We start from the raw sequence: 125,714 nt of genomic DNA, 5'->3' as shown, positions 1-125,714 counted from the left end.
ATCACAAAAGAATACACATGGAATGCAATCACTGATAAGTGGATATTAATTAGCCCTGAAACTCTGAATACTGAAGATACAATTAGCATATCAAATGATTTCCATGAAGAAGGAAGAAGAGGGCCCTAATCCTGGAAAGGCTTGATCCAGCATAGTAGGGGAGTACCAGGACAGAGAAAAGGGAGGGGGAAAGATAGGAGAATGGATGGAGAGAAGAGGACTTATGGGACATATGGGGAGGGGGGCTGGGAAAGGGGAAAGCTTTTGGATTGTAAACAAAGAATACAGAAAATAAAAAAAAAAGATTTTAATGCTTATTTTTCATGATAGTGAGCTATAATACCTGGTATTTAAATAAAGAACACAAGATGTTCCTAACAGAAAACCACATTTTCAGAAACATATGGATATAAGTCAATGAAATTTTCAGTGTTATAACAATCATACTAACAAAACAAAGGACTCATAGAATTTTCTGGGTCCATTAGTTTGCAAATGTTACAAATAAGGAAACTGAGGTCAACCTGTTTAAATAGATTTTCCCAAGATCCCACAAGAGACTTAGGAACAGAGCACTGGCTGGATTTAAAGCTCCTTATTCACACACACACACACACACACACACACACACACACACACACACACATATGGGGGGAGAGATACAGAGAGAGAGATGGGGACAGAGAGACAGAGAGACAGGGATAGAGAAACAGAAACAAAGAAACAGAGAAACAGAAACAGAAGAAACAGAGAGAGGGGCAGAGAGACAGGAACAGAGACAGGGACAGAAAGACAGAGAAGAGACAGAGAGAGATAGAGACAGAGACAGGGACAGGGACAGAAAAACAGAAGAGACAAAGAGACAGAATATAAAGGCAAGTAGAAAGTTCAGGCTAGAGGTATTCATTATAATAATATAAGAATGAATGACAGATTTTTCTTGGTGGGGTTTTCTTCTCGCTCTTTGTGTAGACTTTACACAAACTCAAATATAATCTCAAATCAGTGAAACCATCACACAAACTCCATATGTAATTTTTACCTATTTTCAAACATTTTCCCCAAATGTGCTTTACTAAAACTAGCTCATCACCTAAACAAGAAAGTCTAGTTAATATGCATTTCACCTCTCATCAATTCATCTACATAATCTTTGGTACTCATGCTTATGAGAGAAAGAATGCACCTGAAAAGACAATCAGCAAAACAGAGAACTACAAATCACAAAATGAGTTCAGAAATAACAGCATGTAAAAACAAACAAAAATAAATGACACCTAAGGATGGAAGAATGTCTCTGCTAACTACACATCTAACAGAGCATCAATATTTAAGATAAAGAACTTCAAATTAAACACTGAATTGCCAAATCAACTAACCCATGCATTATTTAATGATCTAGATATGTCAAAATAAGACACAGGAATGGCAAATAAATGCTCAAAATTTTTTGACCAACCTCAGCCATCAAGAAAATGTAAATTAAAACTATTGAGAAATTCCAGCTCGCCCAGCTCTAATGGCTACCTTCAAGAAGACAAAGAATACTGGCAAGGATGTAAAGTAAGTGGAACCTTTACTTAGTAGTAGTAAGAATGTAAAACTTGTGTGGCCAGTATGGAAACAAGTATTGCCTTCTCAAAGCAATAAAAATAGAATGATCATGACCCAGATATACCACTCTAGGGGATACAGGCAAAGTATTTTAAGTCCTCATACTAAAAGATACTTGCACAACCAGGCTTAGTACTGCACTATTCATAGTAGCCAGCAAATGGAACCATCCTAGGTATCTTTTAATAGATGAATGAATAAAGAAAATGTGGTACATACATACAAAAAATTTTACACAGCCATGGAGAAAAATGAAATTCTGACACTTTCCGGAAAATGAGTGCACCTGGAAAGTATTATTATACAAATGTAGTACATGCAGAAAAATGCCTCGATTATTCTTACATGCATAACCTATATTTAAAAGTGTGTGTGTGTGTGTGTGTGTATAGGTTATGAAACTGAAAGGGAATCAAGGACGACATCTTAAGGGAGGTAGAATTGAGGAATAATGGAGGACATAACAAAGAAGAGAGGACAATGCTAAGGAATTAGCAGGAAGGTAGCAGGAGGTAGAAGGAAGAGCAGTGGGGGGAGGGAAGGAGTGAGAACAAATGAGAAAATGTTACAAGGAAACCCATGACTTTGCATGCTCAACTAAAGATCAATTTAAAAGGAAAGATATGAATTGGTTATACCTGTTAGTCCATAACAAATAATACTGGTCATCATCACCAAATATGAATTTCAAAGTTCTTTAAAACCCTTTTCTAAGTATTGAGCAAAATGTATTACGATCAATCCAACAAAAAATTAAAATACATATTTGGTAGAGGGCTGGAGAGATTATCTCGATATGAAGAGTGATCACTGTGACTCCAATCTAAGAAATCTGACATTCTCTTCCAGAGTCTACATGTGCAGGTTCCTTTACTAACATGTGCCCATAACCTCCTCCACCCCCCATATAATTAAAAAATGAAAATAAAGTATAAATATATATTTGGCAGATAGCATGTTTTCAAATTAGTACTTTAATATCGTACCCAAGTATTTTAATGTCTCCCTTTCATGTGCTATTCAAAAATTAGAAATTTTGGTGAGACTGTGGTCCTTAAGTACATAGTATTTTGCCATTTATCAACTGTTTCTTGGAAGACGGCCTCAGGTGAGTATATTTGAAATTAATATTCTCCTGATGGCAGTTTTCTACTTTCCTTAGGAAACAGCCACAGTAAATATGTACCTTCTGCAACAACCCAAAGTGGGGACAGGGATGTTTAACTCTGAATTTATACAGATGTCTTACTAGAATATAAATGTATTAATTTAAAAAATTATGCTATTTTATGTGTATTGGTGTTTGCCCACATATATGTACGTGTATGCCTACTATCTACAGAGATCAGAAGATGAGGGAAGATGCTCTGGAACTAGATTTACAGAGGATTGTCAATCAACTTGAGGGTGCTGGGACCCAAACCCAGGACTTCTGTAACAGTCACAAGTGTTCCCAGCCACAAAGTCACTTCTCCAGCCCTAGCCCTTGGTATATAAATTTCTAAGAGAAGTTGTTTAATGGGGTTCTGGGGGGGCACCTGCTCAGAGGAGAAGGGGAGGGAGTATGGGGAAGGGTTGTGAGAGGGGGTGAATGGAAGGGGGGCACTGAGTGGGGTGTAAAGTGAATAAGTAAAAAAAATTAAAAAGAAAAAAACTAAAAAAAATTGCAAAAGTTATTTTCCATTCAATATAAGAACAGAAATCATACTTGTGCACAGTTTCTATATCTTTGCCTGTTGTTTTCAGTTAACTTTTTCCCATTATGGATATGGCACTAATATCAAATTTTCCTTTTAAAATTGTAATAAGTTAACCCAAAGCCCCAAATTCCATTTGAAAACAACAGTATTCAAACTTGTGTGTGAAAATCATCTTGGATCACTTTCAAGCACATATAAAGCCTTTTCATATAGAGGACACAAAATGAACTATGTTCAAAATGAGACAGAAGACCAAAAGAGTTACTGCATTTTATCAAATTTAATAACACTCTGAAACTATTAACACAAAAAATTCACAGTTTTAATTAACCATTCAATACAGTTACAAAGAAACCTGAACACCTTTATAAACAAAATACAGTACACCTTTAAGTTCTTAGGCTGCCTACCACATTAAAACTGTATAGCACGTGACATCACAAATTTATAGGGTTATAAGGAAATATTGTTTCCTTATACATTTCCTTATACCTCAAGTACAATCAGATTCATCTTGATAATTGTTTTGGTTTATTTAGCTAGCCACTTGGGTGTCAGACACAGGTCTTCACAAATGTAGAGTGACCATTTATCTTTGAAACACAGTATAACAAGTAGAAGACCAGACTGAAACAAATTCCCTTAGTTACTTTTCTTTACTTTTAATACAAGCACTTCAGATATTAATGTGAGATAAAATTTCACAGTCTAAAATCACATTGCATATACTGAAATTACCAACGAACACAGTAAGAATGTAGATATCCTATAGCTTCTGAATTTAACATTACAGACTGGTTTTAATGCCTTAAAACTTCAAGGCATTGGAAATCACAATAAAAGGTTGAAATTTTTCGTGACAGTACAGCATATTCACTTAGGAGCAAATGCAGGGACTGGAGGCAATTGGATCATTACAATCCATGTGTGTGGACATGATAGGAACTACCCTGCTTACAAGAAATGTAGGTGGTCACTTTAGGGGAACGATAACTTAGTCTTAGAAATTGTAATGCAAGATTTATTACTGTATGTGAATAAAATCAGGGAGGTCTTAAATTTTATAAGCCAAGATACCTTGTACTGAGATGTTGGAATACAAATAACACTTTGCAAAATGAACTGTAAAACATAAATTGTTACAAGTTAAGATAATAGTCACATACAAGTGAAGTAATCTTTGACACATAAAATTGACTTGAGTTTTTTTTTTCAATAATGAATCTAATATGTAGTGAGCGCTCCAAATACAAGACAGACTGAAAACCACTTAACTTTCCAGGTCATGTAGTATTCTGATGAAACTACCAAGAAAATAACAAATTCTCTCTAAACAGTATACTATATATAACCTGTAATTATTTTGTCTACAATTCTTTAAGAAGCCTATTCTGGAGTATAAATTTTCTGCAAACAGACTTCCACTTTATTGTTACCCAAATTACAGATATCCAAGATAGCGATGATGTGGGCTCTATCCAGGTCAGCTGCTGCCTTTACAATATCACCTAAAAGTGCAAAAACAGATAGTAAGGACTGTAAAATAGTTAAATATTTACTTTAGAATCAAACAAACTGATGATTGTTTCCCTTACAATATTAATGGCATCCTTAAACTTTGTAATTAATCACATGCATTTACCAAATTTCTCCAGACAGAGAACATGCCAATAGACACAGTCACTAATGTTCTTATACACATCTCTGAGGATATTTGGTTTCCTTTCTTTTTATGGGTGAAGTAAAGCAAATCTGTGTATTTTAAAGGTCACAAACCAACATTTTAGGTTTTAAAGAAGCACAAAGATGACTGGTTTTATCTTTATAGGAAATTATTATTTTGAAATAAATCTACAAAGACAAAACAAACCATCAATGTATCTTATATATTTTGATTTAATTTATATGCATGTTTATAGGTAAATATGCATGTTACTCGGTATTCTTTCAAAGTGTACTTTTATAGAACTCACGCAGCTTTGTACATTCTCATGAACTTTTATGAAAAAAAGGTATTACTGAAAAAGGCATAGCAGGAGATTCCAGATCTCTGTCTTTCTAAGCATGCATAGTATATAATTTGGCAAAGTTTTCAGAGTCAATATATACCAAACTGCAGAACTTAGACAAATATTTAGAACAATCAGGACAAATATTCACAAAGAAAGAAATTGTTATCTTATGCTCTGAATGTATTTGGGAGCATTAAACTGCCTACTTACCACCATTCACACTCTAGAGCAGAACAGTTCGTAAGCAGAACAGTTCTCATCCCTGGATGAGTTTGCTAGACTAAAGGGACCATTGCAAGATTTATCCTCATTGCTGCCATTGTGGTTTGCTCTATCTGACAGCTACCTCAATGACAGACTTAGAGCTTGCTTTTGGTCTACCCAGTTTCGTGCAATCTCATAGGTGTGGTGGCCTCTCAACAGAGGATTTTCTTAAAAGCATGCAATATAAAGCATTGGTGATACAAGTGCAGTTAGAACGAGCAATATACTGAAAATCCAGGGTTTCAAGAAGTTGAGAAGTGAGATATGTAAGGGAACACGTTCCTTTAAATGATCTTATGTAAGAAGACCATACACACACCCAGGGGTTTCCCACATGGCCAGAGAAGGCCTCAGAAGACTGTGATCATCCACTTGTGGCAGCCTTTAGGAAGAAGTAAAGTCCAAGGCAGCATTACAAATGGCCTAGTTACACGATGAAGTATTGTGACAGAGAGCCAATTTGAAAAACGTAGGAGAAATAGTTTGCTTTGCTTTCTTCCATTTTTTTTTTGACTCTCATATTTTAATGAAGCTATCGAAACACTAGGCAACTACTATTAAGCTAAATGGATAACAGGGATCAGTGGTAATCGTTTTAAATACAAAATAATAAAAACATTGAGAAGTAACAATCACAGTTACATGGTGACCTAAACTGCACGTATGGCATCGTGGTGCATACTTTTCACTTGTTATGCTATGGATACTAAAGTCCAGGGACTTCGCTTGCTTTTGTTTTTGTTTCATTAATTAAAGCACACAACATGCCAAAGAGAACCAAATGAGCCTTTGATGGGATATAGAAAAGCCCAAGTTTCAATATCTCAACAGCCTCGTCTGTTAGACATATATATATATATATATATATATATATATATATATAAAAGCCCTAATGAATGAATTGAATTCTTGAACAAGCAATGAATGTGGCCAATAATTGGTAATATTGTATAACTATCTTCTTTAAGTGTGAAGGACATTAATCCTGATACTTTGAAAATTTTCTAAGATCTTTATATTTGATGCTAACTGAAACAAACCAAAGCTATCATATAGTGACTTTTAAAATTGATTTACATACCATCTATAACATAAAACTGAACAGTTCTCTCTGGCTGATTTTGTCAGTTATGCTATACTTTGAGTAAATGACAAGTTACTCTCAAATTTACATGTCTAGTATGTATATCATAGACTGTCTTGCAGATGAAATAGATATGAAGCTCTTAGAATGGTGGCTAACACACAGAAGCTACTAATATAGCAGCATTAAGTTTTTTTTTTATTTAAGAAAGCCCTTCTATAATAAAATTAAGATATTAATTATGTCACAGAAGTCTTTTGGAAAAAGACTATAGGATTTTACTTATATAAAATGAACTTTTGTAAATTTTCATGAAATTGTTAGAATTACATATTTTAGGAAAATACATGTATAAAGTAGATGTGACAAATGAAGCCCCGCATATTCCCAGTGCTCCTTATTCTTGGTCACAGGGGAAGAGAAAGTATCCTAGTCTTTGTAGTTTACTGGCATCATGTTAACAGTTCTGGCAAATGGGAATATGATTTGGAGTGATACATCATTTCTTGTCCAAAGTAAATAAAAATGAATTTGTCCTCCATTTTTTCTTTGCCTTCACATCTCTAGAAGCCCATTTCCCCCTGCTGTGTTAGCAACAAGAAGGAAGCAAGCAGGGCTCATAAGAAGGGAGTTGCTAACTGATTGCACAACACTTGAGCAAGAAAGAAGCTGTAATTGTGCTCAGTCACTGTGACTTAGAGCTGCTTTGTAACTGCAGCACAGTTCAACCTACAATATAATGCAGTGCAGTAATTCTTGTCTTTGAAATCAATATGGGAAACCCTGACTACCCAGAGGATCAATGTTTTCTAAATACATGAAAATTATGTATTACACTATAGATATGTTCAGTAGACACATTAACATAATATTTTCAAGTGGATATATATATATCCAACTTCATTATTAAAATGATAATAGCAAGGTTTGTTAAATGATGTGTGATAAATGGTTAATCATTTGTAAAATATATGCAAAATTGTGACTTTACCCTCTACATGAATTCTAAATGGATTAAAATTTTAGACTGTAAGAACAAAGTCATATTAATGATAACTTATTCCATTAAAAATTAAGAGATGAGCAAAGTACTTGAATAAAAAGTTCTCCTGAGCTATATATGTGCCCCATATGTACATGAAAAGATGCTCAAATCATTGGTTATAGGGAGAAATGCAGAACTAAACTCACAAGAGTACCCCTTCCTATACACTCATACAGCTCTATACAAAACAGAACACAACAAAGGATTAGGGCTCGTGGGGAAAGTCTGATCACTTGAGTCTGATCCCTGGAATCCACAAAGTAGGAGAAAACTAAGTCTTCTTCTGACCTCCACTTATACACCATGGCACAGATGCATGTGCTCATACATACATTTAAAAATAAATGTGTAATTGTTTAAAAGTTAAACAAGACAATAAGAAGTGAACAAATGTTGTAAGGCTGTGGAGAAACTAGAATCTTCATACATGGCTCATTGGATATGTGAAATATAGTATACTTGCAATGGAAAACAGCTTGGCCTGTTCCTCAAAAACTTACACAGAAGAATACCATTTAAAATCTGCAACTGACAGAGGTTGGGAGGTAGAGCGCATCTCCAGAAGGAGAAAGAGACTTGGGGTAGAGAGCCACCCAAGAATAAATGGGGGGGGGTGTTCTTAGCTGTGACTCGCAGTATTGGGATATAGACCTCGGAGAGGCCACCTCCTGTAGCCAGGTAGGAATCCCAATAAAGTGATGGGGATTCCAATCCACCCACAAGCTTTCAACCCGAAATTTATCCTGTCTACAAGAAATTCAGTGATGGGGGATGGAGCAGAGATCGAGGGAAAGGCCAACCAATAACTTGAGACCCAACCCAATCAATCCCTGACACTATTAATGATACTCTGTTGTGCTTGCAGACAGGAGCCTAGCATGGCTGTCCTCTGAGAGGCTCCACTCAGCAGCTGACTCAGACAGATGCAGACACCCACAGCCAAACAGTGGGTGGAGCTTAGGGGACTCTTATGGAAGAATAGGAGGAAGGATTGCTGGCCCTCAAGGGGATAGAAACTCCACAGGAATACCCACAGAGTCCACTAGCCCAGAACCTTGGGGCTCGCAGAGTCTGAACCACCAACCAAATATCATACATGGGCTGGACCTAGTCCTCTCCATGCATATGTATCAGATGTGCAGTTTGGTCTTCATGTGGGTCCCAAACAACTGGAGTGGGGACTATCACAAATTCTGTTGTCTGTACAAGGGATATGTTCTTCTAGCTGGGCTGCCTTGTCTGTCCTTAGTGGGAGAAGATGCACCTAGTCTCACAGACACTTGACATGTCAGGATAGGGTGAAATCCAGGGGTTCATGGGCTCAGAGGAGAAGGAGATAGGGGATAGGGGATGGGGGGTGGGGGGAAGGACTTGGGGGCGGGAAGTTAGCAGGATGTAAAGTAAATGAGTAAAAAGAAATTTAAAAGAATAAATCAGTAATTCTATTTTGAGGTATTTATATGTACCTGAAGAACTAAAAACATGGATCCAAAGACATGGCTGTATATATATATATATATATATATATATATATATATATATATATATATATATATATATATATAATTATTTACAATATTCAAAGTTGGAGATAAGCTAAATTTCTAGAAATTTAATAGATGAATGGATAAACAACATGTGAAATATTATAGAATGAGAAAGCATTCAGCCATAAAAAGAATGAAATGCTGATACATATTTTAACATGGATGAAGCCTGAAAATGTTATATTAAGGCAAATAAAACAGATATATTAGGGCAAATATTGTATGATTTCATTTGGATGAAATATCTATAATATGAAAATGCATAGAGAAAGTGGAATAGTTACCAAGGGGTAGAGAGAAGAGGAAATGTGAACTACTGCTAAAGTTTCTGGCATTTGATCATAATAAAAATATATATGTGAAGAAAAAGAAGACTATTAAAAATTACCTCCAAACCAATGAATTGGTATATGTATGAACATGTGCATATGTGTGAATGTGTCTGTAGAGGCTAGATGTCAACCCAAGGTGTCATTCCTCTTGAGCCAAAAATATATTGTGAGGTTCTCTCAATGGGGCCTGGTACTTGCTGATTAGGTTAGACTCTACAGCCACGAAGCATCCAGGGATCTGCCTGTGTCTGCCTCTGTCACCAAGCCCATAGTTTAGATAGATGCTAGTGATCTGAACTCAAGTTCTCATGCTTGTAGAGCAAGAACTTTACAGATGAGCCATCTCCCTGGGCCGACGGTGTAGTTTTATGCTTTGGAACCAGTGATACCTTTGAATATGACATAAACTGAAGAGCCACAAATCATGATATTCTTAATTACTTAAGAGTAAAATTACAGCTGGGCAGTGGTGGCACACGCCTGTAATCCCAGCACTCTGGGAGGTAGAGTTCGAGGCCAGCCTGGTTTACAGTGTGAGTTCCAGGACAGCCAGGGCTATACAGAGAAACCCTGTCTCGAAAAAAAAAAAAATTACTTACTTACCAAGGCAGTCCTCCCTTTGAATAAATGTCAAACTGGGTAAAAAGTAATTTTAATATATAATGAAGGGTATTTTTTAAAGTATTTTAATACACAATGAAGGGTATTTTTCAACATGAAAAGACAACCCCAGTTAATAATAAGATGAATAACATTCACAGGAAAACATTTTTTAAAATGCTAGCAAGTGAAGTTTCTAGAAAAGACAAAAATAAACAATTGGCTAACAAGAAATTTTAGATTTTAAGAAAATAAAGACATTTTGTGCTACTGGGATGGTTTTTTGGGCAAAATGCTTGCTCTCAAGTCTGCTCCCTTGTGTTTTCTCCTAGAACCAAAAGGTAGAAGGAGAGATCTGGCTCCTGCAAGTTGTCTTTTGGCTTCCGCCTACTGCCATAAGTCCCTTACAAATAAATCAATGTGTCAAAAATAACCAAGAAGAATACAGTAAAATAATATGTTACTTTTGGCCCAAGGGTTGGAAAAATATCAGCAAGCCCAGTAATACCTAGGGTTCACACCTTGTTTTGGTGTCAATTAAATTAATATAGCCATTTGGAGGACAACTTTACAATATTTATTACAGTTTTCAGTGGTTTTATCTTTTGAGTCACTGACTTCTTGGTATTAATGTTACAGATGTAATTGTATAATTATACAAAGATTTCACATCTACATTCTCTCTTTCTCTCTCTCTCTCTCTCTCTCTCTCTCTCTCTCTCTCTCTCACACACACACACACACACACACACACAAACACAAACACATACACACACATGTAGACCTGCATACTTGTTGCAGTATTATTTGGTAACAGAAAAATCATTTGAAAACAAACTGTTTATTGAGACAAAATCTCTAGAACTGTCTGGCCTAAAATTAAATTTGCCTTACAGACAGGCTGGCCTCAAACTCACAGAGATCCTCAGACCTTACTTAGCCTTCTGAGTTTTGGGTAAAAGGTATTAGCCAACATGCCTTGGCTGGCCAGAACCGGTCTTAAACACTCTCTATTAGGGGACCATTAAAGCAAATTCTGGTATAGTCACATAGTGGAGTATATTGCTGTTTCTGAAAATGAAATAGCTCTTGCTATGCAAGTACGAAAAATGTCCAAGCTGTGTTATAGGGGGGAAAGCTGATTATAAAACTATGTCTATAGAATATAATTTATATGCGTTTCTTTGATAGGAAATTATGATTAGTATATGCTTTTGTATAAAAACATGTTATAAATAAGAAAGGTTGGACCTGGGAAGACCTGAAGGGAAATTTCACTTCTACCCAGGAGTTTTCTGTAGTTGTTAAAAATTTAAATGATTCATGTGCATAGCTTTTGTGCTTAAAAAGAAAATGGTTTATAATGTTTAAAAGATGACACCAGTGTTATCCCATGAACCAAGGACTGTTTTATATCACCAAGCCTATTTTGATCTCTCATGATAGAATTGTAAAAGTAATAGAAAAGTTTGGAATCAAGCACACTTTCTGATTCAAGTTATAGCGCTGTTATTCATGCTGCTGAGACACCGGATTTCAGTGTACTTTACTTGTAAATAGGGGATAGCAGGGTTCATGTTGACAGGGTCTCTATGAGGATTAGTTGATAGGCTAGGCATAGTGATCAGTACAGAGTTAATGATGTCATTATTATTACTGCTATATCATAAAAATGAGCTATTCCACTGACAATGAATCATTTTGCTTTTAGTTACTACCTTGATTTTCTCCTTTAGTGATTTGTGTCCTTCATGTCCAAATATTAACCACTTGGCAGACTGGTACCAGGTATTTCTCATGTCATTAGCATGCTAATGGTGCCCAGAAGAATACTCCCATTAGCAATGAGCAGATAAGTGGGAACTCTGACCTACAATTGTATAAGAACTGCGTATGCATATACCAGAAAGCATGTGACAGGGTAGATAAGATATGAAAGAAAAATATGAGTACAGAAATTTTTCAACTAGTTAAGACATTTAGGACCACCGAGAGCCCAAGGAGTTGTGATAACAGGACATGATATCGCAAGCTAATTAACAAATCATCTCTAAATGGAAAATTTATGAATCTCATAAAATTAGATACTCAAACTCAGTTTGCACATTGAGGAATGCCAAGTCATATCATCAGGGAGCTCCCATAAGACATGCTCAAAAATTGAGATTCTAGAGCTTCATTGGCTTAGAGGGACCCACCAAAAACTTGCAATAAATGGTTTTCTTTGCAGTAAAGGCCATCCAGAGACTGCCCCACCTGGGGATCCATCCCATATACAGTCACCAAACCCAGACACTACTGTGGATACCAAGAAGTGCTTGCTGACAGGAACCTGATACAGCTGTCTCCTGAGAGGCTCTGCCAGTGCATGACAAATACAGAGGTCGATGCTCTCAGCCAACCATTGGACTGAGCACAAGGTTCCTGGTGGAGGAGCTAGAGAAAGGAGCTGAAGGGGTTTGCAGCCTCATAGGAAGAACAACAATATGAACCAACCAGTACCCCAGGGCTCTCAGGGATTAAACCATCAACCAAAGAGTACACATGGATGGGCCCATGGCTCCAGATGCATAGGCAGCAGAGGATGGCCTTGTTGGACATCAAAGGGAGGAGAGGGCCTTGATTCTGGGAAGGCTCAATGCTCCAGTATAGGGGAATACCAGGACAGGGGAGCAGGAGTGAGTGGGTTGGTGAGCAGGGGAAGGGGGAAGGGATAGGGGGTTTTGGGAGGGGAAATGAGGAAAGGGGATAACATTTGAAATGTAAATAAAGAAAATATTTAATAAAAAACTAAAAAACCCACTCTTTCAAATGGATTATCTTGTTGGACTCAATGAAAATGACAAGAAGCTTTATCACTTGGGCAAGGAATAGAGACAACAGAATGGACAAGACACCTATAACTGCAGAGTTAAGTTTCGAGGTATAGAATGGAAAAAGTTGATATTTTTATGAAGCAACATAAACAGCTGAAGAGTTGCACTGTTGGGATCACATATACTCTTAGTCATCCTGAAGGAATAGAATCAATAGCACTTGAATAACCAAACATTGATGAGAAAACAATTATACTGTAGTACCTTACTAAGGATTTATAACCCGAGGCAATCATCCAGGAAAGGATAAAGGATAAAAGGGAAGCTTTACACTACTCCATGCACATACTCTGTCAGTCTGATAAAGTGATTACAATCACAAAATATTCTTTATGTCTCACTGGAATGGAAACAAGCTATTTAATTTACTTAAAAGCCACAGTAAAGATTAAATTATAAGGGGTACGCATATCAAATGACTTAAGGCAAAATAAAAATGTTGCCAGTAGGAAAAGGTTAGGGTCTGTACTGGCTGGTTTTGTGTGTCAACTTGACACAGGCTGGAGTTATCACAGAGAAAGGAGCCTCCCTTGAGAAAATGTCTCCATGAGATCCAACTGTGGGGTATTTTCTCAATTAGTGATCAAGTGAGGAGGACCACTTATGTGTAGTGCCATCTCTGGGCTGGTATTCTTGGGTTCTATGAGAGAGCAGGCTGAGCAAGCCAGGGGAAGCAAGCCAGTAAGAAACATCCCTCCATGGCTTCTGCATCAGCTCCTGCTTCCTGACCTGCTTGAGTTCCAGTCCTGACTTCCTTTGGTGATGAACAGCTGTGTGGAAGTGTAAGTGGAATAAACCTTTTCCTCCCCAACTTGCTTCTTGGTCATGATGTTTGTACAGGAATAGAAACCCTGACTAAGACAGGGTCATTTATAGAATTTTTTAAAAGTAAACAAAAAGAACAGTCACCTGCAACTGCCTTGGGATCTCGCAACCTTCCACTGACAGGTGCTTCTGGTGGATACACACAGCTGTAATTCATGCAGGTCAAAAATGTGTCTATTTGAGATGTTTGAACATCTTCTGGGGAATACATAGGTAGAAATGCAACATCAATTGCAATCTCCTGGTTCAAACCTGTAAGAGAAAGGCCACATGTTATTAAATGTTCAGAGGCTTAACATATTTTGCTACTTTGAGTTTCCTGTTTTGATCCTACCTAACATGCACCAAATAGTTTGAGCCCTGTGAAAACCTGTTGACATACTGGGAACTAAACTCAATTGCATGATGAGTTCTATTTATTTTATTTCTGTATTATGTTAAACCATTAAAGAGAAGAACTTATGGGTTATAAAATCACATGATGAAATACACTCATTTATAGATTTATTTAACCATGCATCATTGTTATAAGTGATTATATATAAGGTCAAGGTGGGAATCAATTATCTCTAATGTATTTTCCTATCTTTAGAAAATAAATAGAGTTGAAGATTAAAACTCATTTGCAACCACATTAATTATATAATAACTTTACATGGTATATTTAGATTTGAATTTTGTTTGAATTTAAAATCCCACCATTCCAATATTCAATATTTGTTTTCTCTGAAACAAAAAGTGGTTGAGAGATTCAGGAAGCCTATTTTGTTTTAAAGATTTATTTCATATATGTGGTTATACTGTTGCTGTCTTCAGACACAGCAGAAGATGAAATCAGATGATCATTACAGAGGGTTGTGAGCCACTGTGTGGTTGCTGGGAATTGAACTCAGGACCTCTGGAAGAGCAGTCAGTGCTCACAACCACTGAGCCATCTCTCCAGTCCAGGAAACCTGATTTTCAATCATGGTCTTCTTTGTACTCAGTCTGAGTGTGAGACTTGAAGGTATGTAAGTTTCCTTTAGCTCTAAAATCAAATATGCAATCAAATAAATAAAAGAATGCCCTTTCTTCATGCCAGAAAACTCAGGGAAAATTACTGCCAAATGGTGGGAAATTGGTTATCTCTATGGATCTAGTGATACCTACATTCTATCCTTCTTTTAAAATCCATAAAAGGCTCATATTTTATGTCTAAACCATCTTTGAAGACAGGTAAGATAACATTTATATAAAAATAGCACACTTTTAACATTGATTCAATCTGCTGAGCAGTGTGACGAATTTGTGTTCTTTCTGCCCTATTCTTGCTTTTAGCTGACTCATAGCCAAAGCTAATAAAAAGTGACAACTACATATGAGTCAGCTGAGACGTAGAGTCAATCTGTTTCAATCAATCTGTAGAGTGCTAAAGGAAGAAAAACATTCAGTCCTGTGTTTCTCTATGACTCTTTGTTTCTATGGTTACTTTATGTGACGTATAGGGAAATCTTGGCTTGACATTTGTTTCCTGGATATGAAACTAAATTTGATAAAGTACCTGAAGAAATCACACACCACAGTCTAGTGAAGACCATCTGAAAATTAAATCTCTCACTGTCAGTGGATATTTATATGTTTTGCTGCATTCATATTTACATGTGAGAGAACAGGAAAGAAGAGGCCGAGGGGATAATGGTAAAAAAAGAGTTGCTAGACAAAATTTAGGGCCATTAGCATTGACACTATAGAGACAAAAGATCAACAGACAGTAGTCAGTTTAGTCATGGGTAAAGGAAGGCTCTATTAGTTCCCACACTCATATCCCCCAATTTTCCAAGGACTTGTCAGTGCTGCAAAACCTACAATATGAACTTTATTTATATTATATCAGAATTAGTGTTCTCTTCATTTAGTTTGAGCCAAACAGAAATTCCCCCCTTGGACTTGTATATGGGAGAGGTTGCTTATATACATTTTAAAAGCAACTCCTAACTATATTTAAATATGAAAATATATTAAATTAATAGTATTCAAGAATAATAGAAGATAACTTCACCTACCAAGGATGGTTACTTCAAAATGTCCAAGGCTTCGGGCACTCTGAAATTCTTCGAGTTTGGGGGGCTTTCTTTCTGGTGGTATGTATTTTGCAGGCTGAGAATTAAACTGCTGGGTGAGAAACTTTTCATGCTCCAAAATAAATTTCCGTGGAATACTTTCAGGATCGACATGACCATAATGTAGGTGGTCTCTCAAGCTAAACTTCTTATCTTGCCACAACTGACTCTCCCATCTATCAATTATGATTCTTCTGGACTTCCCTGTGGCATTAGCAGCTGAATTTTCTCGACCTGTTCAAAACACAATGAGATAGGCAAAATTAGCCCATAAATTGGCTGAATCAAGGCATTCACTACATTAAAGAGGACAGATTAATGAGGAAGAGTTAAGTAGCTTTAGAAAACAATCACTAACAAAACGAAAGTTAAGTATCTAAAAGATAATTCTTATTAAAGGTAAGAAGGAGGGGGCTGGAGTGAAGGCTTGGTTGCTTAAGAGGACTTGTTTTGCAGAGGATCTGGGGTGAGCACTCCCACGATGTCTCACAACTGTCCATAACTCCAGTTCCAGGGGATCAAATGCCCTTTTTTGACCTATGCACACATGTTGTGCAGTCATACATGCAGGCAAAATATATAATAAATAAATCTTTAAAATTGTACACATTCAGAAAGAATTAAATTTGCTTTCTAAATAAGCTTTACTCCAAAATAATAGGTGTTGTATTTTTCCCATTTGTTGGAATTACGGAGATTTGTAATTGTCGGTTTTTTTTTTTTTTTTTGTATTTCTACATTTTCCAAATGCTCTTAAATAAACATGTTTCTTTTTCTTTTTCTTGTTTTTTTTAGTTTAATGTAACTGATCATGACCACACTCCAGAAGACCCAACAAGCAACTGAAAGAGTCAGATGCAGATATTTGCATCCAACCAATGGACAGAAGCTGCTGACCCCTGTGGTTGAATTAGGGAAAAGCTGGAAGAAGCTGAGGAGGAGGGTGACCCTGTAGGAGGACCAGCAGTCTCAATTAATCTGGTCCCCGGATATCTCTCAAACACTGGATCACCAACCAGGCAGCATACACTAGCTGATATGAGGCCCCCAACACATATATAGCAGAGGACTGCCAGGTCTGGGTTCAGTCAGAGAAGATGCACCTAACCCTCAAGAGACTGGAGGCCCCAGGGAGTTTACAGGTCAGTTGGGTGGGGGTGGGGGGTGGACATCCTCATTGAGACAGAGGGTGGGGAGGAGGTATGGGATTTGGAACAGTCAGAGGGTGGACTGGGGTGGGGAATCAAATCTGTAGTGTAAATAAATAAATTAATTAAAGATTAAAAAATAAAGTAACTTATTTCTTTTTTTGGATATTTTATTTATTTACATTTCAACTGTCATCCCCTTTCCCCAGTTCCCCGCCCCAGAAACCGCCTATCCCATCCTCCCTCCTCCTGCTTCTATGAGGGTGATCCCTTCCCCACTAACCCACCCACTTCTGTTTCCCCACGCTGGCATTCCCCAACACCAGGGCATCAAGCCTTCACAGGACCAAGGGCCTCTCCTCCCATTGATGTCCAACAAGGCCATCCTCTGATACATATGCATCTGGAGCCATGGGTCCCTCCATGTGTACTCTGGTTGGTGGTTTAGTCCCTGGGAGCTCTGGGAGTACTGGGTGACTCATATTGTTGTTCCTCCTATGGCACTGCAAGCCTCTTCATGTTTCTTTTATGTAATACAACCAAGTGAAATAAAATTCCTGACAGCAGTAATATTCACTCATTTATTTATTGTTTGTGTCTGTTGGCTTCAACTGTCAACTTGCCATGGCTCAGAGGTTTGAGGGCATCTCAAGTAGGGTATTCTCCAGACTGGACAGCTCTGGAGTCATGTCTGTGAGACATTGCCATAACTAATAATTGATGGGGGGTGGCTCAGGTCACTGTAGGCAGTGCTGTTCCTGGGCTGCAGGTCAGCTTGGCAAGGCAGAGGAAGCAAGCCAATAAGCAACATTTCTCTGGTTTCTACTTCAGTTCCTGCCTTTGGCTTCCCTCCAAGATGGATGGATTCTCACATGTAAGCCAAGCATATCCTTTCCTCCCTCAAGTTGCTTTTGGTTAGTGTTTTATCACAGCAACAGAGAAGTACACTAAAATAGCTTGTATTTCAAAGCCTTATATAGTCCAAGATGGACTATTAACACAATATGCAACTGAGACTGGCCTTGAACCTCTGATCATTCTGCCTTGGGCTCCTGAGGGCAGAGGTTACACGTAACTATAAAAATTACTCAGTATTCATAGAATTCAAGTCTAAAATAAAACTTGTAATTTTTGCTAAAAGTGATCTGAAGAAATACAGCCTTTTTTTCTCTAATAACATTTCTCCTACCAAAAAAAATATTGCATTTAGTATGTCTGCTACTCCTTTCAGGTGCAAATAGCATATGGTAAAGAAAGAGGCAAATAAATTGAGATGAAATATCTCAGGATGTGGGTGTGTAAAATGGCTCTGTGGGTAAAGGCGGTTGCCGTGGTGTGAAGGGACAATCAACTCTCACAAATTGTCCTCTGAACTTAACCTATTTGTGCACACGCACAACCAAATGCTTAAAAGGGGTCTCTATTCTTATTTTTTTAGTTTTTTATTTTAAGTTGTATGTGTATATCATATGCATGTGTGTATGCAGACACATGTGCATACAGGGTCCAAGGGTAAGGTTGACTGTTTTCCTTTGTTGCTTTCCACCTTAGTTTTTGAGACAGGTTCTTTAACTGAACATGAATCTTCCTGATCATCTAGACTGACTTGGCCAACAACCTCCAGGCATCTGCCTGTTTCTGTGGCCATGGTGGTGGAATTATATATATGTGCTCCTCTGCTTCTCTTTTTAAGTGGGTGTTAGGGATCTGAGCTCAACCTGTCAGAATCACAGAGCAAGTGCTTTCATGAGGGAGCCATTGCCCTAGGACCTTACTTGCTATTAAGGAGTCCAATTTATTATCGAAGTACAATTCAACTGGTATGTTTAGTTTCTAAAGCAGAATATAAGTTATCCCTTCCACATTCCAACATTCATTCAACAATTTCTGGGTACCTATCATCAGACATGGTGCTAAAGAATTTGGTACAGATAATATTTTGATTGAATAATACACCATGAGAATTAAAGAAACATTCATGCTAAAATAAGAACATAAAACATATTTAAAAATAGGCCTCTCATGTTGTCATTTCTGGAGGCGAAGGCAAGCTACGTAATGAGCAACTGTAATTGTAAGTTAACCAAGTTTGCCAAGTTGCTTCTGCAGTTGCTTATGTCCTACTGTTGATTCCGGTCTTAGCACAAGAAAAAGAAAGTACTCAAAGGCAGAGGCACGAGACATGTGACTGCAAGATCCAGGTGTGCTATGTTGACACTGTCTAAGAGAAATAGATGAGCAGCAGAAAGCAGCAGTTAACTACTTCAGTGACCCAAACCATATTGGACATTCCCACAGCATGAACAAGTCATATAATATTTTAACCATTTAAAATTTTTTATCTTACATTCTAAAAATCATATTATTGAACTTAGCAGGAATAAGTCTCACACATACACACACAAACATACATTCACACACACATATACATATGTGCACACACAAAAAATGTATTATTAAAGACTAACAGGGTATATGAGGGTTTATATGTTTTATGAAACCCTGCTCAATTATTTTTATCTTAGTAACTTCAGATTATAATTTCTTAGTTGAATTATACGTTCCCAACAAATGAATATGAACTAAGTACGTTGGCAGTTACAGATTATGAATAGCTACATGTTCAGGGAAATTGGAGGAAAAATCTATTCAGAATTCAGGCTTTCCTAAAAATGAGATGAAGAATCATAAACTAGAACTATTTTATATACTTAGCTTGATCACTACTAGAATTACTACACAAAATAAGTAACATAAGTAATGTACATAAGTAATGAATTACTTATGAAAAATGAAAACACGCCACTACACAAATCACAAATTAAAATGTTATCCATGTGGGCTGGAGAGATGGTTCAGTAGCTAAGGGCATGGGCTGCTCTTGAAGAGAACTCAGGTTTGGTTCCCAGAACCCATACAGCATCTCATAATTGTCTGTAATTTTAGTTCTAGGGGATCTGACACATACATGCAGGCAAAATAACCATCCATATAAAATAAAAATAATTAAAAACAGTTATCCACAATGAGATTAATGGAATAGGAGACAGGGGACATTATAAAAACTAAAGTCTTTTAAATATATATTCTTTGGTATACTTAACTTTGGAACTATGCCAACAGTTAGCCAAATTATAAAGCATTATTTAAAAATAATTAAAGAAATCAATCTCTAAGCAATACAATACAAGAAGTAAATATCTACCTAGTTTACAACAGGACCGTGCAGAAAGAAATGTTACAATTTATCAAGCTATAACAGTAGGAATACATTAAATACAAAAAGAACCACTTTTTCTGTGTCCATTCTTCTGTCTTGGGACATCTGGGTTGTTTCAAAATGTGGTTCATTTACACAATGGAATACTACTCAACTATTAAGAATGAGGACATCCTGAGTTTTGCAGGCAAATGGATGGAACTAGAAAATATCCTGAGTGAGGTAACTCAGACCCAAAAGGACATGCATAGTATGTACTCACTAATAAGTGGTTATTAGCCAAAAAATAAAAAGTACAGAATACCCAGGATAAAAATCAACAGATCTCAAAAAGGTCAACAAGCTGAAGGGCCCAAGTGAGGAAGCCTCAGTCCTACCTGGGAGGGAGAAGAAAGGAACCACAAGGGGAGAAGGAAGGAGGGACTTGGGAGGGAAAGGGGATGAGGGAGAGGGGAACATGATCAGGTATTGGGTGAGGGAAAAGGACTGAAGCCCTAAGGGACAGCAGAAAGAATAGAAACAGGCAACTTCTGCAGGTGGGAGGTTGGGGGAACCCTCTAGAATGCACTAAGAGACCTGAGAGGTGAGAGACTCTCAGGACTCAAAGGGAAGGACCCTAGATGAAATGCCCTACATTGGTGAGAGGGAACTTGTAGAGCCCACCTCCTGCAGGAAGACAGGGCATCAAGTGAGGGATGGGGTTGCCATCCCACAGACGAAAGTCTGACCCAGAATTGTTCCTGTCTGAAAGAACTTCAGGAACAAAAATGGAGAGGAGCCTGAGGAAAAGGAGGCCCAGAGACAGGACCAAAGTGGCATCCAGCTCAAGGGGAGGTCCCAAGGCCTGACACTATTACTGAGGCTATGGAGTGTTCACAGACAGGGGCCTATCATGACTGCACTCCAGAAGACCCAACAAGCAGCTGAAAGAGTCAGATGCAGATATTTGCACCCAAGCAATGGACAGAAGCTGCTGACCCCTATGACTGAATTAGGGAAAAGCTGGAAGAAGCTGAGGAGGAGGGTAAACCTGTAGGAGGACCAGCAGTCTCAGTTAATCTGGACACCTGAGATCTCTCAGAAGTTGGACCACCAGCCAGGCTCAAACACTGGACCACCAAACAGGCAGCATACACCAGCTGATATAAGGCCCCCGACACATATATAGCAGAGGATTGTGGGTCTGGGTTCAGTCAGAGAAGATGTACCTAACACTCAAGAGACCAGAGTCCCCAGGGAGTTTAGAGGTCTGGTGGGGTGGAAGGTAGGGGTGAAGGTATGGGATGTGGAATAGTCAGAGGGTGGACTGGGAGGGGAATAAAATCTGCAGTTTAAAATACATACATACATACATACATACATACATACATACATACATAAAACAAGACGCAAAGAACTGCCAAGAAACCTTTAAAACATTATTCAGAGCTTTTTAAATTTGTGGTAGGTATTATGGTTTTCCTATGTCCCCAAAAGCTCAGGTGTTGAAGGCTTGTTTTACATCTAATGGTTCCACTCATTGAGACGTTATTTAATAATGAGGACTTATATCTCACCAGTGGGTCTATCCCTTGGTGACTTTTCAGATATATGTCCTCGATGGCCAGGGCAGTTTCATTGATGTTCTTCAAGTAAACACAAAGATTTGCAGTTCTTGATTTGAGTGATTTTATAGGGGTTTCTGGGTCATAAGTCACCTCAGGGTTGAGTACAGAAAGCTAGAAGCATAGAGCTTGGATTCTTTCGGTGGAATAAATTTCTTTTACTTTAATCTCAAATGTGAAAAGGTATTTGTTGATTTTAATTAGAAGCATAGGTGTGGAATAATGTTTTGACTTAACAGTACCTAAATACCTAATAAGAAGTAAGGTAAGCAAGTACTTTTTCTAGTTCTCCCTACCACAGAGGCTTAAAAATAACTAGACAAGTATATTTGCAAGCCTATCACGCCCTGACTATAATTGGTAACTAACACAGCTCTGTGGAGAAGATGGCTGTTTTCATGTCTAAGGAAAGAATGTTCGAGAGGAGTTTGTAAATGTGCTGCCAAACTATTAGAAAAATTCCGAAGATTCCTACTAATATCATACATCATTAGGGTCATATGACCACCATAAACATAAATGAAGAATTTCTGACCCATCAATCTTGGCAGAGTACTAGTAGTAATGACTGTGAAAACTGAAAAAAAAAAAACAAAACAAACAACAACAACAACAACAACAACAACAAAACCTAAGGAAGCAAAACCAAGCCACAGCCACAAGAAGGACTCTACCGCACAACTGGTTACCTCTATAGGATACTTGGGATCCAAATCATTACTTTGAACACTGAGAAAGAAGACTGAAATACATGTCTACATAAACTTCTAAGCCTTGAACTTTCTTCTTCTGGAGCTCTTTATCTTCTCAGGTAATGATTAAAGGAGGAAATATAAAATTATATGAACTTTTGGACCTCAGCATTGGCCTAGTAGCTGACAACATCAAGAAACAAGAAAACTTTCTAATAGTCTGGAAAAAAAGGCAGAGCAAGCCTGTTAAAGCTTCTGCCCTTCAACAGGTAACAAGGAACAAGGAAAAACAAAACAAAACACCAGACTGAGTCTCCCTTTCACGGTCAGCCTTAATCACAAACACATAAGTAACACAAATGAACTCAGCAGGGTGTGTGTGTGTGTGTGTGTGTATACATAATTAAATACATAATATGAGACTGTATGGAGGGCACTTTAGAAGTTGGATCGAGGAGAATAGTGAGGAAATGATGACTCCAAAATTGTAATTATATAAAGAAAACATTTAAGTATAAAAAAATTCAACAAATTGTCAGGCCTGACTGGGCAAGAAAGCTGGACAGCAAGAGGTCAGAGCAATCATGTGAACACTTAGTCCAGATACAGACAACTTTGAAACAGCAGGAAAGCTTTATGGACTTTTAATTGCCTTTGCCCTGGTCCTCCCTAGGTACAGCAGGATTCAAAGGTACAGAAGGAAGCCAGGGTTTACTGTGTGGGATCCCAGTCCTGGATACCTTACTCAATTATTATGTAGCTTTCTTCTTTCTGTGTTGTTTAGGTTGTGGGTGGGGGATGGGGTGTGTTAGCCCAAGAGTGTATGGACACCAAATGTCAACAACAGCTATCTTTCTCTTCGTGCTCCACCTTAGTTATTTTTATTAACATTTTTCATGCAAAATAGTTTGATAATATTCATCACCTCCCCCAATTCCTCCCAGATCATCCTGACCTTCCAATTTGATGTTTCTCTCTCAGAAACAAACAAACAAAAAACAGGAAAAGTTAAAATACAAAACAAAATAAAACAAACAACCCTGCAAATCAATGTTTTGACTTCCATCTTATGTTTTTAGGCAGGATGTCTCACTAAACTTACATTTTTTTTATTATTCAATATATATTTTTTGTAATTTCATTTTTTATTTATTTGATATATTCTTTATTGACATTTCAAATGATTTCCCCTTTTCAGGCTCCCCACTCCCCGAAAGTACCATAAGCCCTCTTCCTTCCCCCTCACTAAACCTACTTTATTTTTAGGTTGGTTGGTGGGCCAGCAAGCTCAGGGTATCTCCCAGTCTCTGCCCAGTACCACCCTGGGGCTTACTGTTGCTGGATGCCATGGCTAGCTTTTTCCACGGCTGGAGATCCAGACTCAGGTCTCCATTCTGGTACAATCACATTACTCACTGTGCCTTAAAAGCACAGTGAAGTGGATAAACCACCGGCAGAAATCTAAATCAGGAGGTTGGAACTGAGATAAAGAGTCAGTTGTCTAAGGTCACTGAGGAAAGAGCAGTTTAAAATTTGGGAGTTGAAACTGGTGCATTCAAATCCCACATACATATATACCATCCTCAGTAATTGGGAGCAGGTGCCCTCTGAGTGGCAAACTCGAAAAGACCTGAGACCATAAGCTTTCACTTCAGCCTGCTCCAAAGGTTCTGGGGAGGTCTAGGGAAGCCCTGAGGAGGGGCATAGCTCAGCTCCAGTTGGCCAAGGTTGGGAGAAGTGGTACTTTATTGTAATTTCTGTTGTTCAGGGGAAATGTCTGTCAGGACAATAGAGGGACACAATTAAGGGATGGATAATTGTGTAGATACATACAATGAGTTTCTTCCAAGAATTGGAGGAAGTTGCTATAAAAAGGGACATTTATAGTTTTTAGGGGGAAAAAGGAGCAATCCCTTTGAGGAAGAGAAGGCTGATTTCTATAGTCAGTGCGTCATAACATTCTAAGTGGTCAGTTTTCAGTAAGAAGCCAAAACCTTACAAAGGAGAAAGTGGATTTATTAGTTTTTATATTTTGCTGTTTGAACAATTTTATTTTTTCCGTTTTTTTCATGACCCACGGTCTTTAATAGCATCATATTTCATATTATGACTGTTTTCACAAACAGTGAAATATAAAAATCACAGCAATATAGGAAAACATCAAAATTAAACCAGAGAAACAGTACTTGAACCAAAGTAAAAAAAAAAATCAAAGAGGAAAAACTACAATAATAAAAATCAAACAAATAAACCCACGGAGGGGGGGGGGAGCGGAAAAGAACAATTACAGAAAAAGAAAATTCAGTTTCGGGCTTTAATGGTATTTTTGAGAAGGCAGGAAGAGAATCAGCAAAATGGGAGGTCCATTAAGGAGCACAAAGGGAACTGAGCTAAGAAAAGCTAGGGAACAGGTGTGGCAACATTAGGCAGACCAGAGCTGATGTTATCAGTTATAAAGGAAGGGCAGGCAAGAGTGCTTGAGGAAAGAATGGCCCTAGGTCTCACAATGAGTCCCAGTATAACAAAATGGGAGAAAGGCATGACAAAAGAAAGGAACACAAAAGCAAGAAGAACCAACTTGGCCAGCACAAAAATGTGCCTTACAGCAGAATTCTCATAAAAACAAACAGGGCCAACATAATAAATATGTAAAAACAAAAATTTAATTTAATTTAAAAAGAAACGAAGGAGCAAATGTTTATGAAAATGGGGGGGTGGAATCCTTCTTTGGCGGGACTATAATATACCCAGTGTGGAACTCACTGAGGATGGTCACAAAAATAGAACTATTTTATGATTCAGCTATAACAATTCTAGGCACAGAATCAGGATGGCAAGAAGACCATTCACGAGCCAAGGAAAGAGGGCTCAGAAGAAACCCAACCTACCTCTACAGGTTTTAGTTCCAGACTGTGGGGGGGAAAATGTCTGCTGTTCTAAGCCCCGACTATGGTATTTCATTAGATTGACCCTTGCAAGTGAACATGGTTGCTAACCTCTGATGGAATTCTCAGTATCTTCAGTTGAGACAAAATGTGGGGTCCTGATAAGGCCTTAGCATTGACTCATCAATTTCCTACTTTCAATTTCCATCAACATCTAGATCAGTTACATTTCCAAAGTTATGTCTCATTTCTTTTCTTGTTTTTCATTTTTATAATCACAACTATATATTCCTGGCCTTCATCATCACATCCTGGCTCTTTGCCCCTAGAATTGTTTTTTACCTGTTCTCCATAGAGCCACCAGAGTAAAGTCTTAAAATAAAAAGACAACCACGCAATTCTTTCTGATTATTATCTTCAGAATTCTTTGTTTCAGTGCCTAAATTAGAAGATTCTTCCTATAGTAGGGTCCTGTGACATGTCATTCATTAGTCATTAGACTACTTTCTGCCTCTTACTTTAGATGTAGTACACCAAAACTTTAACAGCCCCCCCCCCCCCCAGACATTAGCACGACTGACTCCATGAGGGAAGTGCCACTCAGGCTATAAAACTCAGCAAGTAGATAGTACAATCAGCCAAAACTAAAACAAAGACCCAATCCATCAAAGTCCATAGTTCTGGCAAAGTCTCTAAATGTGCTAACCTTGCCTTTTGGCTTCTGTAGTTCTGGTTCTGGTTAACTGTTCTTGTTAACTGAAGTATGTCAACCCAGGGCACAGTTTTTGTGCTTAAAAAATTTCAACCAACCAGACCTCCCAGAGCTTCCAGGGACTAAACCACCAACCAAGGAGTACACATGGCTCTGACTGCACTAGTAGCAGAGGATTGCCTTGTCAGGCATCAAGAGGTCCTTGGTCTTATGAAGGTTTGATAGATGTCCTAGTGTAGGGGAAACGAAGGGGGTGTGGAGGTGGGAGTGGGTGGGTTGGTGGAGGAACACCCTCATAGAAGCAGGAGGAAGGGAGATATGAGAGGGAGCTTCTAGAAGAAGGGGAAACTGGGTAAGGTGATAATACTTGAAATGTAAATAAAATAAAATTTAAAAAGCTCACCCGGAGAAAAGCTCTGTGTTACACTGGGATCCTGAATAAACAGTGAGGTCACCTACTGGTGAAAAAATAGAAAATACAGCCTAACTCCTGCCTTCTAAGGAGCCCTAAACACTTCATATTCCAGAGCCTGCTCTTTGTGCTCTTTGTTAGAAACTAGGTAAAAGGTCACATTCCAGAGCCCACCCTTTCTTTAGAGTTAGACAAAAAGGCCTTGAATAGGTGATCCTGGCCCCATAAGGTAACTGGAAAAGAGCTGATTATCTGCTTATCTTGCTTCTGTAAACTGCTTATGCCTTTACCCACATCCAGGAGTTCACGCAGCTATAGACATTCAAGAAAATAGGAAATTAATTGGTCCACTAAGCGCGGGCTCCAATAATTTAAACTGATTGGCCTAAAAACTATGGAGTGGTACAGATTGATTGGCTTGCATTTTGCGGGCTCACCTGGGGTTCACAGTCCTCTACCCCTGCATGGTGTACAGCTGTGGAACCCAGAATTCTGGAATAAGAAATCCTCATGTTATTGCATCGAGACCGTTTCACTTGAGTGATTTGGGTGTTGCCTTCCGGGGCGTGGGGTGCTGGGGCACCCTCGGTTTTTGGGGGGTCTTACACTGGCTAATAAAGACTTTGTATTGGCTGAAACCTATGTCTAAGTAGTCTTTTTGATGAGTACCCTACAACTAAAAAAAACTTGTATTCTTATATTATATGAAATTTCTTTTTGAGCTTGTGCAAAAACTGATCTTTGCCTATATACCTAGTAATTTGTCAAACCTCTATTTATTATGAATTAATTAGATATTTCTTGGACACAAGTCTCTTAAGCCCATTTTTGCCTTTCTTAAAGCAATAGAAAAACTGTAAACACAGACTAACACAGTATCAATATATTCATCAACCAGATTTATCTATTTCTAAACTTACGTTTGTCATTGCTGCAAAAATATTTTAATAATTTAAACTTGATTTTGTTGTGGAAAAATTCAAACAGTAAGACAAGATGTACAGAGCCATATTGGGGAGTCATGCCACGTGGTAGGAACTTGACCTGGGCCAAGGACAAGGGCTTTGGGCAAGACAATAGGGAAATAGGTTACAGCAGGAATTTTTATCCTAGGGTGGAGAAGCTCAGAGTGAAGGTTAAATTCGTTGTTCCTCCAGGTCTATGAATTCCTGAATTAAGCAGGTGACCCACCCAGCTGCCTGAGACTGCCTGGTGAAGCCAGATGACTTCCACTGGAACTCAGCCCCGAGTCTGGGGGGAAGGGATTTGTCCAAACTGTTAAAAGTTCCTGGCTTCCTTCTTTTCACACCTTCCCCCTCTATCCCTCAGCTTTTGTTCCAGCAACCCTGTCGTAGCTCCAGGCAGCTACAGAATACAACAACAAGACATCTTGTGGTTGGGACTTCGTCTTGTTCTCTACTTGATTTAGGAAGGAAGGCTCGGGTATCATCCTTGGGTGGGTGGCTTAGACCCTTACAGGAAAAGTAATGAAAAGCAAGCAGCTACATAGTGAGCTAATAAGCCACATTCTTGCCTCCTGGTCCCAATTTTGAGCTATTTCCCTGGCTTTCTTCCATGATGGACTGTAATCTGTAAGGGAAAATAAGCCTATTTCTCTGTTCCTCCCTAAGTTTCTTTTGGTTATGACATTTATCAGAGCAAGAGACAGCAAACTAGAACAATTACTGAGCTATGCTCACAGCCTTTGGAAGTACTTTTTAAAAGACTAAATTTTTTGTGGTTGTTTGTTTTTTGTCAACTTGACACAAACTAGGGAAGAAGTCATCTGGGAAGAAGGCATCTTATTTGAGAACCTGCCTCCATAGGATTGGATCTTAGGAAAGTTTATAAGGCATTTTCTTGAATGATGATGGTGTGGGAGGCCCTATATCACCTTGGGTAGTGCTAGACTTGATGTTCTGGGTACTTTAAGAAGCCAGGCTGACTAAGCCATTAAGCAGCATTTCTCTATGGCTTCTGTACCAGTTCTTGCCCCAATTGCCCTAGATGATAGACTACAAATTATAAAATGAAATAAACACTTTCCTACTCAACTTGCTTTTGTTCATGGGGTAAAAAAATTTCTCATAGAAATATGAAAACAAGAGTTCAAATTCTATGAACCAAGTAAAGTAGGCAATCTGGTGAATCTACAGAGATATAGGAGGCAGAAACAGGAGAATCATGGGATATTCAGGACCCACATAGCCTGGTGTACATAGTGGCAAACAAATATCAGTGTGGAAAGTGAGAACTGGCATTCAAGGTTATGCTCTGACTTCTGTATGACATAACACATAGGTACCTGTACATACTCATCACACACACACACACCATATATACATATATACATATATAAAAAAAAACCAAACCCAGCATTTCATATCATGTAGTTATCAGCAAAAAACTGTACCAAAATGTTTGGCACCTATTACTGATAAGTCACATTTAAGGAGGTAATAGAAACAAAATGCTAACTTTACCTTTATTTGGGTGAAAGATTGAAATAAAATTCACACCAAAAGCCAAGATGGTGGTAAAGAGCTAAAACGTTTAATCCAGATAGATGATCTCTTGGTTTATGACAGTGACTTGAGCTGTGTGTGTGTGGGGGGGGGGGGTAGGAGGTACTAGGAGGAGAAGGGGGCTGTGATCAGGATATAAAGTGAATAAATAAATAAATAAATGAAAAAAGACTCCATTTAAACCAGATAATTCTAATGGCATCTTACCAGTACTTATCTACACTAGGAAATCACTTCAGAAACCAACCCTAAACTCAATCCAGTCAACCCAATAGGAAATTATGCTTGCATAGAACACTGCATTTAATCTCCTTTCCCTTGAAAGTACTCTCCATGGTCAATTATAAACAAATGATCAAACAATCCCAAAGAGGACTTACTTGGATTTACCTATTCTGCCTGCCAATAAAAATTGGACCTACTTAATCATTCTTGTGCTAAAACTAAAACTCATATTAGCTGCTCCCAAAGGAACCAGCATTTTTATAATTACTTTCACTCTTAAAGCTCTTCATTAGTCCATTTTTTTAATACAAGTGAGCCCTACCTAATAGTCTTATGGACAGTAGAAAAAAATTAAGAGACAACTTTAAGGCAAAAAAATGTTTATGGAAGTCACTCTTAAGACAGAAGAGGGCGGCGGCAGCTGCGGCAGTGGTGGCAGCTGCAGCAGCAGTGGCTGGTTCAGCTGAAGGGCCATCAGCAGTGGAACAAAGGTGACAGGGTCCAGTCATTAGGGAAATGCAAATCAAAACAACCCTGAGATTTCACCTTACACCAGTCAGAATGGCTAAGATTAAAAATTCAGGAGACAGCAGGTGTTGGAGAGGATGTGGAGAAAGAGGAACACTCCTCCACTGCTGGTGGGGTTGCAAATTGGTACAACCACTCTGGAAATCAGTCTGGCGGTTCCTCCGAAAACTGGGCACCTCACTTCCAGAAGATCCTGCTATTTCACTCCTGGGCATATACCCAGAGGATTCCCCACCATGTAATAAGGATACATGCTCTACTATGTTCATAGCAGCCCTATTTATAATTGCCAGATGCTGGAAAGAACTCAGGTATCCTTCAACAGAAGAGTGGATGCAAAAAATGTGGTATATCTACACAATGGAGTACTATTCAGCCATTAGAAACAATGAATTCATGAAATTCTTAGGCAAATGGATGGAGCTGGAGAACATCATACTAAGTGAGGTAACCCAGTCTCAAAAGATCAATCATGGTATGCACTCACTAATAAGTGGATATTAACCTAGACAACTGGAATACCAAAAACATAATCCACACATCAAATGAGGTACAAGAAGAACGGAGGAGTGGCCCCTTGTTCTGGAAAGACTCAGTGAAGCAGTATAGGGCAAAACCAGAACAGGGAAGTGGGAAGGGGTGGGTGGGAAAACAGGGGGAGGGAAGGTGGCTGATGGGACTTTCGGGGAGTGGGGGTCTAGAAAAGGGGAAATCATTTGAAATGTAAATAAAAAATATATCGAATAAAAAAAACAAAAAACAAAACAAACAAACAAACAAAAAAGACAGAAGAAATTGCTTTAATTTTGTAGTCACACTGGCTACATTTTGAGAGCACCTGAATAATATGATACAAATTGATGTGGCAAAAATGTCTCTTTGAACACTTCTCTTTCTTTCAGGAGTTGCTGTGCTTTGAAACATCCCTTTTGACTTTAAAACATACTAAATATTTAGAAATAAAAATGTCTTTTAGTTCAAGGAGGCATTCACTGTTAGCAGCAGATAGTATCATGAGCACATAGCACATGGTCACAGTCATAAGACTCTCTGATGAGATTGTGATCAGTTCCCTTGCACACACATCTGTCCTTCTTCCTGGAGGCATCAGCCTTAACCTTCATTTCTGCTTGTCATTTTTTTCTGCTTTGTATCTGGGGCTAAACTATTCCTTCTAACCAATAGCATCTATATGTTGATGGCGAATCTCTAAAGCACATTTTACTTTTTCAATCTTTGGTAGCTGTTCAGATAAATTAATTACAAAAAATGTGTTAAACATACAATTATACACATTTATGGGCTGCAATAAAATGCTTACATATATGTATACGATTTATAATGATGAAAGCAGGGTAACTGGGAGATCTATTATCTCATAAATATAGCATTTGTGTTTGGATCCATTTCTAATCTCTTCCAGGTATGTACAATCAAATGTCAACTCTACTAACCCCGATGTGTTATAGAACACTAGAAATAAGTCCTGTTAATTGTACCCTGATGCCTAGTAAGCATCCTGTCTCCATGCTTTCATTTCTATTCTCAGGCTCTGGCAGCCACTGTTACAGTTGCATGTACTTTTCAATATTTTTAATGATGACTTAAACCAATATGAGAAGCTTTATCTGTTGCCCACAGGAGCTATTACAAAGCTGAAGAATGAAATCAAATATGAATGTGTATGCGACAGAGTTCTACCAACTTTTGTAAGAAACTATAAGTAAAACAGCAAGACATGATGGAATGAACATACTTGGTATGTTGGGTTTGCTTCCTTTCATTTGTGTAGAAGAATGTGGCTGAGGAACAGGAACCCTGAAAATGATAAGAAAATAAGATAACCACAAATTATCAAAAACGACTTAGATGGGAAAAAAACCTAATTGAGTCTATTTAGAGTTTACTTTAATTCAATAATTTAATTCAATACATTTCTTAAAGTAATACATTAAATATTTAACTTCATTATGTAGCAACTAAAGATGCAAACATTTTCATTATTGCATGGGAACTTCAAAATCAGTGCAATGACCTTCTTTGTTCTCCTGTTTTCAACAGTTCTGTAAAACAACCACCTTTCCTGTCCTACAGCTTTACTTTATAGTTAGTTCCATACTACATCAGATCTGCGGGTTTTTTTTTTTTTTTTTTTTTGAAGCAAGGAACAATTCTATGCCTCTTTTCTTCTGTTTGGTAAACTCTCTTTTGTCCTTTAAACTTTAACTCCATTATTTCCTATAGGATCCTGGCCTGATTTTTATTCAAGGCTAACTGTTCCTTTTACATGCCAAGACAATACCAGAATAAACAGTGTTGCCTGATGCTGTCGTGTGTGCATGGCATGCTCATTGTCTTCTTGAACTATCAGCAGTTGGGATTACTAAAGATAGCACATGGAGATTGGGCTCATTGATGTTCCTTCATGAAGGGAGAGGGCAGAAGATTTCCTACCCTCCCCTGAATTGAATTCTACAAGCATTTAACACTGGCTAGGAAGGGGGAAGGGTGATTCTTCAGTGGTATAGCTGCTCCTAATGTTTCAGTAAGTGACTTGTTACCCATGACCCTGTTAATAATCCCAATTAAACTCACTGGAGTAACAAGCTAGGCTCCGGAAGAATCATTTGAAATAGTTGTCCATTTTACCAGAAGAAGTTCACCCAATGCACAACCCTAATCCATGTCACAATGTAAGTAAAAGGGAATATTGGAAGAGAGGTAGCATTGTGTCTGTTGTGGACTATGGAGCATGCAACTGAAGCTAAGAACATCTATGCAAGGAATCCAGGTATGGTTGTCTTTCCTGGTGTAGTATAGAAGGATGTGCTTTCTTGCTTTAGTAGCCCTTGCATTCTCGCTGGCATAGCTAAGCAAGCCTACTGTGTTGAAAGGTGTTCCCAGAGAATTCCAGATTGACTGTCTTCCTTTATGTGGTATGGAATGGCAAAGTGCCTTGATGGATGGCATCTATCAGGTGAATAAAGAGATGCCCCCCAAATGGTTGATTGGAGAATGGGTGGAGAGAAGAAGGCTTAGGGGACAAATGGGGAGGGGGGAACTGGGAAAGGGGAAATCATTTGGAATGTAAACAAAGAATATAGAAAAGAAAAAAAAAGAAGTAACATATATGGGACAGAATCTTAAGCAAGCTGTGGTGTCACTTAAGCAAGCTTATTGTGTGGGCAATAAGACAAGTAACTGAGTTCCAGTTTTCTGCCTAGAATGATTCTGCTTATGTAATGGAGGAAATACAACAAGTAAAAAAAAAACATGTGGATGCTATGCTCTGCACTAGTTACTAAATTAGCAGGAAAAAATAAAGGCTAGAGGAGGAAAGGAGAGAGAATAGAATAGAGGCATTAGCTTGCAATTTCTTATTGGAGAATAAGGAAAAGGATAAAAAGGATATCTGTCCTAAATAGCATCTTTTAGGATATCCAAATTAGGATCCCATGTAAAGAACTGGGAAATGAAAAGGGGCAAAGTGAGATAGTAGTGATACAAGATACCTATCAGGTCTGACCTTGAATACAGAGTGTGGTGGTTTGAAAATGCTTGGCTCTGGAAGTGGCACTATTAGGAGGTAATAGCCTATTTGGAGTCAGTGTGGCCTTGTTAGAAGTGTGTCATTGTGGGGGTGGGGTTTGAGACCCTTCTCCTAGCTGCCTGGAAGACAGTATGTCTGCTCCTGGCTTCCTTTTGATGAAGATGTAGAACTCTCAGCTCCTCCTGCACCATGCCTGTCTGGATGCTGCCATGCGCCTGCCTTGATAGTGGCAGAACCTGTAAGCCAGCCCCAATTAAATGTTGACCTTATAAGAGTTGTCTTGATCATTATGTCTGTCTCTTCACAGTAATGGAAACCCAAACTAAAACACAGAGGAAGGGAAAACGTGCAGAATACAGCGGGAGCCTTAATGATAACCTGAATAATACCATGAACTACTTTAATCTGGAATAGTCTGAATTGTGCAGTTTTTATAAGACAAAGGCTACATAATGAGGGAAATCATTCCCTGATTAACTGACTTATAAGAGCCATTAGCTCTTATAATAATGCAGTTAAAGTTTCACTGGCTGAGGTCCTCATGAACATCAGGGACTTGAAGACAATAAAATAGCAAGCACTAGTAAAGGAAGGAAGTATGCATAGACAGCCTTTGATGCTCAGTTCACTGGGCCAGATAGGCCTGTGTTCACACAACAACCAAGGAAAGGGTTGGTCAGTGCAGCAGTGACCTAGGGACTGGTACAGAGCTTTAGTGGCTTTGCTGAACTCCATGGTGGCACACAGTCTTTGAGGGAGCAGAGACTAAAAGACTTAAATTGGCATGTACATCAGCTTTGTAAAGTGCTGAAGCAATTAAAAGGACTTAAGAAAAGGCACTTAAGAAAGTGCTTGTCTAGGTCACTCAAAAAACAGATGTGGCAAAAAGTATGTGAAGCCAGAATTTTAAAAGAAAAAAAAAGGAGCCAAATTCAATTCTTGTGAGCCTCGAGGAAAGGTTTAAGCCTAAATAGAAGTTAATGAAGGTATAGTGACAGAGCAGTGAGGGTTAGTAAGACCAAGTTTATCTCAGGAGTATACTTCACCCCCAGAATTGACAATGCACCTCTATCTTCTATAAGAAGGATATTGGGAGTGGGAATTTCTTTATCCAGCTCAAGGCTGTCTCAGTAGCAGATGTGGTCAACGGAAAAGGCATCAGCCAGGTGGAGATTGGCCCTAGAGATTGCCAGATGCAAGGAGTCTGTGAGGAAACAGCAGGTGAGAACACAGTCTTGACTCCTGGACAGTCAGAGCAGAGACTGTGCTCACACTTTGCAAGACAGTTTTATAGATGGTATAATGCTAACCAGTGACACTTTTGTAGATTTAGAAAAGCATCTGAGAGACATGAAATCACCCCTGAAGGAGGAAGGATATAAGATCAGATCACACAGGGTACAGGCACTATGTAAACCTTTAAAACTTGTGAGAATTTTTTGTGGTTTGGAAAAGTCAGATGACAAACAAAAAAGTGAATGAGAAAAATCCTGAAATACCCAGTGCCTATGAAAGTTAAAATCACAGTTTGAGAGTATGAACGTAGGAAAGGGGCAAGAAAAGATGGTCCCAGGGTGGGGGTGGGAAGGGGAGAGAAGGCTCAGTAGTTAAAAGCGCTGACTGCTCCTCCAGAGGTCCTGAGTTCAATTCCCAGCAACCACATGGTGGCTCACAATAGTCTGTAATGAGATCTGACGCTCTCTTCTGGTGTGTCTGAAGACAGTTACAGTGTACTCATTAAATAAATAAACCTTTAATATTTAAAAAATAAATGGTCCAGAAGCCATGTGGTTATTAGATGAGATTTCTATTATTGGGTATGGACTACTTCCCTGTGAGCTGTTATCCAAGGAAGATTCTGAGGCCCCTAAAACAATATAGGCTACTAGCATTGCCGTTGACCCTCCATGTATTAGACTTTTGATTGAAGATGCCACAGGTTTTGGTTGTAGAGCATGAAGAAACTAAGCTTGAGCTGAGCTGGAGGCCTCCTACCTGTTGGCCAATTTTCATAGTGTTAGGAGGTGCTATACAGGCTGTTGGGGAAGGACAGCTATCAATTTTCCCACAGGGTTGTGCACTCTGTATGTTATATCACCAACATGCCAGGCAAGGTGCCCACTAGTACAATACTGACATGACTATTTTCCAATTAGATTTGGCTCACTCCAAACAAGAGAATTTGGACTTAGTATTATATTATAAAGGTAGTCAAAAAATCCCATGGCTTAGGAGATAATAGGCCCTAATAGGGAAGCTACAGTTATTGTTTTTTTCCTCAGTGTGTATACTGTATCTTTTAAGTTGCCTTTTCAACATTTCTTATACTGCTATGACTCTCAGCAAGGGAAGCTTCTTGAAGCAGCTAGCACTTATAGATTCTTATTGGTCACAGTGCAGAGAAGGAGTGACTGCTGAATGTTCAGCTCTAAGTGGAAAGTCTGTATGGTTCCCTTCAAGGTTTTAACAAGAATGAAGGGGTTGAAGGAAAGTAAGATAGATAAGATAGCCCTAGAACCCTCTTTGTTTGTCAGCAACTTTTCCTGGGTAAGCTACCTATTCCTTTTCCTTGCCCTTTCCCCAACCCAAAGCCATCCATAAACTTACAAGTCTATTTCTAGACCTGTAGCCCTGAAACTTTTTCATTTGTAAACCACCTTTGCCCGGTAAGTCACCATCCTTTCCTGACACCTGCCACTACCAACAAACACAAAACCCTAGTTCCAGACCATAACCTACTAACCAACCCTCTTTATTGCTGATCTACCTTTGTTGGGCAAACAGCTTCCTTCTCTTCTAATCTACTGTCACTTCCCCTCCCACTGTCCCCACCTGTAGCCATCTCTACACCCACAGGTATAGCTCCAGATAAGTGGACTTTGAACCTGCTATCTTTTGAGAGCTACCTTTGTTGTAATGCCCCTGTAGCAAACAGAGCCTATCACAGAAAACCACAACTGGACACAATGCAGAAATTGACAGACCTTGGGGAGCCCAGTACCAATGGATTTGGTTTAAGGAACATTTTGGAAGAGGGGATGGAAAAAATGAAAACCAGAATTTCAGAAAGTCTGCTGTGAAACAGTCTTTCCTAAAAAATATTGTCTGCATAGAAAAGATCAGAACAATAGCAATTTCAAAGGAAATGTTAATGTGGAAGGGAAAAAATTTTATATGCTCCATAAAAAACTATAGGCAACAAATGACTACTGAGAGAGGAAGAATTTTAATCTCTATCAGGGAAGAGTTCTTATAGTTGGTCAAAGAGGTCGGCTCTGAAAGCATAAATCCACAAACAACAGAAGAGACACAGCAAGTTTTGTTTATATATCTGTGCATACATATGCATACATGTAACAATAATGATTGAAGAAAAGGGGCTATCAATTTGAGAGTACTGGAGTATGGGAAGGATTGGAAGGGGAGTTAACCGGGAGAGACTGGAGGAAGGTGAGTGTATGGTGGCAGGTTGGGAGATTTTTTAATTCTATTTGAATTAAAAATGTATTAAAAAGGAATGTAAGCTACAGAGGAATGGGTGGAGTACTAGGGAATGCTGTCCTTCAGGTATGACTGACCACTGCTCTCTTGAACTCTCAGTAGATGTAATTACTTCTCTTGGGTCTTTTCATATTCAGTTCTGGACAAGGTGAGGTTGAAAGAGTGGTGTTTATAAGGCTACAACTCTAACTGAGGGAGTATAGGAAGTTATCAATTGCCTAGGAGAGGAGGAGTGTAGTGAGAATTTTGGTTTCTTTGAAAAACACAAAAAATATTATGGGGATATGTTTTTGTTTTAATCCCAGGTGTGGGATATGGAGCTGCATCACACTATCTGGAGCAGGTGACTATGATTTGCCTCATGCTCTCAGCAGAGGCATAATTTTCTCCAGCTGTAGATAGTTTCTGCAGTTGCGTGACATTCGGAATTCTGTGGACTTTTCAGAAGGTATAAAAATGCTAGGGCCCAAAGAGGCATGTGGGTTGTTGGTTGGATGCTGTTGTTTGTTGTTTGTTAAGTAATCCTGGGCAAAGAAGAGATAACAAGAGGAAATTGGGTATCCTGACAGAAAAGATCAAACTTGCCCCTGTGCTCCTTGCTGTAAAAAACCCTAATTCAAGTCATTGACTCAGCAAGAAAGACCTAATTGAAAATTTGTTTGATCTATTTTTGGTGCCTTATCTTGGGCCTAGACCTGAACTGAAAGTTTCCTCCCTGAGGACTAGCTTTCTTGGTATCAGAAGGCCCCATGCAAGCTTCCAAAGGAGAGAGGAAACCAACAGTCCTACCCAGCTATAATGCTTATGAACCACAACAATGTCCACCATGGCAGGATAATAAAGGTGTAGTAGTGGCTTGAATACCTTGGTAGTAACCAACTGCTCTCTAATTGTATTTAATAATAAAGGTGTAGTAGTGGCTTGAATACCTTGGTAGTAACCAACTGCTCTCTAATTGTATTTAAAACCTCCTTGACTAGAGGGAAATCATGCCTTGTACTGGAAACCTAACCAACTACTGAGGGCCACTGAAGTCATGGGTCTTGGAGGAGAACCTACAACCACCATTTTACTAAACCAACATAATCCCTAACTGCATTCTAAATATCTGTGCTTATGCCTACATATCAGTGTAGTCCTTACCCATCATCAAGGAAACTTCCTTTTGGATCAGATGGAGACCATTATAGAAAACCACAACCAATAAAAATCTAGAATTGTGAAGCCCAGACCCAATGACCATATATACAAAACACCTCTGTACCTAAGGTTCAGAGATCATATCAGAAAAGGGGTTAAAAACCTGTAAGATCCAGAGGATCAAGGAGTTTGCTGTGAAATTATGTCTCCTAGCAATGTCAGAAGTTACACATGTCTCACCATCATTAGTATTCAGATGTGAGAGGAACAAGGACAACAATAAACATGCTAAAGTGGACAAGACAAAGCCCATCAGACCTTAACCCTACAAAAAAAACTAATGGCTGTGGGGAAATCCTGTTATTTATGGTAACAGTCTACCAGGTCTAGATAGCTCCACTGAGCTCAGCTCAAAATGGAGGACCCCCTTTTCCAGCGAAGCTTTATCTTCTTTGCCAGACCTTATCTGGGAAGCCCACCCTCCACACCCTGTACCAGAGGAAGGTCAACTAGTCCTTGGCAAAACTACAGGTTCAACTTCCTCTTTCCAGATAAGAACCTGCCCAGCAAGTACCAGAGGTTCCTGGATTGCCTCTCCATGCAAATGAAGCATTCCTAGTACCTTATACCCTAGCCAATGATTGACATTTACCCTGAAAACTCCTTCTCACTCTCCAGGGTTCTTAGATAGCCCTTGTCTACCCCAATAATGTATATGCATACAAGTTGTTTCACTGAAGATCATCTAAGAGAGTTGCTTCACTGAGTGCCATCTAAAAGAGCTGGAACACCCTGTCCCCCTGCACTCCCAGCTGGACCAGGATCCTGTAGAGCCCACCTGTTCCTGGCTCTACTTCATCCTTCCAGCCGGGTGTGCAGTAGCCTGAGAGAGGAAGCATACACAAGGTATCCCACAGGCAACTAAGGAATGCTGAGAATAGGAGAAATAGAACCTCTCACCCAAGGAAAAGCACACCAATTGGTTATCTAAGACCAAATGGTCAGCCCTGAAAACAAACACACAAGTAACTTTATACAGACTGAACAGGTTGTATTTATGTGTTTAGGAATATATATGTATATACATACGTCTATGTAACAACAATTAATGAAAATAAGAGGCCTTGAATTTGAAAGATAGAAAAAAATTGGTGTATAAGAGGATTTAAAAGGGAAACGATGTAATTATAATCACAAAATGGTACATTATGTTGTTCGCTTTATTTGATCAATATATTTCCTTAATCTCATCATGTTATTAATTCTTATAGCTAGTTATTAATGAACTATAAATGAGTATCATAAACAATGGAAATAGCATTTGATTATAAAATTTAGTAAGATATTTTACATGGTATTAAACTTAAATTAATGAAATATATTGTTTCTACAAATGATTAAGAAAAAAATTTAAGAGAAACCTAAATAAGGAAAATAGTTAAAATACATCTATTTGGAAATCCTTCAGCACATGTATTGTAAATACTTATTAAAATGTTGACTAGAAAATGGTTTTACAATCCTGTACTACAAAAGAACTTCAACATTCCTAATTTCAAGCTCTACTACAGAGCTATCATAATAAAAACGACATGGCATCGGCATAAAGCTTGTTGAACAATGGACCTGAAATGAAGACCTAGATGTAAACTCACACATCTATATGCATCTGATTTTTAATAAAGAAGCCAGAAATATACAATGTGAAAAAGAAAGCATTTTCAACAAATGTTTCTGGTCTAACTGGATGTCAGCATGTAGGAGAATGCAAATAGATCCATATCTATCACCCTCTACAAAACTCAAGTCCAAGTGGATCAAAGACAATATAAAACCAGATACACTGAACCTGATAGAAGAGAAAGTGGGGAATAGCTCTGAATTTATTGACACAGGCGACTATTTCCGGAACAGAACACCAATAGCTCAGACACTGAGCTCTACAATCAATAAATGGGACCTCATGATATTAAAAAGCTTCTGTAAGGCAAAAATACACTGTCAATAGGACAAAATGGAATCCTATAGATTGGAGAAGGATTTTCACCAACCCTATATCTGACTGTGGGTTAATTTCCAAAACATATAAAGAACTCAAGAAACTAGACATCAACAAACTAAATTAAAAATGGGTATAGATCTAAACTGAGAATTTTCAAGAGAGGAATTACAAATGGCTGAGAAACACTTAGATAAATGTTCAACATCTTTACACATCAGAAAAATGCAAATCAAAATGACCCTGAGATTCCATCTTATACCCATCAGAATGGTTAAAATAAAAAAATCTCAAGTGACAGCAGATGCTGGCAAGGATGTGGAGCAAGGGTAATGAACACTCCTCCACTGCTGAACACTCCTCCATTGCTGGTGGAAGTTCAAACTCCTATAGCCACTTAGGAAATCAATTTGGCAGTTTCTCACAAGATTGGGATTAGTTCTACCTCAAGACCCACTCCTGGGCATATATATACCCAAAGGATGCTCCATCCTACCACAAGGACACTTGCTCAATTATGTACAAAGCAGCTTTATTCATAGCCAGAACCTGGAAACAATCTAAATATCCCTCAATGGAAGAATTGATAAAGACAATGTGGTAAATTTATACAATGGAGTATTACTCAGCTGTCAAAAATGAAATCATGAAATTTATTGGCAAATGGATGGAACTGGGAAAAAATTCCAAGTAAGGTAACCCAGAAACAGAAAGGCATGGCATGTATTCACTTATAAGTGAATATTAGCTTGTAAGGGATAATCATGCTACAATCCAAATACCCAGAGAATTTAAGTAACAAGGAGGGTTCAAGCAAAGGAATACATGGATTTCCCCGGGAAGGGGAAATAGAACAGATATTGTAGGTGGACTAAGGGTAGGTGAAAGAAAGGGACAGGATCAGCTTGGGGGAAGATGGAGGACTGAATACTGGAAGTGACAACTGGTATTTGTAAGCATTTGGGGGATGAAATAGAAACCACTGCAATGGAAACTCCCTGGAATCTATGAGAGTGACTCTAGCTAAGACTCCTAATATTGGGGGATATGGAGCCTGAACCATCCATCTCCTGTAATCAGGCAAGACTTTTAGTGGAGGGATTTGGACACTAACCCAGCCACAAAACCTTCGGCCTACAATTTGTCCTGCTTGCAAGATGTGCTGAGTAAAGGTGGTGCAGAAGATGTGGGGGTGTCCAACAAATGACTGGTCTAACTTGAGAGCCATGCCCTGAGAGGGGACTCATGACCTACCCTGCTTGGAGGGCCAGGAACCAGAGATTGCATAGCTCAGGGACCTAGGATAGAACTAAATAGGACAGGCAGAAAACCAAAACAAACCAAAACAAACCAAAACAAACCAAAACAAACCAAAACAAAACAAAAGGCCAGTGAAATGACTCCTAATGACCATCTGCTATACTTGTAGACCAGAGCCTAGCATAATTGTCATCAGAGAGACTTCATCCAACAACTGATGGAAACAGAGGCAGAGGCCCACAGCCAAATATTAGGTGGAGCTTGGGGAATCCTGCAGAAGAAGGGGAGCAAAGATTGTGGAAGAGGGCACTGTCTCTGGCTCTTTTGCCTGCTTTTGGGACCCTTTTGCTCCTACTGGGTTTTCAGCCTTAATATGAGAAACATTCCTAGTCTTATTACAGCTTGATATGCCATGTTTTGTTGATATTCTTGGGAGGCCTGCCCTTTTGTAAAGTAAAATGAGATGGAGTGAATCTCAGAGAGAGGGAAGGTGAGCAAGAATGGTGTGGGGGAAGAGGTGGGAAGGGAAACTGGAATCTCAATATAATATATGAGAGAAGAATAAATAAAATGTTTTTTATTTGTGTCATTTAAGTAAGCCAATAAAAGCTTATAACATGCATGTAAGTGTCCTAACATGCTAGCCAGTTTGGTATTGGGATGTAGGATATTCTTATGACACATAGCTACCAACTATTAAAGAAAAAAAAGACTATGGAAAGGTCTTACAGAAGGATAAAGGAGAAAATAATGTAATTATACTATAAAAAAGTAAAACTAAAAATGTAGAAATGTCTTTGAAATTATATATTAAATTGAATCTGAGGTTTGAAATGTGCAATAAAAAAGTCTAGAATTCCATGAAGATAATGATTGTTGAGATCTAAATTTTAAAGGAAACTCTCATGAGATCTCAGGACGGGAAGAGAGCTTTAGAAAATTCTTACCATTTTAGACAATACATTGTTATGAACCCAACATGGCTAGAAATAGGAACATGGCAGGCACTTCTAAAGTTTTAGACAGAAATCAAAAGTGTATAATTGAGAGAGTGTTTCTTTTATGCAGTCTCAAGTGGCTTGGTCATAATATATTCTGTGTATAAAAAGCTGACCTTATAAATGGTAAACCTAGATATTTAGCTGAGGGTATTTCTAATCAAATGTGGACCACCTAGATTATCTTTCCTATTCACAGTAAAATATACAAAGAATGAATTTTCCAGAGGGGGAATTGTCAAGCAAAAAGGAGCCCAAAATGCAAATATTTGGGAAACTATCAACCTCCAAATATAAACTATCAGAAAGCTTTATCTGGACAGATCACCAAAGGTGAGGGTGAAGAACCATTTGCTCAAAAATGTGACTCATAGAATAGCTGTGCAGTTCATCTTTGTTGGTAAAGTGTTTTCCATACAATTATGTGGATCTGATTTGCATCTTAGAATCCACATACAAAGCCTGGTACAGTGTCATGCACTAGTAATCACAGTGTGGGGGAGGAAGAGACAAGCAGGTCTCTTGCATTGATTGGAGAGCTCACCTAGCCTACTTGACAAGCTCCAGGCCAATAAGAAACCAGGTCCAAGAAGCAAGGTAGATAGCTCCTGAATATCCAAGGCTATCTTTAGGTCTCCACATACATATTCACACACAAGGAAATGCATCTATAGAAGAACACATACATAACACACACACATTACATAATTGAAATTATGACTTGGAGATTACTATAATTAACAAAATTATCTGGACAAAGACAAAACATGTTTTTCAAATAAGGAATGTGTGTGTGTGTATGTGTGTGTAGAAGGACTATTTGGAGGATGCGAGTGAATTAAGAGAAGTAGAGAGATGTGAATGAGAGAGAACATTGGAGAAAGAAAGATAAATACCAAGTTTTATTTTATATGTAATAAAGATTTATAAACACACACTGGACATTAGAGCAGAAAGTAGATTAGACTATCTGATGAAGAGAGAGACTCGTGAAAAGGACAAGTAAGAGAGAGTCAGGAGTTGGAGGATGAATATGAGTGAAGCATACTTATATATATGAATAAAGACATCATAATGAAGTCCATTATTTTGTCTAGTAATTAAAATTACTATGTGGAGGGACAGATGGCTAGGTGGAGCAGAATTTTATCAGAACTGTTATGCCTGGCGGTTGAAGTAGCCTGTTTATCAGTGATTGTTATTGGTGAGCCTTTGCATAACTTAGTCTCCAGACACACCTGGCAAACCAGGAAGTCTCCTAGGACTGAGAATTGCTTAGGTGAAAGGTCTTTGCAGACAACCTTTAGATCAGATAATGAGTTTTGGTATGCGGAAATTAACTCAGTAAAGGTGCCTTTTTGTGTAACAAAGAAATAGGCTTCTAGGAAGCTGACAGTTTAGGGACACTAAATTCTTCTAGCAGTGTCTCTCTTTTCTGGGATTTATCACAGAATACTGACAGCTCAGCACCAAACATGACTGTCAACAAGAGAGTTGACCTGAATTAAATCCCTAAGACCCACAGGGTAGTAGGGAACCAATAACTCTTAAAGGTTCTCTTCTGACCTTCACATGTACTCCACGGCATGTGTATACACATATGGGTATACACCTACATAAACACACAGCATACATAAATACATGTAATAAAGTAAAAAATTAAGACAGATTAAGCTTATGGCCAGAGAACCAATTAGCCATCAAAACAGAAGGGTTCTAGAGTAGTACAGGAAATACAGACAGAATGAAATGAAGAGAAGATGTCAGCCTTCAAGGATTCTGCAGACAGGAAATGAGTGTAAGAGATAAAGAACTTTTGTAATGACCAAAATTAACCTGAAAAGTCCCACCTGCCCAGGAACCAGGTAACTTCCTGGAATGCTGGGAATTGTAGTTCTGAGAAATAACAAAGCATCATAGAAAAATATGGTGGCCTATAAGTTTGTCTTTATAAGCCTCAGCAACAAGTGGCTCAAGTCCATTCTCAAGTGGGAAATTCTGGGGAATTGTCCATTTGAAACTTGCTTCAAATTTGGCCCAAAATGGTGGAGGTGGTTTTTCTTTCGAATCTCAGGATTAATACTTACTACCAAGAACTCCAGAAGCACAGGAATTAACTTAAAGAATTGACAAATGGAAGTGCATGAGATTAAAAATATTCTGCACAACAAAAGAAATTAACTTTACAGTGAAGAGACAACTACAAAATAGGAGAAAAATCATTGTCATATAGTTTATTCAGGGGCTCCATAACATACAAAGAACTGTAAAACTTATTACCAAAATCTAAAACTTCCTATCAATAAGCTGAATAGAGTTTTCCCAATAAATATAAGAATTGTTAAGCATCCTTAGCCTCAAAGAAAATTAATATTAAAACTACTCTGAGGTACAACTTCATCCTATTCAGAATTGTAATCATTAACCAAACAAATGTCAACAAATGCTGGTTGAGCATACGAGGGGGAAGCAAGGACTTCTCCTTATCAACATATAAACTTGTGGTAAGCATGGAAACTGGTATAGCCACTATGTGAACCAGAATGGAGAACAGTCACCACTAAAACCATGAATGTCATAACTGAGCTATACCATTCTAGACATACACCCAAAGAACACTCTATAGTCTTTCACCAAGATATTTGCATATTCATGTTAACTGTTCCATTTTTTATAACAACTAGGAAATGCGATCAGCTCACATTTCCATTAACTAATGATTGGATAGTGAGCTTTCTTCTGCTGTAAAGAAGAGTGAAATAATAATTTTTTAGGAAAATGGGTGGAAATACAAAGTATTATATTAAGTGAAATAAGCCAGACTCAGAAAGACAAATAACTTTTTTTTTACATGCAGTTACCAGATTTTAGAGGGAAAGACAGGCAAGGTTATAAAATTATAAAAGGGTCAGTGAGAGTGGGGGAAGATTTTAAGGGAGAGGCAAAGAAGAGAAGAGGCAAAGAGGTGAATGAATGCATGTGACATGAAAGCAGAGGAACCAGAAGGACAGGGGAACAAGGATGGAGGAAGGGAGAGAAAGCCAGGTGAGATATGCCCATTGGCTGAGAACTTGTGATGTAGGTCAGAGTAGCCTTCAATTCACAGAAATCCATCTGCCTCTTTCTCGTGATTAAATATGCACACTCCTACACCCAGCTTCCAACCATATTTTGATAGATTTAAGCCCAGCTCTACAAAATGATACCCATTATCAGGTTGAGAAACTATGGCTAGACAGCCATAGATCCTAGAAATGGACATAAACCGACTCCCAATGATATGCTGATATACCCATAGATTAATGCATCTCTCCACTCTCATCTAAGAAGATTCTATTTGCAGTAGATGGTGACTAACACAGAGTTGCAAAACTGGTCATATTTCTGAGAATAAGAAACTACAGAATGCTCAGCCCTAAGTAGAACATAGTTAGCACAACATCTCCCAAGGCTCAGGACTCTTTGTAGAAGAGGGATGGAAAGAGTTGTAAGACTCAGAGACAATAGATGCCTACAAGGAAGCATTATTTTCTGGCCATAGCACGGCACCTGAACATATGAACTCATACTGGTTGCAACAGCATGTACAATATATGTGCAATCCCAAAATGAGACCAAATCCCAGTACTGAGAGGGCAGTTAGGCACACTGTCCCACTCCTAGCTATGGAGCTATAGGCAATTGCTAGAGGCTACGAGTACAAGAATTCTTTAATAAGTGTAGTCCATGGTATTTTGACAAGTCTCCTATAGCAGACCACACATCCAAGAATATATGGCAGCACAAATTTGTCTTGAAAGATTCTTTTATAGGACACAAAATTGGGTAAGTAGGGGAAAAGAAGTAGATCTGGGAAGAGTTGGCCAAGAGTTATCAATATGATCTAGACAGTATCAAACTGAAGAACTATTTTTAAACAGAACAAAGTATATATAAATACCATAGTGAACTCCATTACTTCATATTTTAAAGATTTTATTTATTACATGTAAGTATGTGAGTACACTGTAGCTGTCTTCAGACACACCAGAAGAGGGAATCAGATCCCATCACAGAAGGTTGTGAGCCACCATGTGGTTGCGGGGAACTGAACTCTGGACCTCTGGAAGAATTGTTAACCACTGAGCCATCTCTTCATCCCTACTTCGTATTTTGATTATCATTAAAAACAATAAAATAAATAAGTAGATTCATGAAAAAAGAAGTATCTTGGTCTACATGCAGACCAGCAAGCAACCAGAGAGAGCCACATTAAGCCAAGCTTGAGCATTTGGAACCTCAAAGACACACTTCCTCCAAAAAGGCCATACCCACTCCAACAAAGCTACAACTCCTGATATTGTCAATCCCTATGAGCCTATGGGGGGGGGGGGTCATTTTCTTTCAAACCAGTACAAGAAGGAAAGACCAGAATGATCCTGATGGGAGTGGGGTCACCTCTTTGGTCCCAGAGTGTAGAACAACTACTCAGGAATGAGAGGGTGAAGTTATATTAGGAAACCTGGAAAACACAGCAGTGGGTCAGACAATACAATTCTGAATATCTTGAAAATTAAGGGGAATTTTCCATACTAAGTTTTGAAGTGGCCTTTATCTCATAACTCCCCTTTTCATTCTAATTTTGCTTTTTTTAAAATAATGGGCATGTTTATGCTAGTCCTGTCCTACCACTAGAATCTGGATATCTAACATGTCTGTTTTACCAGCTAATAGTTAAATAAATGTCACCAGGATGGCTTACCTGGGTTTTCTTTAGTCTGTTAGTCCATTCTTTAGTTCATTTTTCCATTAAGACTGTGGACTAATAGTCAGGAAGTGGTGGCACAGGCCTTTAATCCTAGCACTTGGAAGGCAGAGGCAGGTGGATTTCTGAGTTTGAGGCTAGCCTAGACTACAGAGTGAGTTCCAGGACAGCCATGGCTATTCAGAGGAACCCCGTCTTGAAAAAAAAATCCCCCCCTCCAAAAAAGACTATGGACTATAGTTGAAGGTGAAGGTTAAGACTTTTAAGGATTATTGGGATAGAATGAGTTTATGTGTGAATGATGTGGATTTACAGGGAGATGTGAGTTATGAATGGTTAACCTTCCCTATTCCAATGATGAGAGTTCTGAGGATTTTCAAAGAAGACCTAATTTGGAAATAGAGTAATTACAGCTGGAATTAGTTAAGGTTAGTTCATAGCTTGGCAGAGTAATTCTTGGCTGTAATTCCAGCACATAGGAGGCTAAACAAAGTAAGAGGTCATAGGCCAGCCTGGCCTACATAAAAAGATTTTACCTAAAGAAAAGATGAATTTTTACTAAACTAGAGTGGTTCCCCAATCCAGTATGAGTGGTATCTTCATAAGGAAGGGAAATTTGGGGGACTGGAGATATGGCTCAGTGGTTTAGGACACTTGTTTTTGTCAAGGACCTAGGGTGATTCTCAGCTCCCACATGGTGCCTCACAACCATCTGTAATTTCAGTTCCTGGGGATCTGGCCTCCATGAGTACCAGGTATGCACATGGTGCAAATATAGTACATGCAGGTAAACCATACATCTAAAAGAAAGTAAATGTAATTTTAAAAAAGTGAACAACTGGATAGTCAGTCAGACACAGTGGAGAACTCTATGTGCAAGTAACATAGTGCAAATGACTTACGGATTAGCACTTGGGCCTTGAAGAATCTTTCTTTTTGCGCAGAGACTCAAAACCATAGGTGTAGAATGAAAATGCTGAGAACCGATTGGCCTGTCATCTTGAGATCTTTTACTACCTCTCTCATGACAATGGCCTTCTTTTCCAGCTGCTTGAGATGTTGAGGGTTGGCTAGCATTCTAAAAGCAATAATTAGACAAAGAATTTTAAAACAAATTCACAAAATTATTTCTCTTCGGAAAAACTATACATTGAAGTTTTGTACTTTGAAGAGTTGGTTAGTATACTGCTTTTATAAAGATGATTAAATTTATATCTCTCTTGTTTTTAGGTTAAAGAAGGTAAAAAAATCCTCCTCTGCTACCAATTGACCAAATGGATTAAATGATTATTTCTACATATACAGTAATACTCCTAGACACAGCTTTGGCAAAGGTGAACTCTTAAGGATATGGACATTCTAGTATTGGTATTCTGGTAGACCATTTCTCCTGTGAAATTTTCCTGTCACTTTAGCCTAAAAGAAGTTAGCAGAGCAATTAGTAATATACTCTACCAAGGCATTAAAGACATATGTAATAGACTTGAATTATTTAGAAAACAAAGACAGGGTCTGATGCCTTAAGAAATGCAGAGGCTTGCCCCAAAGTTGACAGAAAAAGGAAATGAAGCAGGAACAAAAACTAAAATAAATGTTTTCTCTCAGGTTATGATTGAGTCAATAATAAGGTCCCAATGGTCATTATGATCATAGTGTTGTCAGAGATGTACTAGGAGTCCTCTGGCATCGTACCCGATGTGCTTCTGGTGCTGGGGCACTTCCCGGAGAGTGGTTATAGGGAATGTACTTTATAGCAGTAATTATCCCCTGAATTGCAATGCGCTTTTGTTCCCGATACTGCAAGTCTTCAATCACCTTCCTCACTTCACTTATTGTTGTCAAGAGCGACTCAGCTGCAAAAGAACAAGTCCCAAGAAAGTATAAGTTTGAAGGAGGAGGCATGAATAAAAGTAAAAATTAGATTTCTAATGTAGTTCTATCATGTCAACCTGCTATATTAACTTAATTTTGTGTTTGTATTTGGCATTCTCTTCAGGATTTGTTATCAAACTATAGGTAAAATACCATATATCAGTCAAATTGTGATACAGGCTTTTTGTCTGAAGTCTCCGTACGGGTAATTGTACATATGGATTATAATTTATAGATCATATTTAAAACTATAAATTATTGGTTAGTCATTGCCCAGTAAAACATATTTTCATTATTTAAACCATATATAACATATTGTATATATGTATATGTTGTAATCATATATAACACCCAAGAAGACAGCAATATTTAGGTGGTTATAGATCAGCATTTCAATGCTTATTTTCTCCCAAACATGCAATCATCTCAAGCTTTAAACCTTTGACTGCCCCATATTAATTCTACTTAAAGGGAAATAAATGCTAATCCTCTCACTACTAATTAAATTCCAAATTCAGTACCCCCATTTACTCTAGTATCCTTTTTTATTTAAATCAACATTTGCATCTACACTTGGACAAAATTATTGCTACTAAGGTTTGCTACACATTGCTTCTGTAAGAAAAGGGAATATATATGACTAACAGAAATAACATGTATTAAACTTGTAGCATTAAACAGCAGAACTGGAAGTTATAACAATACCTTTAATAAAGCGACTATACTTGGAAAATGTCTCAGGCACTGGTGGAAAGGGGTAATATCCACCAATAACAGTGTTCTTTGCTTCCAAATTAGTCTTCGTTTTAATCCACTGAATAATTTTTTTTGCCTTGGAATCATATGTATATGGATGGCCTCTATGACCTCCTTGCCGTAAGGGAGAAATGCAAATAGACCAAACAAGCAATAAAAAAGAGAAATAAAAAAGTCACTGAAATACATTTGTGTGGACTTTCAAACATTAAAACAGTATCTCATTTTATAAAAAGAAAGCAATTTTACATATTCTGTAGCATATTTTACTTATCTACTGTGTGGCATACAATTATCCAAAGACAGTAGACACATCCTAAGAAAATAAGACATCAGAGTTCAATTAGATTTAAGATGGAAAGTGTCTATATGATAATAAGAATACAGGAGGAAAACCCAAAACTCTATTTTAAATGGTAGCATCTTCTGAAAAGCTGATTATGTTGGTAACTTATTAACTTGATGGTATGATATAACATAACAATAAAAATAATTGTGGATATAGATTGGAATTTTAATTCATGTTCTTAAGGCACACTTAAAAGTGGCACATTGATATGATATATGATGTTGTTAATATTTATAAAATATTGATAAAGATATATTTATACATTTCATAATTCTCATGACAAATTTCTTAATTAACAGCATAGTACAATTCTGGTAAATACCTCATTCCATATTATTCTTTCATACTCTTATTTGAGAGTTTGTATCTTATTGGTTTTAAAGGGAAAGTAATGCACTGCTCTTCCTCAGTACTTATGAACTTTATATATATAAAATCTATAGATGCTCAAACTCCCTTGTATAATATGGCATACTATGTGGATAGAACAGATTCACATCCTCTTAGATAATTTTCACAATCTGTGGATTACTTCTAATACTTAGAATATTGTAAAACCCACCACACCAATTATTGTTATATTCCTCAAAGAATAATGACAAGAATGAAATTTGTACATGTTCCACAAACACACACACACACACACAACAACAACACACACACACACATACACACACACACACAGAGAGAGAGAGAGAGAGAGAGGGAGAAAGAGAGAGAGAAAGAGAAATATTTGTGATATGATCTTGTCTGAATTTAAGAATGTGTAACCCACATATATAAAGGGTTGAATTATTTGAAGACAAATAATGATACTTTGTAGTATAATATAAATTAAATGTGAGATTTAATTTATATTATACTACTAAGTATGACTCATTTTTATTTAGTACATTGTAAAAATAATGTTAACTGAACACTTCTAGGCCTTTTGGCTAAGATCAAGCATGAAAATCATATTGACTCTATACTGTGGTACCAAACCTTGCAATCTTCGATGTAGCAAGCAATTTTTTCTATTTTTTATATCAAGTAGTAATCAAAATTAACCAAATGGCATAAATGTAATTTTCCAATGAGCCATAAAAACATTTCCTACCAGCAGTAATATAGAAGTAATCTATTTTTCAGGTCAAATATTGTTTATTAAAATATCCTATGGTCACAATGATGACAAAATAAAGCTATCCTGAAATTGAATGTTAAAAGGTAGAAATTAATATGTACTAAATGGTTCTAGTGAAAAGACAGTATATTACATTCCCTATAAAGAAGACATAAAAGTTACTCACCAGTAATAAGCACTCTGCTTTCATTTGTAGTGGTGAGATAAAGCAGCTTAGGTACTTGAGTGTTAATTCTAACAACTTTCAACTGGGTACACACAAAATATGTCACTATAGAAAATGAAAACACAAGTGAAATTGCATTTGCATTTTTAAAAGGAAGATCTACTGGAAATTCTCCCTAAGCCTTAACAAATGCAGAAATCAGAAAACACTTTTCTTAAGATGCCAGCTCAGATTTAGTATGTGTAGAGTCCACCTGAGATGTTGCATTTCTGACATGTTACCAGGGATTCTCTTGCAGTCTGTCCTTTAACAAAAGAGTGATCTGACACTACCTAGTGTGTTCCTTTTCTCTTTCCTTTGGAAAGTACAAGAGCTGCATTTAACTAAAGCAAGTTGCTTACTGTATAAGAGTCATTCTGGTTGCAACATCCGTGTGACTAGTTATTTTCTACTGAGAAAAAATTATGTTTCTTCATGATAGTTCCACTGATTTACTCAATATAGCACTGAACCCTGGTTACTTGGAATCCTTCTACCAGAGAGGGATATAGAATTATAATTTATATTTGTATATACAGGTTGATATTTTTTATATCAAAAAGTTACCTTAGTTAAATGTCAAGACTCAATGGCAGGATTTATATGACCTGTTTAGTTGTTGTTCTTGTTGTTTTATCTTGCTAACCTATTTGATATGTTACAAATGTGACTATAATGAGATTATAGTCAGATTTCAATTACTTTAAAAACCTATTATTCTTTTTTAAAAAAACTACCTATTATGCTTACCTGTCCCCAGAAACCTGCAGGCCACACCAACCCCCGAGTGTGCCCCCCAGCTTTGTAGCATTACCACCTACTGTGGCCTCCCCTCCCATTTATAGAAGTCTACAGCAGATCCTGGTAGCACACCCACTTTTCCTCCATCCTGTGGACCACTTTAGCCCCCACCTAGCCCATCCCCATCTCTACATGTCAGTTCCCAATACCTAAAAACACATTCTACCTGGAACCCCAGAGGCCACTCCTGGCAGGATCTCAGAAGCATTCCCTCCCAGGCAACCCATGGCCACCCCAGTCTCCCAAGAACCAGAGACAGCAAGAGAAAGCAAGAAACAAAACATCTGCCCAACAAGACCAGATAATACCATCTAGAATTACAATCAACCCAAGATCCCTAGATACCAGCCTAAAAACACAATAAATAACAGCCAGGAAAATATGTCTCCACTAGAACTCAACACTATTACAGTAAGGCCGTGAGAGATGCAACATACTTGAAGCACAAGACAAGGACTTCAAAATAGGTATTATGAATATGCTAAAGACCTTAAATAGGATCTGAATAAATTCATTAATGAAGCCTATGGAAATACAAACAGTGGAATAAAATAAAGAAAACAGTTTAAGACATGAGAGTGGAAATGGAATCAATAAGGAAAAGCCAAACTTCAACTCACTCTATGCTCAAATAATTTTAATTTCATAAGCTAGGACACAAACAAGCGTAAATCAGGCAATTATTTAAAAGCAGGTTTTTGAATAATAAAAAATAATGTATAATAATGAATAAAAAATTCTCCATAGCATAATTATAAATTCATTTTCTATCTCTTCAATTACTGTTTTTCTATAATGAAAATAAAAGAAAATCCATTCAAATTGTAAGAATGGTTTTAACTTATTTACATTTTTAAAATTAATTAAACTCATTCTTTGCTAATTTCATACATGAATATATTCTGAGCACTCTCTCCACACATCATCTCTTTTGTATATGACAATAATTACATCAAGAAAACAATTTCATTCACAGTAACCTCAAAACCCCCTAGGAATACAGTTAAGTAAAGAGATGAAAGATTTTTACAATAAAAACTGTTAAACACTGGAGGAAAGAGAAGATTCTAAAAGACTAGAGAATACCTTTTATTTTAACAAATCAGTAGAACTAATATCCTCCCACAGACATAAATGCAGGCAAAACCATGACAATTAGTCTGCCTTTGTTTGAACCAGAAAGAATTTTATACAAGAAATGGGAGTTTCTTAAATCTTGATTATGAAGCTGAAAGACAAGGGAAAAGGAGGATCAGTTTGACTACTATGGAAGTACAAAAACGAAGTAATATAATTATTTCTTATCCTTCAAGACAAAGACCTCACAATGTGAGAGAAATCATTACCCTTCCCTGCTGGACCAGTTCATAAGAGTCATTAGGGACACGTAGTTATAACTGGCTAAGGCGCCTATGAATACTTATGACATACAGGAGAGAGAGAATAGGAGAGAGTTGGGCATATGAGGGACAGTGTTTTGATGCCCAGTTTACCAGACTGGAAAGGACTCTGCTTAAAGCAGAGTTAAGAAGAAAGTTATTCCATCAGGGAACTTAAGAGAAGCAAAAAGCTATAGTGGTTGACTGAGCTCCATGGCAGGAGGTGATCTGGTGAACCTGAATGATTTAGACCACCATGCAAATGGGGGTTATAAAATGTGACCACAGTCAAGATGGAATGAGGGAAAGAAACAGCAGACAATGGGGCCTGTCTGAATCACTCAACACCCTTTAAAAATCAATTCAGAATGGATCAAAGTCCTTAATGTAAGTCCTGAAACTCTGAAAGTACTAAAGGAAAACACTTTTAAGATGTAGGTACATGCAATTACTTTCTGAATGGGAGTCCAACAGCTTCAGAAATAATAGCCAGAATTGGCAAAGGGGATTGAATCCAACTTAAAAGCTTCTGCACAGCTAAGAAAACATCAGAATGAAGAGACAGTTTAAAAATCAAAGACAATCTTTGCCAGCTATTTTTCTGAAACAGACTTAGTATCCAGAATATATGAAAAACCAAAAAATTACATGTCAAAGGAACAAGTTTTCTGATCAATAAATGTGGGAATAGATTTAACATACAGTTCACAAAAGACATAAGGATGGGGACTTGGGATACACCGTAGCTGGTATAGAGTTTGTCCAGTATGCAGGAAGTCCTTGGTTTGATGTCCTGAACCACATAAGGTGGGATACACAATATTCTTTTTTAAAAGAAAAAAAAACACATACCCTGATTAAAAATGTACAAGAAAGCACTCAATGTTCTTAGCCAGCAGGAAAATACCATTAAAAATCTACACTGAGATTCCATCTCAGCCCAGTCAGAGTGCCTACAAACAACACATCAAAACACATCAAACTCTGGATAGGGTTTGGAACAAAAGTAAACTGTCAACACTGTTGGTAAGAATTTAATTAGTTCAGAAACAATAAAAATCAATATAAAGGTATTCAAACTTCCAAAACAGAGCTGCTTGTGGTTCAGCCATACCACTCCTGGGTTTCTATTGGAAGGAATCACAGATAACATATAAGAGATGCTTGACTGAGCTTGAATACTTATGCTTACTATAGCATCACTCACAATAGCCAAAGTATTGAAAAGTAGCCTAGGTACCTTCAAGGGGTTAAATGGAAGTATGTGTGTGTGTGTGTGTGTATGTGTACATATAATTTAATCAGCCATAAAGAATGAAATAATGCTATTTTCAGGAAAATGAATAGATGTAATTGGAGATCACCATGTTAAGTGAAATAAACCAGACTCAGAAAGGAATTAATTGGGTTTTCTGCCACTGGTAGAACGTAGAGGTTAAAAAAGACAAGAAAGTTGGGAGATCATTATTTGGGAAACATAAGAGGACCAGTAGGAGATGTTATGGAAATAGGAAATAGTGCTCTGTGATTTAAAACTTAGGATAACTCCTGAATAGACAAGAAGGTAATTAATAAAGACTATTAAATATACCAAGATGGAAATGGTTTGAAATGTTTTTAGATTATTTGTGTTTCTAACTCATTGTCATGCCACTTCTTTAAGTCAGATCACTCTCCCTTAAAAAACACATATATTTTATTTTAGGTATATGAGTATTTGACTGAATGTATTTATGTATACCATGTGCATGCCTAGTGCCCACAGGAATCAGAAGACAGCATCCAATAGCCTGAAACTGGAGTTATAGACGATTAGGAAACACCATGAGTGTGCTGAAGACCAAACCTGGGTCCTCTAAAAGAACAGCAAGTGATCTCCACCACTGAGCCATCACTCAAGCCCCCATCTTACTATCTTTAAGTTCCCATATCTGTATCAAAAAGTAAAAAGAGAAAAGTATGGAGTACTTGGGTAAATATTTTCAAAGACTTCTGGTTGAGATGTGGAGAAGAGCTGCACTATGAATGGTTGCTCTGAAGTCCCGTCAGTGATGTGAATCCAGCGGTATGACCAAAAGTCTTCACTGTTCTCTATGTGGATAGAGCAGGGAGATACATGAAGGCCATTTTATGAGTATTAAATACAATATTCTTCACATTAAAATACGCACACTTTCAAATTTAAATGCTTACCTTTCTTTTTGGACCGTTGCACCCTCCCCACAAAGCATAACATACCAATTACATCACAGATGCTATTTTCTGGCATATCGTCTAGTTCCGATCTGAAAAAATAAAGTTCTTTAGATGTTATACCTTTAAACAGTGACAAGACATTCTTCAGTAATAACTATGAAAATATCTGTCTGAATAATTGATTCAGCTTCATCTGGGGTGGATTTTGAACATGTTACAACCCACTATTTTTTGTTTACTAACATTTGAAGATTACCACTTAAGAGATATTACAAGGAACTATTTTACCTTGTGATAAATCGGTTAATTAATTTTGGCAATTTCCATTCTGATTTCAATTGCCTTTCTGGAATGATAACTATGTTAGTTGGCGGATCTCGAAGATTCAGGCAGATTTCTGAAAAAACAAAGTATGTTACTTTAATATATTATTTTCCATAAATTACAAAGCAAAACAATCAACTGAACTCTTTTTTTCTTTTTTTCTTAATTTTTCTTTGAGACAGCATCTCAACTGTGTCTTATTGACTTCTCTGAAATTCACTATGTGTACCAGGCTGGCCTCGAAGTCACTGAGATGTGCCTGTCTCTGTCCAAGTGCTGGGATTAAAGATTAAAGATACGAACTAACAAGTCCAGTTTAGACTCAAAAGAATTTATTTGGTTATGTAATGAATACTAGTTTTGGAAAAGAGGGCAAAAAAGAGAATGTCCCTATATAAAGCCATATATTACCAGTAGAGAATACAGCCTTAGTTTCACAAGGGAAGTTTCATTGTTATAGATTTACTTCATCTTTTAAAATAATTATATAGTACTTTTCTTTAATTTGAACCTTATATATAAATACAAAAGATAAATCAAGATAAATAATCACAATAGTTTTTCTAATAAAAAAGCACAAATAGCAATGAAGGTAGTTAAAGTCTCTAATTCTCCCCAACCTCCTTTCCCTGACTACATAACCTTCCTTATTTATTCTGCACATAACACTTAACTGCCCTGCAATTTTATACTTCCTTTTATGCCTTTATACTTTCTCATTTCCTTATAATTATCCAACTACCTTGTCCATTCTTTCCTTGATTACAATTCTGCTTGTAACCTCTCCTTTTGCCTATCACATTTTTCATATAGCTATTAATTTTTTGTTTTACTCTATTTTGTTATCATAACCTATCTGTTATCCATTAGGCTGATATTCAAGGGTAAGGCTATTAATATATTATTTAAAGTTAGGTCTCCAATCTGTAGCATGCTGACATAACTGCCCCCTTTCCCTTCATTAAATAGCATAAGATAGGTTCTCTTAAAGATCAGAGGTATATAGTTCTCAACTCCACGTGCATATTATAATCAACAAAGAGGTTTTAAAGATATAAAGGTGCCTTTGTGTCCTCAGACTAATTAAAATAGTATCTCTGGTGTTGGGAACAACTCCAGTGGTTTTTTTTAAATCTCGACTGACTCTAATGTACAGCCAGAGCTGAGATACATTAAATAGATAGCCTAGGCAGAATATAATTTGCAATGAACTGCTCATTTTTATAAATTAAAGTTTTCCAGGAACATAGTCATAATCATTCATTTACATATTAACTATGGTGGCCTCCTCTTTCCACAGACAAAGCAGAGTGGCTACAGTGTCAACTTTATTGCTAGCTGAGACTAAAATATTTCTTTTCTAGAATTTTACATCAAGAATTTATTGATCTCTGATAGAGAATGAAAAATAAAAGATGTACTAATAATCACAATTATATGGGAAATAGCGACAGCTACTATATTAATAAGAAGGAAAGCTGTTTTTGAATACTAAAGGACATACTTTAATTATATTCTCACCCAGGTTTGCCATCACATTAAAATAATTATGTATTTGCATTTACATATTTGAAGGCACAAATATCTTTATATTTTCAAGAAGAGTTTTCCATCATAAAATATGGGCTTATAGTTGTATTCTAATTTTATACTGGCTGCGTATTTATTAACTATATGCTCTCTACTGTCCTTGTCTTCGTGTGATTTTAAGGCTCAGAAGCAACTACTAGAATCAGACAGACTTATAGAAGTATCCACAGACATGTAAGAAGTATAACTTAAATTAAAACTTAGATCTAAGTTACCTCACTCTATTTTTTATTCACAGTTAATTTTTAAATTTTTATTTATAATATTTATTCTCGCATATAATACATCTCAACCATAGATTTCCTTCCCTCTATTACTCCTTGTCCACCACACCTCCACAACATTGACTCCTTCTTCTTCTTCTCCTCCTCCTCCTCCTCCTCCTCCTCCATTTTCCTTCAGAGAAGAGCATGCCTCCCAGGAATATCAACTGAACACAGCACAAAAAGTTATAATAAGACTAGGCACAAATTCTCACATCAAGGCTAGATGAAGCAGCCCAGTAGGAGGAAAAAGATCCCACGAGTAGGCCAAAAGAGAGACACATCCACTCCCATTGTTAGGAGTCCCACAAGAAGACCAAACTACACAACCATAACATAAATGCAGAAGGCCTGGTGCAGACTCATGCAGGCTCCATGGTTGCAGCTTCCGTCTCTGTGAGCCCCTATGAGCCCTGCCTAGTTGATTCTGTGGGCTGTGTTTGGTATATTTTCAACTAACTGCACATGATCTCTTATTTTTGGGTCATAGCTTTGAATCTGTAGCTTTGAGTGTATAAACAGAAGTTACCAGAGAAGCCAGAAAAGTAAGAAGGGAATGTATTTGGGGCATGGATGAGAAAAGGCTCTAGAGACAGGGATAGTAATACTGTGAAGATGGAGAGGTGGGAAAAGAGGGAAGGGACTTAAACTGCTAATCTAGTGGAGAGAGGGAGGGTAATATAAAATGTGAGGGATGAAGGAGAGAGTATAACATTAAAGATGCTGAAAAACTCATAGGGAAATAGTTTATCAAGCTTATACATTAGTATAGTATGCATCTTTTAAGTAAGCTTGACGATACTAGCTAGCATGCTAACATAGAGTAAATTTCATAAAACTCCATCATAATTAAAGAGTTAGAGGCAATAAATGAGTGCAGAGAGAGGAACAATAAGTTATTTCCAGGGGAGAGTTCTCTAATAGATTATCCCATCCCAACTAGTCAGCTCCAAATACATACCCATAAGGCAGCACTAAAAAAATTCTGTAATTATTAAATATGTATATATACACATATAGACATACCTATTATTACATATATGTAGCTATGTATGTATGTAACTGAATAATGGTCATGAATTTGAGCAGAGGACACAGGAGGAGGTAGAGGACGGAAAGGAAGTACCATAAGTCAAGTATGAAATTTTCAAAAATAAACTTAATTTAAAAATAACTCAACTATAAAAATGCAATTTTCTGATCCTGTGCCACAGCACCCAGAGCTGATCCTGTGACACAGCGCTCCATACCCAAATAGTGCCAGGAGAGAGCTGGTCTCCCGGGAGTGCTGACAAACTTGTGAACTTAGGTAAGGCCATCACTTCTCCTCAGAGAGACACACCTGGAACCCTCAGGACACAGGAATTGAGGAGCCACCTGGAACAGGAGCCTTCTGGTTTCTGTGTACACTCTGAGTTGTTCCTGTGCCACAGTACTATATGCTGAAAAACCACCAGGAGACAGCTGGTTTCCCAGCAGTGCTGACATACCTGGGAGCATAGGTAAGACCAAAATTCTGTTCAAATTCCTGGCCCAAGAGGGACCCTCCCAGAGCCATCAGGACACAGGAACCAAGGAACAGCCTGGGACAGGATCCTAGTTTCTGTCTGCACACCAGAGCTCACCCTGTGCCACAGCTCTTCATAGCCAAATTCCTTCCAGAGAGAACTGGTCTCCCAGCAGCACTGGCACACAAGCTTGCAGGAGGGACAGGCCAAAGTCAGAGACAACAAGACCAGCTAACACCAGAAATAACCAGATGGCAAGAGGCAAGGGCAAGAACATAAGCAACAGAAACCAAGGCTACTTGGCATCATTGGAACCCAGTTCTCCCACCACAGTGAGTCCTGGACACCCCCACACACCAGAAAAACAAGACTCTGATTTTAGATCACATCTCATGATGATGATAGAACACTTTAAGGACATAAAAAACTCCCTTAAAGAAATGCAGGAAAACACAGGTAAACAGGTGGAAGCCCTTAAAGAAGAAACACAAAAATCCCTTAAAGAATTATAGGACAACACAACCAAACAGGTGAAGGAACTGAACAAAACCATCCAGGATCTAAAAAATGGAAAGAGAAACGTTAAAGAAATCCCAAAGGGAGACAACTCTGGAGATAGAAAACCTAGTAAAGAGATCAGGAATCATAGATACAAGTATCACCAACAGAATACAAGAGATAGAAGAGAGAATCTCAGGTGCAGAAGATACCATAGAAAACATTGACTCAACATTCAAAGAAAATGCAAAATGCAAAAAGGTCCTAACCCAAAACATCCAGGAAATCCAGGGCACAATGGGAAGACCAAACCTAAGGATTATAGGTATAGATGAGAGTGAAGATTCCCAACTTAAAGAGCCAGTAAATATCTTCAACAAAATTATAGAAGATTATTCTATAAAACTTCCCTTCGGGGAGTGGGGGGCCAGAAAAGGGGAAATCATTTGAAATGTAAATAAAAAAAACTTCCCTAACCTAAAGAAAGGGATGCCCATGAACATACAAGAAACCAACAGAACTCCAAACAGAGTGGACCAGAAAAGAAATTCCTCCCATCACATAATAATCAAAACACCAAATGCACTGAACAAAGAAAGAATATTAAAAGAGTAAGGGAAAAAGATCAAGTAACATATAAAGACAGACCTCTCAGAATTACACCAGACTTCTTACCAGAGAAGATGAAAGCTAGAAGATCCTGGGCAGATGTTATACAGACCCTAAGAGAACACAAATGCCAGCCCAGACTACTATACCCAGCAAAACTCTCAATTACCTTAGATGGATAAAATAAGATATTCCATGGCAAAACCAAATTTACACAGTATCTTTCCACAAACCCAGCCCTACAAAGGAGAATAGATGGAAAACACCAACACAAGGAGGGGAATACACCCTAGAAAAAGCAAGAAAATAATCTTCTTTCAACAAGCCCAAAAGAGGATAGCCACACAAATATAATTCCACCTCTATTCCTTAATAGAAGCACCTAAAGAAATGTTCAACATCTTTAGTCACCAGGGGAATGCAAATCAAAATGATCCTGATATTCCACCTCACACCAGTCAGAATGCCTAAGATCAAAAACTCAGGAGAAAACAGGTGCTGATGAAGATGTGGAGAAAGAGGAACACTCCTCCACTGCTGGTGGGATTGCAAGCTGGTAAAAGTCTGGAAGTCAGTCTGGCAATTCCTCAGAAGACTGGACGGTACTATCTGGGGACCCAGCTATACAATTTCTGAGCATATACCCATGCTCCAGCATGCAATAAGGTCACATGCTCCATTATGTTCATACCAGCCTTATTTATAATAGCTAGAAGCTGGAAAGAACCCAGATGTCCCTAAACAGAGGAATGGATACAGAAAATACAGCACACTTACACAATGGAAAACTATTCAGCTATTAAAAACAATGAGTTCACGAAATTTGCAGGTAAATGGATGGGTCTAGAAAATATCATCCTGAGTGAAGTAACTCAGTCACAAAAGAACACACATGGAAATACAGGGACAAAGAGTGAAACAGAGACTGAAGGTAAGGCCATTCAGACTATCCCACTGGGGGAACCCATCCCATATACAGTCACCAAACCCAGACACTATTGTGGATGCCAAGAAATACTTACTGGCAGGAGGCTGATATAACTGTCCCCTGAGAGGCTCTGCCAGAGCCTGACAAATATAGAGGGGGATGCTTACAGCCAACCATTGGACTGAGCACAGGCTCCCCAATGGAGGAGTTAGGGGAAAGACTGAAGGAGCTGAAGGGGCCTTATCTGGCATCAATGGGAGGGGAGACCCTTGGTCCTGTGCAGGCTTCATGTAGGGGAATGCTAGGGCAGTGAGGTGAGAGTGGGCGAGTGGGTGGGGGAGCACCCTCATAGAAGCAGGGTAAGAGGTGATGGGATTTTGTGGATGGGAAACTGGGAAAGGGGATGACATTTGAAATGGAAACAAATAACATATCCAATTAATAAAAGAATTTAATAAAGAATCATGGGGTTTCCCCAAATAGACTCATTTAATGAAGCAATTACCATGTACTCTTTTTATGTGAATAAGTAAGCTTGATAAATTAGTTGAAGAATTAAGAATAAATACACAAAAATACAAATCAGAAAAAATATTACAAATGATAATACTTAAAATCTTGCATGAGTTTGTGCAAAATTCTGAAAAAACTAACTCTAAAAATATATGCATATCTAATAACTGTTAAAGTTTACTGACTATCAAACATTTGAAGTTGTTGGATCTCAAAAATTTTGATTATAATATTCATTAGAAAAATATCTGTGCTGGGAATGGTGGCACACACATGTAATCCCAGCATTTGGGACACTGAGGATTGCAGTAAATTTCATGCCATGATGGCTTATACAGTAATTTCCATGAGTGCTTGGGTTTTAGAGCTAGCTTAAACAATAACATAAGTCCTTTCAAGATTAAGCAACTGGCAACATTTGAATATCAACAAAAATGTTACTTGATAATAATTCGTTGAATTTAAGTTTCCCAATTTTTATAATATTTTATAATTGTGATTGTGCAAATAGATTTTCCTTTCTTTCTTTTCTTTTCTTTTCTTTTCTTTTCTTTTCTTTTCTTTTCTTTCTTTCTTTCTTTCTTTCTTTCTTTCTTTCTTTCTTTCTTTCTTTCTTTCTTTCTTTCTTTCTTTCTTTCTTTCTTTCTTCCTTTCTGAATCAAAGTTTTACCACAGAGCAAAGCTAGCCTTGAACTTGTCCTCCTGCCTTATCCTGCCAAGAGACAGATTATAAGGATGCACTAGCACAGATGGCTAGAATATTCTTGATCTTTAGAAATACATATAATTATTGAAGGATGAAGGATACAAAGCTATGCAATGATGTATGATGACTGTTACTTTCTCCCAAAAGGAAAAGTGTGTGTGTGTGTGTGTGTGTGTGTATTTAGAGGAAGAATTAAATGGCAAAAATAAAATTAATAATTAATGAGTCATGGTAATGTGGGAGTTCTTTATAACACTTATTTAACTGTGAGTTTTAAAATTATTTCAGTCGGGCAGTGGTGGTGCACACCTTTAATTCCAGCACTTGGGAGGCAGAGACAGGTGGATTTCTGAGTTCGAGGCCAGCCTGGTCTACAGAGTGAGTTCCAGGAAAAAAAAAGAAAGAAAACAAACAAAAAAAATTCAAAATGCAACTTAAACTCAAATGTGGAAAAACTACATGCTATTTTCTCCCTCATTTAGCTTTGTTTCAAGTAGTACAGTTATAAAAATATACTATAAGGATTATAAAATTTATCCTAATCTATTTGCCTTTTCCATGCTTCCCCAGGTTAGCTACTGCGTCAGTGTTTGTCATTCACTCAAAAAGCTTACTCATCTTACATATGCATATCTATATATCCATAGATATATATATATATTTATATATCTATAAAGACTCCATGGTTATGTTTATATATTGGTACATTGTATAATATTTTATAATATCTTCTACTTTATATTATTCCACATATCATTCCTATTTTCTTGATTTATGATGTTGTCTATTATGTAAAAATAAATAAAGGTTTTAAATGATAAAATTAACGAGGTGATCCTTAACAAGATGTCTCTGTGGGTTAAAAGCACTTGCCGTGTAAACCTGATCATTGGCGTTTAATCCTCTCAGATCACAAGGTGGATGGAAAGAACAGACTCCCAAAGTTCTCCACTGACTTCCAAAAGCACGTACACACACACACACACACACACACACACACACACAAATACAGAGAGGGAGAGACAGAAAGACAGAGACAGAGAGATACAGAGACAGAGAAAGACAGAGAGAGAGATGGAGAGAAGGAGATGGGGGAATAGGCAGGCTCACCATACACATCATACACACATAGACAATAATAAAATATTTTTAATTTAATAAAAATCATTATAATATGCACTTCGGATGGCGGAGAAGCATCTTAAAAAATGCTCAACTTCATTAGTCATTAGGGAAATGCAAATCAAAACAACCCTAAGATTTCATCTTACACCAGTCAGAATGGCTAAGATTAAAAATTCAGGAGACAGCAGGTGTTGGAGAGGGTGTGGAGAAAGAGGAACACTCCTCCACTGCTGGTGGGGTTGCAAATTTGTACAACCACTTTGGAAATCAGTCTGGCGGTTCCTCTGAAAACTGGGCACCTTACTTCCAGAAGATCCTGCTATACCACTCCTGGGCATATACCCAGAAGACTCCCCACCATGTAATAAGGATACATGTTCTACTCTGTTCATAGCAGCCCTATTTGTAATTGCCAGATGCTGGAAGGAACCCAGGTATCCCTCAACAGAAGAGTGGATGCAAAAAATGTGGTATATCTACACAATGGAGTACTATTCAGCCATTAGAAACAATGAATTCATGAAATTCTTAGGCAAATGGATGGAGCTAGAGAATATCATACTAAGTGAGGTAACCCAGACTCAAAAGGTGAATCATGGTATGCACTCACTAATAAGTGGATATTAGCCTAGAAAACTGGAATACCCAAAACATAATCCACACATCAAATGAGGTACAAGAAGAAAGGAGGAGTGGCCCCTAGTTCTGGAAAGACTCAGTGAAACAGTATTCAGCAAAACCAGAACCGGGAAGTGGGAAGGGGTGGGTGGGAGGACAGGGGAAGAGAAGGGGGTTTGCGGGACTTTCGGGGAGTGGGGGGGCTAGAAAAGGAGAAATCATTTGAAATGTAAATAAATTATATCGAATAAAAAATAAAAAAAATAAAATAAAATGAAATATGTGAAATAAAAAAATCATTATAATATAGTACTTAATGGCAACTATAAAAAGTACTCAAGTGATTAACTTAATGTTACATACCAAAACTGAACAAAAATAAATTTAAGTATATCCCAAATGGAACTCATTCTTTGGTCAACAATAAATGTCTCAGATCATCATTCTTAATAAATGCACTAATAAGTTAACATGTTTATTAATTTAGTAAGTGCTTAAAAGTTTTTTAAACGAATTTAAGTTTGCAAGTTTCTAATAGCTTCAGTAATTTTTACAGACTTTTGCCTGATATGACAGTTTGCAAAGCCACATAAGCAAGACAGCTATGAGAGAACAATCACTTAGATACTTAACCCATTGTAGAAATTAGTTTCATCTGTGGATCCACAGGGTCAGGCTGGATTCTTAATGGATAGCTCTTTTTCACAGAATAATCTTGAAGCAGAAGAACCAAGCCCACTCTCAAACTTTTATACCACTCTGGACACAAAGCATTCCACATAATCACTGACACCATGCCTGAACTGTCAGCAACCTCCAAATAGGTCTAGAGGAAGAGGGTAAAAGCATATATACATTTGCTATTTTTATCTATATAGGTGGCAAACAAGGTATTATCTGTGAAATTTTATAGTGACAGAAAAATGACACTTAAAATTTAATTTTTTATTAGTAATGACTCATTTGTTAACTCTGTTATGGCTGCTAAGCTAAAAGACTGCTACAAGATGCTGGAAGTCAGAGAGATAGAACTATAATGTGTGATTATTAACTTCAAAGGCATAGAACAAATCTTAGTTATGTTTACTTTTCCCACAATGCTTAGCACAGTACCATACATAGAGCGAGCACACAATACAGTGACCAGAAGGATTAGGTCAGCCTCATATTTTGAAGGTCTTGCTAATTGCACTGAGAAGTAAATGAAAGGCAAGAAAGAGGAGAGGCAAAAAAAAAAAAAAAAAAAAAAAAAAAAAAAACAAAAAAAAAAAAAAAACGGTACAGGGATGTGCTTTCCTTTTAAAAAGTTCAGCCAGAGACTAGAACCTGCTTACATGCTGGTAACAAAAAGTGCAGAGAAGAAAAGATTAAAAACAAAAGAAGTGTGAAAGAGACCAGCTAGAACCGGAATCTAAAAGCATGGCTACCTATGTCTCATATATAGATATCGTTTTTTTTTTCTCTTTTGAAATACCTTTTGTGGTGCTGGGAACGGAAATGGAACAATGGCCTTGCACATGCTGGGCCAGTTCTCTAACACTGAGCTATATGCCAAATTCCAAAGAATTTTTAAGAGAAAAATCAACTTGAAAATTACTTTGAAGTGAAAAAAAGTCCATATACATCAAAAATTTTAAAGTGTGCCTGTAGAATGTAATGTAAACAAACAATTTTTACCAATATAGATTAACATGTGTCTGTTATAATGTATACATTTAAATAAACATATATTATTCTTGTACTACTTGTACCTGATACGGCTCAATCATGTTTTTATTAGGTTTTCCATAGTATCGCAGTTTTGACTTGTGCAGAATCCTTACAAGCAAGGCAGGAAAATTCTTTCTGTTGTTCCAGGTCATCTCAAGATGAGAGAGAGATATTATTTTGGTGTCTAAAATATAAAAGGATAAAAATTGTATTTGTTATGCCATCATAGTTTCAAAAATCTATTCTAATGTTAAAACTGCTAGCCAAACGATATGCAACTCGTTCCTGTCAGCTAGGCTTTATAAATGAAAGCCGGACTATATAGTTCTTTATAGTTCTCTCTCTCTCTCTCTCTCTCTCTCTATATATATATATATATATATATATATATATACATACATACACACACACACAACTAAAATATGTATAGGACTTACCATGGAGAATGAGATAAATACTTACATAAAATAAAATATTGTTTTGTCTTAATTTCCTTCTTCCACACCAAACCATTTCATCAAATTATAAAAATCTTAGATCCAAATTCATCTCTCAATATTTTTCTCTGATCTGTTTCCTTTAATCAATACAGTCATTTATTTAACTTATAAAAATTAAAAGTTGGGACTCTGGGGATGTGATGATCCCATTGGTAAAATGCTTGTCATACGCTTGTAATCCTAGCACAGGAAAAGCGAAGGAAAGAGGTCCAGACAAACTGACATAATTAGTGAGCTGAAGACCAACAAGAGGCACTGTCTCAAAAGAGGTGGATAGTTTTCCTGTGGATGGCAATGCAGAGGCAAAGACTCCACACTCGTAAGCAGTCACATGTAAATTGACAAGCCTGCATTTGCATAAAAAGTGTATGCATGCACGCACGCGCGCGCACACACACACACACACACACACACAATTATTTATTCACTCAGATTGAATTGATAATCATGATACTCCACCCTCATCAAAGCATGAAATGAAATTACAGGCGTGCTCCACTACCAGCACTCGTGGCAGCCTAGAGAATTGTTTCTGACACATCATTTTTATGTATTGTCCTCATGTCCCTTTTGTCCAGATAAGCCCCATCTTCTCCAAACGTACTGCATATGGCTCTATTTTCTCACTTGCTACTCTGTTTCTGGAATATCTTCCTCTTAGATATGTAAGGGACTTCCTTTTTCCCCTATCCCAATTTTGCTCAATGGTCTCTCTAACTACTCTACTGAAACCAAACCCTTACTTATTCCCCGCCCGCACTGGTTTTCCACATAGCTCTTATCTTCACACACACCATATAATTTATTTTGAAATATTTTAATCTCCAGGTATAAGTGAGAACAAATGCTGTGTAAAGGCTGTTCACCATAAATTTTAAATCCCATTTACTCTTATACCATTAAAAGGGGTTCCATTTTCAATTCTCTCTACATGTTTTCATAGTCTGCAAAATAAATTTTCAAGCGTAAATCTGCATTACATATTTCATGTATTATATATACATATATATGTATAATATACATTTGTTGAAACATTTCTATTGATATGTATCAGCTAGTCACTATTTTAGCAAGGTCACATTTATACTTTATTGTTATGAGTTTAAATTGTTTTAATTATTCATACAATTTATTAAAACAATTTATAATATATTAAGACACTATGGGTAGTTTCACTTCCAAATTCTCAAAATATATTACTAGCAGTCTCAGAAGTCCTAATAATTCGTATGATGTCCCTCAACAGAGGAATGGACACAGAAAATGTGGTACATTTACACAATGGAATACTACTCAGCTATTAAAAATAATGAATTCATGAAATTCTTAGGCAAATGGATGGAACTAGAAAATATCACCCTGAGTTAGGTACCACAATCACAAAAGAACACTCATGGTATATACTCATTGATAAGTAGATATTAGCCCAGAAGCTTGGAATACCCACAATACAATTCACAGACCAAATGAAGCTCAAGAAGGAAGAACAAAGAATGGATACTCTGGCTCTTCCTAGAAGGGGGAGCAAAATATCCAAAGACAGAGACAAAGTGTGGAGCAGAATCTAAGGGAAAGACCATCCAGAGACTACCCCACCTCTGGGGATCCATCCCATATGTAGTCACCAAACCCAGACACTATTGTGGATGCCAAGAAGTGCTTGCTGACAGGAGCCTAATATAGCTGTCTCCTGAGTGGTTCTGCCAGAGCCTTACAAATACAGAGGCCGATGCTAGAAGCCAACCATTGGTCTGAGCATGGGGTCCCCTCCAGAGGAGTTAGAGAAAGACCTGAAGGAGCTGAAGGGGTTTGCAGCCCCATAGGAAGAACAACAACAGCAACCAACCAGAGCTCCCAGAGCTCCCAGGGACTAAACCACCAACCAAAGAGTACACATGGAGAGACCCATGGCTCCAGATGCATATATGTAGCAGAGGATAGCCTTGGCAGGCATTAATGGGAGAAGAGGCCCTTGGTTCTGTGATGGCTCATGCCCCAGTGTAGGGAAATTTGGAGGTGGAGAGGTGAGAGTGGGGGTGGTGGTTGGGGGAACACTCTCATAGAAGCAAGGAGGGGGATGGGATAGGGGGTTTCTGGGGGGCAGGAAAGGAGATAACATTTGAAATGTAAATAAAGAAAATAGCCAATAAAAATATATAAAACAGAAAAGAAAAAGAAAAAATATGTAGTTTCTGTTGGATATGTTAAACCCCCGGGAACATGACCTACCTCAACCATAATGAATCAGACATTTATTGTGTGACTCAGAAACTTGAATTATGAAACACAACTGAGGGACTGAAGGGGGAACATGCAGGAATTTGCTTGTCTTACAAACATGACTCCCAGAACCACCCCCATAAAAACGCTAAACATGACAGTACAGTCTTATATTCTGAGCATGGTGGAGATAGCAGAGAAATCCCTCAGTCTCGCTGATACCCTACTGTATAACTTTAACACGTTATAAGCCAGTGAGAGATAATGTCTCAAAACTAAAATGGATGGCACTTAAAGAATGAAGTCCCAGGTTGTCCTCTGGCCTCCAAACATATGTGCACATTTGCAACTACATCAACACAGATACACACATGTGTATACACACCAGAGAAATCACTTTTGGGGTCTGGGTAGAGCACTCACATTTATCAGTGTTAACCTAAATGCCACTAAGATTGTATATATCATTATTATCAGAAAGAATAGAATGAGGCAAAAAGAAATATATAGAAAAATTATGGTACTGTTGAGGTAACTTTCACCAAAAAGGTATTAGCCAGTTACAAAATTAACTGTATGAACATATGTTCATTAGAGGAGGTAGAATACATTATTAGAGGAGTACATTGGGGGTCTGGTTCTATCACTCTGACATTTTTAGATTGGGTCTATCATGCCTGTCTCTACCACTACAGTATTAAGCTATGGCAAGCCTTTTATTTTATGTGGATTCTGGGTTCTAAAGTCAGGTCTTATGCTTGCAAATTAAGCTCTCCTGCACTTACACATTAACTCAACTCTCCAGCCACATATTCTTTTTTATTTTATTTTATTGACTTTATATCCAATTGCAACCCCTCCCTCCTTTCTTCCCAGTCACATCCTTACAAATCCCTCCCCCATTGCTCCTAGCCCTTCTGTTCAGAGAAAGGGAAGCCCCTCCCCTTGGGTATCATCTCATTGTTGGGCATCTAGTCCCAGTATGTCTAGGTACATACTCATCAACTGAGTCTCAACCAAGCAGTCCAAGTATGGGGGAAGGGGATCCAATGGCAGGGGACAGAGATGGAGACAGCCCCCATCCACTATTTAGGGGACCCACATGAAGACGAAGCTGTACATCTGATACAGATGTATAGGAAGCCTAGGTGCAACTCCTGCATGTTCCCTGGTTGGTAAGCCAGGCTCTGTGAGCCCCATGGTGCTAGGTTAGGTCTGTGGGTCTTCTTGTTACCCACTCCCTGACCCCACTGACTTGCTCACTTCTATCCCCCACTCTTCTGCAAGACTCCCCAGGCTCTGTTTGATTCTGCATTTGCCTCCATCTGCTGCTATATGAAGCCTCTCAGGAGACAGTTATGTTAGGTTTCTGTCTGTAAGCATAGCACAGTATCATTAATAGTGTCAGCGCTTGGCTCTCTCCCATGAGATAGGACTCAAGATGGGACAGTCATTGGTTGGCTGTTCCCTCAGTCTGTGCTCCATCTTTATCCCTGCATATTTTGTAGGCAGGATAAATTTAATAATACATTGTGCTTTAAAAATTCACAATAGAACCCGGGCTGGTGATTCAGGCTTATAATCTCAATCATTTAAGAGTCTAGGGCCTGAAGATGGCCTCCTTGGGTTACAGAGTGAGCTAAAGGCCAATCTAGGCAACTAAGCCAGACTCTGTAACAAAATTGAAAAAAAAAGGGGCTAAAGATATATCTAAGTAGTAAAGTGCTTGTATAGCCTGGGCAAGCTTCAAGTTCAATATCTAACAACACACACACACACACACACACACACCACATACACATAAAATGCCAGATTTGGTGCTATAAACTCTTAATCCTAGGACACAGGAGGCTAGAGAAAGAGAACAGATGTCCCGTGCCAGCTTGTTCTGTAGGCTACATCAAAAATAAAATAAAAGATAAAATAAATCCCTGTTTTGCATAAAGTCTTCGGTAATACAGCTAGATCCAATAATTTGCATATTGTCTAGGACTGCTATTACTCTACAATGACAAAACCAAGTAGTTTCTCCAGTCCCCCTATGAGGCCACTCCCACAAGTTCTGTGCCACCTTTACCTCCCCCCCCCCCCCACCAGCATATCTTGTAGGCAGGACAAATTGTAGGTAGTAGGTTTTGTGTCTGGGTTGGTGTCCCAGTGCCTCCACTGTAAATCTTGCTTGGTTACAGGATATGGCCAGTTCAGGCTTTGAATCTCCCATTGTTAGGAGTCTTAATTAGGATCATCATCATAGACTCTTGGGAGTTTCTATTGCACTACGTTTCTAGCTCATCCAGGAGATTCTACCCCCAACCCCATGCCAGTTGCCTCTCCTAGTACTCTCCCCCTGTATCCTCCCCACTTCCCCCATCCTTCCTGTTTCTGGCCCCACTCCACCATCCAGACCATCAGCCTCCCTCATTCCACTTGCAATGTCCATTCAATTTCCCCTTCGTGACAAGTTCATGACCCTGCCCCCCCTTAGTCCTCCTTGTAAAACAAAGATCTCAATGACATGATTCTTAATGATATTCTTCTGTACTCATAGATTGGTGCCTAGCCCAACTGCCATCAGAGAGGCTTCATCCAGCAACTGATGGAAACTGATACAGAGACCCACAGCCAAACATTAGGCTCGGGGAGCCTGGGGAATCCTGTGGAAGAGGGGGAGGAAGGATTGTAGGAGCCAGAGAGGTCAAGGACACGGCAAGAAGACCCACAGAATTAACTAACCTGGGCCCACAGCTGCTCAAAGAGATTAAGTTGGCAACCAGTGAGCCTGCCACGGGCGGACCTAGGTCCTCGATACATATGTAACAGTTGCACAGGTTCATCTCGTGGGAGCCCTTACAGTGGGAGCGGGGGCGGTCTTTGCTGCCTGCTTTGGAGACCCTTTCCTCCTACTGGGCTGCCGTGTTCCAGCCTTAGTGGGACTTGATGTGTCTGGGCTGCCTGATATTCCTGGGAGGCCTAGTTTTTTTCTGAAGAGAAAGGGAGGAAGAGTGGATGAGGGTGGTGAAGAGACGGGTGGGGGAAACTGGGGTTATTCAAGATAAATAAATAAATAAATAAATATGCAAATCTAAAAAATAAAAGAGTACTTGCTGTTCTTGCATAAGACCTGTATTCAGTTTTTCAGCCACCACATGGTTCACAATCATCTGAAACTCCAGTTTCAGGGCATCCAACAGCCCTCTTCTGGCCTCGTCGCACACCAGTGAAGCTTACTGTACACATATATGCATGCAGGCAAAACATCCATAGGCATAAAATAAAAATCAAAAAATAATGATCAAACAAACAAACAAAAAATTAGGCATAACAGCACACATGCTTGTGATCTGAGAGACTGGAGGACTGTGCGTCCCAGGCCCGCCTGGGCTGGAAGGTAAGAGAAAAGGTTAGCCTGCTGCCTCAGTGGGTAAAAGAGCTTGCTGCCCTGGACCCAGGTGGTGCAAGCAGAGAACCTCTATCCCAGAGTTCTCTCATGACCTTCCTCCACTCACAGCGAAAGCAAGGTACTTATGTGTTCTCTGCCATACCCTCCAAACTCACAAATAAATAAAAAAGTGTAAAAATTAAAGTTAGAAAAAGCAAACCATACAAACAATCCACAGTTGTTACACTGTAGTCCCAGCACTTGGAAGCTAGAGGCAGGGGATAGAAGTTCAAGGCCATCCTGGCCTTGCTTGAAAATCATAGGTTTTTTTTTTTTTTTTTTAAATAAGTAGAAAATATTTTTTTTAAAAAGGATGCTTGTAAGGCTGCAGTGTGAACTGCCACTTCTCAAGTAAGAGATAAACAAGGAATGAAAAAGACTGAATCTGAATTTCAGTCGTGCAGGTCTGTAAGAAACTCTGGATCGTGGCTCCTGCGGTCCTGGGCCGGACCTGGGATGACCTGACCAGGCTTGTGGCCATCGCCCCAATTAAAACTATCCACACCGGAGCCCCGAGGTTAGAAGACTCAGCTACCAGGCAGCACAGTGAAAATGAAGCGTCTCCCAGTAGCTTTAGCATTTACCCTCGGTTCCAGGACAGGAAAGCTCACTGTAGTGGGCAGGGATGAAATTTGAGGAAGTCCCAGTTGCACACATTAAAGCGACTTACAACAACACACAGATCCAGGTAGCCTCTGCCACCAACACTGGCCCGCGCCTCCTGTGGCACAGAAGGCTTTTGCAATGCCAAGAAGGGCACCAGCATCGCAGCACAGACAGCAGGCGTAGCTGCAGCAACAAAACCTTCAGGAAAGGGAGTGACCCACATCACAGTCATAGTGAAAGGCATGGGACCAGGACGCTGGTCTACCATCAAAGGACTGACTGTGTGTGTGTGTGTGTGTGTGTGTGTGTGTGTGTGTGTGTGTGAATGAGTTCTGGAAGTGATCTCAATCACAGACAACACCCCTGTCCCACACAATGGCTGCCGACCCCGAAGACTCAAGGCTGTGATGATGGGAAGGGAGCCCTGCACTTGGACCTGACCTAAGGTCTTGACTCTTACAGAAGGCTCACTGTGGAAGCTGAGGGAGCAGGCTGTTCTCAAGCCCTCCTGGGGGAACAGTCCTCTCCTTGCACTGAAGCTGGAAGTGCCGAGGCTAGCCTCTAGGACATGAGGGAGTGGGAACTGCAGCCCACTGTGGCCAGCTCCAGCCTGCTCTGAAAATAAAGGACTATTCTCTCTCTTTAAAAAAAAGAAAGAAGAAAGAAAGAAGGAAGGAAGGAAGGAAGGAAGGAAGGAAGGAAGGAAGGAAGGAAGGAAGGAAGGAAGGAAGGAAGGAAGGAAGGACAGAAAGAAAGAAAGAAAGAAAGAAAGAAAGAAAGAAAGAAAGAAAGAAAGAAAGAAAGAAAGAAAGAAAGAAAGAAAGAAAGAAGACTGAATCTTTTTTGGGTACCAGAAATTTTCTAGATCATGATGGAAGCTGACCATGTAAGAGTACAATTGATCAGGTTGGATAACCCTTTCTCATGTTACTGTGTAAAGCTAAATCTTAATAAAAAAGATTCAAAGGCACAGAACATAAGCAAAGCTAACAGAGAAGTGACAGAATACCACAAAAAAATAATGTGCAGTGTATAGCAATCACAAACTTAATACCTATTAGCAAAGAAATCCAGTAAATAAATAATAAAAAGATAACCCTGGAGTGTGGCTCAGCTATGAAGCCCTTCTTTTGGGATACATAGGAGACCTGACCTTAGGTTCATCCTAACTCCAGGAATGAAGACATGATAAGATAAAGACAAAGCACATTATTTCAGAAGAGCAAGATATGGGGAAATGGCCACTCATACATATACTATTAAATTTTATTCAGTGCAAATTTTCAGAAAATAATTTTCAGGAAATAATTTATCAATACCCACTGAAATCAAAAACTCAAATATTCTTTACTCCAGTAATTATATTTCTAGGAATCCATCATTTCAACATAAATATTCAAATACAATTAATACTTGCTCATTTTGCTTTTTTTGCAGTTTGCAATACCAAGAAAGCCTAAAAAAATAAATTACCCTACATTGGTACAATTATAGAAGTTATATTTCTGCATGTGGAATATTGTATTTATAGAAATACCCCAGAGATGCCTAAAATATATTATGTGCAAATGTTACACAATTAATTTTATTTTCTCAAAAATGTATACCAAACTCTTAAGCTTGGAATTTTAATAGAGATGTTTAAGGCATATAAATGTTAAAGATGTATTTCACTAAATTTCATATTTTTTCATTTACAATTTCAAACCCACAGCAAACCTGAAGTCCTGATTTAGTCACTTCCTAGATTTTACCACCATGCTTTTAATACAATCAGACCTCATGATTTTAGCACAATATACTTTAAAATGCACAGTTTGAATTTTTAGCATATGGGCATTGCTTTTGTAATAAAATAGCACTTTTATACCTACTGAATATGACTTTCTTAAGAACAGAAATCAAGTACACTTTTATAAATTATTGGTCCCCTTTTATTTCTTCTAAGGCAACTGTCCTTTTACAAATTGAAGTTTAAAATTATAAATGAAAAACATTTACACCACGGGTAGGTTGCTTTCATGTCTTAGGTATCTAAGCAGTCATTGACTACAAATGTGAATAACATTTTCTTTCCTTATTTTGAGTGGATATAATAATAAATACATATTTTTGAACCAGTTATCCTTAAATGTTTAAGTCTGCCACGCTTGCTTGTCATAGAATGCTGTCCTATGACTTAGAATTGTGATAAAGAGAAAAGGGGGTGTGTTTCGTGGGTGCAGTGCTTGCTTAGCAAGGAGGAAATCTGGGGTTGAGCATGAGGAAACCTGGGAAATCCTCAGGTATAGTCAAGTACTCCTGTAATTCCAACACCTGGGAGACAGAGGTAGGAGGATCAAGAGTTTGGGGCTAGCCTGACATATATGAGATCCTGCCTCCAAAACCAAAAAAAAAAAAAAAAAAAGATCTAAAACCAGCAAATGTATATTATAGTCTTTTTAATTTTTCTGGTTTTCTTTTGGTATTTTCCCTCCCATTTCTTATGTGTTCAACCTGTAGTGTTATCTCTGCCTTAATTACATGTATTATACTAAGAGCATTCCTTGATGACAAACTTCCATTTTCTGGCTGACTTCCTACTTCTGATACAGGAAATATGAACTTCCTGTATCAAGAAAAATGATCACTTGAAGCCTTTCTATAATCATCACACCTTCAAAAAATAATACTTGCATGGGTTTTACATTCAGTGACATAAATGTGATGTTTTAGTCAATATAAATTATCATATCACTGAACATCCTCTTTGAACAAATGTTAAATGCTAAAACATACAATGCTGGAACTATTTTGTGTTTATATAAAATCCAAATCAATACACTCTTCAACCTACATAGTGTTCTTTACTGAAATAGGACTGGAACTAATATTAATTAAAACTGTGTGTGTGTGTGTGTGTGTGTGTGTGTGTGTGAGTGTGTGTGTGTGTGCATCACAGGAGGAGTCCTGAGAACCAAGTCTTCAATCTTTCCACTAACTAAATTTAAATCACAGTAAGGTATTTCAAGGCACTTTGAAATCAAACCAAGAGGACACAGACCACTTAAAGTTAAGACTATTTCCCTACCTCACACCCCACCCCACCCCCATCTTGTAATGAACAAAAGAGAAGCATTTTGTTTTCGGTTATCATGAGCTTCCAAACTCTTTATCTGTTTTTGCTGCTGTTAATGCTGCTGCTGTTTATTTTTTGAGACAAGGTGTCTTTCTGGGGCTCAGACTACCCAGGAATTAGCCCTCAGTTCTCCTGCCCCAGGGCCCCAGATGCTGGGTCTTCCTGGTGTATGCCACCTTGCCAGGTTTCGAACACTCTTTAAAGCTTGCCTTAAATTCCCTCCAATTACTTACTGTTAAAATTGAATTCCTCCGGTTGCTTGTTGGTCTTCCATATATCTCCATAAGGATCTTCGTTATTCCACAGAGCCAGGTAGTGACTCCTGCCCCCTCTTAAAGGCCTCTCTGGCTTTTCCTCATGGGCTCTGTTTCTAAATGGAGTTTCTACAGAAATGACATCTAGGGTCTCCCCACAGTGGACCTTATCTATGCACAAGATTCCCTGGCCCAATCTTTTCTCGTTGTAAAGGCATGAGACTCTGGAAATTCTCATTTCTATGCCAACTTTAAGAATATTCTGATACACGAGAAAGTTTAAACTGGGGTCTAAGTAGCACTTCTCCTGGTACACCCCATCTGAGATTGTCACATCATAGCAGTAAAGAGGAGGCTTGGGAACTGTATCCAGCGGCTCATCCTCTAAAAGGTATCTTTGGACGGCCAGTACAGTGACAGGCACCACTTCCGAGAGGGTGACACACTGTCTAGGGGAGCCAGTTATTTGCTCTATAACCTTTTGGATCCAGGACCTGTGCCTTTGGCCACCAGCTCTTCGGATCACTCCTCCTGGGACCCCAGCCTGATCTCTTTCCGGGTGCTTTAAGTAGAGACCAGTGTGCGAGGGTCCTGGCTGAGGCTGACCCGACTCACCCGACATTGTGAGGTAACCGCGAACTCCTTGCACTCCAAAAAGCTCACTTGCCCTGCTCAAAAACCCAGAGAAAAGACGCTCCGCTCTAGCCTGAAACGCAAAGCGGTTGGCTCGGACTGGTCTGGTTCCGCCCAGGAGCGAGACTCAAAAGATTCCACGCGTGCGCATCAGCTTTCCCGCCGGTGCTTTGAGCCCCTATTTTGAGACTTTGAGACAGTGTTTCTAGGGAGATGCACGAGAGAAGTAGGTGACATAATTCGGTCCTCGGGTTCCCTAGCCCTCTAAGGTCCATCTGGGGGAAGGGGAGGCACGGGTATGGGAGGAGAGAAGGGGGAGGGTTGTCTGGGTTTCCAAAACAGCTGCCAGAAGGAGGAGCACGAAGTGCTGCCGACCAGCCCCCCAAGGAGAGCATTGAGAGGTGGTGGAAAATAGGAAGTAGCAAAAGTGAGGCTCCAGCAGTCCTGATGCAGGGACTTAGGTCGACAAAAGAAAATGTTTTAGCGTTATCACATTCGTGTGTATTTAGTAGTAAGTTAGTGCTTTGTAGTTAAGAAATATAAATGTGGCAATTCTGTTCTTGTAGTATAAACAAAATCAGATAATGTATGCACAGCCTTCAGGAAAGGCACTAGCACAAAAGTTCTCAGTAAAATATTAGCTGCTATTGTTAGTAGCTAGCATAAGCATACTTATCTGTAGTAGCTACCAAGTGCAGGGTGGATGAACTAGTAAGCGTACACGAAACTAGGAAATTGTAGAATTGAGTTGCTAAAGATCTTCCTTCAGATCAGACTCCTTAAATGCATTTTTTTTATACAGTACTTGGGGCAGCACACTGAAAGAAAACACAGCTTCAGAAATTGTATTTCTTGTATACATAGCATATTTCAAATAAAACTTCAAGTAAGTACACTGAACAGAAGAGTTAGAATAAAGATACAACGTTTATTCAGTGTACCCAGTCTGTGATCACACATGAAATGTATTAACCTCTTAAAGACCAACTCTTAAAAGTGGTTGCGACCTGCTTTCATTTCTACTAATTCTCTTGAATGCTATCATTTTTCATACATTAAGTTCCTGCCCCAAAGCAGGCAATATTGTAGGCACTGGGGATGACTACAGTCACCCTTTCTTTCAATCTCCTCAATGATTGGGTTGAACAACTGTGCCTTTGTCAAATTTTGACTAACAGTAATTTTACAAACATTTATTTTCCTTTTATTCCATATTTTATGTTTTTATTCATATTACATCTCAATCACAGCCCCTTCCCTCCTCTCCTCCCAGTCCTGCCCTTATAAATCCCTCTCTCAATATTACCTTCCCTTCTCTGGAAGTCCCTCTTGAGTACCACTCTACCCGGCACTAAGCACATCCTCTCCCACTGAGGCCCAACCAGTCCAGGTAGGGGAAGGGGATCCAATGGCAGCCAATAGAGTCAGAGAATGACCCCCTCAAATTATTAGGGGACCCACATGAAGACAAAGCTGAACATCCACTACAAATATGGGGGTCTTAGGTCCAGTGCCTATGTGGTCTTTAGTTGGTGGTCCAGTCTTTGTGAGACCCCCCTATCTTTTCCTTTATTTTAAAGTTGGGGTTTCATGTATTTTAGACTGGCTAGGAATTTGCTTGTGCCTGAGGATGAACTTGTGATGCTACTTCCCACCTCTTTCTGTCATCACTGGTGGGTACCACCAGCCCCAGTTTATGTGGGTCTGGAAATAGAATACAGGACTTCATTTATGCTGGGCAAGTGCCAATTGAGGTACACCTCCATCCACTCACATGTTTCTTGTGTGTTGGCAAGGTACAGTCTTGCAATGTTCTGGGAGCTCTGGATCAGCTGCAGCCTCCAGGTTCCTGCCCTGTTAAGAGTTCTTGTCTTGGCTAACGTCAATGATGAACAGCTATATGAAAGTGTAAGCCAAACAAGCCCTGACCTCCCCAGCTTGTCTTTTGTTCATGGTCTTTTATCTCAGCAATAGAAACCCCAACAAAGGCAGGGTGCTTGAATCGCTAATAGCAGCAACAGTAGACTCCATGAGACAAAGAAGGCTTATTGTCTAATAATTTCAAGAAAATGCAAAAGTAAAACAAGTGGGGAATACTAGAAGGGGAGGAGGAAGAGTGGTAGGAAACAAGGCCAAAGAAGATGTAGTGTCTGAGTAGTGCATTTTAACAAGAATGATCCTAAGTGAGGTAATCCAGTCACAAAGAACACACATGGTACACACTCATTGATAAGTGGATATTAGCTCAAAAGCTCGGAATACCCAAGACCCAATTCACAGACCACATGAAGCTCGAGAAGAAGGAAGACCATAGTGTGGGTGCTTCAGTTGTTAGAAGGGAAAACAAAATACCCATGGGAGGAGATACAGAGACAAAGTGTGGAGCAGGAAAGGTCATCCCACCTAGTGATCCAACCCATATACAGACACCAAACCCAGAAACTATTTTTTTTTGTTTTTTTGTTTTTTTGGTTTTTTTGGATTTGGATTTTTCCAGACAGGGTTTCTCTGTGTAGCCCTAGCTGTCCTAGAACTCACTCTGTAGAGCAGGCTGGCCTCAAACTCAGAAATCCGCCTGCCTCTGCCCCCCAGAGTGCTGGGATTACAGGCATGCTCCGAGACACTATTTTGGATGCCAAGAACCACTTGCTGACAGAAGCCTGTTACAGCTGTTTCTTGAGAGGCTCTGCCATTGCCTGACCAACAGATGCAGATGCTCGCAGCCAACCATTGGACTGAGGATGGGGTCCTAATGAAGGAGTTAGAGAAAGGACTGAAGGAGCTGAAGGGGTTTGCAGCCCATTAGGAGGAACAACAATATGAGCCAATCACTATCCCCAGAGCTCCCAGGGACTAAACCACCAACCAAGGAGTACACATGGGGGGACCCATGGCTCCAGATGCATAGGTAGCAGAGGATGGCCTTGTTCGACATCAAGGGGAGGAGAGGCCCTTGATCCTGAGAAGGCTCAATGCCCCAGTGTAGGAGGATGCCAGGGTAGGGAGGCAAGAGTGGGTGGGTCGGTGGGGGAGCACCCTCATAGAAGCAGGGGGAGGGGGGATGGAATAGCAGGTTTGGGGGGGACTGGAAAAGGGGATAACGTTTGAAATGTAAATAAAAATACTCAATAAAAAACAAAATAAGAAAATTTTTTAAAAAGATATACCTTTTACATAAAGATAAATGTCATATATATACATATATGTATATACATATATACACATACATATAAATGTACACAGAAAGTAACTTACATAGAAATATCTTTGAGCTATTTAAAGTAGCAGCCCTATTTAACTAACAAATGTTCAGATTCTGACTTGCCCCTAGCCTAATCTATATGAATTGACTATCCTCAGAGAGAGAGGGTATGTGCACTATTGGAAGGTGTGGCCTTGTTGGAGCAGGTGTGGCCTTGTTGGAGTAGGTGTGTCACTGAGGACATGGGTTCAATACCCTAGTCCTAGCTGCCTGGAAATCAGTATTCTCCTAGCAGCCTTCAGATGGAGATGTAGAACTCTCAGCTCCTCCTGCACCATGCCTGCCTAGATGCTGCCATGCTCCCACCTTGATGATAATGGACTGAACCTCTGAACCTGTAAGCCGGCCTCAACTAAATGTTATCCTTTAAAGAGTTGCCTTGGTCATGGTGTCTGTTCACAGCAGTAAAACTCTAAGACAAGCATCCTTCTTTCATGGAATCTCCTTCACTAATCTTTTATCACACTACTCAGTATTTATATCACTAATGCAATATTTATTAACAAATAATTTTCAATCAAGAAAAAATTAAAACTTCTCTCAATCTGAGCACTCTTGGTATTTGGAGCTAGAAAATTTAGTTGTTGTGGGGCATGTTGTTATGTATATAGCATGGACTCTCCTACCAGCTAGACTGTAACAACCAAAAGCATCTTCTGGGATGCAAAAGAACATGCTAGGAGTTTAACTAAGCCCTTTGAGAGCAGAAAGTGATTTGTTCTAAGTCCCATCTGCCCCCTGCCCCCTGCTTCTTTCACTTTTGCAATTCATAAAAGGGGCTCAATTGTTCTAAATAAATGAAGACCTCAGTTCTTACTGTCTCCCTTCCAATGGGGGTATACAAGTGTGTCTTTTGATAAAAAAATATACATAAGTCCAAAAATTAAATGCAGAAAATTGTTCTCCGAGAGCTGAAGAGATAGCTCAGTTAAGACATGGCTATCCTTGTAAGCAGGTGGGAAGGCAGCATTTGATCCCCAGGCAGGCAAATATGAAGTAGAGGCGTGGGAGGGGAGGCAGATCTGGTGGGAGTTAAAGTGGGAGGGGAGTTCAGGTGAATGAACAGCATCAAAACATAATGTATGAAGAATTAATAAAAATAAATTTTAGGCTGGGTTGCTGGGGAAGTGGTAACAAATACAGAGCTGTGGCTCCTTGCTAGCATGCTGTTATCCAGCTAGCATGCATAACCTTCTTAGTAAGATCCAGGCCACTGAAGCACCCTGTCTCTAAAACCAGTAAAAGGTGGAGTAGACAGTGCCTTGAGGAGTGCTAGTCAGGAATGTCCTCTAGTCTCCAGAGATATAAACACACACACACACACACACACACACACACACGGTTTCCCAAGTGTAAATGGTTGCCAAGTTCATTGCTAAGTCTCAAACAGCAAAGCCACTATATAGCATAGTACTCTATGTAAGTCGTCAATAGTAATTAACACATAAACAAAATTATGGAATGTTACTGGATTTACTGCAGGTACCATTGAGCCTCACAACCTTCTCTGTTGTTTATCTAGAAGAACATAATAGAGCTTGGTGTGTTGGTGCACAAATTCAATTCCAGCATTCAAGAGGCAGAGGCAGACCTTTGAAAAAAGCTTCAGGTGAGCTAGAGCTACACCGTAAAACCTTGTTTCAAAATAAAATAACTTAATTGGAATATTTCAAATCTGCTTCATCCACAGTCTAAACTATACCTGCAACTTAATTTCTGTTTAAGAGCATTGCATATCAAATTCTAGCTTCATCCAGTGAATTCGGGAAAGAAGGCTTTTTCACAGCGATGCTTCGCAGGTAGATATTGCTTCCATAGGATGGATATTTGTTTTTACACTATTCATAATGAAGATGAACATGACTAAGGATGTATGTATGTAAGTGCAGCCAAAAGTATGTATCACACTGTGATAACAGCACCATGTGTGCAATATTGCAAGTATGAATGCTCTCTGGTGTGCTGTTAGTAAGCACATGCCTTAGGATCAACTACAGTATACAATAACAGAATCCATTAAGAGTCTGTAATGGATATCTCCTCTCAGCTTGAATACTTTTTATAATGCCTCTGAAGGTTACAATGGTAACATCAGGGAAGACAATGAGCTTTTGCTTTCTTGCCTTGTTTCCTTGTTTGCTTTTTGTAATCTGTAAGATTTGTCTATTTTAGTTGTGTGTGCATGGCTATTTTGCCTACATATATGTCTGTGTATTGCTTGTGCACAGTGTCCACAGAACCAGAAGAGAGAGTGGGGTTCCTTGGAAGTGGATCCACCAACTATGAGGCACCATGTGGGTGTTGGGGGCTGAACCCAGATTCTCAGGAAGAGCAGCCAGCGTTCTTAACCAGTGAGCCACTACTCCAGTCCTGAGACAAAAAAATATGAAATGGGCATGTTTCATAAGATTCAAAACACTTTAATATGGTGTGAAATAGCTTTGTTAGTCCACCGAAACTGGTGTACATAACAGTTGCAGTGATTTTCTTCATATTTAAAATTGTATTAATGAAAATAGTTATGGATATTGAAATTTTAAGTTAGTTCAGATGAGTGAAGTGCTCAAAATACTGTTTACACTGTGGAAAAGTTATTTTTTTTTAAAAAAAAATGATATTGTTAACTGTTTTTTTCTCTAAAAGATAAAACCGCAGTATAAAACAATAGGGTTTTAGAACTATAGGAAGCCATTAATTTAGTTTCCTTCCAACTGTGCACTGTGAAGCATTAATGATTTTATAAAACCAATTTACTGGTCATAAGATGGACATAAAAGCAGGGCAGTGGTGGCACACGCCTGTAATCCCAACACTCTGGGGGGGCAGAAGCAGGCAGATTTCTGAGTTCAAGGCCAGCCTGGTCTACAGAGTGAGTTCCAGGACAGCCAGGGCTATACAGAGAAACCCTGTCTCAAAACAAACAAACAAACAAAAAAAAAACCCCAAAAAAGATGGACATAAGAACAGGACAAAAATTCATAGCAAATATTTCCCATCATAAGAATCATTTTATAAAAATATTTTCTTTCATTGGGGCTAGAGAGAAGGTTTAGTGGGTAAGAGCATCAGCTGCTCTTCCAAAGGACCTGTTTTCTTTTTTAAAAATTACTATCTATTTATACTTTTTTGTTTTTTGTTTTTGTTTTTCGGTGGGTTTTTTGGGGGGGGTGTTTTGGGGGGGTTGAAACAAGGTTTCTCTGTATAGCCCTGACTGTCCTGGAACTCACCATGTAGACTAGGCTGGCCTCAAACTCAACAATCTGTCTGCCTCTGCCTCCCAAGTGCTGAGATTAGAGGCATGTGCCACCAGTGCCCAAGGACCTGGGTTCAATTCCCTGCACCCACATGGTGGCACACAACCATTTGTAACATAAGATGGACATAAAAGCAGGGCAGTGGTGGCACACGCCTGTAATCCCAACACTCTGGGGGGGGGGCAGAAGCAGGCAGTTCAAGGGTATCTGATACTCTCCTTTGGCCCCTGAGGGCACTGTATACACATGATGCACAGACATACATGCAGACAAAACACCCAGGTACATCAACTACAAATGCATCCTTAGGACTTTGTCTAGGATTTGTTGACATGCATATGAGTGGCCTTTGCTATAAAATGAATATCTTGCTATAGCTTGGATCCAGAAACCTTTTAAAGAGACTGTTGCATTTCAATTCCTTTTGGTTACAAATGAATAAACTGGTCACAGAAAAGGCTCCTAATGTGAAAACAAGATCATACAGTGATAACAGGCAGAGTACCAAAACTTGTAGCCTGGCTTCCAGATGTGCAAAGCACATAAACAATTTTCCACACCACTTGGACAGGCTTTGGATTACACACACACACACACACACACACACACACACACACACACACACACCAAAAAAACAACCTTTTGTTTTCATCATGATTTTTCATGTTACTAAAAATGTTTATATTGTTGAGACAAATTGAGATTGTTTCTTTTGTAGGCCAGATTGGTCTGAGTAGCTCAGGCTGGGACTTCTGATCCTCCTTCCTTGATTACAGGTGACTGCCTTGCATCTGGTTGATTTTCTTTTGAATTATTTGTTTAGATTATAATATAATTACATAATTCCTCTTTCCCTTTCCTCCCACATAACCCATCCTGCCCTCTTTCAAATTCATGTGTTCTTTATTCTTTAATTGTTGCTACATACATATCTCTCTGTGTGTGTATATCTATAGATCTCTATATATATATATTTATATATATATTCCTAAATATATAAATATAGCCTGCTCAGGTTGGATAACACTATTCGTATACATGTTTTCAGAGCTGGCCATTTGGTACTGGAACCAACTGGTGATCTCTGCCCTAGGAAAGACCACGTCACCAATCTCAGCATTCCTTAGTTGCCTGAGTTCTTTGTCTAGGGTTGAGGCCTCACTCCATGCCCCATCTATGTTAACATGTATATTGATGTCATCATTGTTCAGTTCATAGTTAGACAGTCACGTCGGTGAGACTTTATGGGTATAGCTTCTGGCATGCCTAAGATATACAATCTCAGAGAGAACTCAGTTACTCTGGTTCTTACAATCATTCTTTCCCATCTTCTGCAATTATCCCTGAATTTAGGCACAGGAGTTGTGTGGTAGATATATCACTTAGGGTTGAGCTCCTCAACTCTGCATTTTGATTGGTTGCAGTTCAAGTTCAACTACGGTGATGCTAGTTACTACTAGAGTCTGCACGTGGCTACTGAACCCTTAAGAATATTGTACCATGCTGGTGGTGGTTGTGCTTCACAGGTATCATAGTTGGGTAGGACCACTGGTTGCCTTTTTCCCTTTGGAAGCTTGCATAATATATTTTTGTTTGCTTGTTTGTTTTTGAGACAGGGTTTCTCTGTGTAGGCCAGGCTGGCCTTGAACTCAGAAATCTGCCTGCCTCTGACTGTCAAGTGCTGGAATTAAAGGTTTGTGGCACCACTGCACAGCTTGCATAATACCTTTTGATACTATGAAAGTCAGTCATTATAGAGGAAGCTTTCAGGTAAGATCCAGCTTTGATACTGTGGCAGTTTGGATATGTTCAGCCCAGGGAGAGGCACTATTTGGAGGTGTGGCCTTGTTGGAGCAAGTGTGTTGCTGTGGGCTTGGGCTTTAAGACTCTCATCCTCACTTCCTGAAAGCCAGTCTTTGCCTGTCTGCCTTCAGAACAAGATATAGAACTTTCAGTTTCTCCTGCACCATGCCTGCCTGAACACTGTCATGCTCCTGCCTTGATGATAATGGACTGAACCTCTGAACCTGTAAGCCAGCTCTAATTAAATGTTGTCCGTTATAAGTGTTGCCTCGGTCATGGTCATGGTTTCTGTTCACAGCAGTAAAACCCAGACTAAGACAGATACTCTGGGTCTTGTGTTCAGAATGCATGGTGTCTTCAGAAACAGAATTACCTCCAACCTCTGGGAGGCAACAAAAGGCAATAGTCTACAATGTTTTAGAAGTCTATCAGGCAACACCTATCAACAACACAAAGGGAGGCTTCTCATGCTGGTGTTGAAGTTTTTTGTTTTGATTTATTCTGTTCTGTTCCGTTTTGTTTTCTAGGTGGTCTATGATTCTTGAGGGGAACATTGTCATTGCAAATTGGAAGATCTCATTTAAACTATGTATGTATATTCATACACTGACTTATGTATATCATAGGTATTTTAGGTAGATAGTTAATAGTTTGATTATGTTATTTCAGATATCCTTACTGTTATTTTACCTTCCCATTCCTTCTCTTTCATTTATTTGACTAACTTTATTTTGGTTTATCCTGCATCCATTTAGCTGGTTTCCATTCATATCCTTGAATAGGCAAAATAGGATCAATTCCTAACCTTGGACATTATAGGTATCCTTTTTTTTAAAAAAACATTACATCCCACTCACTGCCCCTTTCCCAGTCACCCCCTCCCACAAACCTTCCCCTCTCTCCCCTCCCTTTAGTTTGTCAAATCTGTAAGGTTTTGAAAGTGTAGGTGGAGTTGTCAGGGAGAAGTGAAAAGAAATGGTGTTAAAAGGAAGTGGAGAGCTGTCTCAAAGAGTGGTTAGGTAGCTCTTCAACTGTCACTATGGTAACAAGAGAGGGCCTGAGGGGGTCTGCCTGGCAATGAACACACTGCAACTTTCAGCTCAGTTCTGCCCTTTTCCAAGATCTTTCCCTTTTATGGCTGCCTTTGATGGTTTTATTAACTAAATTGCTTCCATAAAGGAGGAATGATAGATTTGTCATGCTTATAATGATCATTATTTCATTGGAATCAAGGATGTTCCTACCAGATTGTATTTATCAGATATGGAAGATGATTTATTTATAGAAAGTGCATGAATGTCTTAGGGTTTTACAGCTGTGAACAGACACCATGAGCAAGGCAACTCTTATAAAGGACAACATTTAATAGGGGCCGACTTACAGGTTCAGAGGTTCAGTCCATTATCATCAAGGCAGGAGGATGGCAGCATCCAGGCAGGCGTGGTGCAGGAGAAACTGAGAGTTTGACATCTAAAGTCAAACAGGTAAAGACTGGTTTCTGGAAAGCTAAGACAGGACTTAAAGCCTACAGTGACACACTTCCACACCTCCAAACAGTGCTACTCCCTGGCCCAAGTATATTCAAACCACCACAATGAGCATGAACTTGTTAGCTCAGATTCAGCGTGTTTGTAGTTCTACACTCCTTTTGTCTCTCAGTGCCTCAGAAAATGCCTACACTTGTTCTCATATCTTGTTTATCTTAGGTATATATTAGACATAGCATTATTTCTGGATGTTGTTCTGCCTTCCATTATGTCCACTCAAATTTTACTTTTAGATTTCATAAAGATGTTTTTTGTTTGTTCACACACAAACCACAGTATGTGTATAGAGGTCTGAGTTTAAGTTTCAGGAATCAGTTCTCACTTTCTTATTATGTCTCAGGGAGCAAATTCAAGTTATCAGGCTTGGCAGAAAGCACCTACACCCAATGAGGCTTTGCTGGTTTTCAGTATTATAGATATATAAGAGAATCAGATTTAAGAATGGAGATTTGGGTGCTGTGAAGACAGATTCGTTGGCATGCAAGTATGAGGGCCTGAGTTGCAACTCCAGATGCTATGTAAAATGACAGGTGCAGTAGCATATGGTTGTAATTCCAGTGCTGGGGATACTGAGACAGGCATATCCTTCTGTCCTAGCCTAGTCAGTGATCCCCAAATCCCAATGAGAGACCCTGTGCCAAAAATCAATGTGAGAGCCTGTAAGGTGACTTAGTACGTAAAGACATTTGCTGTCAAACACAACCTGAGTTTAATACCAGGATTCACACACGATGAAAAGAGAATCAACTTCTGCAAGCTGTCTTCTGACCTCCATATTAATACTATGACATGTATACACACACACACACACACACACATACACTGATTATAGTATAAAAATTAAAAACTATGTGGATAGTTCCTGAGAAATTACAGCTGAAGTTGAGATCTAGTCTCCACATGCATGTGTACATATGTCTTTATGCACATGAACATGTACACATATGTAAACAAGCACACACATACAAAATATATATTTACTTATTTTCAACTTATTAGCTCTTTTATTATTAGAGAAAAGATTGGCAATAAACTTACAGGATTCAATAAACTAACTTTGACCTCCATCTCTTTGTTATCTATCTATCTATCTATCTATCTATCTATCTATCTATCTATCTATCTATCTAATGTGTATGTTGGGTATGTGAGAGTATAAGCACTTGCATGTCAGGATGCACATGTGGATGTCAGAGGACTTTTCCACTCTTTGCTTTTTCTGCCCTGTGCAGTGGACTTCAGGCTAGCAGACACAAATGCTTCTAGTCAGTTCTCTTGTTTCTGTCTCCCCTAAGTATACTAATGATATTGGATTTTCACAAGGATTACAGGGACTGAACTCAGGTTGTCAGGTTTGTGTGGCAAGTACTTTGACCCTCTGAGGTACCTCTGTGACCCAAACTTTTGACTTCCTAACCTCAGTTGTCATCCTAGTGTATAATGCATTTTAGTAAGGATGGTTAGTTTGCTTTCTATTGCTGTCATAACTATGATCAAAAGCAATTTGGAGAGGAGAGGGTTTATATGGCTTAAAAATTCTAATCACTGTTGATCACTGAGGGAAGTAAGGGCTGGAACTCAAAATCAAGGCATTGAAGAATGCTGCTCACTGCCTTGTTCATCTTCAGCTTAGGATTTTGGATCTCATCATCAAAGGTACTACAATCACAGTGTATAGCTTATCTTGAGGAGTATCATGCAGATCTTGGGACTTGTCTGCACTAGAAATAGCTTCAGTAACATTATTAATTACTCCCTCTCTGGAATGGTCAATTAACAAAAGTGTATACCTTCTAGACTGATAAAAATGACATGAGTCAGAAAATTGCTGGTGAGAATATAAATTTTTTTAATTAATTGTAAAGTTGGACATGTACTGTCACAGATATTTTTTTCTCATCTTTGTCACAAAGGCACATACTTTGGTTTACTGGTTAAAAGGTACAGTCTATCACAGTAGGGAAAGCATACTTGTTAGAGTAATTTGGTTCATGGTGGTGGAAAGTTACAATTGAGGTCCATGTTGTTATGGATGACAGGAAGCAGGGAATGTTAGTGGCTTAGGTCAGTCAGCTTGGTCTTTTGTTTTAAGGATTCCACAATTTCCCAAAAGAATATCACCAGCTAGGAAACAAGATTCATGATCCTCAAGGAAACATTTCACACTCATCCTATAACATGCACATACCTTATTACAAGTAAATTTTAATTCTTCGTGTGTATGTATGTATATATATATATGCATGCATACATACATGTATATATGAGGTTTTTGCATGTAAATTGATTATGGCAATAATGTCTCATGTACAAATAATTTTTCTTGTATTAGAAAGCACCACACATTATATTATGCTTAACATCTTTGGTCCTAACACTGAATGCCTGTTACACCTATTACTATAATGACCAACACTCTGCAAGTGATACTTGACTTAGAGGTGATAAAATGGCTGTATTAGTAGATGTGCAAAATGATGTTCACAATAACATTACTCATAATCACTCTTAGTTGGAAATAGCACAGATGTCCACAATAGAAAAATTAATAAACTTGGGGATAATAACAGTCTGAATATCTGATGACCACGTAATACCAGCCTCCATCTTGTAAATACTTAGTGTTTTTAGTATACGAGTAAAATTATATTCCTATCTTAAATAGCCACATTAACTGACAACCTCTAAGAAAACACAAGTCTGAAATATTATTTTGATTTGTAAATGAGCCCTGGCACCTGTCCCTCAAAATGGGCTATTACAACAATACCTTTCTCCCCCCACTTTAACTACCATGTTGTTTTGTAAAATTATATGAAACATGTATGCCTTACATATAATTTACGACACAGTCGTTTTTAATTGAGGTATATTATCTTTTAAAATGAAGTGGTATGTGTGTGCATGCATGTGTGTGTGTGCATGGAGTATGTATGTGCATGTGTGTATAGTGTGCATGAGTGTGAAACTAGAGACTGGTATTGTGTATCATCCTCTGTCTTTCACTGAACCAGAGTTTACCAATTTCATTAGACTGATTATCTAGCAAGCCTCACGACCTACCCGTCTTGTTCCACCCTGATCCCTGACCCCAGCACTGAGATTGTGAAGGGATGCTGCCACACACAGATTTTGACCTTTGTGCTGGGAATTTGAACTCAGGTCCTGATGCTTCATGCTTACACAGAAGCACTTTATGCATTAAGCCAATCCCCAGTCCCATTGTCAGATATCCGATGCATCATTTATGAGTTAGGCAGCTAAATTCACTAACAATACTCTTGAATATCTGGCCATCCTGGACGTAATTGAGTTGCTTACCCTGTGGAGGCTTGGCACTTTTCAGATACTCGTATAGCAAAGACCTCAAATGCTTGCTGGGTTTTAGGACTCTTGGTGGATTTTAGAGGAAACCCCCAGTGGTTTTATATCTTCAATGGTTTAGAAATAGTTCCTATTAGCCTGTGCTAGTGCTAAAACCTCCGACACAGGCCTAAAAATAGGCTATTCCTTCTCCAACTTTCCAGGTTTCTGGAAAGTCCTATTTTGTTGGGGAACTTTGAAGTCCCTGAAATAATATTATCTACCTTTATTTTTAATCAGTGTATTGAATGCTCCAAAGATTAAGAAATTATTCTCATCACTACTCTTTGATTGAAGATCATTTACCTTTCTTCCAGATTACAGAAAACAGGCATTGGTAACAACATATATATGTGTTTAACCTACAGTTCACATCTAGTCTACCAGCATAAATGTAAAGCCAGCTTTTAGTTACAGCAATAAAATTTTTTTCAGATTTCTTAACCTTTCATTTGCAGTTGCTTGACCTTGTTTAAGTTGCTTAAATTTTCCAAAGCTATTTCTTTCAAAGCTAGAGTGAAACCTGTACAACGCAAGGTTGTTGCCATATTCAAGTCATAATGTACCTACTAGGTCTGGGAGATGGCCTATTTAAAAGTTAACAGTGCACAAGATATATGTAGAAAATAGGTTTGAATCCGGGCAGTGGTGGCACATGCCTTTAATTCCAGCACTTGGGAGGCAGAGGCAGGCGGATTTCTGAGTTTGAGCCCAGCTTGGTCTACAGAGTAAGTTTGGGGCTACACAGAGAAATTCTCTCTCGAAAAACCAAGAAAGAAAGAAAGAAAGAAAGAAAGAAAGAAAGAAAGAAAGAAAGAAAGAAAGAAAGAAAGAAAGAAAGAAAGAAAACGGAAGGAAGGAAGAAAGAAAGAAAACGGAAGGAAGGAAGAAAGATAGGAAGAAAGAAAGGAAGAAAGAAAGAAAGAAAAAAGAAAAAAAAGAAAAGAAAATCAGTTTGAAAATTATCTGCGTGTGTGTGTGTGTATGTGGTGTGTGTGTGTTTGTGTGTGTGTGTGTGTGTGTGTGTAAATACTGCATAAAATTTCCCCTTGAGGCACTAGTTAACTTTTAAGCCAAGCTTATTTAGAGTGAAAGGGGAAAAAAAGCTACAAGTACCTTGGTGGCCCATCTTTTTAACCCCAGGACACAAGGTCAGCTTAGTCTACACCACAAGTTCTAGGCCATAATGAAAGCCTCTCTCAAAACAAACAAATAAGCAAGCAAACATCTGATACAATAATACAAAAAGCTTATACAATGATACAGAGACAAAACTCTTTAGTGATATCAGAGTCCTAGGAAAGCAGAAGAAATATACGGGAATCGACAAATAATCAAGACTCTCCTAAACAACTTAGGTTTTTTACCCCAAGAGGATTATCTTAACCCCAAGAGGGCTATGCTCCTTGAATAAGCACAAAACTGGCAATCCAGTTTCCAATTGCTTGGAGTAGGGAGACACCTCCACTCTGTCTGTTGTTTAGGAACCTTATTTTCCTCTGAAGAAGATAGCACCATCCTGATACTATAGCTTCTCATATGCAGTGTTTGGCATCTCTCTTTCCCAAATCATCAGGAATGACAGGAAGTAGGGCTGTAGGGCCAAAAATCAGGGACACAAACAATAGAAACAGAGGCGCAGACTGTGAAGCTGTGGCTATCAGATATTGTCTTTAAAATAATTATGGTTAATAATGTGCTCAATTAAAAAAAGAAAAAAAATGGAGAATATTATTGGGCATATGGAAATTGCAAGATATAACCAATAAAAATGGAATAATAAGCAGAATAATGCTAAGATTCAAATAAAATTTTCAAAGATCAAAGATTGAAATCATTCGTGAACAGGATCTCTAGATTTTTTTATCTCATACTTGGTAGCCAGAGATGTCTAATTCTCTTTTTTCTTTTTTTCTCTATCAATAAGAGTTTCATATATTTTATTGATATTCTCTTTTTTAGAGTTAGAGTGTCTAATGGGGCATTACTTATAATATCAAGACAAAACACTGTATGTTGCAGGAATGTCCCTGCATGCTTTATAGCAGGCAGGGAAAAACTAGCAGAGTGAGAAAATAATGAAACTCAAATCAGCCCACTTTTGGTAACCAGTGCTGGGCCATGCCAGGGATTCTAGAGTCTGACCCAGATCATTTTACTTTAGCCATATTTAAGCACAGTACATTTTGGGGGGAAAAAACATTTTCTAAATACAATGAGTTCAGTCCCAAGTGCACAACAACATGTTTACACTGAAATTCTTCTCAAAGTACTTCTGACTTCTTTCTCAAGAATGGGTACCGTTGACTCTGAGATAATGGCCAAAATTTAGGGTCTAGGGAGATTGACTGAAGTAAACATAATGCCTCTGGATGTCAGGAATGGCCTGGCCCTAAGATAACATCAAAGTCACTTAGACTGTTGCACAGCTGGCGTCTTTCACAAGAATGAGTTTTATGGCGTGGTAGTTAATGCTCAAGGTTTAAGGGAAAAGGGTCTGGAATAAGCAAAACATAAATTCTGGAAGATATGGGCTGGGCCTGGCTCAACAGGTAACAAAGGATTACCAGGTTGTAAACTATGTTTTCCCCAGCATTCCAGGAAAAGAGCTAAGCACCTCATTCCACTGAAGAGATAAGCTGTGTGCTTAACTTTCCTGGCTTCTCCCATGCTTATCTGTGTGCACAAGGCCTTTTTTGTCTTCTATACTATGGAACATTGTATGTCTACTAGTGGCTGGATATTTTAAAAAGTCGTGCTATGTTCCTAAGCAAGTATTGTCCTCAACTATCAGAGAATAAATTAATTACATTCATATTTCTGACTCGAAAGACTATTTGCAGTGTACTGTGTTTGTTACAAACATGTACACAGACAACAACTAGTGAGAAAAGTGTGGACTAATTAGTACACAGGTTTTCTGAATACTCGGAATGAAGGAGAAAAATGTGTATTTTTGAAATTCTAGGTTTCATAAGATCACAATATTTCATCTCATTGCTTTTAGCAAGTATATGGTAATTTCATAATTCTGGAAGAATATTTCATTACAGATCTGGAAACTGTACAAAGTTGAAATTTTGTATTTAAAATGGAAGTATCAATTAAACTGTGTGTTATATAATTATCACTAATGTTTTGACCTTAGAAACAATTTATTACACCAAAACAGGACACTAGTATCATAAACACAGCACATACTTAACATATTAGATCCTTCATGGGATTTTTAAAAAAATTTGTAATACACACATATCTCTTTAAAGTTGATAAATCATTCTTTAATAATGTGAGTTAGAAAATTTTATTTTTTCTGAAACCTTCAGGACAGATCAAACTTGGGTAAAATTACTTATCGGAAGGTGGAATTTGTATCAATCAATAAAAGAATGACACAAATAGCTATTTTGAGTGGCTCCCTTGGGTCATTTCCTTCCTCTTGCTATGCATTTCTTTTTCAAATGTCTATTTTTAAGTAGCCCCTAATTTATAATAAATAGCTTTTGTCCCATAAAATATATGATACTTAGAAAAATAAAATAGCCCCCATCTCAGTAATCTTCTTCTTATCAGCATTGTCTTCAGTTTAATTTATTGTGGGAAGTAAAACAGTATCAACATATTCCTAATCCTTTAGGGACTAGTAAATGGCTTAGATCCTGTCATAATGTATATGTTATACGAGGCAATATCTTGATGTCCCTAAGATTGTCCACAGCTGTTTTTGCTGGTTCTAATCAGAGCTTAATGAATGGCAATGTCTTCTTATATCATGAATCATATACAATGATCAGTTGAGTGATTTCTGCATGCCAGGAACTCTGTTAAGCCTCGTAGAAGGCTTAATATAATTTCAAAGCAGCCATTATTCCATCAGTTACTTATTATTTAATTAGACCCAAGTTTAGAATCAGACCATAAGTGTCCAAGCTCGGGCTTGGATTTAACATTTGTGATTTCACTCTGTTCTTATAAACTATATTATTCCAGTGGTCTCTGCACATTCCTTACCAAAAGAAGTCCAACAGTGGAGAGGGGTGGGGAAAGACTGGGAGGAGAGGAGGGGAAGGAGAGAAAACTGTGGCAGATATGTAATGTATAAGAGAATGTTAGAAACATTCAACAGTATTTGGGTCTCCTCCATTTTTTTGGACACTGGAAAGCTTGCAATTTTGTGACAGCATGAGGTCATCTAAGTGGTTCTGACCCAAGAGCCTGCAGCTCACAATGGAACTCTTGATTTTCTTACTGCTTTTTAACTAGCTGATTCATTTTTCAAGGCATGGAAATTGGAGCATTTATATAACTAAAAGCTAAAATGTGACATTGAGTACATAATTTTGTGGTAGGTTTTTGCAATTTCAAATTTTGGTAAAATTGTCAACTATAATACACTAGGCACATATAATTAAGGAATAAGTGACTTCTTCAGGGACAGCACCCAGTGATGTTAGTGGTGATAATAATGTGTATTTCTGATTGAAAAAAAATAGCATAAGTAAGAGGTGAGATTGGAGAAAATTAGCTAGTTTGCAAACTGAAATCAAGGAGAAGACAAAGTACAAGAATTTCAGACCTTGTGATTTTAGGAAAAGCAAGCTGATTTCAGCTTTCCACTGTGACTCATGAGGTTTCAAGTGTTTTAAAGAATAACTAAACTCACTAAGATCAGTCAGCACTTTGCTGGCAAGTTTATTACTTCATACTTCATACTTGTCTAGAGGAAACAACAATATGAGTTTAACAGAATTAACATCTTATCCAGGTATGTATTTATATTTTTATTATTCCCCATCCTCAGTATTTCTGTATCATAATTTTAACCTTTAAAACTACCTGATTTATGACAATGACTTAGCTAAGTCACCAAATAGAGGAAGAGTCCCTAAAAAAGTTGAAATTGTTCTGCACCATATAGTATTTGAAATCTTATATTAATAACAGATGCACAATAATGTGTTCCCCAAAAGCTAGTACATGGGGGTGGAGAGATGGCTCAGAGGCTAAGATTACATACTGCTCTTGCAGATGACCTGTGTTTAGTTCCCAGCACCCCTGTCATATGAATTACAATTGCCTGGAACTCCTGCTCCAAGAAAAATAAAATCTTTGGGCAATGAACTCATGTGTACAATGCCCCTATCCCATCCCTAAACACACACACAAATACACCCACATGCAAGCAAAATTAAATTTAAAAAGAAAGACTGTAGCACTTGATTATCCCTTTTCCATATTTTGTATACCTCTTATGTTAGGGCTTGGTTCCTGCCTCTTAGTTATTCCTATATATTTGTCAAACCCCAAACAGTATATATGCAAACACACATTAAGGTTTAACCGTAGGGCTTCGCGATGGCTCAGCAGGTAAAGGTGCTTTCCATGTTAGTTTATGGCCTGAGTTTGATAACTGAAACACACATAAATGCAAAAGAGAACCAAGTCCACAAAATTGTCCTCTGGCCTACACACACGTACACTGTTGTACCATAGCACAAACCCATTATGCACACACACACACAGACACACAGACACACAGACACACACACACACACACACACATACACACACACAGTAGTTATAGTAGTAGTAGTAGTCGTAGTAATAGTAGTAAGAGTTCACTGGAATCATTAGGCATCATAGTTATATAGAACTGCTGATTGCCTTTCTCCTTTGGAAGCTTGCATGGTGCCTTCTGGAACTGGAAACCTAGCTAACGACTTACTGTCAGGGAAGTCATAGTCATTGGAGGAAGATCTACCACCACTAGTTTACTAAAGCAGCATAATTGCTAAGAACAATAAGCACTTAAGTGTATACCCACAGATAAACAGTCTTCATTGTTTATTTATTTATTTGTTTGTTTGTTTGTTTATTGGTTTTTCGAGACAGGGTTTCTCTTTGTAGCCCTGGCTGTCCTGGAACTCACTCTATAGACCAGGCAAGCCTCGAACTCAGAAATCTGCCTGCCTCTTCGCCTCCCAAGTGCTGGAATTAAAGAAGTGAGCCACCACTGCCCAGTTTATGACACAAATTCTTAAGAATAAGAACACTAGCAGTGCAGTGGTTAGACCTAACACAGGCTAAAGATGTTTTGTAAAACATGCCATTGGGACTGCAAAGAAAGTCAAAACTGTCACTGCATCTTTCTAAATTGATTTATTAAGCCATAAAATGTCTTTTCCTCTAATGTAGCAAATTTCAGGTACTTTCTCTAACATGTTTTCATTACTGAATTGGGGTTCTGTTTCAAGTTTCCAAGGCAATGATTAGAATATTTCTGAGAATGAGTTTGTACTGTCCAGTTGCTATAGAAAACTTGCACCAGGCATCACATGATACACTTCTGGTTTCTATGACAACTAGACTATGCTAGCCTAATGTGAGAGGAGAAACATTTTTTTTTGCCTTTTTTTTTCATTCTTTTTTTTTTATTCGATATAATTTATTTACATTTCAAATGATTTCCCCTTTTCTAGCCCCCCCCACTCCCCGAAAGTCCCGTAAGCCCCCTTCTCTTCCCCTGTCCTCCCTCCCACCCCTTCCCAGTTCCCCGTTCTGGTTTTGCCAAATACTGTTTCACTGAGTCTTTCCAGAACCAGGGACCACTCCTGCTTTCTTCTTGTATCTCATTTGATGTGTGGATTATGTTTTGGGTATTCCAGTTTTCTAGGTTAATAACCACTTATTAGTGAGTGCATACCATGATTCACCTTTTGAGTCTGGGTTACCTCACTTAGTATGATGTTCTCTAGCTCCATCCATTTGCCTAAGAATTTCATGAATTCATTGTTTCTAATGGCTGAATAGTACTCCATTGTGTAGATATACCACATTTTTTGTATCCACTCTTCTGTTGAGGGATACCTGGGTTCTTTCCAGCATCTGGCAATTATAAATAGGGCTGCTATGAACATAGTAGAGCATGTATCCTTATTACATGGTGGGGAATCCTCTGGGTATATGCCCAGGAGTGGTATAGCAGGATCTTCTGGAAGTGAGGTGCCCAGTTTTCGGAGGAACCGCCAGACTGCTTTCCAGAGTGGTTGTACCAATTTGCAACCCCACCAGCAGTGGAGGAGTGTTCCTCTTTCTCCGCACCCTCGAGGAGAAACATTTAAACTGACAGTAAGTGTGTAGCACTTGCACAAATATCATTTCGGGGTGTACCTTCAGCAGACTGTGTTTGTATATGAAGGTGGAGATGAAGACTGAAGATTTGATGGTAAATATAGGTCCTGATTACTGCTTGTGGGAGAAGGCAGGCAGCCCCTACTGAGAAGAGACTGAAATGGCTAAGTCACCACTTACTCCAGCTTCTTTCTTGTATCCATGTCCTCAGATGACATCCATAATGGAAGGACTCTTCAATCCCAGATTCCACAAAGCAAAAGTTTGAAAAAAATTAAACCATGAACTTCTGCCTCAAATCCTCTTCGAAATACCTGTAAAGATACATCACTATTTATATTATATCCACACATATTAAGGAAAATTGGGAAAGGTAAATTGTGAATCCTTGAATTCTGAAATAAATTGTGAAGTGACAAGGAAAAAGGAAATATTAATCCCTTTGTCTTCTGGTCTTCCAGGAACCATTTCAACATTTGTTAGATATCTTAAAACCACTTTAAACATTGTTGCTCTACATGAAAACTTTTGATTTATTACAGCAGTAATTAAAATCTGTGAACACCATCCCACATTACTATACCCATAAACTATAAGCTTCCCAATAAATCTTCTAGCTTTAGTGGTTTATATTTGCTTGTAATTTTTGTTGAAATGGCAGACATTCTTCCTATTCATTAATTAGGTTTCAAAAGAAAGGCAGAATATTTGAAGTATAGTTAACCCCGAGGACATGTGCTGAAAAAGGCATCATAAGCACATTTCAAAATTGTGTAACTACCAGGGCGTACATATATAAACCTAGGTAGTCTAGCCTACTAAATGCATGGGTTCATATATGTCTGGATGCATTGCAATGTATATTGCAATGTACAACTTTAACAACAGGCGATTAAATCAAGCACATGAGAAACTATCAGTACCAACAGCTGAGGTGGGCATGAGGATGTAAGAGGCAGAGACTATGGTAATAGTATGATATACTGTTTGATGGCAAAAAACCTTTTTTGGGGGGTTCACAGAATGAGTATAGAGTAATGGTTAAAAATATAAAACAATAAATTTATCAACCAATAACTATCATTTATTATCATTATCAGGTTGTAATCATTGCTCTTAATTTCATATGCTATAATGTGTGCCTACATTATATTAGCATCACTAGTAACATGTGAATAATGTGTTGTGTTGCAGTAGCTAGTACTATGCTAGTATTCGAGTTGGTATGCTAGCACTAATAGGAGTTTTTCAACTGTCGTGATCATATGCAACTAGTATTACACACATGGCCATCTGTTTACTGAAACGTGTTACATGGATAATGACTGTATTGTTTTTTGCAGGAAATATGTTTTAGTGAACAGTAACACACACACATATATATGTATATGTGTTTATATATATATATATACATATATATACATATATATATATGTATATATATATGTGCTTAGCTTCTTGTTCCTCACTATGCTCTGTGATTAAAACAGTCCCTGTAATAGGGAACAATGAGTCCTGGTTGTTATACCTGTACATGTACATACCAAATTACAAAAGTAGTATCTAAGTGAAACTACTTCTACTTGGAAGGTAACTTTCAAACAATTTAAAATATGTATGAAAATATAAAAGCAGAGAGATCAGACATCTTGAGAGTTACAGAGGTCTAATTCAGGCTGTCAGACTTGGTGGCAAGCACCTTTACTAGCTGGGCTGAGTTGTTTTTCTTTTTAAGGTTAGGAAATTTTATTTATTTTTTATTCAATATATTCTTTATTTACATTTCAAATGATTTCCCCTTTCCTGGCTCCCCACTCCCCAAAAGTCCCATAAGCCCTCTTCCCTCCCCCTGTTCCCCCATCCACCCCTTCCCACTTCCCTGTTCTGGTATTGCCCTGCACTGCTGCAACTGAGCTTTTCTAGAACCAGGGGCCACTCCTTCCTTCTTCTTGGTCATTTGATATGTGGATTATGACTTGGGTATTCCAAGTTTCTAAGCTAATATCCGCTTATCAGTGAGAGCATACCATGAGTATTATTTTGAGACTGGGTTACCTCACTTAGGATGATGTTCTCCAGCTCCATCCATTTGTCTAAGAATTTCATGAATTCATTGTTTCTAATGGCTGAGTAGTACTCCATTGTGTAAATATACCACATTTTTTGCATCCACTCTTCTGTTGAGGGATACCTGGGTTCTTTCCAGCATCTGGCTATTATAAATAAGGCTGCTATGAACATAGTGGAGCATATATCCTTATTACATGCTGGGGAATCCTCTGGGTATATGCCCAGGAGTGGTATAGCAGGATCTTCTGGAAGTGAGGTGCCCAGTTTTCTGAGGAACCGCCAGACTGATTTCCAGAGTGGTTGTACCAGCTTGCAACCCCACAAGCAGTGGAGGAGTGTTCCTCTTTCTCCACATCCTTGCCAACACCCACTGTCTCCTGAGTTTTTAATTTTAGTCATTCTGACTAGTGGGAGGTGAAATCTCAGGGTTGTTTTGATTTGCATTTCCCTAATGACTAATGATGTTGAACATTTTTTAAGGTGCTTCTCTGGGCTGATTTTTTTGAAGTGGAGAAATGGATTCTTTACAAAGTTATCTGATTGGGCAAATATTGATACCTTAAATGTGGGAGAATTTACTCGAGTTATGATTTCCGAAGGTTTACTCTCTGATCAGTTGGCTCTGTTGCTTCTGGCCTGCGGTGAGGCAGAACACCACAGGAGAGAGGCATAGAAAAGTAAAGATGCTCAAGCTATGGCAACAGAAAGCAGACGGAGAGAGGACAAGGAAGGGCTGCAGAGCCCAATTCATTTTTCGAAAACATGCCCCAGCGATCCCTATTCTTCAACTTGATTCACTTCCATCCATCTCCCACCAATGATAGCAAATTATGAAATTGTCAGTGGATCCAACTGATGAAGGTAGTGCTTTTCACAACCCAATCAGTTCTTGATGGTTGGAGACCCATGTCAGGGACTAAGCCTTCAACAATGATCTTTTTATGAGGGACACTATATTCAAAGCATGGCATTATCTTTAGCGACCATTATCTTAAGTCCTTAGGACATGGTTGCTCGTACTAATGCCATGGGGAAGCTAGTATGGGAAAAATAAGACCCTCAATACCAGCAAGGATGCAAAGCACCACAAGATTGCTTTTGAGACCGTTCCACACTGCAACCTCCCTGGAAAAGTGGGGCTTTCTCAGGAAGTTGAACATGCGACTCTGCAATCTCACTTTGAGGAATTTAACAGCAGCAGCAGCAACAACAATGATAAAAACCAACCAATATGTACAAAGACTCATTCCTATCAGAAGACTCGCATAAGTCTGCTTCATTATAGCAGACTTATAAACGTGGTAGGCAGAAAACAGTTTTACTGTGGTATGTCATATATTAATTGATTTATATATGGTAGCATCTTTTCAATCTCTGAGATAAATACCACTTGAGGCATTAGTAAATTCTATATACTAATAGCTAATATTATATCGAAGAGGTTTTTGTTTGTTTGTTTGTTTGTTTGTTTGTTCTTAAGTATTTACTGGAGAGGTTGGCCTGCAGTTTTCTTTTTCTAGTGTGTCCTTGTCTGATTTGGGAATCAGTGCAATGCTGAGTTTATAAATTATGTTTGAAAACATCTTCCGTCTTCATTTGGAAGAATGTGAGAAGAATTAGACTTAGATACTCCTTAAAGGCTCACAGGGTTGTGGGTGTGAGTGGGGCTGGAGAGACAGCTCAATGGTTAAGAGAATTGGCTGCTCTTCCAGAGGTTCTGGGTTCAATTCTCAGCAAATACATGGTGGCTTAAGCCCATCTGTAATGGTATCTGATGCCTTTTCCTGGCATGCAGGTATAAAAGCAGACAGTGCAGTCACATACATTAAATAAATAAATCAAAACAAAAAAAAGAGAAAGAAAGAAATACCTCTTTAAAACTTGCAGAAGGGGACTAGCATGGCTGTCCTCTGAGAGGCTCTACCCAGCAGGAGGCTCAGACAGATGCAGACACCACAGTCAAACAGTGGATGGAGCTTGGGGACTCTTAGGAGGAAGGATTTCATGTCTCGAAGGGGATAGGAACTCCACAGGAAGACGAACAGAGTCAACTAACCTGGGTCCTTGGGGCTCTCAGAGTCTGAATCACCAACCAAAGAACATACACAGACTGGACCTAGGCCTCCTTACACATATGTAGTAGATGTGCAGTTTGGTCTTCATGTGGGTCCCAAACAACTGGAGCTGGGGTTATCCCAAAAGCTGTTGCTTGACCATGGAACATGTTCTTCTAGTTGGGCTGCCTTGTCCGGCTTCAGAGTGGGAGAGGATGCATCTGGTCTCACACAGAGACTTAATGTGTCAGGGTGGGTGGTGGTACTCAGGGGAACCTCCACCTGCCCAAAGGAGAGAGGAGGGGGAAAGGGGGAAGGGTTTTGGGAGGGGGTGATCAGTATGGTGGCAGTAAACAGTTTATTGGGATTCTTTAAATTGCTGACTCAATGTCCTTACTTGATTCTGAACTGCTAAGATTTTCTTTTCCTCCATAATTCAATCTTGTAAGACAGAAGTATTAAGGATTTTATATACTTAGTCCAAGTTATCCAATTCTCTCTCTCTCTCCCCTCCCTCCCTTTTTCCCTTCCTCTCCCTCCCCCCTCTCTCTTTCTTTTCGAGACAGGGTTTTCTGTATAGCCCTGGCTTTCCTGAAATTCACACTGTAGACCAGGCTGGCCTCGAACTCAGAGATCCTGCCTGCCTCTACTTCCCAAGTGCTGGGATTAAAGGCATCTGCCTGACCCAGTTTTTTGATTTACAGTTCTTCATACCAGTCAGTTAAGAGTCTTCTGTATTTCTTCGGTATAGGTATTAGTTCTAATGCCTCCTTTGTCACCTCTGATTTTATTCATCTAACCTTTCATTACTACTGATTCAAGATAAAAACTAACCAAATTTAAAACTGCAAAGCTTCTGTAAGGCAAAGGACATAGTCAATAGGACAAAACAGAAACCAACAAATTGGGAAAAGATCTTTATTAACCCTACATCCAATAGAGGGCTAATATCCAACGTATACAAAAAACTCAAGAAGTTAGTCTCCAGAGAATCAAATAACCCTATTAAAAATGGGGTACAGAGCTAAACAGGGAATTCTCAACTGAGGAAACTCAAATGGCTCAAAAGCACCTAAAGAAATGTTCAGCATCCTTAGTTATCAGGGAAATGCAAATAAAAACAACACTGAGATTCCACCTTACACCAGTCAGAATGGCTAAAATGAAAACCTCAGGGGACAGCAGTTGCTGGAGAGGATGTGGGGAAAGAGGAACACTTCTCCATTGTTGGTAGGATTGCAAGCTGGTAAAACCACTCTGGAAATCAGTTTGGCAATTCCTCAGAAAATTACACATAGTACTACATAGTACTAACTGTGGACCCAGCTATACCACTCCTGGGCATATACCCAGAAAGTACTCCTACATGTAATAAGGACACATGCTCCACTATGTTCATAGCTGCCTTATTTATAATAGCCAGAAGCTGGAAAGAACTCAGATGTCCCTCAACAGAGGAATGGATACAGAAACTGTGGTATATATACACAATGGAGTACTATTCAGCTATTAAAAACAATGAATTCATGAAATTCTTAGGCAAATGGATGGAACTAAAAAGTGTCATCCTGAGCGAGGTAACCCAGTCACAAAAGAACGCACATGGTATGCACTCACTAATAAGCGGATGCTAGTCCAAAAGCTCAAAATAAACAATGCCCAATTCACCCAGCACAGGAAGCTCAAAAAGAAGGACTTAAGTGAGGGTGCTTTGGTTCCTCTGAGAAAGGGAACATAATACTCACAGGAGCAATAAGGGAGACAATGTGTGGAGCAGAGTCTGAAGTAAAGGCCACCCAGAGACTGCCCTACCTGAGGATTCATCCTATAAACAGTCACCAAACCCCGACACTATGACAAGAAGCATGTACCAAAAGGAGCATGCCATGGCTGTCTCCAGAGGGGCCCTGCCAGAGCCCTACAAATACAGAGGCAGAAACTAGCAACCAACTATTGGACTGAGCTTGGGGTCCCCAATGGAGGATGGTCTGGAGGAGCTGAAGGGGTATATAGCCCCATGGGAAGAACAATGATTTCGGACACCCAGACACCCCAAGACTCCCAGGGACTGAACCATCAACCAAGGGGTACATGTGGTTCCAGCCAAAAATGTGGCAGAGGATTGCCTTGTTGGGCATCAATGGGAGGAATGGTCTTTGGTCAGGTAAAGGCTCAATAGAGGCCACAACAAAGGGAAACGGCCTAGACAGGGTGGGGGGGAGGAGGTGGGAGTCTGTCGGGTAGAGGGGCATATACATGGAGGCAGGGGGTAGAAGGAGGGGTAGGGAATCTTTGGGGAGGGGGGCTTTTGGGAGGGGGAAATTGGGAAATTGGGAAAGGTTTTACCATTGGCAATGAAGAAGATACTCAATAAAAAAAAAAAAAAAAAAAAAAAAAAACACCCAGAATGGATTTATGTCTGTCCTGACTTTCAGTCATACCCTTAGGCATAGCCTCCATGTGGGGGAGGAGCTCATTTAAGGGGAGATTTTAAAAAAATAGAACTACCTTCTGGCATTCCTTGTTTCTAGTAAGGACATTTTTGAACTGCTGCCCCTAGTCTACCTAGTCAATTCCTGTCTCCTGTCCTTATCCCACCCAGGACTGCATGCTCTATCAGTGGTCAGCATCTACACAGGGACATGATTTCCTTTATCTTGTGTACTGTATTTTTACTGAACCTTTTCGGTTTATATATTAACCACAGTGTTATATTTGTCTACAATATATATTCATCACAGTAACGTGTCCTGCATATCAGCTACATGAATCAAAAAGGTCATTCTATCTGGGTTTGTGTAGCACTGATATTCATGATTCTCATGACAAAAAAAAATCACCATTTCTCAGAATGGGTCCCAAACATTAAAAAGAAAGAAAGAAAGAAAGAAAGAAAGAAAGAAAGAAAGAAAGAAAGAAAGAAAGAAAGAAAGAAAGAAAAAGAAAAGAAAAAACAGAAACCAAATCTTAACTTTGTTGACATTTTCTAGTTTTCTTGTAGTCTCTAATCCCTTTTCATTCTTTATTGATCCACTCTACTCTTTATTGTTTCCACTCTTTGTTCTTTTATTTTTCTTTTTTGTTTTAATTTTGTTTTGTTCTTTTATTATTATTAATCATTCCATTTGTTTACGTCTTACTTCCCGGTTATCCCCTCCACCAAACCCCCCCCTCCATCCCATGATACCCCTCTGCCACCACCATCCCACATCTGCCCTCCCCCTTCCTTTTGTCTATATGAGGGTGCTCCCAACTCAGCCATACTCTCCAGTCCCACCACTCCAGCATCCTCCTATTCTGGGCCTTCAAACTTCCCTGGGACAACAGGGCTCTCCTCCCATTGCTGTCAAGCAAGACCATCCTCTAATATATATATCTGGAGCCAAAGATCCCTTTATGTACACTCCTTGGTTGGTGGTCTAGATTCTCGGAGAACTGGGTGGTCAGGCCAGCTTGTTGTCCTTCCAGTGGGGTTGCAATCCCCCTCTGCTCCTCCAGTCCTTCTGCCAGCTCCCCCACCAGGTTCCTGAGCTCAGTCTGATGGTTGACTCTAAGATTCTGCCTCTGCCTTGGTCAGTTGGTGGACCTTCCAAGGAATGGCCACACTTGGTTCCTGTCTGCAAGCTCCTCATGACCATGGCAACAGTGTTGAGTTTGGTGTCTGAAGACATGATGGAACCCCAGGTGGGGCCATTCCCTGGTTGGCCCTTCCTTTCAGTCTCTGTTCCATTTTTTATCTGTGTTCTTCCTCTGGACAGGAACATTTCTGGGAAATTTTAAATCCACTCTTTTTTCTAATCTTGGTCTTGTTTCATTTCTGGGTGTTTGAGGTACAAATTAGGTTGCATATTGACAATGTAATTTTTTTGTTACTGTAAGCATTTATAGCTATGTTTTGGTGACATTTCATGTGTTTTGGTTCCCATTGCTGTGTCTTGTTTCCCTTAAGATTATCTCCTGTTCTGTCTGTGCTTTTAAAAAGGAAAGACTTCATCTGCATGGATGAATATTATTCCATTATATATGTGTCACATTTTTTTATTTGTCAATTGATGGACACCTACGTTTTCTCTTTCAATGATGGCATTTATTTATTTGTGTTTGTGTGTCTGCAGGTGTGCAAAAACAAAGGGCGGAATAATGCACTGGATTCTTGGAGTGGCAGATATAGGCATTTTGTAGGATGCTGTGCTTGTTTTATGGATGTTGTGATCCAAACTTAAATTGTGTGCAAGGCATTCCTAACCACTGAACCATCTCTCCAGATCAATTCTTTTTTCATAATCTTTTGTGTATCTACTACATATCTATTCTTCTTGAGTTACCATGTCAGCTACATTACATGCCATGTAATATTAAATTGATAACTATAATTGCATCCCCAAATTCTATAGTTTTATTTTTAGGATTTTAGAGCTTAGGCTAATTAGTTCTTGTTAACTTGACACAACTTATAGTCATCTGAGAAGAGGGAACATCAATGGGAGGATTGCCTCCATCAGATTGGCCTGTATGCATGACTTTGAGGGCATTTTTTTGACTGAATGATGTGAGAGGGCTCTGCCCATTATGGCAAGTGGCTCTGTGCTATATAAGAAAGCCTTGGGGAAGAAAGCAGGAAGTAGCATTTCTCCCTTGTCTCTTCTTTAGTTCTTTCCTAGGTTTCCTTTGTTGGTAGATTATAACCTATACGCCAACATCAACACTTTCCTCCCCATTTGGTTTTGGTGATGATTTTTATCACAGTCACAGAGAAGTAAACTAGGACAGAAAAGCAAACTCGATTTTTTTTATCAGGTAGGAATATTGGCTGTGCTGCACAGCTGGGTACAGTTTCTGGCCAAGGTTCACAGTCAGTGACCATGACAGGCATAACAATCAATTGGATGAGACTGAGTGCTGAGATCTAAAAAAAAAAAAAAAAAAGGTAGGGCTACAGACTGGGCTCCCTCACTGTACAGGTTTTTAGACCTTGATCTGCAATTAACTGGGGTCAATGACTGTGCTCCTACTTCAGCTTGGGTAAAGATCATTAATCACATGAAGTTATAGAATGTGTTTTATGGCAAGACTGAACTTTAACTTAGATTATCTGAACAGGAAGTGATGTAAATTTGGCTATCACAGCTGGAGGAATTGGCTGGTCTGGTTCCCCAGTTGGATGAGGCCAATGGCTACACTCCTCAGCTGGTAGGGGTTACTGGTTTGGCTACTTGATAGTGCATGGCTGTAAGCCAATCTCCACAGGTGGGCAGGGTTACTGTTCAGTCTCTCTGATAAGCTGAAGCTGTAGGATATGTTTCCTAGTCAAGTGGTGTCTCTAGCCCATCTGTCTATTCCTGCAGGGACTGGACTCTGAACCTGACAGAGGTACTGTACATTCTTTGGTCAGGTAAGCTGGAGGTTATGTGTTTCACTTAGGAGAGGCTCTTGGCTTGATTCCTTTGAAAGCAAAGACATATATAATGGGGTTTGGAAGCTTGGCAAGGATAGTGACTAGGGACTCAATCTCCATAGAACTGCTGGTAATGGTGTTTCTTAGACTGTTGGAAGAAACTACTGGTTCAACTCCTTAGTGAGGTAGAGCTATTTGTTAGGCTACCCAACAGCAGGAAATTGGTGCCACTACTCAGATCTGTGTCCTTGTTGCTGTGAGGCCTGCCTCTCCTTTGTTTCTAATTGTGCCCAGTGACTAAACTCAACAGTGCTCTCCAAAGGGCAATACATATCCTCTTGTGTTTGCTTCCTTTCACAAAGCATGTTTTTTAAACACATGTTGCTGGATGGATTAGGATTTTTTTCTTTTTATTCCTATATTTAACATTTGATGAATAATGTGGTTATAACATAAGATGTTTATTCACTTGCTAATTAACATTTTGGCCATTTCTACTTTGGGCTATGAGAATATGTTGTATGTGTGTTGTTTACATTTTCTTTCATTTATATATCTAAGAGATAATTCATGAATTATAAAATAAATCCACTTTTTATAATTTATAATGTAGATGTCAAGCACTCAACAACTATCCTATTATAGTGCATCCTGAAAAGCAGTAGGATAATTAGACTGAACATTTGAGTTTATGCTGTTGCTTCTCTAAATCTGTTTTCACTGTAATTGTAAGTATAGTCTAGTCTGGACTTCCTATGTTCTGCATGGGATGTGCAATAGCTCCTCCTTCCCTCTATATTTTTTATTACATTTATCATATCTTTGTCTCACAACTTAGTAGAACTTATCTAGAGAAGAAATATATTTATATTACCAATTCATTTTGATTTTGTTCATTTCTGTGTATTGATTGATAAGATTTTCATGGCAGTAGCACAAATCAGAGGCATAAAAAAGCACTTTGACATTTTAGTTTAAATTGCTATACTTTATCACCCATATAATATGCCAAAAATAATGCCATAAAAGATGAGGGGATCTTAGCCAAGTTACTCCAGGCATTTGGAAGGATGCATATCTCTATCAGCCAACTGTCCAACTGTCTAACAACATGCACATATCCAAATGAACCCAGCCACAATCAGGAAATCTCTTCAAATAAATTTAACCAAACAGCACACCTGCAGGTTTGTATTCTAAAGGTCTTCAATATATTTTCTTATGTCATTTCTAATTTTTTTATTTATGCCACATTTTATGGTAATACTAACATTTAAAATGCAAAGCTAATTTGGTATATCTTTAGATAGGATGCTAGAAGTGAGTCCTTTTGGATAATATAAAGAAAAGGTTAAGAAAAATTTTCAGTAAGTGTTAAGGAGACCTCCCAAGCACATCACATTGTACATATGAATTAAGAAAGAATAAAAAAGCAGCATCAGATAATACATAGGGATCAGTAAGTAGAATATATTATTAAACCGTAGCCTGATAGAGTCCTCTAGAGAAAATTGGAATCATAGCAATTCTCATGGAATCCATAGATAAATGGCCAGAATGTCCAACTACCATCCTTTGTCATTGTTATGCTGAAAAATAAAGTCAATGGAGAATGAAAAATAAAGTTAATGGAGAATGGTGCCTTTATATGTCATAGAGAAAATACAGTTTTAAAAAAGTGACTTTTCCCTATTTGAACTGTCTAGTCAGATTCAGGGAGATTTTTTTTTTCTTCTGTGATTGCTTTTGTCCACATGTCCACATTGGGAAGTAAAAAGGAACTCAGCAACTCCTTGAAGTCCACCTTTGGGGTCTTGACACGAAGGTTGGGTTTAAATAAAAAGCAGGGATCCTGCTCATTATGATCTCTGCATTGATGAGTTATCTCAAATAGAATGTTAATTATATCTCAAATAGTACAAAATTTAAAACAAATAACAAAAGTTATAGACTATAACAATAGCAGTTCTCAGAAGGAAGATCATAGGAATAGGTGAGTATAATTATAAAAATAGAAAGCCAGATGTCTTAGTTACCTTTCCTATTGCAGTGATAAACGATCTTGACAAAAGTAATGAAGAATAAAGTGCTTATTTTAGTTTATAGTTGCAAAAGTCACAGTAGCCAGAGCTTCAGGCAGCTGGTTACATCTGCATTGCAGAATCAGAGAGTGACAAATTTATTGTTCGGTTCGCTTTCTCCTTTATATAGAGTTCAAGATCCCACCCAGCCCAGGGAATGTTGATACCCACGATGGGAGGATTTTCTCATTTTAGTTAAGCCAGATCATCTCTTACAGGAATACCCAAAGACCTTTCTCCCAGATAATTCATTGTTCATTCTTGGTCTCTATGTCAAATTTAGATGCTGTATGTGCTTGCCTTTATTTCTGGACTCTTGATTCCCTTCCATTGATCTGTGTGTATTTTGTGTCATCATGCTGAGGTTTGTCTCCTTAATAAATGATATTGGAAAAACAATATAAACAGAGCCATAATATGGGCTATGTTAAGTGCATGCTAGCTCATAAATAGATAAAAGCAATTATACTCTGTATTGGTGTATTTACCAACAAACTCACTTAGCTGTCATGAAATGTTCCACAGGCTTAAAAAGGAGACCATATCATTTTCAGAAGCTCAGATGAACTGGAGGTCATTATAAGTTTTAAAAGCCAGGCACCAAAAGAAAATGCTGCATTGATAATGCTTGCTTATGGACTCTGTAAAGGAATATATAAAGTAGTATGGAATATTGATTACTTTATATATTCCTTATATTCCATATAGGGACTAGGACATATATCTTAAAAGCTGCAGGTATGGAAGGTATGGATAAATCTAGTGTATGATGTTTAGAGTTAATAACATCTGTTTGCATAGTAGCAATTTGCTGAGTGTATTTCAGATATTTTTCCTAAAAGATGACTGTATGTCAATATATGTTATCCTGCTTGATAGTATAATCATTTTTCTAAGAAATTATGCTTCACAATTTATTTTAATTTTTATTTTGTTTTTATTAGTGTGTGTATATGTGTGTCTGTGTGTGCATGCATGTGTGTGTACTTGTGTGCATATACGCACAAAAATGTGGGTGCCTGTGGATGCCAGAAGAGGGCATCAGATTCCCTAGAGATACAGTTACAGGAAGTTGTGAACTACCTGACATGAATGCCAAGAACTGAATTCTATTCTGTAAGAACAAGGATTCTTAACAGTTGAGCTGTCTCTCCAGTCCACAATACAGTATTTTTTTATTGCACATGTGTGAGTGAGTATGTGTATATGCACAAGTGCATGCACACACATATACATGTACATAGCAGTGCATGCCACAGGGCACATTCAGAGGTCAAATGATAGGCTCGGGTTCCTCTACATTGTTTGAAGCAGGGTCTCTTCATTGCTTGCTGCTGTGTATTGCAGACTAAATGGCCCACTAGCTATCAGCATTCTGTTGTCTTTAAGTTTCATCTCCCCATAGGAGTTCTGCTATCACAGCCATGAATTACTGCAGCTAAATTTCGTGTAAGTTCTAGAAAAAATAAACTTTGTAAAATAATACTTGCATAGCATGCACTGTAGCCACTGAGCACTTTAACAACACACCCCCTCACAAAGTTTTCTACATCTCAGATATATCCAATGAAAAGAGGAAACAGGATATTTTTCTATATCATAAATAGCATTGTTTTATAATTTTTCTTTTCCTCTCTGATTTAGTCATTTAAACTTTTCCTTTCCATGTCTATGGAGGATTTCTCTTTTCATATTCCTTTTAAATATTTACCCAATATCCCATATTTATGATAGGCCAATGATTATTTAATCATTCACCTGTGGAAGGACCTTGATTATGCCTCATTTTGTGTTGAGACACGGTAAGAAATAGTGAACACCATGTTTTCCAGATATTTTCTTATAAACATGTCTAACATTTTGCCCTTTTTAACAAAGGGATGTTAGTGACTGATAATATTTTTATGTATTTGTTTCACCTAGAAGTTGTTAACAATGAAGTTTTATATATGTGATATCAGGAATGTATCGTTGCACTTTAATACAAAACACCATTCACAAATTGACTAAATTGTACACAATAACAGCTGGTATGGGGCAACCTGAGTAAGTGCTCTTGGAAATGCTCCATAGAAGAGGACCCAGAAAAAAACCATCCTTATCATTATTGGACAAGGAGACCCTGTATAGTTGCACTGACACATACTGAAGGGTACTGAGAGGTATAATGAGTGTGATGACAGAAATTTTACTGAAATAGTTTAAATATATTACTAAAGAAATCAACTAACAAGTCAGTAAAGAACAAATAAATGAATACCTACACTTTATACGGAAAAAAATTAAATGGTCAATTTTCAAACCAAAAATTATGAGACACTAAAAGAAATAGATAAAATTAAATGCACAATAAAAGTAATAAAAGTTTTCTTTTGAGAGATCTTTTTGATGTACTTAATGAGGGAGACATTTAAGAAACCTATTTTAAGTATGTTCAATAAATGAAAAGGCAATTTCAAAGGAGGGTGTTGTGACAACATCTTACACAATTCCAAATACTAATAACGTGAAAGATATCATGATGAAGGACCTTATGGAAATTCTGCTGTTGAAAGGTATAAAAATCAAAATAGAAGGTTGATTTAAAAAAAAATAGACTCAAATCTTAGAGTTAAATTCAAAAGATTGAAAGTCAGATAAAGAAAAAAGTATTTGAAATAATAGAGCTAGCAATGAGTAGTAATTGCTCTGAAGAACAGTAAGGAAAGGGGGCGCAGAACAATAAGCAGAGCTTTACAGGAATTAGAGACGCCTACAAACACGCTAATGAGAGTTCGTAAGGTTAGCACAGAACAAAATGACTCATTTAATGTAAAACACTAGTATCAAAAACTCAACAAATACCAGGTAAGACAAACACAAGGAAATTAGTACTCTGGTGTATCAAATTCAAAAAACTAAAAGCCAAATAAAGAAAAATTTGAAAGCACCGAGAGGAAATAGTGATGTGTCTTGTATAAAATGATCACAATATGATTAATAAGTATGTTCTTTGCTGTATTAGAGATTGAACTCAGAGCCTCATACACTGTAGGGAATTTCTTTACCACTGCCTATAAGCCCAGCCTAATAAACTAATTTTCTAGTTCCACCCCCCACCCTGAGACAGAGTTTCTCTGCATAGCTGTGGACCAGGCTAGCTTCAAATGCAGAGATCTGCTTGTCTCTGCCTCGCAAATACTGGGATTAAAGGCGTGTACCACCGTGGCCCAGCTAAACTATTTCTTATTAAAAATAATGTTGAAAAGGTTAAGATAAAGGACAGTCAAACACAGATTTATAAATAAGCATCTTTTATGGGCATGTCCATATGCATGTATATGCACAGGTGTTTGTATGTATGTGGAGGTCAGAGGTTAACCTCAAATGTCAAATGTCCTCAGGAACTATCCAGTAAGTTTTTGTTTGTTTGTTTTTGAAGCGGGATCTCTCACTGTGACCCATGGATCATGCTAGGTAGACTAGTCAGCAAGATTTAGAGATCTGTCTGCTTCTATCTGCCTAATTCTTCTATTAGAAACTGTGGTGGTTTGAGTGAGAATGTCCCCTATAGGCACATGTGTTTGAATACTTAGTCCATAGTTGGTGGAACTGCTTGGGACAAATTAGGATGTGTGGCCTTTCTGGAGGATGTCTGTCATTGGGGTGGGACATTCAAAAAACTAGGGCCATGCCCAGTGTTCTGATTCCTGTTTGTGAGTCAGAAAGTAAGCTGTCAGCTGCTCCTCCAGCACCACATCATGACTATTTGCCAACAAGATCCCTTTTCTGATGGCAATAGACTCCCATCCTTCGGGAAATACAAGCCCCAAATAAACCCTTCCTTCTATAAGTTGCCTTGGTCATGAGGTTTTAGAGGAGAACAATATTAGCAAGTGAGCTATTCTTGTGATATTTGGGGGAAGAATGTGGCTGCCTTCTGCCCTTTTCCTAACAACTTGCTTGAGCCTAAATTTTAAAACACTGGAGCAATTTCTTTAATGAGGGAGATTCCAAGACAACCTAGAATTGACTCACTTGTCTGCTGATTAGTAAATACTCTCCTGCATGAGCAATAGAAAAAAGAACTACAGGGAATGAAGGAATGCTGAAAGCAGGGGAAATATTTTTTTCTAAGGATAGGCCACCTAACTGGTTATCCAATACCAAAAGGTCATGCATGAAAAAGAGCAAGTGGGCCAAAAAGTGTACAGTTTGAAGAGGAAAAGAACATAAAAAATAATATTGGAACCAAGGCTTCTGTTGAATTGGATTAAAAGGAATGGTACCCTGGAAAAAAACCTCTCCAGGTTAAGCTTCCCACTTGAGAAAATAAAAGGTCTAAGGAGTATCATGGTCCTAACAAGAAACAACCAATGAAAGCTGCTGCAAATGTGATTTTATGGGATAGCGTTCACTCCCAAGTAAGTAGTTGAACTTGATAGTATTGTGCCTGTGCTTTTGGCTTTTCAGTCACAAAAAAATACACAAAGAGGTTGTGGAACATTTCTCCCTGGTTATGGCAAGCCAGTGAGGCCAGATGATGTGCAGCAAGGCAGGCGCTGCATGAAGGCCCTGAGAGACCATGGTATGAGGCTATAAACTAAAGTTTGGGTTGACGGAGATTCCAAGATGTTAGAGGTCCAAAATCCATGGGATATCTGCCAATGAGGGCTAAACATAGTAATTGGAGCCAGTCCTGGAGAGAGATGTGTGTTGCAGGCATAAAAGCTAGAAAGGCACAGGCATCGAGTCCTTTAACATCACACATAGAGCTATAGGATTGCCACTTATTCTTATATCCGTAGAAAAGTGTAGATCTCTCTCACTTCTCATCAAAGAACTTCTTTTTCTTTGCAACAGATAGAGACAATTACAGAAAACCACAACTGGTCAAGGTGACAAGAACATCACAGAAGAGTGAGGGGGAAAGTTTCTAAGATCCAAAGGACCATGAAAGCTGTAGTATGATCACATCTCTTAGAAATGGCAGTGAAACTTAACCCATGAGGCCTCAACAATATGGCTGCCTGAACAAGAGCTGAACAAATACAACAATAAAAGACATGCTGGCATGGAAGAGAGGATTCCATGCCCCTCCCATACACAAATGAATGACAAGAAAGCAAGGAATGCTGAAAGCAGGAGACATATTCTTCTCTAACTGATTATCCAATACCAAATGGTCAGCCCTGAAAGTAAGTGTGTGCATGTGCGTGTGCGTGCACATGCGTGTGTGTGTGTGTGTGTAAAACACTAAAGAGACTGAGAAAGTTGTATTTATATATTTAGCCATGTATGTATTTGTGTGTACAAAAATAACAATACAGCATGAATTTGAGAGGAAACAAGATAGGGTTAGTTGAAGGAAGGAAAAGGATTTTTAAAACCACTGAAGCCAAGTAAACCAGGTTATAAGGTGCCATGTAGGGTCTGGTACTGAAATCTAGGTCCTCTTGAAGACAAACCAGTGTTATTAACTGCTGAGCCATCTCTCTGGACCCCAAAACTGAAATTTTATCCTCACCTAAAATATCTGTCCATTAATGTTCATGACAGCATCATTCATAACATCACAAAAAGGAAACAAAATGTCTATCATTCAAGGACAAAATAGCTGGAAGCTCATATATTTCAAATATGAAAAAATGAGTAATAATACTGACTTATTCTACAGCATGAAAGAAACTTGAAAACATACTGAATGAAAGAAATTAACCAGAGAAGATTATAACTATATGATGACATTTTAGAAATTATATAGAAGAACTTTTACTGAGTTTGGGTTTTTCTTTCCTTTTTTTTTTTCTGAGACCCGGTTTCTCTCTGTAGCCCTGGCTGTCCTGGAACTCACTCTGTAGACCGGGCTGGCCTTGAACTCAGAAACCCGCCTGCTTCTGCCTCCCAAGAGCTGGGATTAAAGGTGTGTGCCACCAGTGTACAAATATTGAACACTGATTAATGGTTGATTAAAGTTAGAGGAGGCATGAGGAATAGGGGGCAACTGTCACTGGATATAGAGTGATTTTTTTGAGGATGATGAAAATATTCAAACTTAGATTTGGTGACAATTGAACATGTCAGAATATATTGTAGTAGGAACAATTTAAGCTTATCCTGACTAGCTTACAAATAAATGAGACTGACTATGGTTACTTTATTTAGCTTTGACAATTACTGGAGGACACACCTAATCTACTCTTCTAACTGCAGGCCTGGCTGCCTCCCCAGCGGTATCAAGAGACACTCGCTGTTTCTCCTGGCCATGGCCTCATGCTTCCTCTCCCCTTATGGCGGCCTCCTCTCTCCTCTTCTTTCTCTTTAATATTGGTCCCTCCTCCTCCAACCAGGTCACTCCTAACCTACCTCTCTCTAATCCCTCCAGAAGATGGGGTAGAAGCCCCAGGATGGGATTATTATTAATTTTTACTATAATATATAACAATTGAGATGTATATTTTAAAAGGATAAATTTTAATTTATTCAAACATTTCATAAAATCTATTCAACTAAATAATGATGTTTTTCTATATACACATATTGAAATCATACACAGATAATTTCTATATACACCTATCTTTATATATATCTTTGTATATATTTCATGATACACATGATTTGGGGCTAGGACAAATCTTTCATATAATAAAATGTGAATTCTATTAGTTATTATTTAAAATATTTTATATTATTTTATGTGTATGAGTGTTTTGCCTGATTGTATGTCTGTGTACCATGTGTGTGGCTGGTGTCCATATAGGCCAGAAGCAGTCACTGGTTCACCAGTGTACTGGCTGGTTTTGTGTGTCAATTTGACATAGGCTGGAGTTATCACAGAGAAAGGAGCTTCAGTTGGGGAAATGCCTCCATAAGATCCAGCTGTGAGGCATTTTCTCAATTAGTGATCAAGTGGGGAGGGCCCCTTGTGGGTGGAACCATCTCTGGGCTGGTGCTCTTGGGTTCTATAAGAGAGCAGGCTGAGCAAGCCAGGGGAAGCAAGTCAGTAAGGAACATCCTTCCATGTCTTCTGCATCATCTCCTGCTTCCTGACCTGCTTGAGTTCCAGTCCTGACTTCCTTTAGTGATGAACAGCAATGTGGATATGTAAGCTGAATAAACCCTTTCCTCCCCAACTTGCTTTTTGGTCATGATGTTTGTGCAGGAATAGAAACCCTGACTAAGACACCCAAGAAATGGAATTTCAGGCAGTTATGAGCCACCATGTAGGTGCTGGGAACTGAACCCTACTTCCTCTGAAAGAGCAGCTAGTACTCTTAACCACTGAGATATCTCTACAGTTCTTAGGCACGTATTTTTTTTCACTGCAGTTCACAAAGATGGGAGTTCTATCTCTAAAATATAGGAAATTATCTGTGGCTTTTTATTTCAAAACATTATCTTTGAATTATCTGTAATTGCACATAACTTGGGAACAGGTGCTTACAGTAATTTAGGGCATAAGGAGCAGAGATTGAAATGAGCAGTTCTGGTTGGTGGAGGGATAACTGGGAAGTGGGATGTCATTTGGGATATAAAGGAATGGAATGATTAATAAAAAATGAGAGGGCTACACAGAGAAACCCTGTCTCAAAAAAGAAAACAAAAAAACCCAAAAAATGAGAATAAAAAATAAAAATTCCTCCAAAAAAGTAATTAGCAATTCTGAAAAAAAGAGTCAGGCTCCTGAGCTGAGTCCCTGAGGAAAGGGACAGTATCAAGAAGGTGTGGTGGCATAATAGTTTTGCATTGGCATGTTGTCTAAGTATAAAGGCCTAAGTATAAAATCCCCTCTTGTGATTTTTTTATCCTGGTTTGTTTTTATGCTAAATCTCACTATAGTCCAAACAGGCCAGGATCTCACTGTACTCTAGAAAGGCCTGGCATCAAACACACTGTCCTCCTATGTCTACCTAGTGTTAGTCTATAGACATGAACCTCCACATGCAGTGGCCAGATGCTTCTGTTCTTTTAAGTGTGTGTGTGGGGGGGGAGTTGAAATAATTTCGAGTGGATAAATGAAGTTTTTAGTTGAGGATAACTTGCAAACAGTCAGGATTAGGCTGAACAGATTTTTAATCTTCTTGTTCTGTACTTCACTGCAGCAAATCAATTTAACTATAAGGCATTTTGTAGTTAGAAAAATTACAGAAATTACTATCTAAATATATACAGACCACATCCATTGAGTGTCCACACAAAAAAGATGTAAGCATTCAGAGCAATAGACGAATAGTCAAATTTGTTGTTGTACTCAAAAGAATATATGTGGTAATAGAACGAATAGTTGTGTGTATATGTTAACATTTATGACTGACAATAATAAGAGTTTCTTTTTGATTTTAGTTATTTTCATAATCATTTGTACTGGCTGGATTTGTGTGTCAACTTGACACAGGCTGGAGTGATCACAGAGAAAGGAGCTTCAGTTGGGGAAGTGCCTCCATGAGATCCAGCTGTGGGGCATTTTCTCAATTAGTGATCAAGTGGGGAGGGTCCCTTGTGGGTGGTGTCACCTTTGGGCTGGTGCTCTTGGGTTCTATTAGAGAGCAGGCTGAGCAAGCCAGGGGAAGCAAGCCAGTAAGGAACATCCCTCCATGGCCTCTGCATCAGCTCCTGCTTCCTGACCTGCTTGAGTTCCAGTCCTGACTTCCTTTAGTGATGAAATGCAACGTGGAAGTGTAAGCTCAATAAACCCTTTCCTCCTCAACTTGCTTCTTGGTCATGATGTTTGTGCAGGAATAGAAACTGTGACTAAGACAATCACTCTTAAACTTTCCAAGAAATTGAACTGAAGTGGCATGGTTAATTTTGTGGACCTCTCCTGTGTGTGTGTGTACACACATACATACATATGTATGTACATGTATAACACATATACACATCACGCACTGTAGAGCTTTTCCATTAGTTGAAGTTACAGTTTTCAGGAGATAGACAGTTCTGTCAGGAGACATCACAAAGTTAAAAAAATATCCATTGTCTCCAAAAAGAGAGAAATAATACATTATTTTAATTGAACAAACTATGAAAAAGCATGTGATATCATTTCCACATTCATATTCATATCCAATGGAATATTAATGGGGCTATTAACAAGGAGATTGAATTATATGTGCCGACAGCAAAGATGTCACGTAATATGAGAAGAGCAAATTGTAGAATGGCATATACTAATGATCCCATCTGTGGGAGAAAACACACACTGAGAGTTTGATACCATTTAACTACATAGCCACATTTTTTTGGTCTTTAGGTAAGTTTAGTAGCAATTGGAAGAGTTAAGAGAGCAACGCTAAGTGTAGATTGAGTGGCAGAGACAGCACCCATGACTGCTGTGTAGGTAGATAGACCAGAAATGCTCTATAGGCCCTCATTCCCAATTGTGTGGTCATGAACAAGTCACTAATACTGCCTGGTTCCCTGTCCTTGGACCATAGTGTCCTTTGTTATTTTCTGCTTCTCAGACAATTGAGCTAAATGACAAGTGGATTGGTGCATTTGAATGGGAATCTATTTGCTGTTCACCATTTCATTTAACTGATTATTCAACAATGTGGCATTATTTGCTTTCTCACTGAAGTCTGAGAGCTCTATTAGTCACTTTAGTGTTTCTCATGTGTGTATTCCCTACATGTGGGTGTGTGATAAAATCCAAGCAATACTAGTCACCCATAACTTCAGATTGAAATGAAATTCATCAAGGGTCTTATCTACAGTTCTTCATCGATGCCTTGGGTTTCTTTGACTCTATCTTCCAACCTTCCTATTCCTTCATGATATGATTTGTTAAAAAAAAGGTATACTAGTATCAGTTTTGAACTGGCTGCAGTTGTATATACACTGTCTTAACATATGAAAGATGTGATTTGCCCATGTTGACAATCCTATGTCAGGATATTTGTATTTATGACTTTTATGTTTACTTTTTCAGATGAATGGCAGGCTCAGATTCATCTCCTGATAGAGTCTAGGATACAGAACACATCGCTCAAATTTCTATTGTAGAGATTTTTTTCCTCTTCTAATATTACCAGGTAAATTTGTTTGAACATTTACTTTCATTCTTTTACCAAGCTCATTGTATATGCATCTCATTGCTTACTTTGTCTTTTCCTAACCTTTGGGAACCTATCCCTACTAATGCTGTTTCAATTCAACCATAGTTGTTAGGTTTCCTACCCATGTATACCTTGACACTCCTTTGAGCTTATGATCTCCACATGTGCATTGTATAAGAGACAAACAGATTCCTAGGTTTGCTAGCTTTGTTTTCTTTTTTAAAGTTCAGCTTTGAACATCACTGACACTTCACAATTACAATCAGACATACACGAATGTATATATAGCATTTTGAAGTTTGTAAGGATTTTTGGATATGACTTAAGATTCTGCTCTAAAGCAATATTGAAGGGAGAATTTCTACACAAAAAGGATACTAAGCTTGCTGAGCAGAAGCAAATGTTCTTTTCAGTAATGATCTGTATTCACTGTTGTGTCTTCTAAGTGGAAAATGATAAAAGAGCCTAATAAGAACTATGAAAGTCCAACATTAGAAATCAAGGATCCAAGTGAATCCATTTGTGTGAATTTATGGTTGTATCCTTGAATGTGATGCTGGCCTGAGTTATTTATCATCCTGAGGTTCGATTATTGTGCTCATAAAACTTTGCTCCGTGTTGAAAGTATAAATAAGAAGTGGAAATATCTAGTGATTTGCTTCTCCCTCTTGTATACTTCTGATCTTGTCTTCTAGTGGCAATTTTAAGGTTTTTATGGGATAACTAATAACATCTCTGTTAGATGAGATGATTTTTTAGATCACCACATGCTAAATCCCTCATCTACTGTTCTAAAAATCTTTGCCCTCTAATACTTTTCTTTTATTATGATATTGTATCTGCCTCTATAAGTATCTGTCTTCATCCTCCTGCTTCTTTCCATAGATGTATTATGCATTGAATTGAGCTGGGCATAAGTAGCTGGGTTAGTAGTTTCAACTGCTTCTGTGAATGAATTTGTACTTCCTGTTGCTATAGTAGACTGACATCAGCCAGGAGATCTTGTTTCTATGACAACTAAGACCATTTGTTCTAGGGAGACTTCATCTTTTTGATGAAGCAGAAACATTTAGCAGGGTTATTCACACACAATCTGTGTGGGATACTAACATTAACACCAGTCTATCATTACCGACCATGTGTTAAGGGGGAAACAGTGTGTTTAAGCATAAGTGGGCTTAATTTCACCTGCTGTGTGAAATTATGGCAATTCACACTGAGGGAACTAGTGGCTAAGTCATCAGCGTTTACTTCCTCTTCCTAGTTTCTGTGTCCTAAAATAACAAGTGTAGTGGGAAGGCCATATGGCAAGTGAGCTTTTCTATGTGGAGGTTTGCAAACATTCTTAATCATCCTCCCCTGTGTAAGAAAGTTAAAGATAACGTCAAAAACTGCATCTATATTTAAAACAGACATAAAGCCCTCAAAATCATGTATTCAACTTCACTGAAATAACTATTTTATAAGAATTTGTTTCTATTTATATATTCATAGGAGGGAAGTCTTGAACTTGAGAATTTTATTTATATAAGTATATATATATATATATATATATATATATATATATATATATAACTGATATTATTAGGTTAGGGATGTAGTACATGGTGGTCTAAAAATTCTTCTCATCTAGCAGAGATATTATTAGATTATATATGTTTATACACATATAAAAACATACATATACACATATACACTTGATCTTAGCCAAAAGGCCAAGAAGTGATATATACACACTCACATATCAAATCATTCCCAAGAAGAAGGAAGGAGAGGGCCCTGGTCCTGGAAAGGCTTGATGCAGCATTGTAGGGGAGTACCAGGACAGAGAAGTGGGAGGGGGTGATTGGGGAATGGGCGGAGAGAAGAGGGCTTATGGGACTTATGGGAAGGGGGGAACCGGGAAAGGGAAAATCATTTGGAATGTAACAAAGAATATAGAAAATAAGAAATAAAATAAAAAACTTAAGAGTATATCCTCCAAGATATTGGAATAGGCAAGAACATTTTATTTTGATCTTAAATTTTAAATTAGATTTATTCATTTATTTGACTTGTGAGTTTTTGCTTACCTGTATGTGTGTGCACAGTGCTCACAGGGCATTGGATCCCCTGAACTGAAGTTACCTATGGTTGTCAACCACCATGTGCGTGCTAGGAACTGTATTCAAATTCTCTTCAAGAACAACAATTACACTAATCACTGATTCATCTCTCCATCCCAAAAAGAAATTTAAAAATAGAGTAACAGCACAGGTACTAATCCAAAATATTAATCTAGGACTACATGGAAATCCAAAGTTTCTGCATAACAAAAAACAAAACAAAGTAATGAAAAACAAATAAAAACTATCCAAAGAGCATACAGAGTGGAGAAAAAAATCTTAACTAGCTACACATTAGACAAAGGGCTAATATCCAGAATTTACAGAGAATTACTGAAATTAAATTCCAAGCAAATGAAACTGCCAATCAACAAATGGTTAAATGAATTTAACAATTTTCAAAGCATGGGAAAGATAGACATGAAAATGGACAATAACCATTTTAAAAGATGCTGTATATCCCTAGGAATCAAGGAAATATGAATTTCATCAAAATTAAGGAAAATACCATTTTCTCTATGAAAAAGGTAAAAAGAACAACTCACAAAACAGGAAAAATGTTTATCAATTATGCATATAACTTGCAGTTCATATCCTGAATAATAGCTCTTAAAACACAACAATGAAGAGACTAATACCATAACAGACAAAGAAGGGCAAAAGATTGGAATAGAGATTTCTTCAAAGATATATAAATAGCTAGACGTTTTTTGGTAGTGCTTGGAATCACGCCTAAAACCTTACACATGCCAGACAAATGTTCTACCACTGAAGTATAGTGACACACCAATAGAATCTTAATGTCTATAGTCCCTTGGAAAAACATTTTTGATATAGTATTCTGGCAGCATTAGCTTGATATGCCCATTTCTTCTGTACTATTAGGGCAGAATCCAATATCAGTGTCATCCTTCATTAATTTCTACTGGCTTCTAATTTTCTTAATTACAGATCACAGTTTTTGTGCTGTGTGTGGCCAGTGAGCTTATTGTTTACCAGATTCTCTGGATAAGCTATAGAAGATGTTCCATATCTTCCATAATACTTTTCTCTTTGATCTCGCCATTTTCTACATTTATTATGCATAGCTCAGCTACTAAGACTGAGGGAAGGGCCATTCACAAAAGCATCTGCTCTCCACAAATTGTCCTAAAGATTAAACTCAAATTGAAAATATAGTTTAAGATATACATACTATGATCTGTATAGCAAGTAGGCCCCTTAAACCTTCTACTTTGCCCATTGGTTCCAACAGTGGAGAAACATCTTTTTTTTTTAACGTTTATTTTATATATGTAAATACACTGTCACTGTCTTCAGACACACCAGAAGAGGGCGTTAGATCCCATTACAGATGGTTGCTGGGAATTGAATTCAGCGCTTGTGGAAGAACAGTCCGTATTCTTAACCTCTGAGCCATACTACAGCCCCAAGAAACAACTTAAAAGAGGCCTTACATTCTAACATTTGACCTCCTTAAAAACCAGTATGGATCCAGGAAACTAGTTATAACTTGGACCCAGATCCAGGGACATAGGACAATGTTTGTGGGAATTGTGAAGGATACACTATGAGAAATATGGTCCTGTGTCTTCTGGCAGGAGGAGATGGAGCAGCTGTGTGTGAATATGAATAGGACACTAATACAGACATTAGCATGGTGAGGACACACAGTATCATATAGTGTCCATGACCCCCTCCTCCTTCCACTTGCCATGAAGATGCTTTGCTTAGAGCACTTTATATTCCCAGCATCCCACCCCCGTGGAGCCATTTCGCCTTTCCACTCACAGTCTGGTGCGATGCCTTTGGTGTAAGTGGACTTTCAGTCTGATGGTCCATGAGCAGCTCTTACTCTGTTTCAAGGCCTCAGTGTGTTAACTGTACAGCACAAACCTAATACTTCAATGTGTAAAATATATTAAATGGAAAATTTCCAAATGACAGAAAAAAAATGAAATAAAGATCAACATCCTTAGCCACCAGGGACACAGAAATCAAAACTATGTAAGGAGTCCATCTTAACGCAATCAGAACAGTCATCAGGAAGAAAAAATGCAACAAACAAACAAGTAAACAACTACAAATGCTGGTGAAGAAACAGGAAAAGGGGAAATGAGCTCTTATACGTCCTTGGTGGGACTGCAAATTATTGCAGCTACTATTTCAATCAATATGGTAGTTCTCAAAAGACTTAAAGTGAAACTACATATAATTTAGCCATACCATTCTTGAGTATACACCTAAAGGAATCAAAAGCAGTATATAATAGAAATACCTGCATAACCATGTTTAATGAGACACTTTCCCCAGCATCCAAATTATGAAATAGCCCATGAGCCTGTTAAAGACTAAATCAGGAAAATATCTCTCTCTCTCTCTCTCTCTCTCTCTCTCTCACACACACACACACACACACACACACACACACACGGGGGGGGGGAGAGAGAGAGAGAGAGAGAGAGAGAGAGAGAGAGAGAGAGAGAGAGAGAACATGCTTTTACTAAACCATAGAATACAAACTTATATAATCATCAGGAAAGTGGATAGTATCATACTTACTGAAATAAGCCAGTCTCATAAATACAAGTACCACATGGTTTCTCTCATATGCAGAATTTAGGAGAAAAATGAGGACTACTATTAGGAATGTGTAAAAAAATACAATCAAAATACAGTCTACTCATGTATTAAAATGTCATAATAAAATATATTACTCAATACATTACTTTGTACAGTTAATGTATGCTAAAATAAACTGATGGGGGACTAGAGAGATTATGGAAATATGTATATATTAATTGCTCAGAAAGTACATAAAATGCACAAGTATACATAGGTATAGTTAATATATTCACGATAAAAATTATACTGAGGGAGGAATGTTCAACTACTGAAACTCAGAAAAGGTTGTGAGGCATATATGTCAAAAGTTTTAAAATCAAAAGGAGACCTGAGGAGGCCTGAGGTAGTAACTCAGTCAGTTAAATGCTTGCAAGGGCCAGAGTTTGATGTTGCAAGGGCCACAGAACTCACATATAAAATCCAGGCTTGGTGGCACGTGCTTGTAATTCCAGTAGGGGACATAGAGACAGGTGGATGCCTGGGACTCCATGTACACTTAGTCCAGCTAACTTGGTAAGTTCCAGAGCAGAGAGAGTTCTTTGTGTCCAAAAAAGGTGGTAGAGAGTGCTTGAGGAATGACAACTGAGATCGTCCTCTGGCCTCCACAAGCAGGCGTGACCTTCCGCCCTCAAAAGGGAATGTTTTACTGACTTTGTGGGAGGCGACATTTCCTTTAACAGGACACACCAAATGGAATAAAAACAGAACAAAAACAATAAAAAGGAACAGTATTAAAACTTAAGAACTCTTTTCATTAAGAAAAAAAGAACTATTAATTTGAATATGTCTATCTAACTTTTTTTTATCCAGCATATATAAAGATGTCTGCATATCCATAAAAGAAAAATAGAAAATTCCATGCAAAATTGACAACAAGCCAATTTGAAAATAAATGGTAGTACAAATAAATAAAGACATGAAAAGGTTCTCTCTATTTGTAAGGATTGGGAACATAGAAATTAAAGTTATATTGTACTGCATTCACCGTTACATCCTAATTGTTAAAATGAAAACTCCTGAAAAAACGTATCTTTGTAAAGACACCGAGTAACCAGAACCAGCCTACACTGCCTATATATACTATATATATATATAATATACATACATATGGTGACTATGGCAATAGCTTATGCATATAATTTTTTCACAACCTATGAAGCAGCAGTTTCACTTCTAGGAAATGATTCAGCAGAAGTGCACCAAAATAATTGTATATGTGTTTATAGCATCATTATTCATAATAGCTCAAAAACTTGAAGTTTACCACATGTACAGTAGAATGCTTGAATAAAATGTGGAAGAGTTTCTCAGTGAAATATCATATAGCAAAGAAAATAGAAAATCATCAAAATATATGCATTTTACAAAGTGTGTTAATCAAGTAAGACACTCACAAGAGACTATACATTATAGGACCCATTTTACATAAATCTGGAAAATAGGCAAAAATAATTGTAGTAAGATATGTCAGATTAGTGTTAATTCTTGGGAAGTTCAATAACTCTAAGCAAGAAGGAGAGGTGATTTTGAAATGTGACCATATGCTGTTTATCATTGTTGTCACATGAATATTACACATTGTATAAAATTTATCTCAATGAAAATTGATAATTGAGATTATGATTCAGTAAGCCTAAAGCACAAATGTAAGCAAAAAACAGAAAACCAGTCTGGGATCAGCCAAAGACCCTTGTGTAATCTAGAAAGCTTATACAGCCGTGGATAAAGAAATTGCCACAAAAGAGTAAGACTGCACTGAAAAGAAGGGTAAGGAGGCAGAAATCTGTCTCATGAATTGAACTTTTCCTACCTCAAAATCAAGGGCCTCAAAAAAAGTGCTTGGATCACTTGGATGTGAAGATTTGCAAGGGAAAATTTGAGATCTTGAACTATTATATTCCCCTTATGCATCCAGCTCAGAAAAATAGCCTTCCTATCTCTGCCTTTGCAGCTTGCTTGAAGATGGCAAGTTTCCTATGTGGAGACCTTGCATGCACACT

The 125,714-nt window shown here is 38.3% G+C and overlaps 1 protein-coding gene and 2 pseudogenes across 1 annotated transcript; 1 reads left to right on the top strand and 2 right to left on the bottom strand.

The window, feature by feature from the left end:
- Positions 1–4,654: 4,654 nt before the first annotated feature.
- Positions 4,655–77,089, bottom strand: Radx (RPA1 related single stranded DNA binding protein, X-linked). Its single transcript, XM_052170874.1, has 14 exons — positions 76,334–77,089; positions 66,259–66,401; positions 65,141–65,333; positions 56,114–56,222; positions 55,823–55,914; positions 55,598–55,720; positions 51,411–51,515; positions 49,719–49,880; positions 48,834–48,994; positions 48,044–48,219; positions 31,706–31,767; positions 15,942–16,232; positions 13,984–14,151; positions 4,655–4,822 (listed from the first exon to the last, which is right to left on the bottom strand). Exons 1-14 carry the CDS (start codon positions 76,974–76,976, stop codon positions 4,701–4,703), a joined length of 2,550 nt encoding a protein of 849 aa, XP_052026834.1. The 5' UTR covers positions 76,977–77,089; the 3' UTR covers positions 4,655–4,700.
- Positions 72,746–73,422, top strand: LOC127675444 (28S ribosomal protein S11, mitochondrial-like; annotated as a pseudogene).
- A 43,485-nt stretch (positions 77,090–120,574) lies between the features above and the next one.
- Positions 120,575–120,711, bottom strand: LOC127675982 (uncharacterized; annotated as a pseudogene).
- Positions 120,712–125,714: the final 5,003 nt, after the last annotated feature.

This window comes from Apodemus sylvaticus, chromosome X (genome assembly GCF_947179515.1).
Source record: "Apodemus sylvaticus chromosome X, mApoSyl1.1, whole genome shotgun sequence".
Classification (NCBI taxonomy): Eukaryota; Metazoa; Chordata; class Mammalia; order Rodentia; family Muridae; genus Apodemus; species Apodemus sylvaticus.
The sequence above is the reverse complement of the archived record's forward strand: the minus strand, read 5'-3'. Positions and strand labels throughout refer to the sequence as shown.

Excerpts from the sequence above, each read along its gene's own strand:
- Radx (XM_052170874.1), bottom strand. The coding sequence starts at position 76,976 with ATGTCGGGTGAGTCGGGTCAGCCTCAGCCAGGACCCTCGCACACTGGT. Across the intron at positions 66,402-76,333 it reads GGAGGAATTCAATTTTAACA|ACACCAAAATAATATCTCTC; the intron begins GTAAGTAATTGG and ends TTTATATTTTAG. Across the intron at positions 14,152-15,941 it reads TTTTGAAGTAACCATCCTTG|GTTTGAACCAGGAGATTGCA; the intron begins GTAGGTGAAGTT and ends TTTCTCTTACAG.